We start from the raw sequence: 123555 nt of genomic DNA, 5'->3' as shown, positions 1-123555 counted from the left end.
GTAGACCCCTCGCTGTGACCCTGCTGTCGTGTGGCCGGCCAGCGTGCCCACCCTCCACTGCCTTCCTCGTGTCCTCCGAGGCACCTGTTCCATTGTGGACAGATGGCTCTCTGTCCAGTGCAGTCTGCTGCCCTCGCCATCTCCTCTCCTTTGCAGAAGCCTGGCTTTCCCTGAGTCCTTGGCCTCCCAGTCTCTCACGTGGTGGCTGGTCACTTTCCCCCTGCCAGTGGGAGAAGATGAGGGCAGGCAATGTTTCCCAGTGCTGACTCTAATGATGACACCTCCAAGCTTCCACAGAAAATGCTTCCCTCGCATTCCTGCTTACGCATGCTCTGTGAACTCCCAGGAACTCAGCCCAAGGCCCTGATGTCTCAAGTGCACAGCTGGATGCGTCACTTTCTTCCTGGCCTCACAGCATCCGATCTTTACCTGTACTTCGTTCTCCGGCTGCCAAGGACACACCCTGCACTGCACCGCATGTCACAGGAGCTCCACCTCGCTCCAGATCCACAAGTCTTTCACCCAAGCCTTCAATTCCAAGCTCACCTCCCATCCTCTCTTCCACCTTATACCTCATCACCTGCTCCTTCCACTCACACTCTTGCTTTTGTTCTCTTAAAAAAATCTATGCCCAACTCAACCCACTCTCCTCTCCTGTCTCAAGCTAGGCTGATTTAGGGTGGAAGCAGACTGTATTAGGGTGTTTCAGAATACCAATGGGAGAGAAGTATAGATATAGAGACATTATGGGAATTCACTTATGTGATTATCAGAACTGAGAAGTCCCAAGATTGCAATCTGGGAGTTGGGAAAGCAGGCAAGCCTCAGGGCATGGATGTGGCTTAGTCTGCCAGAAGACCAGAAGCAAGTGGGGCCTGAGAACCTGTGCCAGGGGCAGGGGAAGATGGACAACCAAACTTTAGAAGAGAGAAAAAGAAAATGAGAGAATCTGCCTTCCTCTGCCTTCTGGTGTAAGCAGGTCCTCAGGCTAGATTGCACCTGCCCACACTGGCAGGGTGGAACTTATGTACGCTGACTACTGGTTCAAATGTTGTCTGGTCTCTTCCAGAAAAGCCCGCACAGGCACACCCAGAGAGCCATACCAACTACCTGGGCATCCTCTAGCAGAGAATTAACTATCACACAGACAGTCCTGAGCTCCAGTTTGGAACTGTCACACACACAAACCATAGCAATTAGGTAGCTTTACTGTTCTTCAGTTTCTGTTTAGAGTGACGACAACAAGAAGAAATGAGGGCACGGCCTGTTGCCAGTTAGCAAAGGAGACATGTTGCAGGGCCTGTGTCCTTATTGCAATTCATCATGGTGTGAGCATCATGAAAGCACTTGCATACCAACTGGAGTGAGAAACGCTTCTGTGTGTAGGCTTCCATTACTTCTAACTGCATCGATGAAGCACCGTTACATTAACTAAGCTGAAATCACAGAGCCAGGAACAGTTGTTATTGAAGCTCACAGGCAGGCTAAACAAGTGTGTTGTGATCAGCCCCAGATAGGACGTACAACACCTGGGAAAGACCTGGGAAAATGGTAGAATAACCTGTTCTCCTGCTGTCGGCTTGCATCCCATCTCCCAGCTGGCATCATGGACCCAGAAGAAGCAAGACGAAACACATGGGATGGGAAATCCTAGGATTCCGTTTTTAGGACTGTGATACATCCATATAGTTAACCTGACTCAGGGGACAAAAAAGGTTAAAAAAAATCGATGCAAATGAACCATGTGAGTTCAAGTTGATGGAGAAGTCATTATGGAACACAACCAAATTACCCTCTTACAACACAAGCACGGAGCCACTGATGCTTGCCCAGGACCTTTTCTCTAACAATGCCTAATCAATGAAATTAAAAAGGTTGACTGAGCATCTGCAGAGTCCTTCAGTCCCAGCTCCTGGCTTGGAACTGATGGGAGTTAACCGTGAGTCCATCTCAGGATCATGCGAGTTGGTGAGTCACCCATGGAATCTGACCCAGACAAGTGTCACAACCTTCATGTTTCCCGGAGCAGTTCTCAGCCTCTTGGGAACTGGCCCTTTGCTTTGGGCCTCTGCTCAAGCTCGCACACACCTTGGGGATTTTACACTGCTGCTGGCTTGATTCATTCTGATGGGCTGAATAGCCACCTCTGATCCCAAAGGGGTCTTTCTTGTATAATTTTAGAGCCATGGCTGAGGTGTGCTTCCTGATCAGCTTGCTCCACAAGGAGATCCAACAGCAGTGAGGAGCCCCCCAGCACCCTTGACCATGTCTTCCACCTGGATATGCTTGTCCAAGCCTCCTAATTCCCACCAGGCATCATGCTCAGAAGAGCATATTAATGCAGACCTTACACACACACACACAATCTCCACATTTAACTCAGGCAAGCCCTCCTGATGCCTGTCCATGGATTTTAAGATGCCTGAATGCCACAGAGACTCTCCATTTTCTTAGGTGTCTTCTCTCCTGGGTGATCTCATCCAGACCCTGACTGTAAACATTTTCCATTTCTAAGTAACTCCCTTAATTTTCAGCTCATTCTGATCTCTCTTGTGATCTTCAGAAAATATTTCCAACTTGGATGTCTAACAGGTGTCCCAAACTGATACTTAAATTAAGAAACAGAAAATGTAGATAAATTGGAATACTCAATATGAAAGCCTGGGGGTGAGGGGGAAGGAATGCATATGGCGTAGCAATTAAGATGTTAGCATGGGATGCCCTAAGGCCATATCAGAGACCCTGGGTTTACATTCCCTGGGAATAAACTCCTCTATGAGGCAATCAAGGGCAAACCATACTCAGGCCATCATAATACCTACTAGGATGGCAACTAGCAAAAAGGAGTAACAAAACAGATGTTGCTGATGACATGGAAATATCAAAACCTTTGTCTGCACTTCTGATATATAAAATGATTTGGCATATAAAATGGTATGAAAATTCCTCCAGAAGTTAAAAAGAATTACCATCTGATCCAGCAGATGAGTTACCCAAATACAGATAAGTTACACAAGTATACTCACAAAAATTAAAAGCAGGTACTCAAATATGTATTTGAACACACGTGTTCTCAACAACGTTACTGATAATAGCCCAAAAATGGAAGCAGTTTCTGAGACTATCAAGAAAAGAATGGGTAAACAAGATGGAATTTACATGTAACAGAAGACTATTAGCTGTTAAAAAGGAAAGAAATTCTGACACAGGCTATTATGGGACAAACCTTGAGGATGTTACTGTATGTGGACACAAGCCAGTTACAAACACTGTGTCATTTCCATTATAGAAGGGAAGTACCTTGTCAGATTCAGAGACCGGTGGGGGGGAGGGGGAATTAGCAAGAGCAATAGTTGTTAAGCAGCGTGGCTTTGCAGGCTTTGCAGGGAAGGAGTTCTGGAGCTGGGTGGTGGTGGCAGCGTGCATGTACTTAATGCCACTGAACTGTGACCTAAAATTGTTAAAATGGCAAATATGGATATTGTGCTGCAGTTTTGTTTAATAGCAAAATAATTTAAAAATTTCAGTAATGCTCTTAATTAACAACCCATCAACCACCAAATTTGTCCCTTTCAAAAACTGACTTAAAGGGTGTTTCTTTCTTTCTCTCTTTCTCTTTTTTATTTAATTTGAAAGAGAGACAGAGAGAGGGAGAGACAGAAATCTTCCATGTGCTAGTTCATTCCCCAGATAGCTGGAACAGCCAGAGCTGGGTAGGTATGAAGCTGGGAACCAAGAGCTCTGGATCTCCCACGTGGGTGCGGACGCCCAAGAGCCTGAGCCTTCTCCTGCTGCCTCCCAAGGCATGTTTATGAGGGGCTGGAGAGGGAATTGAACCAGCCAGGACTTGAACCAGTGCCCATATGGGCTATTGGCACTGCAGGTGGGGTTAGTGTGTTAAATCACTGTGGCTCCATAGCTTAGCAAGTTAAGCTGCCACTTGAAATGTTAGTATCCCATAATGATAGTTCAAGTCTCAGTTACTCCATGTCCAGTCCAACTCCCTGCTAGGTACACAGGAAGACAGTGAATGGTAGCCCACATACCTTCTGTGGTCTCTACATGGGAGACCCAGATGGAATTCCAGGCTCCTGGTTTCAGCCAGCCTAGCCTAGCCTAGCCATTCAGGAAATGAACAAGTAGATAGGTTTTATTTCTCTCTCTCTGTCTCCCTCTTTTTTTCTTTCCCTCCCTCTCTCCTTCTCCCTCTTCCTCTCTCACTTTTACCCTTAAAAATTAATTTAAAAATTAATTTTTAAAAAAGTTAGCCCAAAAGCCACCATGTTCCTTGGGCTAAAAATTCAAGAGACCTCTTTAGCTTCCTTCCCATTTGCCTATATCCTACAGTACATCCTGTCACCTTTGGCTTTAGAACATGTTCTGGGTCCATCCACTCACTTATGCCACCAGGTGCCACCCTGGCCAGCCAGCATAGGTGTTTCCCTGTGACACTGTATTAGCTTCCTCGTAGGTTGGCTTGTTTTCATCCTTGTCACTTTTATCCTGCAGTCAATTGCCCACAAGGCCGCTAGAATACTCATGTTATAAGTCACACTCTCCCAATGTTCTCTCCTGTAAATATTCCAGAACTTTCCTACGTGGAACAAAATGCAAACCACTTCCTGCAGTCTGCAAAGCCCTGGATGGACTGGCCCTCTGCTGCACCTCTGCCTTGCGTCCGGTGGCTGCTCCAGGTGCGCACTAGCCTGCAGGCGCTCCCCTGTCTTCCCCTGCTATTTCTGTACCCACAGCGCTTCTGTTTGGTACCCACCCTCACGTGGTGGGTTCTGGCTCATCCCTCACCTCAGAGCTCGGATACACACTCGCTCACCGTTCAGTCAGTCTAACGCAGGCCGCTCCTGTCGCCCTGATGTTGCCCTCTCATTTCTTCTTGCCATTGATCACCATTTGAAATCTGTATTTAGTTGTACTAGTTTCATTGTCAGTGTCCCTATCCTCACCTAGAATAAGAACCCTGTGAAGACAGAGAGCACGCTTTTTTACTCAGATCCCAGAACCCAGAGTGATTGGCATGTAACAGCCTGTGCACGTTTGCCGAACAAATGCAGACTTAGCTAACATCAGCCACCCAGTATTCCTGCTATGTCATATGTGTGAGTGCATGTCTTTAGATGTCTAACATTAGCTTTTACTAATGTCTTTTTTATGTAATCTAGAATATGATAACCGGTTTTAAAATGCAGGTAACATATGTCACATCTCATTTTATGCAGATATACCTTGAGGGAATGAGCTTATGTTTTTAGTACTACTTAATAGGATGGTCAAGTTCATGATCATTCAGAATTATTTCTATAAATATTAAAATGCCTTGTATCTTTTGAAGCCAGATTAATTTTTACATTTGAAATTATACTCATCCAAAAACAAAGTTTGGACATCAAGTCCTTAAATGATTATTCGGAGTATTTGATTATATAATCTTTCTGTTCTCCACAGTGGTTTAAAGCCCCTTCTCTTCCTGGTTAGTTACCTTTAGACCAAAACAGACTGAAGTGAAAAGATAGGTTCACAGGTGGGCTGCTGTAGTGCAGTGGGTTAAGTCACCACCTGTGATACCAGCATCCCATATGATCACTGATTCAGGTTCCAAAGGCTCCACTTCCAGTCCTGCTCCCTGATGATATGCTTAGGAAAGCAGCAGAAGATGGCCCAACTGCTTGAGCCTATGCCAATTGGGACACTCGGATTGATTTCCAAGTTGCTGACTTCAGTCTACAAGCCCCAGCCTTTCTCTTTTGTGGCCACTGGAAAAGTGAGCCAGAAGATGGAATATTCTTTCTCTCTTTCAAATAATTTTTTTTTAAATGTAGGCTCATGTAAGAGTGGAAATATGACTTCTCCAGTTCTTGTAGTTCAATCCTCTGCAAAATCTAATTTCCAGCAATAATTGGGCTCAGTATACAGACCTCTCTATCCTTTTTTGCTTGTTCATCTAAGACACGTTTACTGCGCACATCCACCTCCGGCTCAGGTCCAGTTGTGCCAAGTTCCATGGGGCTGCAGCTGTTCTCCTCTGCCCAAAGGCCCACGCACCCTGGGCTGATGACATGCCAAGTGTCTGGTGAGGTGTGCACACGGCTGTTGCACCACCACTGGGGCACAGTGTGATCCTCTGAGGCCAAGGCCAACAGTCTGGACCCACAACTGGCTGGGCAGCCCCCAAATCGTCCTCCCCTTGGTGCTCGCACGAAAACAGCCAGCGAGGCCTGTGCCCTCTGCTCCTTTCCCCGAGACAGAGTTATTTCTTCTGAGATGTCCTTTCCTCCGCAAGCACTTGCTAGCCAGCAGCTTTCAGCCCAGACAACCCCTGGCCAGACCTGAGGCTATGGAGGGCATGTATGATGCTTGTTTAGGGTCGATAATCAAGATAAAAATAATGATTACAGATAACATGCACTTTTGCATTTGGTTTGTGCCAGGCATCTGAGCTAAGGGCTACCACTTCAGGAAAAGGAGGCAGAGAAAAACCTGAACAAAAATTGGAGGGAGAAAGTGACTGAATGCTGATCTTTCTGTTCTGTTCCATGGCCACATCGTCATCAGTTGAACGCACTAGCTCTTAACACATGTGGCTAGGATAAGCTGTTGGCCTCGCACATAAAATGGCCTTATCTCATTTTGGATTGGGTGGCAGTCCTGCCTCAGTCTTCCCGCTAATGTGCATCCTGGCAGTGAACAGGTAATGGCTCAAGCAATTGGGACCCTGCCAGCTGTGTAGCAGACCTAGATTGAGTTCTCAATTCCTGGATTTGGCCCTGGCCCAGCCCTGAGTGTGGGCATTTAGGGACTAAAACATACGATAGGAATCCCTCTCTGTGTCTCTCTGCCTCTGAAATAACTTTAAAAACAATTCCATTCTGTGGAATATAAAGGAGACAATATCAAGGAGCTTTGGATGCTTATTTTTCTGAATTTGAGTACAATATAGCATTCAATTTAAAAGAATCTGTTAGTGTTGCATTTAGCAGCTTAAACCAACAAACAGAGCTGGTGTTGTGGTACATCAGGTTAAGCCACCAATGGGACACCCACATCCTGTATCATAGTACCTGGTTCAAGTCTATACCAACACACACTTCCCGTCTTGCTAATACATTTGGGAGGCCTCAAACAATGGCTCAGATGCTTGGTTGCCTACCACCCATCTTGCAGACCCAAACACCTGGCTCCTAGCTTCAGCCTGGTTCAGCCCTGACTATTGCAGCCATCTGGGGAGTGATCTAGTGAATGGGAGATCTCTCATTTTATCTTTCCCTCTCTATAATTCTGACTTTCAAGCCAATAAAGATTTTTTTTTTTTTTTTTTGGTAAGTGACAGGACCTGAATAAGGGCATAAGAACCTGGCAGGAAGCATTAAGTACCACTCTGGAGTCTCTTAGCATAGAGCTCTAACCCTGAATTTTCTCTCTGCCGCATGGATCAGTTTTGGTTCCTCTTTTACATAAAATAGGAACACTCTTCTTCTGGATCTCGAGGTATAAAAGGTCCCGGGTGACTGAGTCAATTTTGCAAGTTCTCTCTTTCTTTTCAAAGATGCAATTCAACACTCAGATGGCCACGTGGTCCAGCCAGGCCTGGAGGCACTGCCCTTTGTGTGATGCCTGTGGACACACTGTCTAGAAAAGATGGTTTGTTTCCTTATTAGCACCCACAGCATCTGTGGTGGTTCACTAAATTGTTCCCAAACCCTGCCAGGAGTGTCTTCTGATGCCCAATTAATATTTCTGTAATTTTTAACCTAGCTTGGTATGCTTTGACAACTGCAAGTCACCCTCTTCCTAATGATTAACCCACCAAATTAAGGGGGTGGTGCATGGGCCAAAACAGCTCCAAGAATCAGAGTTCATGTATCTGAGAGATAGAGAGAGAAAGAGAGAGAAACTTGCCACTAGGCCCTGTCTTCAAATGTTTTCCAGTAACTGCAAGCCCCGATCTAAGTAGCAAGTACCTCAATAAAGATCCCAGAGCAGACTAAAGCCCACCTTGCCCTTGTTCCTGGGAGAGCACCAGTGGCAAGCTACTGCTGACCAATCAAAACAGGTGACACAAGAACTGCAGGCCAGCTGGAGACCTACACACAACATGGATCTCCCAACCCCAACTTCAGTATGTTAGGTTCCTTAACCTTAATGCCTGGGGGCTCCAGGAGGTGAGAGACAGCTGCCCAGGCTCCTTGTTCCCAGCTCGCAAACAAATGGCCACTTTATCACCACTCCAGCGGTCAGTGGGTCAATCGGTCAATCGGGGGCTTACTCTGCAATGGTGTGAACACAGGTTCAGTCCTGCCTCAGTATTCTCACCCATGCATTTCCCTTACTTTGAAATACTAAGATACTTTATGATGCAAAAGCATGTTTGTCTTAAAAAAGCTGTGCATCCCTTTTTGCCAAGTTTCAGAGAAGGACTGTTACAAAAGACTAGGGCATTTCTGCACACATAGCATCCATTTCTCAGGAAGCAGGAAGTTGAGGGGACTTCAGAAAGTTTTTGGGAAAGGGAATTAGGAAACACGCTCATTTTGGTGCAGACAAAACCCCCTTTGAAATACACATATAGGAGTAAACAGCAAGTATAAAGCATAGAGCAAGAAATGTGATGCCATTTTAACTATTTTAAAACTCAGCTCTGTTGCATAGAAATGTTTGTGTGTGTTGTGTAAACCTATTGGCAGGGTTCACTTCTTCTGTACTGTTAGTTTCAGTTTAGAATGTAACCACTGTTAAATATAGCTTGTCCAACAGATGACATGTAAAAGATGCATACTTAGTTTTCTTTCACTAAGCCACTATTATGACCTTCAAAAAGGGATACCCTGTAACACTCAAGTTACCAGCCCCAGTTTCCCCAAAGCCTAAGAATGGTACAGTTCCCGCAGCATACTCATTAGCTGCAAGAGGTCACGCAGCGCTGGAATCAAATTGAAATGTGGCATACGTTACATATTGGAGTCTCAGGATTTAGTTGGGGTGGGAGGGAGTGGGAACAATGACTTTAAAAATATTCCAGTAATTTTTATTTTACTTAGGTGCTGGAATGATAAAGTTTTGGGCAGAACATATTAGATGAGTATACTGTTACCTTCATTGTTGTTTTACTTGTAAATATGCAGTGTCATTCAGTCAGAACTCAGAAACCTAAGTAAAGGAACTTCTTAGGGATTGAGGGTCCAGAGAGCTCTGAGGGCAGGTAAAGTGGAAGGGAACCCGGACTCTTACGACTGTGGGAAAGTGAAGCAAAGAACATAAGAAAAGTGGACATGTCCTTAGGACAAGAGCCTAATTGATGCACTTCCTGAGCCTCTAGGCATAATGTAACCTGCCATTTGTGTCATTCCAGATGGGTGACGTCAAAGGTGCGTGCGACCTAAGGTCATCCTTTCCCCAGTGCCCAGCTCATTATCATTTTCAGCACTGTCCCCAGAAGCATAGCAGATAAAGCACAGGCCACCCAGTTATATATCCCTGTCTGGGACACCGTTATCCTGAAAAAAAAAAATTATGTCTTCTCATCTAACGATGTATTTTCTACATCAGCAAACCTGATTCACTTGAGATCAACGTAGCTCCTCACCCTGTTAGCGCTGCTTTAGCACAGCCTCCTTGCGAGCTGTCTTTCCTTTTAATTACCAGTCAACTTCTGAGTTAACTATGCAGAAATAACTAATCTGAAGGGCACGTTTAATACGAGGCAAGTTAAATTTTTACATTTCCTTGAGAAAGTTAAAAAGAGCAACACAACATTTTGATGCAGAATAAAATCCAATAAGGGCATCTGAGAAGTCTCGGCAACAGGACTCTCCCACAACGGTCAGACGGAATCCTGGCAGCTCGGAGGCCACTCCCGCATCCTCTGCAGACCTGGGCAGTTACCGGGGACAGAGCACAGTCGCAGCCCCTGAGCCCTCCAGGCAGCGCGCCCACCCACCCCGGCCTCTGACGCCAACGCCTCGCCCGTCTCTCGGTGCCTCCCAGCAGTCTAGTTTTCGGATCCTCAGCGGCCGCCTCGGGGAGGCCGGGCTCGGGCCCCTGGCACCGGCCCCGCCACACGTGCGCGTGGCGGCCGGACCCGCCCACCCGCCGGGTCGCCCCGCCTGCGCCGCACCGCCGGCTGGCCAGCAGGGCGGGCCTTGCCGGCCCAGGCCCAGAGCCCGCCCCGGCTGGCGCCCTATGTAAGGCCGGCGGCGGCGGCGGTGCCCGGGCAGGGACGGGTGCTCGCCAGCCAGCTCGGCCGAAGGACGCTCTCCGGGTCGGCTCCTTGCTCTGTCCGGCGCCCGGGGACCCCGCGCGCACGCGCACGCGCCCTGCCCCGCCCCCCGCGCGCCGCAGTGTCCACCACCCCGGGCCTCACGTCCCGGGCGGCCGAGGGCGGCATGCGGGACTACGAGGAAGTGACCGCCTTCCTGGGCGAGTGGGGGCCCTTCCAGCGCCTCATCTTTTTCCTGCTCAGCGCCAGCATCATCCCCAACGGCTTCAACGGCCTGTCGTCCGTGTTCCTGATGGCGACCCCGGAGCACCACTGCCGGGTGCCCGACTCGGCGAACCTGAGCAGCGCGTGGCGCAACCACAGCGTCCCGCTGCTGCTGCAGAACGGCCGCGAGGTGCCCCACAGCTGTCGCCGCTACCGGCTTGCCACCATCGCCAACTTCTCGGCGCTGGGGCTGGAGCCTGGGCGCGACGTGGACCTGGAGCAGCTGGAGCAGGAGGGCTGCCTGGATGGCTGGGAGTACAGCCAGGACGTGTACCTGTCCACCATCGTGACCGAGGTGAGTACCATGCCCCGCCGCCTCTGGGGTCTGAGGTGCAGAGGAGGCAGCAACTGCATTAGCCACCCCAGGTCAGGTGCGCCCTCGCTCTGTCACTCCTCCCCAAAGCAGAACGCTGCGGTGGCGCTTCTGCATTGTGTGGCATCCCTCTGTGGGTAGGAGTCGGGCTGGTCACCCCTGAGGCCCCTGGGATGTCCTCTGGCTGCGCGTGAGATGGTACAGCATCCTTTTGCAGAAAGAAAGGAAATTGTCCCATTAGCTTTGATGACTAAAGGAAACACGTACCAGGCTTTGTCCACCTTTCCTGTCCATCCTTGCTGCGTGATGACAGCCTGGTCTTGCCCTGTGGAGAACTGAATTGACTTGGTGCCCAGGTCGCTTGTCATTCAGGAACCTTGAGGCCAAAGATACACATGTCTCCCTAGGCTGTTCTGTGGTGAACTGGCCACAGTGCTGAGTGTAAGTACACCCTTAGCTGACACAGGGTGTTAGTGGAGATCTTTGTCATGCCCCACCCCTTGGATTGTCCTCCTCATGTTTATGTCTGTCCCCTGGTGACCCTGCAGTCCCCGGAGGCTGATGTGCGTGCATGGTGCAGGTTTGACTTAGGCCCTGCCTCTCCCAGTTCGTGGAAGCATTGGCGGAACCCAGGTGGCAGCAAAGCCATACAAAGAGCCCTCTTTTATAGTTCTTTGTCACCTGTGTGTCAGGGTCAGGGATCCTGGGTTAGCGAAGGCTTGCTGGATGAGGAGGTAGCCGCTGAGTGGCTCTGAGGTGGCTCACCTGCAACAGTCCCCCCCCCCCCAAAAAAATGTGTGCCCAGTAGGAGGGTAGAGTTCATCAGGAGGGGAGGCCGTGGTGGGGGTGCCAGATGGCACTGGACATCACTGGAGACCGCTGCTGTTGTCCCCTCGGGCTCTAGGACTTGAGGTGTGCTTCCTTGGAGGCTCAGGCACACACATGTTTGTGCATGCAAGTCTGATGTTGCCGGCCCCTGTGCCTGCTCACTCCACCTGTGTAGTGGGAGTGTGACCTGACCCCTCTGGCAGTGATGTCACTGCAGTGTCCTGAGGCATTCTCTGGGCAGAAGGACAGAGCGGAGGTAGCTGACCATGGTTTGTGACTGACACACCCAAGATGGGGTGCAAAGTGGGTCCTCACCCCACACCTCCATCCTGGGTCCCCACCCTACACCTCCATCCTGGGTCCCACCCCACACCTCCATCCTGGGTCTCCATCCCATACCTCCATCCTGGGTCCCACCCCACACCTCCATCCTGGGTCCCCACCCCACACCTCCATCCTGGGTCCCACCCCACACCTCCATCCTGGGTCTCCATCCCATACCTCCATCCTGGGTCCCACCCCACACCTCCAACCTGGGTCCTCACCCCACATCTCCATCTGTTCCCTACCTGGAAGCCAGGGAGAACTAGGCGGGGACACAGCATCTGTGATGCTGCAAGGAAGCCAGACTTGATGACACAGGATTCTCCGTGTGTTCTGCAGGAGGCTGACTGAGCAAAGGAGAGGCTTGACCTTGAGGGCACTCTGGCCTGGCCCTGGGCTTGTGCCTGTATCCTGCCCCGAGGTCGGCAAGGGAGCAGCACCTCCCAGGCTGCCTGGGTGGTCTGCCTTATGTCCTTTTATCGGGTAGGCTACTAACTTAGCTGTTTGAACCGGTTTCGTAAGAACTGGGTGCCCTTTCACCTACTTCCAGGTTTCTGGCTTGGCAGGGAGGGAGGTTCCAAGGCAGCCCTTTGTTTGGGGATGTGGCGATGCCTGGTTGAAATCAAGGTGGACAGGCCCTGTGGTGAGCTGCCACATCCACATTATGACGGGGTGTTTTTCTTTTTTGGTCTAAGTTCTGCTTTATTTCAAATCCGAGCAGGCCCCATGACTGCCACAGCTTTTCCCTGGGCCTACCGAGTGTCTCCACGCCTGCCCTGTGCCCCAGAGCCCACGCAAAGCTGTTTGAATTCCCGTTCAAAGGTTTCTATAGAGACTGAAGCCTCAGGTCTCTTGTTTGTCTCCCCACCCTCTCACCCCGCTGACGTTCCTTGTTCAAGTCAAAGTACATGCACATGGCACTGAGCCTGGCAGTAGGTGCAGATCTTGCAGCTTGCCCAACTCCTGGCACAGTGCTTGCTGCAGAGGGAAGAACTTGGGAAACGTTGTTGGACAGGATGATGAATGATTTCAGGAGGCGTCTCTAAAGGGTGAGGAGAATGGACTGCAGATGGCAGGGAAACCTGGGGGTGTCAGAAAGGACCTGCCGGAGGATCTTCAGGATTCTCCATGCCATCTTGGGCTGGATACTGTGGGTCTGAAGCAAGGCATAGGATTTCCAAAGGAAGGGGACATGTGAAGGTTTGTGCTTCTGTCTTGCGAATGCTTGCATGGTTCGCATATTCTAGGCTGCCTGCCTCTCCCTCCGCCCTACCCCAGCTCACTTGGCCCACCTTGCATGCTTGTGCAATGCACAGGAAATGCCCCCTCCTCTGTGTCCCTGGATGGTCTCTCAGAGTGCCAGGGCTTCCTGTAAGCCCGCTCCCACCTGGAGACAGGAAGAACCCTTGGGAAGTGTACAGGCCTTCTAGGACCCTCCTCCTGGAGGTGGTGCAGACCCTTCTGCCTGCCTCTGCCAGGGCAGAGGGGCCCCTTGCCATCCCCATGGCTCCCGTGCAGGTTGAACCCCCTTCTCTGGCTGTGTAAAAACCATTGCCTGCTGGTTCAAGGATCTAATGGGAAATCAGGGAGCAAAGAAAATCACTCATCCTGGAGACTGGAACTTGGGTCTCTCCTGAGTCCCAGGTGGTAAAGCCCAAGAGCCAAGCCCAAGGCTCCCACAGCATGGTGTGGAAGCTTGGCAGCCGGTCTCTCTCCCCACGTGATCTCCCACTCCCTGCCCCAGCGTCCCTGCACTGTAGAGGACTTAGGGGACACTTTAGCTGTAACCTCTTGACCTCAGGAACTATAGCTGGAGGCAGCCCAGCAATCTGTGTCCATCTGATGCATAGGCCACTGGGTCATGGGCAGCGCTTATCTGCATGCTTGGCCACCGATGCACACCGGCTAGGTACATCTCAGGGAGAGCCGCTGCCCTCTGGCCGTTGGCTATGGCCCTTTCCTCCTCCAGCCAGTTCGTAGATCAGAACATGTTGTCCTGGGAGAATGATGTCATCTCTGCTTCCCACTACTGAAAAGCGTCCTGGGTCCTGTGTAAGGTGTGAGAGACACAGTGCTTGGGGTGTTTGGAGGGGTGGGGGGCAGGGGAGGGGATAACAGCTTTATTGAGAAACAGCTAACCTTTTCGAACTGCACATGAACGTGAAGTGTGCCTACAGTCCTGTGGAGCCAGAACTGTCAGAAAGGCACATTTCCAACCAGATAGCACAGTCACTTTGGACCCTTGTCAGAGTCGCTTCCAGCTTTCCCAGCTCACCCACCCAAGGGGTAACCTGGCAAGACCCACACATTCAAGTGGTAGCACAGACCAGCTGGTCCATAGCTGCTGTAGTCATGGCTGGGGAGCCAGGAGCTTAGTGCAGGGGCACAAGTACCTTTGTAAATGCATGAAGCAGAGTGTGTTTGGCCTGCACTCTGGGCTCCTCACCCTGTCCTCGAAGGAGAAGGCAGGCCAAGCCCCGGAGCCCATGGCAGCCTGCCCTGTCATGTTCAGGTAGGCAGGTGCATTGGCTGGGCCAGGACCCAGTCTGTGTTTGTTTCGGTAATCTGTCACGGGCCTCTATGGCTGGTGGGGAAGAAGTGTAATTGCTGGACACGGCACGGTAGCCTAGCAGCTAAAGTCCTCACCTTGAACACACTGGGATCCCATATGGGTGTTGGTTTTAATCCTGGCATCCCTGTTTCCCACCCAGCTCCCTCTTTGTAGCCTGGGAAAGCAAGGATGGCCCAAAGCCTTGGGACCCTGTACCTGTGTGGGAGACCTGGAAGAGGCTCCTGGCTCCTGGCTTCAGATTGGCACAGCTCTGGCTGTTGCGGCCACTGAGAGGAGTGAATCGATGGACAGAAGATCTTTCTCTTTGTCTCTCCTCACTGTATATCTGACTTTCTAATAAAAAATTTTTTTTAAATCTTTTTAAAAAGAAATGCAATTACTTTGGGAAGGACTGGTATCCAGGACCGTCCATGGTGTGCAGTGCCCACCATCACTCCTTTGAGTTACAAACCTGCCGGACTGAGGACCAGCCAGACCACATGGGGGAGGGGAGGCTGGAATGTCCTGGGCCCATGCCCAGAGCAGAGTCTCACAGGGCTTCAGGTAGCCCCTGGTCTGGCCAGCCTGGAGTCTGTTCTAGGGAGACCTGACAAAAGACCACAAAGCCCCAGAACTACCATAGTGACTGTGGGGATCCGACATGGCTCAGCCTCGGCAGCCCCTGACCCTCACACAGACAGGCTGAGAAATGGCTAGCAGCCCGTTAGTCATTGGGTCTTCTCAGTTACTGCAGAGGTAACACCTGCTGCGTGGAAGGGAGATGCACCTGAACACCAGAGTGGGCCCTGAAGCTCAGCCTGGCTGCCGAGACTCTCAGCTCCGCCTGGCCCCTGACCCTGGACTTTGTTTCAGCAGCCATGGGAGACATGTCTGGGTGCTGCCACTGCTGAGGCCACGAAGATGGGAGGCTACAGCAGCTTGAGTGGTCAGGCCTTGGTGCCCACGCAGACCCCACTCTGAGCGCTTGTGGGTGTGTCTGACCAGGAGTAGAAAGCCAGCAGCTGCCCCTGTGAGCCAGGCCACCCACCATGGACATTCTCTGTGTCTGGCCACCCCCCAACCACTCTCAGAGGTACCAGGCAGATGTGTGCGCACTGTCCAGCAGGGCAAAGAAACAGATTTACACTTCCCCATTGGAAGAGAGGCTTTGTTACAGACTGCTGGTCAACCCTGCTGCCTGTGTCCATGCCTCAGGGGCGGCAGGCTATGCACTCCGCAGGCAGGTATCTGCAGAGGCAGCCGCTGAGCTCTGTCTTCTGGGAAAGGTTTTCCTGGGAACCGCCAAGGTTCCTGTAGTGGCATCCTTCCTTTTTGACTTCATGTTAGGCCAGGACAGCCTGGTGTCTGTGGCTTCAGCCACTGACCCCTTACTTCACCTCCGGGCCTTTTTCCCACTTGTGTGAGCTATGGCTCCTACCCTTATCTCTGTTGTATGAGTAGGAAAGTTTAGGCACACAGGCATGTGTGACCCCAAAGTCAGCTTCCGGGCTCAGGGCCCTCAGCTGCAGCCAGGCCTCCAGACTGGTGAGCAGCATCAGGAATGCCCACTGCAATGCCACAGGGAAGATCCTGGGGTTGCTGGGCCAGGATGGGAACAGGTCCAGGGGCTGCCCCCTCAGCTCCCCTCCTAGTGCACTCGTGCCAGTGGGGAGTTGGCACAAGACTTTCCCTTTCTCTGGATGGAAGCAGACAGTGGGACACAGGTGCCCACTGTCAGCCCTGCCACCCAGGACAGCCACGCCCACTGGGTGGAGGTCACACACCCAGAGCGTGCTGGTTTCTCACGAAGTCTTGGATTTGTTGAAAAGTGACTGACGTGTACCTTTGCTCCTCTTCTAGTGGGACCTGGTGTGTGACGACGACTGGAAGGCCCCGCTCAGCATCTCCTTGTTTTTCGTGGGTGTGCTGGTAGGCTCCTTCATCTCGGGGCAGCTGTCAGACAGGTAAGACATCCACTTTGGCACCAAGTGAGGAGCCCGGCCTGGCCCGTGTGTCCTAGTCCACTCGTATGTGCGTGAGCCTGGCTTGCCTCGTGTGGGTTAACGTGGCCCTCTTGTGCCCCTAGGGATGGGAGAGGGCAGACAGTACCCACATATGCATGTGTGCCATAATGTATATCTAGGGGCGGCTGTCCTGGGGTTGGGGGTAGGAGGCACGTCTGTATTCCCAGGACCAGCATTCTGTGTGTGAGGTGAGAAGAGCAGAGCCCGGGGTCCCTGGGGGTGATGTCGCTGTGCTCTGAGGTTTACCATCGTGGCGGTCACTGTAAGGCAAGGGACAGTGCTGTTGTACGCCAATTCTCATGAGCAGGCTGTTTGTGCCATTCTGAAACTTTTCATTTGAGTTCCTTTCATGGCTTTAAGAGTCACGAAACCCTTGAAATGACCAGCCAAACACTGGCAAGTGGGTGCGTATGTGAGCGATTCTGGGAGCGAGGTCAGCGGCTTTCCTCCCGTCCTTCAGGGGAGGGGTCTGTCAGGGGGTCTCTCCCAGCAACCCAAGGCCGGAGGTCCCTAGCCACACGGACACGCGGGAACCCACACACAGCTGCAGCAGAAGGCTCCCGCAGGCCTTTGTGCCGGTCAAGGGCATCTCCCTGAGGAGCACGGCCACTTGACCCTGCAGCGCGAGCTGTGCTGGCGTTTTGTCCCATTTCCACCCATGGGTCACTGTCTTTGCCTGCGGAGTCTTTCTGAGACATTCACGCTTGGGTATTTTTCAACAGTTTATCTCTCAGAGGTTGTCCAGTAGCTGAAGAAAGGAAAGTTCTGTGTTAGCCACTTAACTCAGAGGTTACTGTGCCCTGCCCCCATTCTGTGTTTGGGTTCAAGCTCCAGATCTATTTCTGTGAGTTTGATTGGGGTTCCTCTATAGGTCACTTGATTTTTCTCACATGCACATTTAAGGATTTTTTCCTTTTGTTCAACTGAGGAGAGCTTGATTATCATGTGTCTTGGTGAAGGTTGCTTTTTGTCAACCCTGTTGGGAGTCCTGTGCCCCTCTTGGATATTGTTTCCTAATTCTTTCTCTAGATTAGGGAAGTTTTCATCTATTATTTCATTGAATACACCTTTAATCCCAGTTGCTCTTTCTGTGCCTTCTGGAACTCCCATAATTCTTATGTTGGGCCTTTTAATTGTATCTTTTAATTCCTGGATACTTTTAGCTTGGCCTAGCTCTGCTTCCAGCTTTTTGTTTGTTTCCCCATGGTGACAGGAAATATCTTCCAATTCTGATATTCTTTCTTCTGCTTCATTCATTCTATTTTTTAGACTCTCCACTGTACTTTTAATTTGCTCCACTGTATTCTTAACTTCTGAAATGTCAGCTTTCATTTGATTCATTTCCTGTGTAACAAATTCTTTAAATTCTTTGAACTCTTGTATTATGTGCTTCTCATTGTTGGTCAGAAGCTTTATAATAAGTTTTCTGAATTCTGTGTCCCCCATTTTTTCAATGTCTTCCTCAGTTAACTCTGAGGGTGGTAGAGGCTTTTGTTCCTTTACTGGGGAGTCTTCAGTAACATTCATTGTGCCTCTGTCTCTTAACTTTTGACATTGCAATCCAATTTAGTGCATTTTTCTCCTTAGTGAAAATGTCTAAGATATATTACCTACACATCTATAAGTCAGTCTTTATGTACAATGTCCTGGAAGACGCCAGCTGTTCCAGATAACTGGTTTATCAGCAGCACTGATCTTGTCTAAACACACAAGATGGTGGCTGGCAGAGCACTGCCGAAGAGCCAGGGCTGTTGGCTTTCTGATCCGGGGACCACACAGATCCGACTTGCTTCCAATGCAGCTCCCTACTAGTACACACCCAGGGAGGTAGCAGGTCAGAGCTCAGGTCCCTGTCACCCGTGTGGGACAGCCGGATTGCCTTCCCGGCTCCTGACCTCTGCCTGTGGCAGTCATTTCAGTAATGAACTCATGTGTGTGTGTGTGTGTGTGTGAAATAAATTTAAAAATTTAGAAACAATGATGACCATGAAGTAAAGACCGCCATTTGCATTGTACGAATGGGGACAGTGCTCCATAGAGAGGTCAGTAAAGTGTCCCCAGGTGCACAGCTGGCACAGGGAAGAGCACCCTTGCTGGGCATGGACCGCTGGGCATGGACCACCATGCTAGGTCCCTGTTCTTCTGGAACTCTCCCTGCGAGAGGAAGTATGTGAAAGAACCAGCTGAGGAAGTGAGTGTGACCCTGGGCTGTGCTGAGCGAGACAGGACAGGGTGTGGAGGCAGCGTTTCAGCAGAAGTCTCAGCGGCCTCCCTGCTGGGAGAAGCCTTGGCTGAGGGTTGGACGGTAGATAGAAGGACCAGATGAAGGGGTGGAAGGAAGGAGCGTCTGGCAGAGAAAGCAGCCTGATCTCCAGGCAAAAGCTCCGCAAGAGATAGAGGGACAGAAGACTCTGCCGGAACGGTGATGGAGAGATGAAGACACTGAATTTAGGGTGACCTGAGAACCTCACGTGGGGACCTGGAGGGGACAGTTGGAGATGAAGACAGAAGTTTGCAGGAACACATTTGGGAATTGTCTGCTAGTGGAGGACTCATTGATGTTCAAGTCCCTGCCTCTCTCCTTCAATCCAGCTTCCCGCTAAAGCATTCTGGGCAGCAGCAAAGAGCAGCCCAAGTGCGTGGGCCTCTGCCACCCACAGGGGAGACCTGGAGGCCGTCCTAGGCCGCTGCCTGCTAGCTGACCCAACCCTAGCAGCTGCAGGCTTTTGGAGAGCAAACTGGTGGATGAGCAATTTCTCTCTCCCCTTTTCAAATAAATGAACGCCGTTTTAAATATTGTCGGCAGCGCAGTTTTGTTTTAAAGTCAGGCCATTGAAGTCCAGTAAGGGACAGAGTCAAGGGTATGGCTGCTCTGCCTGCAGCCCCTGCCTTCAGCTCCCAGCGCCCTCATTCACACTCTCGTGCACCCCCCCACGGAAGGCCCAGGGCACCCGCGGGGGGGGGGGAGGGGACAGAGGCCTCATTAATTACCTAAGAGCAGCAGAGTGCTACCTGTCGCCTCATCTGGGATACCAGCAGTAACTTTCTACAGGGAACGAAAATGCCATCAGAAAGTCAAGAGCGGTTAAAATAGTCCTTTGTCATCACAGCCTTTCATAGGTGGCTGTGACCACCTGCCTGTGCACACTGTGAGAGGCCCAGCCCAAGGAAGCAGCAAACGGGCGGTGTGGTGTGGTGTTTCCTGTGTTAGCAGGGGTGTGTGTGTGTGTGTGTGTACACATGCAGCAAGTGGGAGCTGCCGTGCACTGAGGCTTTGTGAAGGCCCCTCAGGACCTTCTTCCTCTCCCTTCCCAGGGGAGGGCAGCAGGGTAAAGGTCAGGCCTGTTTTCCGTGCAGTGAGGCCTGCTCCTCGGTTAGCCTGGGGAGCACACTGCTTATGTAACAGTCCAGGACACACTGACGTCTTTCTACCCTGGCCCTGTGAGCAGGGTCAGCGGAGGCCAGGCCATTTTTTTTTTTTAATTGGAAAGTCAGAGTCACAGAGAGAAGGGGAGACAGAAAGTTCTTTTGTCCACCAGTTCACTCCTCAAGTGGCTGCAGCAGCTGGAGCTAAGCTGATCTGAAGCCAGGAGCCAGGAGCTTCTTTTGCATGTCCCGTGTGGGTGCAGGGTCCCAAGGCTTTGGGCCGTCCTTGACGGCTTTTCCAGGCTACAAGCAAGGGAAGTGGAGCAGCTGGGACATGAACCAACATGCAGTCCCAGTGCATGCAAGGCGAGAACTTTAGCCACTAGGCTACTGCACTGGGCCCCCACAACCATCTTTAATAAAAAGCTATCTCACAGCCTTGACCCTTGTAGGCCTGGCTTCTTTGGAGTGGTGTCTCTCTCAGTTTGCTGTCATCAGGGAGAGCATCCCTGGTCGCCTGGTTCTCCACCAGGCTTCTCCCTCATCTCTCAGAGAGCTGGGCGCTATGGTCTTGGTGCACATGTCTCGCTGGGTAGTCCTGTGGCTGTTGGACTGATATAAGTGTGCTGACCCAGCCCTGGTGCCCACCATGGAGTGGGAGGAGCCCAGGGACAGGGAGTGACCCCGGCTGCAGGGCTCCTGGTGACCTTCTCTACGACCCCTGTCTGGACACATGAGGTGGGAGCGGGGGGATTAAAGCCCTCGTGGTACGGCCTGTTCCCACCGCCTCCTCCCTCCCTCTTCCTCCCCAGGTTTGGCCGTAAGAATGTGCTGTTTGTGACCATGGCCATGCAGACGGGCTTCAGCTTCGTGCAGGTCTTCTCCACAAACTTCGAGATGTTCACTGTGCTGTTTGTCCTCGTAGGCATGGGCCAGATCTCCAACTACGTGGCAGCATTTGTCCTGGGTACGGCCATCAAGTCAGTCACGCGTGCTGGGTCCCATGTTCACCGACAGCTGGCCCCCACCCTTCCAGTGTCCCTCAAGGGATGTGGTCTCTGGCAGTGCTGGCTGCCCAGGGCACCCAGTCCACCCAGTTCCCAGGCCTGCAGACTGAAGCAGCCAGTCGCCAGCACGCCCCAACAACCCGTCCTCGTGTTTCCAGTTCCCTAAAGGCCTCTGGGGTGCAGAGCCTTGGTGTAGGTGTTACCCGGTGGCCATCTTGCTAAGCCTCTTCCAGAGCCTGCCAGTCTCAACAAGAGCCTGCCCCAGCCAGGGTGAGGTCCCTGGGGAAAGGAGGGAGGCAGGAAGGCAGAGTGAGGGCTGTGAGTGGCAGGTGTACCAGCCAGCCCTGCCTCCTCCGTGGAGTGCTGGGCCCTGACCAACCCCCACCCCCACCCCGTCCAGGGCTGTCACTCAAGTGGCCTGCCCACCCATCCTCTCTGACCCTGTGCCAGGCTCTTTGTTTTCAGGCCCCAGGGGTTGAATGCGGAAGGGGTGATTGTTTTCAGTGTAATGGGAGCCTTTTTTCCTTGAAGGGTGATAGTCAGCAGGTGTGGCTCCAGGACGCCTTCATCTCCTGCGGGAGGGGTTTCAGGGCGTCCTGAGAGGGCCGCAGTGTCTCCCCCTGGTGATGGGCAGAAGGATCTGAGTTCAGAATCTCCTCCTTCCCCCACGTCCCCACCCCCAGGCTCAGGAACCGGGCCAAGACAGTTCTGGCCGCCACCTTGTCTGTGAGCTGAAAGCTGAGACCATGGCTGGCCCACTCACGGGGAAGTAACCCGAATTAAAATGCCTCCCTGACCCCCTCCCTCCCTCCCTCGTGTCGAACAGGAACAGAAATTCTCAGCAAGTCGGTCCGGATCGTGTTCTCGACGTTGGGCGTGTGCATCTTCTACGCAGTGGGCTTCATGGTGCTGCCGCTGATCGCCTACTTCATCCGGGACTGGCGGATGCTGCTGCTGGCGCTGACGGCGCCCGGGGTGCTGTGCGCCGCGCTGTGGTGGTGCGTGAGGAGCGGGGCGGGACCTGCTCGGGCGCTTCTCCCGGCTGGTCACCAGAGGGCAGCAGCAGCCCAGGGGCCCTCGGCCGTCTCCCGACGTTCTCTGCCCTCAGAAGTGCCCGAGCAGGGTGGTACTTCAGCCCGCTCCGGCAGGCCTGTTCCCGACCTGTGCCGAGCTGACCCAAGTGCAAGGAGAGGAGGACGAAACTGGGGCCATGGGTGGCTCAGACCCCGGGCAGCCTCGGCTGCCAGCTGTGTGGTGTGTGGAGGCCGCTGGAGCTGCCAGTTTCCGAGGAAGAGAGAGAGAGAAAGGGAGGGAGGGAGGGAGGGAGAGAGACTGAAGGGCAAGAGGAGGCTGCTCTCTATCCAGGAGACGGCGCCTAGTCAGGGGCCCAGCAGGTGCAGGGGAAGGGGCGATCCGTGGCCCACGTGGGGCAGACTGCATTTCAGGGCAGGATGGGAGAGGAGATCGTGTGGTGGGGCCCCTTCACGGTGAGCAGCAAATGCCCACAGAGGCACCCACCCACCCAGGGATGCCTGGGCTGGGGCAGGAGCTGGCCCAGCTAGTGACAGGCAGCAGGAGCCATCTTGGGCCCGGCTGTCTCCTTAGGCCCCAGCAGGGGGCCACCACACTCTTCCTGTGGCTGCAGTCCCCAGGACCGGCCCGAGGCATTTTCCCCCGGAGCTCACACGCAGGGTCACCCCCCGAACCCACACGTGCCAGCTCCGCGTGGGGGAGCCGCCGGCCCCGTTGCCCGGCCCCATTGGCAGGGTCGCCTCCCTGAGGTTGCCACCCCTGCCTCCAGGTTCATCCCGGAGTCTCCCCGCTGGCTCATCTCCCAGGGACGCTTTGCAGAGGCAGAGGTCATCATCCACAAGGCCGCCAAGATCAACGGTGTCCTGGCCCCTGCCACCATCTTCGACCAGAGTGAGGTGAGCGGCCTCGTGGCCACGCCCCGTGACCACGCCCGCCGGGCCCTTCCATGACCACGCCCACCACAGCCCTTCCCTGTGACCACACCCATCACAGCTCTGTCCCGTGGCCACGCCCACCACAGCCCGGCCCTGTAGTCACGCCCACCAAGCTCTTACCTGTGGTCATGCCCTCCATAGCTCTGCTCCCCATAACCACGCCCACCAACAGCCCTGCTCCCCATGAGCACGCCCACCAACAGCCCTGCCCCGTGCCCCGTGACCACGCCCATCGCAGCCCTTCCCCATAACCACGCCCACCACTGCAGTTGCCCATACACATCTGTCCCCCAAGCAAGCCCTCCCTCTGAGCCTTAGAAGTCCTAGGGGACAACTCCCTCCACCCAACCTCTGTGGTCTTTGCAGACAGTATTTGGGCTTTAATGCTTCTGTCCACTTCCTATCCAGGCAGTTGTATGCTTAGACCGTTAGTTTCCATGATAAACACCCTTCCTGAATGCCAGGTCTCTCTCAAAGTTGGCATTTGTGGGGTGGAAAGTGGGGGGATCATGGCCCCTTGTGCCTACTAAGGTGGCCTGTTAGACATGAAGAAACCCTGTGTGTATCAGGCCCAGCGTGAACACCCTTAGGGTGAGACACAGGACACCTCCTCCTGCCCTGTCCCAGCAGTCAGCCCTCTCAGCTGGAGCCCTGTGGTCATCAGGCTCCTCCTGGCAGGCCCTGTTCTTGCACTCCCCAATGGGGCTGGGCTCCACCCAGGTCCTGTTCCCCTGCACCTCCTCTTCCAGCAGGCAGTTCTCCCGGGTCTCTCCCTTCAAGCAGAGCCCAGAAGCTGACCACCAGTGGCCGACAGAGCTCTGTAGGCATGCCTGGGCTGCTGGGTAGGCAAGGGCCTGGCCCCTGTGGGTATGTACACTGCAGGCATGCTACAGGACCTCAGCACTTGCCATACAAATCGGGTGAGAGGAGCCAGCCACTGCGGCCAGCGGAGGGGCCGAGGGCTAGGGCCATCGGCTGCCCCCTCTGGTGTCCAGGCTGCGTGGTGGCCCGGGAGCAGCTCCTGCTGAGCACACGGAGTGTGGCAAAGAGGGTTTCTGAGACAGGGTCAGTCTGGGTGAAGCCACACTCCCACTCTTCCCCTGGCATCCTTGAGGAAATGAAGCTATTTCCAGGGATCCGGGAGTCAGCAGCTTGACCTTTGGTTGAACTGCGAACCCTGGGAAAAACACAGCCCAAAGCTGGGTTTGCTTAAGAAAACAGCCTCCTTGTGTTTAGACGTGTGGCTTATTAATGGCCTTGCCTGTGCCAAACTTCATAGGAAGTCACACTGGGTGAAGCTCAGGTCAATTTTCCTGTTTTTCTGTTTGATGTTTCCCCCTGCCTCCCTGGAAGTAGACCAGTAACTACACGGTCCAAGGGCTCAAAAACACTGATTGTTTCACAACGTCAGATCAATATAGGACACAGGCTGTTTTCTCTCTGTGACTCAGAGGGCCAGGAGCCAGGCCCTGGTGGAATATTTGCAGGGTCCCCCTCCTGCCATTTGGGATGTGGCCACTGACCAGACAACCCCAGGGAGGGGTGGAGGGTGGTGCGCTTGAACCTCTGCCCTCAGTGCACCCCAAGGGAGCGCTCCCCCACCCTTTTCCTCTGATTTGCATGTGAAGATGGCTCCCTGCCACCAAGCCCCACAGAACCAGGGTGCCAGGCACATCCCCGAGTGCTCCATCTCTGCCCTGCCCTCTCTCCCTCCCACACCCTGAGTCATGTTGTCTCTGCAGCTACAAGACCTAAACTCCAAGAAACAAGCGTCTCACCGCATCCTGGATCTACTGCAAACCCGGAACATCAGAATGGTCACCATCATGTCCATAATCCTGTGGTGTGTACATACGTGACACCTGCCGACACTAGACACTCTGGGTGTGGCTGTGACACCTGCCACATCGCAGACAAGCCTCAGAGCCCATGCGTGTGGTTGGAGTACAAGGGCTATGTCCCAAGACCACCGGGAGCCCTGAGCCTACCACCCTTGTCCCCATGATGGGACTTTGGGGCGGGGATGAGGATAAGGTGGCTGTGCAGTTTGCTTGGAGATATTGTGTGGTCCTGACTGAGTCCTTGCTCTCCATCCATCCCAGCTGAGTTCTCCTCCTATCTAGTCTCAGAGGTGGCTGGGAGGGCAGGTACAACATGGAGCTGTGGAAGCAGAGCATGCTGCTTGCGGGGAGCTCACCCACACCCAGCAGTCAGGGCCCTGGCCCATGCATCCTCATTCAGCCTCCATCTGATAAGACCTCGCTCAAGTGCCAGTGAGGGGCTTGTCAGGTACCCAAGTGCCTGAGTAGCTTGTGCTGGTCAGGCAGACCGTTGAGTTGGGCAGGGACTACCTGAGCAATGGGCAAAGAGTACAGACTCACCCCGGAGTCCTTATCACCAGGATCTTCCAGCTTTGGGTCACCCAACTGTGCTGCTGTCAATGGGCCAGGGTCCCTCCGGGAAAGGCACTGCTCCCTGAGTTGGCCTGCTGATAAGACTCGCAGGGAGCCTGCACCTGCCAGCCTTCAGGGACCCCCTCCCAACTCCTCCAGGCTCGGCTCCCTGCTCTGGGCTTCCAGGGACACGTCCCCTCCTCTTCCCCTTCCTCATTCCAGCTGTGCTTTCCACCTGCAGAGGGGTCAAAAGCTGTCTGACCCTTAAAGCAGTGGGTGTCAACAGCAGAGAGGATGTCTCCCGGGGACAGGGTGTGGACAAGGACACTGAGGGAATGTGTGGAAGACACAAGGCAGCTCCACCATGCGACACCACCACCCTTCTACACAGCTACAGAGGGCTTTGTGCCAGCTGCCCCAGACCAGCCCCTTCCTGGCCGGTCAGCGCAGGTAGTCCACAGGCTCTGGCTCCAAACCATTTGAGCTCATGTTGTGTCCTGTGTTGTCTTATCTCTTCCCCCCTTTCCCTGGCATCTTCCTCCTTGGCAGCTGCTGGATGCCAAGAGATTCAGAGAAGAGGGAAGTGGCTGCTGTGGCTCATGGCAGTGGGAAGACAGGTGGGGGTGACTGTTTTAGTGAAGGCCCTCGGGCCCAGGCACATTTGCCATGTGTGGGCATGGAAGCTGGCGCCAAGCTCACAATGCAGCCTTGCTATGACCTGTTCAGGCCAGATGTCAGAGGTGGGGGGATGGGGAGGATTTACTGAAATGACTGTGTGCCAAGTCGTGCTGTTGGGAGAGGCGCGTGTGGTTAGTGCTTCTCCAGCTCTGCTCTCCCCCCCCCCCATTCTAGGATGACCATCTCCGTGGGCTACTTCGGACTGTCCTTGGACACGCCTAACCTGCATGGGGACATCTACCTGAACTGCTTCTTGTCGGCAGTGGTGGAGGTGCCGGCGTATGTGCTGGCCTGGCTGCTGCTGCGATACCTGCCCCGGCGCTACTCCATGGCCGCCGCCCTCTTCCTGGGCGGAGGTGTGCTGCTCTTCGTGCAGCTGGTCCCTTCAGGTACGGACCTCGGGACCCTACAGCCCTTGGCTCTGCTTTTTTTTTTTTTTTCTAATTTCCTTCTAAAGTTAATTAATTTATTTGGAAGGTAGAGTCAGAGACAGAGACAAAAATCTTCTATCCACTTGCTCCCTTGGCTCCCTTGCCAAATGGCTGTAATGGCCAGAGCTGAGCTGGTCAGACGCTAAGAGCTTCCTCTGGGCCTCACACATGGGTGCAGGGTCTCAAGCGCTTGGGCCTCCTCTGCAGCTTCCCTAGGCATGTTATCAGGGAGTTGGATCAAAAGTGGAGCAGCAGGACTCAAACTGGTCCCCATATGAGATGCCAGCGCCATAGGCAGAGGCTTAACCTAATACAGCAAGGCGCTGGCCCCAACTTGGGTCTACTGTCTTCCTCATTTGAGATGGAGGACCAGATTGGGTCCTTTGCAGCTCCCCTGCATTGATGCATTCTTGACTTGTCTCTGGAAACCAGAACACTCTTCCTGCCTTGGGCTGTGAGGGCATGGGAGGGAGCAGAGGCTGGGGCTGTCACTCAGCGTGACTCCCTGCCCACATTCCTGCACCCAGCTTTGTTTGCCTCTCCAGAGTCAGGGGGAGGCAAGAGAGGCAGCCCCATTGTTCCTTTGCTGGCCCTGTCTTCATGCAACACACAGCTGAGGAGTGCCTGATCTGGGCCAGGCAGCTGGCCCAGCACTGATGGTAGAGAAGTCTGGAGGCCCACCCAGCTCCCAGGCTCAGGGGGCTCTGGGCCTTGCCACGGAAGACACCAAACATGTTAACACAATGCTCATAGCTCAGCTCGTGTGTCCTCCTATGGAGAAAAAGTACAAGGCAGCAGGGAGTTGGCTCAGGGCGCCCAGAACATTTCAGGAAGAAGCCCCAGCACAGTGAATGCCAGAGCAGAGGGGACCTGGCACATTTGAGGAGAGAGGACGCTGGGAAGAATGGGAAGAATGGGAGCAGGGGGCCAGGTCACACAGAGGGTCTCCCAGGTGGTTGGCAGAACGTGATTTCTGAAGTTGTCATGCTTGTCTACAGGTAGGCGGGAGGTAGCCCTTGCCCACAAGCTTCTAGAACAGTGCATGGGCCCTCATCTGGCCTCTGTGTGGCATCATTTTTGCACTTCTGGGTTCAAGAGTCACCGGTGGTCTCTCTGGGGGCTATGGGCCGGGAACACTGACTGAGGGAGCAGTCCCAGTATGACATAGCCAAAGGAGGAGCTCTGAATGGGTGCAGACACACCTGAAATCCAGTGACCCCCGCACGGTTCAGCCTCCCCTCACTGGACCATGAGGAGGAAAGCTGGGCCACACAGGAGTTCCTTCCCGAGGTTTCCATGGCCCACGTGCTTCTTTGCATCTGAGCAGAATGAAAGCAAGCAGTGACAGTCATGCAGTGGTTGCTTGGCATGTGCAGTAGGAGGCTGTAGGGTGGCAGACCTAACTGTGGGGAAATAGGGTGGTGCAGGAGCTGCCCCTGGTGGGCTGTGGGATAAGCAGCCCACTCACTCACCGCACCACAGGCCCCAGCCTCCCCTCGGGAATCAACTCGGAAGCACTTCTTGTCTGTAGCCCTTTATCCCACCACAGGAAGTCATAAGAGAGAATCAGAGGAGAAAGAAACAGAGCTGTCATGGCAGCACCCCTGGGGTGGATGTCCACTCCCACCTCCTTTATCTTTGCCTCTCTAGACTTGTACTACTTGGCTACCATCCTGGTGATGATGGGCAAGTTTGGAGTCACTGCTGCCTTCTCCATGGTCTACGTGTACACGGCTGAGCTGTACCCAACCGTGGTCAGAAACATGGGCGTGGGCGTCAGCTCCATGGCATCCCGTCTTGGCAGCATCCTGTCACCCTATTTCGTGTACCTGGGTAAGTCCCAGGGTTCCCCTGGCATGCTGGGGCAACAGGATGGAAGCACTCACCAGCTCTCACAATGCGGAAGGGGAAGACACTCCCATTCCAACTTGGGACTAGCTAATGAGCTAGATGGTTTGGCATTTTTTTAAAGCTTCCTCTAGCTTCTGTTGTAGAATTCAGTTCATCCTAAGGCACTGCAGAGTGGTTTAGGAAGCCACTGGTCTTGCCTAAAGAACTTACTTCTTTGAATTAATCTTTAAAAAAAGAAGAAGAAATACTGATTTGGGAGACACTACAAAACATAGAATTCACACCTGCTGGTTCCCTCCCCACATGCCCACAGCTAGGACTGTGCAGGGGCTGAAGCTGGGGACCCAGTCATCTGAGCCATCACCACTGCCTCCCCGAGTCCACACTAACAGGAAGCTAGGGGCAGGGGCCAGAGAAAGGTACTCAACATAGTCACCCTAGTGTGGGACACAGGCAATTTAACCAGCATCCTAGCTGCTAGGTCAAGCGCCCACATGCTGGGATTAGCATCCATAAGACACCTGAAGGGCAAAGATGTTCCCTCTTGACTCTGGAGGTCTGACCAATTCTGAATTGTTGACCCATGGAGCACTTCACACCGCGCTTCATGCTCTGTCCACATGACTCATGCTATTCCATGTGGCAGGTACCAACAATCCCTCAAAGTCACATCCCCACGGTGGCTGCTGTTCCTTCCACGTGCCCAGCCATCGCCTCTCCAAAGGAATGGTGCCTACTTCAAGGATGCTCAGTGAGCACATGGCGCTGCCCAGCAAGCAGCGTCATCATCTGGTCTGGCTGAAAGCCTACCACACAGAGTCTGCCGCATGTCGCGCAAGGGAGCACATGCTTGTGCCCAGATAAGCACCTGCTGGTACTCAGAAACCCAACACAGGGGAATAAGAATAATCATGTTCAGCTCCACCCCGCCCTACGCCTGCATGGGAACAAGTCACAGTCCTACAGCTTGAACCATGGCAAGTGCTGAGGACAGTAGGACAGTAGGGTAGGCAGTTCCCTTTAGAGAGTCCTGGGTGATAAAGGGACAGTAGGGTACAAGTCTAACAGCAAGCCGGGGCCTCTGTCCTCACCGCAGGTGCCTACGACCGCTTCCTGCCTTACATTCTCATGGGGAGCCTGACCATCCTGACCGCCATCCTCACCTTGTTCCTCCCAGAGAGCTTCGGCGTTCCCCTACCAGACACCATTGACCAGATGCTGAGGGTCAAAGGGTAAGGGCCTCTTCCTTCTCAGGGCTGATGTGGTGGGGCTGGGTCAGGGCTGGGCAGGGTCCTCCTTGGAGGCCATCCCAGTGGAATGTCACCAGAGCGTGTCCACCAGAGGGTGTATAAGGTGAAGTGTGTGTCCCTGGTCTGACACTGAGCAGAAATCACCAGGCATACATGTCCATGGGGATGGGAATCCCAGGGACAGGGGCAGCAGCCGGCAGAGACCTTCCAGCCTCTGCTGTCCTTCTAACCCAGCAGGCGTCTTTTTCCAGGATCAGTGTCTGCCATCTGACTGGCTTGTTTTTAAATAGATTGAAATACAGGCACAACCCAAACCACACGAAGATACTGAGAGACAGCGAAGAGAGCCCGGCAATACTTAAGAGCACAGCGTTTTAGCAGCCTCCAGTGAAGGGGAATGACTGCGCCCTGACACAGGAGGCCATGCAGACCCCCGGTCATCCAGGGACACGGGCGTATGCTGTGGATCCTGTCAACCTGCGTGTGACCGGCTCGCAGACAGGCCTTGATGGCCACCGTGGCCACTCCCTACTACAGGGGGCACAATGCACTGGACCTAATGAGCTCTGGAAGAAGGCCAGAACTTGGCACTGAAACCTGCCTGAAGAGGCCACCTGGAGAGAGTGCAGGGTTTCCCCTGCCTGGCCCCCGCTGCCCAGTAAAAGTGGATTTTAGAGGAAAAGAATTTCACTGGGAATTTGACCCCTCACCTTGTCTCCATCATATAGGATGGTAACTGGGACCACTGCTAAAGGTCACAGGCTTCAGCCCACATCAAGGTGGTCAAGGCAAGGGGCCCTGGGCAGAGGCTGGGACACCAGGGAGCAGGGATCCACAAACTCCTGACCCCACTGCTGCCTCAGGAGACAGGTTTACATCTGATCAAAGCTCCAGGCTTGTGTGGGCACATCCCATGTGCATCATTGTCGCGTCCCAAGGGTTTACTTTCTGCCATGGTGTACATCAGGCTTGTTGCCACTCTAGTGCCTGCCTTAGATGAGGCATGAAGGAAGACGAGCCTCCTCCTCCCTCAAAACTGTCCAGGGACTTTGTGGCCTCGTTCATCTGTCTGTTGTGCCTCTTTCTCCTTAACTTATTTGCCCTGCAGTCTAGATTTTGGGAAGGCTGGTTTCTCAGCCTTCTAGTCTGTGCCTTGTTTGTTGTTGTTGTTGTTGTTTTGTTTCATTTTTGTTACTCAGAATCATACTTTCACCAGCCTCTGGTAGCTGCCTCTGGTGGCTGCCGTGTAAGGCCTGAATTGCCACCAGCCAATGACATGGTTCTGAGCAGCAACAATTGATGTCATTGTGTGTGTTCCTTTTGTAACACTTGATCATGGGGAAAGAAATGAAAGAAGAGAAGAGAAGAGAAGAGAAGAGAAGAGAAGAGAAGAGAAGAGAAGAGAAGAGAAGAGAAGAGAAGAAAAGAAAAGAAGAAAGAAAAAGACCACCTAAATTGTGTTCATGGTCCTGTGGAGTTGCTGGCTGTGGTGCCGCAGCGTTACTGGGAGACACGCTGTGCTGTTTGCTGATCGTGTCACTGCGGTACTTGTAAACCTCAGGCCTTGCCTGGTTAAAACCACACATCTCTGTGAAAGCTACTGAAGTGCCTTGGGAAATGAGGAAGTTTTCATACATAAAATGATTATTTTAAATAATAACAGCTGCCCGCCATCTTCCTTTCCGGAATTCGGGGTGTACCTAACATACCGTCTGCTGACCTCTCTGTCAGTTGGGGTTGATCCTTGAAGCTGACTGGGATTAGTCTCACAGGCAGAGCGGAATTTGCCCCTGCCAACTGACCATGGACTGAGCCAGCCTCCTTGTGCAGGTGTCTTAGCTTGGGTTCGCCTGAGAGCAGAGCCCAAGACTGGCACTTGTGTGAAGTAGGAGTCAGGGATAGGAGAAGGGCAGGGATGGAGGGAGATCCAGGACGAAGATTCACGATTAGAGTGGCCAGCGCCATGGGTGCTGACTTGCTCAATGCTGGCTGAGCACCCTTGACTTGTCGACACCCATGTGTCAGAGGCAGCTCCAGCTGTCAGCCCTGCACAGTTCCATGTTGCACACCTGTGAGTTCAGACAGGTTCTGTCACACAGATGGAAAGCAGATCCCTGGGGAGATGCTGGCAGGAGCCCCCAGAGGTGCTGCTTTGCTCACTGCAGCAGCAGCTAGGGGCAGGGGTAGAACCAAGGGAACCAGGGATCATTGTGGTGCCAAGAGGTGTCTGTCTTTGTTTACAACTTGTTATGGGGTAAATTGGGCTAGAAACCATAGTGAATTCCAGAATTTTAGCTCCTGAGTTACACACACCATGTCACAGACCCAAGAAAGCACCCGGTGAGACATTGTTGGCCCCACCACTCTCCTCAAGCCTGGTACTGTCCTGGGTTTCTGCTGAACTGACTTCCCAGGGCCTGCAGGATCTGAATGGTGTCCCTGCCAGCCCCTTCTCCTGTGGCATCAAAGGATTGTGTCTCCACTTTCTCTCTGACTCTTGTGTCAGTGGCTGTTGTCGTTCTGAGGGTGAAAGCTGTGCTTCACGCAGTGCTGGGAGACCATACCATGATGGGGCAATGGTCTGAGTCACTGCTGCTGCTGGGGTCCAATCAAGTGTTGCAATATCTAAGCCCTCTGTCTAGTTTGTTGCAGAAAATCAATTGGACAAAAGTTAATTCTTTGAAAAGATAAAATTGCTAAAGTTTTGACCAATAAAAACATGAGAAGACTCAAATTACTTGAGAAAATTACTATCGGTCTTACAGAAACAAAAAGGATTACAAGACAGTACTAGGTTCAGAATAAGCTAACAAATTAATCTAGATGAAAATGGAAAGACTCCTGGAAATGCAAAAATTACAAAATTTAAAGGATAAACAAAGTATGAATAGACTAAAATAAGAAAAAAAAAACTGTATGAATAGCCCAAACCCTCCCAACAACAACAAAAGCCCAGAATCAGATGACTTCCCGGTGCATTCTAGTAAGCCTTTAAAGAATAATTAATACCATTCCTTCTGAAATGCTTCCAGAGGATGGAAAGGAAGAGAATACTTTGGAGCTCATTCACAAGGCTAATGGCAGACAAAAATGCCAAACTAAAACTTTATACTAAAGGTCTATGAGAACAGATGTAAAAATACTCAACAAGATACTAGCAAACCAAATCAGTAACCTAGTAGGAATGTTGCATGTTCTGCTATCGTTTGAACATGATTTGTTTCCCACACTCATGGTAAGTTGATGGCACTGAGGGTCATCACCAAGGACCAAGTGGGATTTTCCCCAGGGATGCAAGGGTGGCTCATGTGTTCAGGAAGCCAGCTGTTGTGGCAGGTCCTTGGGTCACTGGAAGTGTGCCAGTAGTGGGCAGTCCAAGGAGGGTGGTTATAAAGGTTGGCTTGGGCTGGGCACACTGGGCCCTCCTCTCCTTCCTGCTCACCATGTGGCTTTTCCTCTGCATGCATTTGCCACAGTTATCTACCACCCTGATCAAGTGTCAAATATAAAAGGGTCTCCAGGGCCTGGTGCAATGGCACAGTGGTTAAGGTCCTCACCTTGCATGCCCGGGATCCCATATGGGCGCCGGTTCTAAGCCCGGCAGCCCCGCTTCCAGCTCCCTGCCTGTGGCCCGGGAAAGCAGTCTCTCCTTTCTGTATATCTGCCTTTCCAATAAAAATAAAATAAATCTTTTTTTTTTAAAAAAAAAAGGGTCCCCAGAACTATGAGTGAAAGGAAGCTCCTCTTTGCTTGGTAAGTTTGTCTGGAGGATTTCATGACAGGAGAAGGGCTGGCCAGACCCCAGGGATGAGCGGTCAGGTTTTGACAAGTGTAAAGACATGGCTGAAAGATGTGAGACTGCTCCAGCCTGATATCATTGAACACTGGTATCAGATAACTCATGTGATTTTAATTGTAAACTTACCAAGCCACCTTCTGACCATCACACTCCACATTACATGGGTACAAAACAAGTGTTCTCACCAGGCAGCCTCAAGAATCCTGTGTTCACAGTTCTGCTCCTAAGAAGCTTGGTTAAGCTTCAAGCCCTGGCTCTCACTACCCTACAGGCTAGCCAGGTAAACACAGAGATTGCCTTCCTCTCTTTTGTCCACCTTCATCTCCCCCAATTTACTCTTCACACAGAAGCAAATCTTATCCTAGTTTTCTTGCATGGGAGTCAAGAATTATTAGACGAACAAGGGACTTCCAGCTTTTGTCCTTCTTGACAATTTTCTTTTTCCTAGTCCTTCACGGTACAGACTAAAAGCATCCACTTCTGAGGAGGGAAATCCAGGCTGTTAAGAGTTTCCAAGACCATTATGTGGCCTGTCTCATGCCCTTGCCCATTCTTGAGGGAAATACTTCAACACCCTGAGTCTTCCCATCAATCCCAGCCTAGGACCAGGCCAAGCAGGGAATGGGTTGACTTTACAAACAGGCAAAACCACAGTGGCTCTGGGTAGATTAAACAGTTTATTTTACTTTTCATTCCAGTTATCAGACTGCTGTATGTACACACACACACACACACACAGCAAATCATGTTTGGAATCCAGGGTTTTGCCAGTGGTTTCGGAGCAGCCAGACGCGCACAGTGCTGCAGTGCTGCAGTGCTGTTCTCTAAACAAAGCCCGCCCCACGGCAAAGCCACAGGGACCAACTGGCAGCCCAAGTCTGAGGCTACATCCGAAAACCAGGGCAGTCACTTCTCTATTTTGAGGGCAACGAAGTCCAGACTGTGACAAGTGCAGGGGAGGCAGCCTAGTGCTGCCCACTGTCCACAGACAGCCAGGTAGACACACCCCCTTCCACCCCCCAGCCTTCAAGGAGCCCCCCTAAGGGCTGACAGAAAGGCCCATGACTTCTCTACCTGTGTGTAGTTTCCTCTAATCATACGTAGTATTATAGCCCATCCCTCAAGGGGGCAGACCAGGGGTAAGTAGTGAAATAGTCTTGCCAGCCACACAGAGCCACGGCTTACAGCCTGGAACCGCTAAATCCCGGTGTGTTAATGGGCACTAGAGCCCAAACCCTGGGCCTTCCGATCACATCAAGGGGCTGCCGTTTCACCGACATCACCGACATTTTAATTTCTCTCCGGGCCAAGATGAAGTGCCCGGTACACCTCACGCTCAGGGCCCCCCTTCAGAGGTTAGCTCCCAGCCGGCCAAGCCGCAGCACCCGCCTTCCTCGAGCCACAGCGGTCAGGTCCGGGCCCGCTGCCAGCCGCCGGGCCCAAGTGGGCACAGACTGGAGGACAGAGGGGGAACCCGTTGTCCGAGCGAGCTCAGCTGGGCTCGGGCCGCGGGGCTGCAGCGCTCACGCCGTCGCCGTCGTCGCCGGCCCGGCGCGCGCATCCCCGGCTGAGGCCCCCGCCGCGCGCCCCGCGCTCACCGCGCCTCGGCCCCAGGCCCGCCCCCGCCCCCCGGAGGTTTTCGCTTTCGCTTTCCTGCCCGCCGTCGTTGAGGAAAATAAAGAGACCGTGAGCAGAGCCCGCGCAGTTGCCGTTTCTGGCGAAAGGCTCGGAGTGCTGCGGCGGCGGTGGCTGCCGGCTGGGAAGCGGGGTCCCGGGGCCGTGGGCCGCGCCGGCTGAGGTAAGCGCAGCCCCTTGGCGGCCGCCTCGCGGGCTCCTCCTTGCGGACCCGGCGGGCCGGACGCCAGGCACCCGCTGACGCGGCGGGGCCGGTCCGGGCTCCGGCGGCCGGCCGGGGATTCCTGCCTCGGGGTGGGGAGGGTCGCAGGCGCCCGGCAGAGCCCCGGGGCCGGGCGGAGAGGCACGACCACGACGGAAGGCCTCTGCACAGGCGCGGAGGGGCTGGCAACCTGGGCTCGAGGTGGCGAGGCAGACCCCGGCAGAGCACAGGTTTCGTTTTTGTAATAAAACCTTCCAGGGTTTACTAAAAAGAGTGGGGAGATGTGGGGAAAATGCTGAGTGGAGGCCTCACCTGAGCTCAGTGCCCGCCGGTCCCATCCCACCTGTGGTTGTTAATTTTTCCAGATCTTATACACCTGGCCGGCCTCGGGCGCACCTCGGATGCTTTCCAAGGGCTCCCTGACCCAGCAAGCTGGCAAGTCACCTCTTAATCATGGGCCAGGGCCACCCCTTACTCCCCTGCCAACGTGAGGCAAGGGACCTCCTCAGCAGGAACCTAGAGGTTCTGGCTGGCAGAGATGGTCAGGGACTGGTTCACTCAAAGACTGAGCTTGTCCCATACCAGAAGGCTTCTGCCCACCGCACTCATCAGTGTGAAAGAAGAGTCCCACCTGTCGGTGTCTGCCCAAACATTCAACAGCTCATTTGTGTGTACAGATTGGAACTGCACCCCAGGCTGTGGGGCGGCCCCCTGCAAATTATCTGTAGGCAGGTTCTGTAGGACAAGAACAGGTGGCTGACAGCAGAGAGCCCGACTCTTCAGGCACTTGACAGTTTTTGTGGACAGTAGGAACGCCCTGTTTACCCAACAATGAACTTGGGAATCGCGTGCCTGGGACCCTCCACGTTTGGGGCTGAACCAAACTTGAAGGATCTGAACTTTGACAGATGGTGACTCCACACACTGATTTTCAAAACGTGATGAGGTTACTCTGTCCCGACCTCAAGGTGTAGTGTTTTTAGGGGAAAAAAATGCTGTCGTTTTCAGGAGCTGGAAAAATGGGTTTTATGACTCACCTTCCTACGCTCTGGAACCCTTGTGTCTTCCCTCCGGTTAATGAAATTTGGGCCGCAGCAGATGGCTTGTTCCTGCTGGTCCTAACCTCCTGTGACTGGGAAGATGGCAAGTGTGAACCACAAATGCCTTGTTAGCTCCCTGGGATCCTAAAAGGAGAATGGCTCAGTTGAACAACAGGCCTGCCCTGCCCACCTCCTTGTTCTCTCCGTTGCTTCATCATCCGTCAGTTTGGCCATCACTTGTGATGCACTTTTTTTTTTTTTAGATTTATTTCTTTTTGTTTGAAAGACAGATTTACAGAGAGAGGAGAGACAGAGAAAAAGATCTTCCATTCACTGGTTCATTCCCAAAGTAGCCACAGTGACAGGAGCTGAGTTGATCCTATGCCAGGAGCCAGGGGCTACTTCTGGGTCTCCCATGTGGGTACAGAGTCCCAAGGCTTTGGGCCGTCCTGTACTGCTTTCCCAGGCCACAGGCAGAGGGCTGGATGGGAAGAGGGGCTGCTGAGACACCAGTTGGATCACTTGTGCTGGATGCTTGTTATGCCACTGCACTGGGTTCCTGTGATGTACTTTTTAAAATTAGTTTTTTTGTTAGGAAGTAGAGATTGGGTTTTAGTGTATTTTTTTCCCCCTAGAATCTCAGGTTTTACAGCTAAGTTCATAGCGCACTACAATATTTGCCCTACTTAGAGCTGCCTCTTTTTGTTGTTTTAAAGACTGACTTATTTGGAAGGCAGAGTGATAGAGGGATTATAAAGAAAGACCTCTTCCATCCACTGGCTCACTTCCCAAATGGCCACAACTCCTGGGACTGGACCGGGATGTGGAGCGTTTCATTTATTTTATTTTGCTTTTTGCTTTTTGCTTTTTGCTTTTGGTTTCGCTCCCAACACCTACCCCACCCCTGCCTTGAACTTAGACTGGCCTATTTATTGCGCATGCTTCCAAGTCACGTACATCACATGGTCTTTGAAAAATGGATTGTGTTTTGTTTTCGCTGTACTTTGCCTAAGCAAATACTGTTGAGCTATACTGCCTTGTTTTCTGTTTCCTCAGCATTATGAATGTGATTCAATCCATGTTACTATGTGTAGATCTAATTTGTCGCTCCGGGTTGTTGTGTAGTTTTGTATCAGAACTGTACGTGGCTAGAGTACGCTTAGCCAGTCCCCTGGCTATTTCCATGTGGTCTCGTGCACCGGTTTTTCTGAGAGGGATGATACAGAGATACATGGCTTTGCTGTTTCTAGGGTTCTTGTATGCTGTCTGAACTAGAAATTGCTACTTTCTACTGCTGTGGGTTTGTAGGAGATAGCCTTGATGTGCTGGTCCTCAGGGTTCCACCTAGTTTGTAAGGCGGCTGGGACATTTAGGCCAGTGATGTCCCCTTGGGCAAGAGAGCAGGTGGGCGAGCTTCAGTCACCTCTTTCCATGGTTTGTTAATGGAGTGGATTGCTTTATTGTGATGTGTTTTTAATACACTTTTAGATTTGATTAGATAATGTCTTATTTAAGAGTTTAGCCTTTATGTGTTTAAATGAAACTGGCCTGTCTTTGCCTTTATTTGTATTAGTCATATTCCAAATTTCAAAACCAGTGTAATTTTAGATTGTACAGTGTTTTCTTGGTTTTCCTTTTAAAGCAGGGGTGGGGAATGTTGACCCTGCAGTCCATTTAAAGTCCTGTCAAGGCCACCGCAGGTGGGCCTTGAAGTTCAATGTTTATGGTAGGCTAGTTGTTTGGGGTTTTTTTTTTTTTTTTAAGATTTCTTTATTTATTTTTATTGCAAAGTCAGATATACAGAGAGGAAGCTCTTCTGTCCGATGATTTACTCCCCAAGTGACCGCAAAGGCCGGTGCTGCACCCATCCAAAGTCAGGAGCCAGGAATCTCTTCCGGATCTCCCACGTGGGTGCAGGGTCCCAAGGCCGTCCTTGACTGCCTTCCCAGATCACAAGCAGGGAGTTGGATGGGAAGCGGGGCTGCCAGGATTAGAACCAGCGCTCATATAGGATCCCAATGTGTTCGAGGTGAGGACTTTAGCTGCTGGGCCACTTTGCCAGGCCCGCAGGCTAGTGTTTAAGTTGATAATTTTGCATGGCCCCAAATGGTATTATAAATCCAATGCAGATGGCTTCAGACAAGAAAGATCCCTGCTGCTGCTCTGAAGCATCTAGGAGATGGGGGTGCTCTGCCTCCTCACGAACAAAACCTTCTGGGCCTGACACTGTCATGATACTTAACTTTTCTTTCTTTTTTTATGATTGATTTATTTTTGTTGCAGAGTCAGATATACAGAGAGGAAGAGAGACAGAGAAAGGTTTTCTGTCTGCTGGTTCACTCCCCAAGTGGCTGCAATGGCTGGAGCTGAGCTGATCTGAAGCCAGGAGCCAGGAGGTTCCTCCGAGTTTCCCAAGCAGGTGCAGGGTTCCAAGGCTTTGGACCATCCTTGACTGCTTTCCCAGGCCACAAGCAGGGAGTTAGATGGGAAGTGGAGCTGCCAGGATTAGAACCGGCGCCAATATGGGATCCCGGGTGTGCAAGGCAAGGGCTTTTGCCACTAGGCTACCACACCGGGCCCTACTTAACTCTTAAATGATTACTCACTTTTTTTTTTTTTGGCCATTTGTGTGCCAGCTTTAGAAATTTCTATTTTCAAGAATTTTTTTCATCTGTATTTTCAAAGGTGGTGTTGTATAGTTATTTACCTATTCTTTTATACGTTTTTAAGTTCCGTTGTAATTGTTATTTCTTCATTTTTTTTCTTTTGCAGTCTTTGGTCAATTATTCTCTGTCAGTCTCCCCTAGGGATTTGTAGAATTTCAAATAAATAATTTGGGAGTTGTTAGACAAATTTTTTTTCTGTATTTTGTTCTGTATATTTTGTTCTCAGTATCATCTGTTTCATTAATTGTGCCCTTACATTTATTACTTCATTTCTTTATGTTTCTGTGGTTGCGTAGCTTTATAATAGATTGAAATAGACATTCTTAATTAAGCTAGGAAAGCCTGCCCCTTCTGCCTCTAAACCCACTCGTTATAGTAAGCCATAGTTGCCATGGTGATGTGATTTTCTGACTTTTCCCATGCTCATGCAAATATTTTCTGACACCTTCTGTGCCAGGCGAGTAGTGTAGGTATCTATTAAAATGGGTGGAAAGTCTTGAACTTTCAATGGCATTCATATTTATTTTGTAAAGATTTATTAATTTCTTTTAAAGGAAGAGTTACAAAGAGAGGAGAGAGAGAGTGAGAGAAAAATAGAGGCAGAAAGAGAGAGCCAACATTGGGCCCATCTAAAGCCAGGATCCAAGAATTTTTCCAGATTTCCCACATGACTTCAGGGGCCTAGGGAATTGGAATTGGGTTATCTTTTATGTTTTTTGAAAAATTATTTATTTGTTTGTTTGTTTTTATTGGAATGGCAGAAATACAGAGCGAAGGAGACGCAGAGAAAAAGATCTTCCATCTGCTGGCTCACTCCTCAAGTGGCCGCAACGGCTGGAGCTGAGCAAATCCGAAGCCAGGAGCTTCTTCTGGGTCTCCCACGCAGGTGCAGGGTCCCAGGGTTTTGGGCCATCTTCTACTGCTTTCCCAGGCCACAAGCAGGGAGCTGGATCAGAAGTGAAGCAGCTAGGATATGCACCTGCACCCAATTGAATCCCGGTGCATGCAAGGCAATGACTTTAGCCACTAGGCTACTGTGCCAGGCCCTGTGTTATCTTTTACTGCTTTCCCAGGCACATTAGCAAGGAGCTGGATTAGAAGTGGAGCAGTCGCATTGCAAACCAGTGCCTATCTAGGATGCTAGTGCTACGGGAAGAGGTTTAACCTATTACACTGGCCCCCGTTCGCATTTACTTGGAGTAGTGATACATATGGCCTTATTTCTATTTATTTCTATCATTTGTCCTGCCACAAATTTATCATGAGTTCTTTCTCTGCCACCCCATCCCCTTATGACTCTGGATTCATGCAGACATCTTTGTCCATTTTCCCTTCTCTTTGTTTAGTAAAGAGCGCTACAGCATAGATAAACCTAGTTCCTATCAATGGCAAAAAAAAATAATCAGAATCTGTAGCCCATTTCCAAATGCAAGAAACCATTCATTCAGCCTGTTTTTGGTTCTCTTCTTCTCCACTTCCCCTGTAAGCAATATACTGTTAGGTGTCTGCTCAGGAATCATCGGAACTATCTGGAATTTTCTAGTTTTGTTAATGCTTCATGCTTCAATGCGTACTTTATTTTCAAACTCTGAACAGATGCATTAATCTGTAGTCTATCTCTGCAGTTTGTGTTACTCCAGGAAGAGAAATTGTAAACAGGAGTTTTTTCTTGGCGTTTGCATTGGCTTAACTGAACCTTTAGAGCGACTTGTTTCCTGTGAGTAGTGCTTCTCTGGGTCTCTTATTTTTCCAAGATAAGATTTCAAGATAAGAATTTGTGCTATTGTGATCCTCATTTGACCTCTGCTGGCACAAAGACATTTTACTGTTTGTAAATGCCAAAGTCACTTCCTCGTGTTTTACTGAGTTTACTTTAGCTTGGTTAAACCAATCAATATTGCTTTGTGTAAACTCAGCACTAACTGAAGGCTCATGGAATCGAGCTGCCGGACAGCAGGGACTGGCCACTAGGGTATAGAAATGGTCTATGAGAAGATTTTACATGGAAAAAAACCTCTTAGAAGTGGCAGTGCTTTTAACATTTTTGTTTATGATATCTCTTGTTTATGAAAGTTAAATACAGTGGACACTTATAGTGAAGTAGGATAAAATGGGCTTGGCTAGTGCTTGGGTTTTGATTGTCAAGTGCATTTAAAATATTTATTTATTTCATAAGAGCTATAGAGAGAGACAGATGGACACACATACACACAGAGCAAGAGAGAGAGATATCTTCCATGAGCTGGTTCACTCCTCAAGTGACTACAGTGACCATGGCTAGTTAAAACGAGGTTAGAGCCAGGAGGCAAGAGCTTCCTACTGTTCTCTAATGTGGGTGGCAGGGGCCAAAAAACCGGGAAAAAGAGAGAAATCTTTCATGTGCTCACTCCCCAAATGGTTGCAATGGCTAGAGCTGGGCTGATCCAAAGCCGGGAGCCTGGAACATCTTCCAGATCTCCCATGTGGACATGGAGACCCAAGGATTTGTTCCCAGGAACATTAGCAAGGAGCTGGATCAGAAGTGGAACAGCCAAGACTATAATCAGCATTTACATGGGATGCCAGCACCACAGGCAGAGAGCTAACGCTCTGAGCCGTGGCAACCGTCACTTTTATTGCTTTTTCCTCTCAACAGCCCCAATAGAGAGACTAATTAGGAGCCGCCTCTCTAGGCCTGAATCATTTGCTGGAGTGAAGTAGATGCCAAAAGTCTCCTAGTTGCTTGTTTACTCATTCTTTACTTTCTATGTTGTTCTACTGACCATTTCTAAATGTTGGTCAAAATAGTGCTGCTGCATCTCCTGGGTCGAAGTTGAATATGTTTAAATTGGGACACGACTGGGAATTTCCTGCTCCTTCTAGGGTTCTGGGCTCTAAGCAGGTGAGCAGTCCACATCCTGAACCTGATGGAGGCCCCTTGTGGCACAACACCTTGTAACACCTGCCCCTACCGGGGTTACAGCAAGACCAATTCTTGCCCTCCTTCCCTCCTGACACACACCACCACCACCCACCCAGGGCTCTGCTGCAAATTCTCACCTCTCTTGCCTGGTGCCTGTCTGGCCTTCTGTTCACTTCCTGTCTGTTTTCAACCCAGTCAGTGCTTTCTAATCTCCTACCCCTGCTGTCCCAAACAACGACAGAGGAGGATTTTACAGCTTTCCTGTTGGGGATGCCAAGAGTCCCAGCATCAAGCTTGGGCAGGACTGCCTGCCTTCTGGAGGCTCCACTTGAGAAGTTTGTTGTTTCTTCCAGGTTCCCCAAACCACCTGCATTCCTTAGTTCCAGGTGCCTCCTTCCACCTGTAGAGTAGACAAATGCCTTTTATGCTGCATCCCTAGGGTGCCACTGTGGTCCAAACTGACTAGGGCTCCCTCTTAGATGGACACCCATGATGACGTTGGGCCCCCAGGGATAACTTCTCTGTGGTGAGACCCTTACCTTAACCACCTGTTTTGCCCCTGTTGCCATATCCCGGGAGATTCCGACATTGATGTTTCTGGTACAGCTCTAACTTCACCTACCAAACCATGTTCATCCTTGGCTATGACCCTTGCATGGTGCTTTAGCATGCAGAGAATGAGGCCCATACTACTGTTGTGGTTGGGAGGGCCAGGCTCGGGATGCCCACACCCCTTCTCCAGCTGTAGGCCATCTCCCATCCTGCTTGTCGCCCACCATATCACCTGTGCGCATGGCAGCTTTTTGCAAGGGGTATGGTGTCTCAGCACACTCTGTCTCAGGCCTCAGCCAAGGGCAGCTACTCCCCCCAGAATACTCTTGGAGGGGTTGTGCCTTCTGCTATGACACTTAAGCAGAGTTGGGCATCTTTGCATTATTGAGGTGGTTGTTTGGTAAATCCGTATTGGTAGACCCCTGGTGTGTTTCCTCCCCACGGTTGTATCCCTGGCCTAGGGCAGCTAATATGCAGATGGAAACAAGGAATGGCATGGTTAGTAAGAAGCAGGGACTGAATGAATAATGTCATTATCCCACTGTGTACCCCCACGGTTCTGCCTTCTGTGGTTCTTCCTTTTTTTTTTTTTTTTTTTTCCTTTCTCTCTCTCTCCTGGAAGGGAAGCTCCCTGAGAATAGGGACTTCATTTTAGGTGTTTGCTGTTTTCTTCCCAGGTGGCAGGATACATCTGGTCCACACAGGCCCTTGGAGCAGTATCTGAGAATGAATGGTCTGCAGAGGGCACATAATCTTGCACAGTTTTCATGTTTGGTCCCTTTTTGAAATCCGTTGTTATCAAGTCTTCATTTTATTTCACCCTCACTCAGCAGTCCAGTGATTTGGCAGAGACCTTCCAAAGCAGTCACCTGCTGTTGGTAGGACTGAGTAACTTCATAAACAGGAGCCAGGCAGAGCAGCGCCTGGCACCAGCAGTCTGAGGCGAAAGTCACTGTTATTAAGAAACACTTGAATTCTGGGTCATTTAGACATCTTGCTGACCCTGCAGACTGTGGCGGAACCTCAAGCCTAGGCTGTCTGTGTGGCCCTGTAGGTCTTGGGCCTGGATAAGTGCTGCTGGCTTTTCTACCAGGGTGAAAGCCAGGTCTCCCAGCTGCCTGTGGGCCAAGCAAAGCTGGGTGGATGAGCTGGGCTACTGCTTATGATTTTTCTTGTTTGGCCTGTAGATGGCAGCACGTCCTGGGGCTCCCTGCAAAGAAGGCCTTGGCCAGGCAGGTCAGCCAAGGCAAAAATGGACTCCCTTCTCCCGGAGCCATGAATGCCAGCCCCCAGCTGTGGGTGAGTGTGCAGATCAGCTGGGGCTTTTCTCTTTGTTTGCTCTTCTTTATGGGAATTCCTGGAAAACACATGAGTTCAGTTTGGAGTGATGTGTAATTTTTAGTCTTTTCACAAAACTGAAAAACGATAGCAGCGAAACCAGAATTATCCATCAAGTGTTGCAGAGGAGAGGCAAGGCAGAGGGACCCTATGGCATTGAGGGTGTCCCCGTCTGCACTGGGTGGGGGGCTGTAACACCCCCAAAAGCTGAGCTTACATGTAGTGAGGCCTGCACTGCAGCGACCCTGTGGTTCTGGTACTTTTGGGGTGCACTTTGCATGGCAGCGACCAGCTCACGTGTGTCTCCACATCACAGATTTCTCTTGGTGCCCTAGAAAGGCTCTCTGCAAAGACCTTTCCCAGGTTTCTGCACACCCTTGGCAGTACCTTTTCCTTAACTACAGCACCTTTGGGGCTTGCCCGTCCAGGATGCTGCGGGCTCCACCCCTTGTCCTGACGCCTTCTCCGCAGAGAACTTGATGAGCCCTTGTCCTTCACCCTGGCCTGTGTCAGCTTGGTCCTGCACTGTTTGTGCTTTGGGTTCCCTGCATGGAATTGCAGATGGACACAGGCATGTACTGGGCTGTGATTTCACCAAAATCCAAGGCCTCCTAGAAATTTGTTGTGGTTGGAAGAGGGAGGTAATTCTGTAAGTCAAATCTGTCTTTGCTTTTTTTTTAAATTACTGATTTTTAAAATGTTTGAAGTTTGTGTCTAATTACCTTCTTTCACGCCTCGAGGTGGTTTTACATATTTTTTTTTGTTTTTAAAAAAATATTTATTTTTTTAATTTTTATTGGAAAGTCAGATATACAGAGAGAAGGAAAGACAGAGAGGAAGATCTTTGTCCATTGATTTACTTCCCAAGTGGCCACAACGGCCAGAACTGATCTGATCCGAAGCCAAGAACCAGGAGCTTCTTCTGGGTTCCCCCACTCAGGTGCAGGGTCCCAAGGCTTTGGGCCGTCCTCGACTGCTTTCCCAGGCCACAAGCAGGGAGCTGGATGGGAAGTACATCGGCCAGGATACAAACCAGCGCCCGTATGGGATCCCAGTGCATACAAGGTGAGGATTTAGCTATTAGGCTGTTTGCACCTGGCCCTGTTTTTCACTTTGTAACCTGATGGCATCAGACATCAGGCTACAGGGTTTATATCTCTTTCATTCTTGGACAAAACCTGAAGAAATGGATCATTTTATTTCTTTGTTAAAAAAAGGGAAATAGGGCCCAGTGTGGTAACTCAGCAGCTAAAGTCCTCGCCTTGCATGTGCTAGGATCCCATATGGGTGCCAGTTCTAATTCTGGTGGCCCTGTTTCCCATCCAGCTCCCTGCTTGTGTCCTGGGAGAGCAGTTGAGGTCAGCCCAGGGCTTTGGGACCCTGCGCCCATGTAGGAGACCTGGAAGAGGCTCTGGACTGCTGGCTTCAGATCAGCGCAGGTCAGGCCATTATGGCTACCTGGGGAGTGAATCGACAGATGGAAGATCTTCCTCTCTGTCTCTCCTCTCTGTATATCTGACTTTGCAATAAGAAAAAAATCTTTTTAAAAAAAGAGGGAAAAGGGGGACCCAATCTGTTAGCCTAGTAGCTAAATCCTCATTTTGCATCTTCTAGGATCCTATATAGGTACCAGTTTGTATCCCATCTGCTTTACTTTCCATACATCTTCCTGCTTGTGGTCTTGGAAAGCAGTGGAGAATGATTCAAAGCCTCAGGACTCTGCACCTGAGTGGGTGATCTGGAAGAAGCCCCTGACTCCTTCCTTCTGGCTTTGGATCAGCTCAACTCTAGCCATTGCCACGGGGGAGTGAACCAGCAGATGGAAGATCTTTCTGTCAGTCTCTTCTCTCTCTGTGTATCTGCCTTTCCAATAAAATAGTAAATATTAAAAAAAAAAAAAGAAATAGAAGAAATAGAAATAGAAAAAAGGGAGGGGCTGGTATGGTGCCCTGTGACACTGGCATTCCATATGGGTACCAGTTTGTAACCTGGCTGCTCCATTTCCCATCCAGCTTCCTGCATATGACCTGGAAAAGCAGAGGAGGATGGCCCAGGTCGTTGGGCTCCTACACCCATGTAGGAGACCCGGAAGAAGCTTTTGACCTCTAGTTTTGGATCAGCCTAGCTCTGGCCATTATAGCCATTTGGAGAATGAATCAGCGGATGAAAGACCTCTGTCTCTTCTCTCTTTATAAAATCTGCCTTTCAAATAAAAACAAATAAATAAACCTTAAAAAATAGAGTGAACAAGGTCTAGACATGAAGTTACTCATGGAGCTGAACTGTAACTAAACAAATTGGTGTGGTCCCCATGTCTTTCCTCTATCTTTGGTCTTATTAGAAAGTGAGCCCAGCCACCATATGTGCAGGATGAGTCTTGTTTGTTCCGTTTAGTAAAATTCATTGTCCTTGAAAGCCAGAGAGAGTGAGAGAGCAAGAGACTGTGCCTCTGCTCCCACACTCCCCAAGTGCCTGCAGCTGGCCAGGACTGGGCTCAGGCTGAAGCCTGGAGCTGGGAACTCAAGCTCCTGCTTGGGGGGTCAGGAACTCGGTCATTAAACCAGTACCACTGCCTCCCAGAGTCTGCATTAACAGGAACCTGGAATCAGGAGCCATAGAACAGGCCATCTCAACCATAAGGGTCCATACCCATGGCCACATTCGACCTGAAGCCGGAGAGCTGGTCTTGAGGTGTCCCTGGAAGTTGATGCGAGGAATACCCCCTAGGAGTGTGTGGCCTGCAGGAGGCACAGAACAGAGCTGGGCCAGAAAGAGGAAGGAGGCAGGTGGAGAAACTGTGGGCAGCAGGATGCCATCTGCTGTTGGTGCAGCTTTCTGTGGTCCACCCGCAAGCTGTGATCCCCTGGGGCTGGCCAGCTGGGCAACATCATTCACAGCGGTGTCCCTACATGTCATCACCCCACTCCTTCCTCACAGAGTCAGGTTTGCTGGTTCTTAGTAAAAGCAGGTGTTCAAAAGGATATGTCAGGACAAACCAGCCCCTAGGGACCTTGAGAGACACAGCTCAAAAACATTTCCGGTTGCCTCCGCCTCCCCCACCACCGTCTTTTTTTTTTTTTTTTGTGACTGTACCACCAGTCAACAGTTTTCAGTTCAACTGTTTTCCTTCCTGAAATCTTCCTGTGAGTCTAATTCTTGGGGTTTGTTTTAATTTTCCTGCTCTCTGTTTTCAGGGAGCTCCTGTGCTTGTCAAATATCTTCAGAGGTAAAGATGACTGTTTTCCACACAGACCAAGCATACAGAAATGGGAGGGACTGCGGTGCGCCTCCTGGGTACTTTGCATGACTTTTTCCCCCTGTATTTGGAAAATAGAATATTTGGGGGACATTTTATCTAAAAATTTTTTTAGAGATATTTGAAAGACAGAGCTACACACAGAGAAGGAGAGAAAGAGATCTTCTATGTGCTGGTTTACTCCCCAAGTGGCCACAACAGCCTTGTCTAGGACAGGCTGAAACCAGGATCCAGACCTCTATCCTGATGTTCTACATGGGTGGCAGGAGCCCAGGTCCTTGAGCATCTACTGCCTTTGCAAGTGTGTTAGCAAGTAGCTGGATCAGAAGTAGAGCAGCCAGGACTCCAGTTGACACTCCAGTATGGGATGCTAGCATTGCAGGTAGTGGTTTAACTCACTGTACCACAATGCTGGCCTCACATTTCAACGGCGTTCTAACTTACAACTTCAAATGAGTCAGTCAGCAGGAATGTAAGTGCAATTTTTGAAGTTTTGCTTATTTATTTGAAAGGCGGAGATCAGAGAAAGAGAGATCCCATCTGCTGACTCATTCCCCAAATGCTGGGAGTTGGGCCAGCCCAAAGCCAAGAACCCAACTTCAATCTGAGTTTCCCATGAGGGCGACAGGGACCCAATTCCCTGAGCCATCAACTGGCGTTTCTCAGGGGTGTTCAGCAGCAGGAAGCTGGAGCAGGGAGCATAGGCCTTCCAGGATGAGATGTGGGCAGACCGCAGGGCCTGTGAATGCTTCCTTATCTGCAAGTAAAAACTGGCCTGCATGGTTCAGGGCTCTCCTTGGCTCTGACCTTGTGTGACCTCGTCTCCACATGTGGCTCCAGTTGCTCAGCAGCCACAAGCACTGGGCTGAACCAGTTGTGGGGCAAAAGGGCCGTGGGTTAACAGTCTCCTGGTCTCTGACACTCCAGGACAGTAGGGGACAGAATCAGGCCAGCATCTGATGGGCTGCAGAGCAGCAACAGCCCAGACCAGTTCTAAGAGCTGCAGGACTAGATGCCGGGTGACAGCACAAATGGGTCCCTGCTGCTGCCCTCATCCTCCTCCTTGCAGGCAGAATGTGAGGGTTTCATTGTCCCAGCAGAAGAAAGAATTAGCCTGAGGGGAGCAGCAGCAGGCAGCCAGCACACACATCAGGGGGGCTGAGTGCTCCCTCCTCACAGGCCACAGTGGGAAGGCAACTACAGGGAAGGTTTTGTATCTGTCTGCCTGGCTGCAAACCCCAAGAGACCCTATGAGCTCCCCCAGATCCCTTTACGATATCAATTTGCTAGCTGAATTAACCCCTGTGGACCCTGCCTGGGGTGGAGCTGCAAGGGGAGCCTGGAAGGGCTGGCTGCCCCTCTCTGGAACCCACTGTCCACCAGCTCTGCAGAGCCTAATATCCGGGTGATGAAAAAACAGCATTTGCAAACTCTATTCCAATGTTGATGTTGTCAATGTCTTGACCACAGCAAGAGGCCTGTTGTTCTCCTTGCTGTGCCCTCCCGCAGAGGACAGGGGACTAGGATTCTGTCTCCTCTCAGCCTGGGAACTGGCTTAACCATTCCTGTGTCACCTACATGAATTTGGTCAGTTATGCCATTGCTGGCCAACAGAAGGGGAGGAAGACCCAAGTGACATGCGGAGGCTCGTTCCCATCTTGGGGGTCCTGAGTAATTTATTCTGTGGATAAATTCCTTAGAATGTTCTTCATGGGGTCAGAAACAGTCCTGGAGTCATGTTCAGGGGCTGTGATTTCTGTTGGTTTTATACAGGCTCACTCTCTGTCCTCACCACTTCTTGTACTTCCCAAAACACTTTCCCATCTGTCCTTGGTTTTCCTGAACCAGCTCTGCAATGCTGCAGTGGTTAAGAGCACAGAAAATCAGACGTGGGACAGGGGCCAGTGTGCTTTTGCTATCCATGTAACCTTGGGCATGTCCTGTAACCAGCCTGTTACAGTGTCCCCACTTGACAACAGGAATGGAGATCAGGGCCCCTTGCGCAGGGGATGGGAAGATGAAGGTGATGCTACCTTCATCCTTGCCCACTCTGGATAAGAGTGACTGTTGCATAACAACACAGCAAGGAGAAATCTGAGATGCCTGGCTCGCTCCAGAACCCTGAGTCACAGGGTCAAAGTGCCTGGCCTGGGTGGACCTCCCTGGATGACAGCTATGCTGATAATGATGATGGGAGAAGGATTCCCCCGTGCCACAGTGGTCATGTGACTGGCCTGTGATCGTGTGGACAGGTAGAGACAAAACCAGAGGTAGAAGAAGGCAGGGTTTGGAAAGTCCAGGCCAGGGCTTTTCTCCCCAAGGTTCATCTTGGTTTCTAGGAAAAAAATGGCCTGCTGTGTGTCTGGTGCTTCAGCTGCCGGTGCTGGTGGCAGGACTTCATCAAACCCATAGCCCCTCGGGAGCAGAGGCTGGGGCTGGAGGGGGTGAGCTCCCCATGCCCCACTCCCCAGGCCTGCCTGTTGCTGCCACCTCCTGCAGCCCTCCTGGAGGCTCGCAGTGACCTTCTGGAACCTTCGGGAACCCTGGAATGAGAAGGGGTGCACTGGGCAGAGCCTCCTCCTGCAGTAGGACTGTGGCAAGATGCAGTTGCTCCCATCAAGTCCCTTGTCCAATGGGACAGTGACCTCAGATGCCCTCTTCTGCTGCCATGGTCATCCTGTTGCCCAAGACTTGGTCTCAGGCCCACAGTGACGGCCTTGGGTTCTGACAAAGCTCATTGAAGGACTGTCTGGGTGGGTTTTCCTAGGAAAACAACAGCATTAAGGGCTTTTACTTCAGGAAATACTGCACATGGAGCCACGCTTGGCATTGAATCCTGACTCTTGACCCTTTGTGTGTGTGGATGGGTGGATGGAAGGATGGTAGGTGAGTAGAGGAATGCTTGGGAAATGATTCAGCCTTTTCAGTTCTCAGTTTCTGTATCTGCAAAATGGGAATAAGAATGCCAAGTTCACGGTAGGTTTGCTGCTGTATGTAAATCGCCCATGTGGACTGCCCAGCGTGTGTGAGTGCCTGCTGGCTATTTTTATCGTTAGGCTCCTCAGTGGCTGCACCAGTGTGTGGGAGGAGCGGCTCTCACGTGGCACTGCACTTGCTATGACTCAGGGTTCCGGAGAGAGCGAGCCAGGCATCTCAGACTTCTCTTTGCTGTGTTGTTATGTGCAGTCATTCTTAGTTTTCCAGAGTGGGTAATCAAGTTTCTGTTCAAGTGTACTGTATTCCCTGTGTCCCTTGTGGTTAGTTAAATGTCCTTGAAAGAGAGAAAAAAAAGTTATGTAGCCAAAATGTATTGCAGGTTTATGACACTCAAGGTCCACGGATGTCCAAGACCCAGCTGTCATCCCCAAGCTTCCAGTGTTGCCTTCTAGGGCCTTCTCTGGCCTGTGGGCTGCTCTCTACCCCTGGCAGTAGTTCAATCCCATGACCTTGAGAGGTCTGGAGGGACAGTGGCTTTTCCTTGAGTCCTTGGCGCTGTCCTTTAGGGACCAGATGCCCATTCAGCAGAGCATCCTTAGTACTTGGGGAAACTTGGGCCAAGGGGCTGTGAGGCAGACACTATGCCCTGCTGTAGAGTGTGGCATGCACTGCTGGCACCCTCGACTGAGTACCTGGTGGCAGCTGGCTTCACCCTCCTCAGTATGCCCCCATCCAGCCCTGGGGATGGTAAAGCGTCTGTGGGCCAGCTGGGTCATTTGATTGGCCGTTTAAGGCAGGCCTGTCTGCTGGGCCAGGGATCTCCCAATCTGGGCACCTTGAAGCCTGCGCGCTAACACTCCCTAGGGAGTTCCTTCATTCAGCAATCATGTGTTGAACACATTCTGCATGCCTAGAGGCGTGATGGCTCAACAAGGCTTGCGGCACTGACATCCCCTATGGGTGCTGATTCCAGTTCCAACTGCTTCACTTCCAGTCCAGCTTCCTGCTTATGGACTGGGAAAACAGTGGAGGATGGCTCAAGTCTTTCCACCCCTGCACAAGCCAAAACACAGACCAGTGGATGTAGCTGCCTGGTCAGTTCCACAGCCAGCCCCATCTCTCACAGGAACTGCTAGGTTTTGTGGCTCAGCCCAGCTTGCCACAGGCACTGTCTTCACACACTCACCAGTGGGTCCTGTGAGAGACCTTAGCTGTGAGTTGGTGCCAGTGGCCACCAGAGAGCTCCATTGCTCTCAGGAGGCTGTAAGGCTTGGCTGACTGGCTTCCTGCCAGGTTGGCTGTGCTGCTGTTTATCTGTTCAGCTTCCATGACAACTAGGAGATAAATACCTGAGATCAAGCAAAGCCTGGAACAAGATTAAGTGTTTAGGTAGGGTGGGGCCTGTACTATGATCTGGAGACCCTTAAGTGACCAGTGTCTTCTGGGTGGCTTTTCAACCTGCTTGATTCTGTGGTTGGTTAGTTAATTTATGCCCTTGCCTACTCCCAAAAGGAGTGTAGGTGGCTGTCTTCAGCAGGCATCTTGTGGGGGAGGAAAGAGGTCCTGAGCTTGCTCTGAGTGAGTTGTGGAGACTTACTTACATCGTGGAGTGCCGGCTGCAGGCTCAGTTCCAGGCCCCCAGGAACTGGGAGCTTTGCTGCATTCCTGTGACCACCTCGGAGTCTCTGCAGCAAGTGGCCCCAACACCTTCCTGTTGTGAAGCAAATCACGTGACTTAAAAGAAGCAAAGCTGACCTCAATTACCAGGGCGCAAACTTCACTGCCAAGAGTAACCGGGAGGCTAGCATCTCTGGCTTGCTCAGCCTATAGTGTTAAATATTAAGAGTGCACTGTAAAGGGTGTGATAACGGCTGTCTCATGGTTTATGGTTTCCAGTAAACCAGGGGCCTTAAAGGAAGGGCTTAGGGACAGGTGAGAGACTCCAGACCTGACCCTGTGCTGAGCTGGCAGCATGGTTTCTGCAGGGGGTGGAGGGGCAGGGAGTAGGGCCCCAGCCCCTGAAGATTGGCCCAGGTCTACAGCACAGCCAGAGGCATTCTGTCTGCCAGACTGCAGGAGGTGGGGCTCGTTTCTGCCCTGACCAGGCAGCAACGTGCACTCTCAGGGTGGGGGTGTGGGAAAAGGAAGACATCGGTCCTGAGCGAGCTGGCCTGTGCCTGCTTCCTGCTCGGTGCCAGGCCAGGGAGGAGTTCTGGCACATACATATGTCCATTCTGGCAGCGGGCAGCTCTAGCTGAGCTCACAGACAGCTGGGGAAAGCTTTTCCATGTCTGAGGCCTGTAGACACTGTGTCTGAGGTGCCTCTGTTTCTGGCTGCTGTTGAAGGAGCCTGGGCCGGAAGGAAGCTGAGAGCAGGCAGCTTGGCTTGGGGAGGGGAATGCAGGCCAGCCACAAGCAGGGTGGCACTCCAGGCCCAGTGAGCATCTCCGGCAACAGAGACACAGCTCCAAACAAGGTGGCAATATCAGCATGTGTGTACATTTATTTTTTTAAAAAATTGTTTTTTTTACTTTTTTTAAGAATGTATTTACTTTTAAGGCAGAAAGAGAGAGATTGATTTTCCATCTACTGGCTCACTCCGCAAATGGCTGCAATGACTGCAGCTGAGCCAGTCTTGAAGCCAGGATCCTGGAGCTTCTTCTAGGTCTCCCAGGTGGCTCTAGAGGCCCAGGGACCTGGGCCATCTTCCAGTGCTTTCCCAGATGCATTAGCTGGGAGCTGAATCACAAGTGGAATAGCCAGGACTCAACTCAATTTCCGTATGGGATGCTGGTGTCACAGTCAGGGGCTTTATATGGTAGGCCACAGTGCTGGACCGAGTATGTGTTTAATGTTGAACAAATGTTTAGTGAATGCCTTACCATGAGCCACAGACTGCTGCGAGTGCTAGGGCAGACAGCGAGAAGTCCTTGTTCAAACGAACCAGTAGGCTCATGGTGGAGACAGAAAACAAACACATAAGTGAAATGGGAATGCTGATAGTAAGCATTGCCTAGCAGGTTAAAATACACTGATGTGCAACCAAGTGACTGAGCAACTGAGTCATCTGTGGAAGTAGCATTTAAAGGAAAACCTGAAAGAGAAGACAAAGGAAAGAGCAAGCGAGTTACCTGTCCTGTTGGAGGCCGCAGGTGAGGAAGAATGTTCTAAAACATACAGCTTGATTAACATGGTGCTTTGGGATTATGTGAGGCTTCTTTGTTCTGAATTATGCCTCAGATGTTCCTTAAACGAACCTTTACTGGTTGCTCTCTGTTTGCCTGGCACTCTGCTAGGATGTAGGGACACTAAGACAAACATGTTAAGGCCGCTTCTCAGGGGCCTCAGTGAGTGGGGACAGTTGGGCCAGGAGACCAAGGCAGCATGGTGTAAATGCTGTGGGTGAAAGGATCTGTGGGGCCAGCAGGTGTGTATACAAGGGGAGGCAGACAGGAGATCAGCATGGGTGAGGCCTTGGAGGGAGCGGTAAGGTGACTGGGAGAGGAAAGCATGAGTGTCCCCGGCAGGGGGAGGGGCCCATGCACAGCCTGGAGGGCAACAGCATCAACAGACATGAGAAGGACACTGGCAGGTCCTGGGACTGGAGCAGGTGGGCCTCGCGTGCTCCAAAACCTAGAGAAAGGATGCTGGGTAAGCAGCTACTGCTCAGGCCACTCTCGGCCTCCCTTCCTACCCAGGAGCATCATGTGGAAAGACTCACTCAGGGCAGCTGTAGTCCAGATCAGAGGAGAGGATGTGCCCGCCTCCACCCCCAGGACAGAGAGCAGGCTTCGACTCACTTGCAGATGAGCATGTTGGCTTGATTCGTTGGGGGCAGGATGCCCAGTAGAAACTTGTGCTTGTCTAAGGGTCTGATTAGGTAAGAGGTGTGATCTGATGTCCCACAGCACAATAGGATAATGATGGCTGACAACGAGTAATTTCAGATTTCAAAGTAGCTTGTACTTTGTTCCCAACACAATGAAATGATGGATTGTTACACACCGTGCACACATACCAAAAGTCATAAATTAAGTATAATTACTATGTATTCAATTCAAATTAAAAAAAAATCAACCTAGTGGAAAATCATATTAATCTGGAAGGAAATCCAAGAGTTTTAAACATACATGTGTATTTTATTTACTTTAAAAACAGAGTGACGGAGAAGATTTTGTATTTGCTGGGTTACTCCCTAAATGGCCACAACAGCCAGGGCTGGGCCAGGACAAAGCCAGGAGCCTGGAACGCCATCCTGCTCTTCCACATATGCTAGCAGGCTCAAGCCAGCTTGCAGTGTGGGATGCCAGCATGGCCTTAACCCACTGCACCATGGCCTGGCCCCAGGTTTCAGATTCAGGGCAGGAGATTTTATTTACAAAATCGCTTCTGCTGGGTTGCACCAGGCTCAGCTATCATATCCCAGGATGAACATAATTTAGTTTTTATATAAAACAATTCTGGTTTTTTTGTTTGTTTTGTTTTATTGTTTTGTTTTAATTGGCAAGGCAGATTTACAGTGAGAAGGAGAGACAGAGAAAATGATCTTCCATCTGCTGGCTCACTCCCCAAGTGGCCAAAATGCTCAGAGTTGGGTCAATCTAGAGCCAGGAGCCTCTTCCACGAGGTGCAGGGTCCCAAGGCTTTGGGCCATCCTCGACTGCTTTCCCAGGCCACAGGCAGGGAGCTGGATGGGATTTGGAGCAGCCGGGACATGAACTGGCGACTAAATAGGATGCCAGTACTTGCAAGGCAAGGATAAGCTAATTGAGCCATCACACCGGGCACACAATTCTATGTTTTCTGTTGTCAGCTTCTCTCAGCTGCTGCCCATTTTTCATTTCCCTGTCTCATCTGCAGCGCTCAGAATCTCTGTTATCTTTTTTACATGCTCACTACTCCTTTGATACACTCCAATATAGATAACAACACCTGATTAATCTGAGGTCACCTTAGCCACGTGTGACCTGCGGAAAACCAGGAAGTTCTCAGTAAGCAGTGAAGGTAGACAGGAGAAGTCCAGAGTCCTAAACAAACCCACAGATATTGAGGACTCGTAGACTCCTCGTGTTCACTTACAAAGTTGTGTCTACTCCATTGGCCCCTCCAGATCCCCTCTGCTACCTGCTCTGGGCTGAGAACTGACCTGGTCCATCACCCAGCTGCTTGCCTCTCGCCCGTAGAAGGAACTGGCAAGATATTCCAGGACATGGAAAGATGAGGTCAGGAGTTAATCTCCTCCAGCTCCGTGTCAGCTCCCTGCAGACCACAGTCGTCATCCTTGGAGCCCACACCTCCTGCCAGATGCCCATCCCAACAGCTGCCTTCTCTGAGTCACACCCTGCCCCCCATTGCTTTGCACCTCCAGGCTGCAGATGGTCACAGCTACTCTCTGATGTGCTCTCTCTGTACCCCCTTCAATCCCTTTACAAACAGGCCCTGTCGCTGGCGTGCTGTCTTTCCCTGCCAGCCCCGGTAACAGGTGGTAAACACCACACTCACACTTATCTCCACGTTAGGACAAGGAACCTGAGGCCCAAAGAAGTTTCTTAACTTATTCCAGAACATATCACCAGGGGATGGTAGAGCTAGGTCACAAATCCAGGGTTTTCTGACTCCAGAGCATAGGTTTAGTTATTAGATCATCACACTTCTGTGGATTCTTTGAAATCATGCATTTATTCCAGCATTTCTTTCCCCAATCCACAGCCATTTTTTAAAAGAGTAAAATTAGGGGCATTCATCTGGCACAGCAGCTGAGATGCGAGAAAAAAATGAAAATGCTGCTTGGGAAGTCTGCATCCCACATCAGAGTGCTGGATCAGAGTCCCGGTTCCACTCCCAAGTCCAGCTCTGTGCTGATTTGCACCCTGGGAGCCAGCAGGTGATATCTTCCAGAATTGGGCCCCTGCCACTCTTGTAGGAGAGCGAGGTTGAATTCTTAGCTCCTGACTTCTCTCTGGCTCAGCTCTGCCCGTTGTGAGCATTTGGGAGGTGAGCTACTACCCATAATATGGGCTTTACCTCTCTGTCTCCATGCCTTTGAAATAAAAAGAATAAATAACATTTTTTAAAAAGGGGAGCATAAAAAATGAATGCTGAAGGTAGGCTTTCAAATAAACAGTAAGAAGTGACCGGTAGCAATCAGAAACAGAAAGGGTATATTAACTGTTACACTAAATAGACCCACAAGAAGAGATTTAGCCCAGTGATTCAGACACTGTGTCAGAATGCCGGCTCCTGACTCTAGCTCTGCACTGCTGTTTACCCTGGAAGACAGGGGGTGGTGGCTGGTGTTACTTAGGTCCCTGTCTCCTGGGTTGAGTTTCTGGCTGCCGGGTTTGGCCTGGGCCAGGTCCTAACCATTGCAGGCATTTGGCAGAGTGAACCAGTGGATAGAACCACTGCCTTCCTCCCACTACTGCCCTCTTTCTCAAATAAAAGGATAAATAAGAATAAGCCAATAACCCTGAGACATCAGGGTCCCCACTGACCACTGCACTGTGCCTTCCGAAGGGCAACAAAATTGACATCCCAATGGAGTAGCAGAGCTGAAGTTTTGAACTTGCCAAAGAGATGACCTGGGCTTGCCTTGTACTGCCCATAGCCCCACCCCACTCCTCAACACTCGTCCTCGTTTTAGTGTCTGATTTTCATGCTTATTTTGCGGCACTCCATGCGTAAAACAGAGGTTCTTTAAAAGAAGGAAAAAAAAGTGTTTTGAAAGAGTCTTGAAACTGCTGGTTCAGCTTATGTGAGGATGCAACTTGTTTTGCTTTTTATTAAGGAACCTTAAAAAACACCTAAAATTCAATTCCAGCCAGAGTTTAGTTAGTGAGTTCCTGGATGCTGAATTCCCTCTGCTTTCCAGCATTTACAGAATCTGACGTCACTTGGGGTTTGAGGGAGACTCTGGGGAGAGCAGGATGGACTGTCACCTTTGAGCCACTGAGCCGACAGTGGGACAAATGACCTTTTTGTGCAGTTGCCTCCAGACTGCTCTTTTTAATTTGTCTAAAGATTTATTTATTTATTTATTTTCTTTGAAAGACAGATTTACAAAGAGAAGAGAGGCAGAGATAAGCGTCTTTGATCTGTTGGTTCACTTCCCAAATGGCCAGAGCTGAGCCGATTGAAAGCCAAGTCTCCCACATGGGTGCAGGATCCTCATGCTGTGAGTTGTCCTCTACTGCTTTTCCAGGCCATAAACAGGGAGCTGGTTGGGAAGTAGAGCAGCTGGGACATGAACTGGCACCTGTATGAGATGCTGTGCTTAGAGGTGGAGGATAAGCCAGTTGAGCCATTGTATCCTCTCCCCCCACATTGCTTTTACGAGAGTAGCCTCTTCCCTTTCTTTGTGGCTCATCCTGTCACCGTGCAAAATCTTAGGTGGCAGAGACTATCAAGGGGGCTTCCAGAAGGCTGCGAAGAAAATGGAGGTCTCCAAAGCCCTTTGACTGTTGATAAGGGTGGCCTTTCTCAAGGACAGTGCAGCAACCAATACTTTTGATCACATGACTATTAGAAGCTGCTCATTTCTAAGATGTGACTGTTTTCTGGCCAGTGAGATGTCAGTGAAAGCATCATGTGGGGCCTCCAAGCTGGTCCTTTCCATCCTCCTATTCTGCACATGATGCCCACCAGCACTCCAGAACCTCCTGTACCACAAGAACCAGAGCTGCGTTTTAGACACAGGGACCACCATACTGTCCCGCACTGACAACTTCTGTCCCTGTCTGTTTTTTCAATATGAGGGAGAAATAAACTCCCATCTAGTTCAAGTCACTCTTTACCCTGCTTGGTTTTTTGTAGTTGAATCAAACCCTGATACAGAAGGTTCCAACTGTTTTTCTTCTGCAGCCTTTTTTTTTTTTTCATGATTGATCTGATTTTTTAAAATTATTATTATTTATGGAGAATATTTCCTCTATGTCAGTTACTGTGAATATTATTTCCAATCTTTTTCCAATCTTTTTCATTTTGTGTATGAGTTTTGGGTTTATTTTTACTGTGGTTAAAATGCTTGGTTTTTAAAATACTTTGTGTTCTTTCTAAAGTTGGAAGTCCTTATCAACTCACATAAATGTTCACCAATATTTTTCTAGTATTTTGTATAATTTCCGTGTTTATCTTTAGTGTTTCAGCCTTGGTCAGCGCTGTTAGTATTTTTGTAATCCCTCCAGAGTTCTAGACTTGCTAGTCCCAACTCCTCTCTGAGCTCTAGAGTAGGAGGCAGCATTGCTCTTACCTGTCCAGCCTGGGCAGCCTCCTCTCACCCCTGCCTCCCTGCCCCCATCTCCTCTGTGAGTTGTTGCCCACTACCCACTGTAGCACTCTTGGCTTCTTCTGGGACCTCTGCCCTTCACCACTTGTGCCCAGCTCATCTCTAATTTCTGTTGACTTTGACCAGGTCATTATCAGCCCTCCCAGCTACCCCCAGGAGCCTTTATTTATTTCTTCTCTGGAAAGGTGATGGGAAGAATTTTCACATATTTTTTTTCCAAATATACGTGGGACTTTTGCTTTAAAAACATGTTTATTTATTTGAGAGAGGGAGGGAGAGAGAGAGAGGAGGAGAGGTACCAAGAGACATATCTGCTGATTCACTCCCCACATGTAACTGGGGCAGATGAAAGGAAAGGGAGCAGAAGCGAGCAGCAGAGGCATCAGAGACACGAAGACGGAGAGAGGAGGGCCGGAGCAGGCAGAACCTCGGTTAAGGGTGCAGCTTGCACTAGGGTGTATGTCCCAGCCCAGCAGGCAGCTCTGGCCACTTGCTGCCCAGGGCAAGAGTCTCCTCTGGAGAGGCCACACCCTGGGCAAGCAGGCTTTGCAAACACCCCGGGCCCATGGGTAAACAGCAGCCTGCCTTTCAGCCTCTTCTCCCCTTGCCTTGTGTGCAGGCCTGCTTCCCTGTGCCTCTGTCCCATCTCTGTGCTCTACCCCCACTCTGCCTACTGTTCCTACAGTCCCAGCCGCCCAGCCTTTACTCGGTGACTCTGGACTTTCTGCCTAGAATGTCCTCCATCCCAGCTACATCCAATGAAACTCCCCATCTTTTGTTTTCAAGGCCTCACATGACTGTCACCTTTTCTGGGTTGCCTTCCATGACTTTATCATGCAGACTTGCTCACTGCTGGCTCCTGCTTTGTGAAGCGCTCCTCTCCCTGCTGTAGTGCAACACATCCCAGCCTAGCACCCTTAGCTGGGTTTTCTCTCAGATTCTTGGCCCCTCAGAGCTTGAACCTGGCCATCAGGGGGCTGCACTGATTTCTCATGCCTTTCAAAGCCTCTTGAGGATGCCAGAATCTAGCTCCTGGAATAGTTGGAGGCACACAGTCAGTGGTCAGGGAGTGTTCGCTCTATTATCCAGGAATTCAGGTGAGTGAGGTGGGGTGGGCAGAGGGACTGGGGAGGGCATTTTCTATTGCAGGGAATCATGCAGCCTGGGACCAGATCCAAATTTCAAGACTGGAACATGTTGTCCTATGTTTTTGTTTTCTTCCAAAGACCTCAGAGCTGTTTTCTGTAAGGTTAGCATCTTATCGCATCTTGTCAGTAGATGGGAGCTTTCAGGGGTCTTCCCTTGGCCCAAGGTTTCATGGATTGAAACTTTGCATGTCCTCCTGAGCTCTTCATTGTATCAGAAGAGCCCATGTGATGACTGGGTTGAGATTTCCAGGTGAGACAAGGAGATTGGAGTTCACTGGGCAGGGGAGAGTCGGGAGAATAGGAATGATATTTTGCCCCTTCTTCTTTCCCACACTTGCCACTTAGTGAGCTTTCATGGCAGAGTGAATCCATGAAAAGTGGCCGAAGGTTTCTGAATGGGCACAGTAAGGAGTGACTTGAAGGCTTGGTGAGTAGCGAGTGTTGGGAAGAGCAAAGGAAGAGCTTCTGGTCCAGACCCTCTGCCTCCCTTTACATCAGCAAGCTGTCCCTCAGCTACTCAGTGGAAGGCAGTTAGAGCTGTGAGTGCCACCCTCTCCAGTCCCGCTTCAATCCCTCTGAGGTGTCAGGACCTCAGGGGAAACCCTGGGCACGAGGGCTGTGCACCCTGCCTGCTTCCATAAAAGTGCTTGGCACAGGTGCAAGTGGAAAGGTCTGTGGTAGGATCTGGCTGTTGGTGCCATTTTGGTGTAGTTTAGCTGTTGGTGGGTTTGGCTGTTGGTGACCCTTTGGTATGGTTCAGAGTTCTGAAGGTACTGTTAATATGAGGAACCCCTTAAGTCAGAAATTCTTAAGTCCCCATCCACCACGTCATCTTTAGGGGCAATGGACAGCCCCCCATTCCCGCCCTCAAGTGTTGGCATACTGCATTTGGCATAGCTTTCATTAGATGCTTTTTCACTGGAAATCTCTGTGATCCAGACCTTGAGTTAACCTAAACAGGGAGTCTGTTGGTAAAGAAGACGGTGTTTTCCTGGAAGAGTTGGGTGTGCATTGGATGCCAGCATTGAGTAATGGAGACACCAGAACAGTGCTAAGGAGAAGCCCAGGTCTTGCCTTGACACTGTTGTCTCAAGGACTTTGCATCCCTCCTCCTCTCCCAGCCCTATCTCCCAATCTCCCAGCTACACTCAGCTTAGATGTCAGAATGGAACCTGTGGGAGTTAGAGCAGGGTATCTGACAGCCTAAGGCAATCTGAGCAGAAACCCTGCCATTGGTGGTGATGGGGGTGGAGGGGAACCATGTCCCACGTGGGGACGTGTTGGACATGGGGCACCAGTAAGAACAGAATATTATTCCTAGGCCCTGGAATTGTATCCCAGCATTTAATATCAGTCACTCATTCTGAAAACCCCTTATCAGCCTGAGCCTAAGCAAATGCTGGTCTCCATCTCATCTTGGGAGGCAATTCTATTTCCAGAAGTTTCAGAGAGTGTGGTGCACAGCAGAGGCCGCCGAGGAGGGGACAGTGAGTGAGGAGGCACTTCTCCAACAAGGGAAGTGCTGGAGGCAGCGCTGTGAGCTCAGCCGAGACTGACAGCTGTCCAATCCCGACAACCTCATCACTGGGATTTTGGTTTTGTTTTGTTTTTGTTTTGAGTTCTGGTCACAATTATAAATAGAAAACCATATCTGTTGAGATTTCCTAAGGGTTACATAAACAGTGTGAATGGTAATGTCTTTTTAAGCAACAGTTTCTGAAAACGCACACACACACACACACACACACACACACACACACACACACAAAATCCCCCTTATTTAACAGTCTGGTGCCTAGAGCCAATGCCAGAGTCCCTGGGAGGCCCTGCAGAATCACTTCCTCCCACTCTGAGCAGGGGACAGGGCTCTAATTCAGAGAGAAAGAGAGAGAACAGAGAGCAAGCAGGGGGCAGGCAGCTCTGTGTGGGGAAGAGGTGTGTGTGGGTGGTGTGGGTGGGAGAGGAGGCCACAGATGGCTCTCCATGCAGGCAGCTGTGTCTCATCACGAGAGAGCAGGGACTACGGATGCAGCTGACAGATGTCTTCAAGGGGCTCTGCTGTTTCAGGGAAGAGTATGGGCTACGGGAGGGCTCTTGCCATTTTGAGGATCTGGGTTTCTGGGCTCCTTGGTCACACTGGTCTTGAGGCCTCTGGAGCCTCGGTGGCCCTAGTGTGAGGTTCATCTGAGCGATGCCTGTACTTCTGACACATGCTCATCACCAGCTCCTGTCCCACTGCAGTGGCCTTGAGTTCCTGTGCCCATGGAAAGGATTAGTGGCATCCTGACCCACTCAGGTTTCAATTGTATCTCAGCTTTGTCATTAGAAACATTTGCAGTTAAGTATTATCTTTCCCCAAGTGTGTTTTTTGAAAATGCAGCTAGTTGAAGATACCTAACTCATTAATATGATTAACCAAATCAAATAGATGTACTTATACCTAAAAAGGACTTCAATCATTGGTTCTTTACCTTTTAGTTGCTTTATTCACTAGAGAGACAGATAGACAGACAAGGCCTCCATCTGCTGCTTCACTGCCCAAAATGTCCATGATGGCTAGGCAAGGTCAGAGATCAAGCTGAGGTCCCAGAACTCAATCCAGATCTCCTACATGGGTGGTAGGGACCCAACTATTTGGTCATCACTGCCTCCCTATGTTCTGCATTAAAAGAAAGCTAACTAGAGCAGAACTAGAGCTGGCTTGGTGGGACATTGAGTCAAGATGCTGCTTGTGACGATAACATTCTGTATCAGAGAACTGGTTCAAGTCCCAGCTGCTCTGCTTCTGATCCAGCTCCCTGCCAATGCTCCTGGGAACGCGGCAGAAAATGGCCGTGGGTCCTTGCTACCCATGTCAGAAACCCAGAGGGAGCTCTGGGCTTCTGAGCAGTGTGGCCATTTGGGGAGCGAACAGCAGAAGGAAGATCTCTTTATCTGCATGTGTGTGTGCGTGTGTATGTGTCTGTCTGTTTCTCTCCCATTTTGCCTTTCAAATTAAAAAAAAAAAATAGGCCCAAAGTCAGAAATTAAACTCAGGCATTCTTCTGTGAGATGCAGGTATCTTAACCCCTGGACTGAATGTTCTCCATTTCTTAGCTTTTTGAGGTCAGATACCGCTTCCAGAATCTAGTGAAACAAATGGATTCATTTCTTAGGAAAAATGCCAGTAAATCTTATGTATCAGGTGGGGATTTCAAGGATCTCTTTACAAGAGAATGACAGTGGGATAAGGTGGAGGTAGGGCAGGGAACCTGAATTCTGCTAGGTGGCTGTGCCCGAATTGATCCTGTGAAAACATCAGTGATGAATCTTGCTGTCCATGGTTCCTCCTCTCCTAGTGCATAGGGGTGTTTGTTGACTGCAGTGACCCATAGCCATGGTATGGATGTGGGTATCTTTTTAAAATTTTAATTTATTTTATTTTTATTGTAAAGTCAGATATACAGAGAGGAGGAGAGACAGAGAGGAAGATCCTCCATCAATCACTCCCCAAGCAGGCACCTCAGCTAGAGCTGCACCGATCCAAAGCCAGGAGCCAGGAGCCAGGAGCCTCCTTCGGGTCTCCCACGTGAGTGCAGGGTCCCAAGGCTTTGGGCTGTCCTCAGCTGCTTTCCCAGACCACAAACAGGGAGCTGGATAGAAAGCAGGGCCACCGGGATTAGAATCAGCGCTCATATGGGATGCCAGCACATGCAAGGTGAAGACTTTAGCCACTAGGCTACCGTAACAGGCCCATGCAGGCACCTTTTCTCTGAACTGCCCACATATGAAGTGAGAGGTGGAAAACACTGTCTCCAGGATACCAGGCCTGGCTTTCTGCTAGAGGAGGCAGGTGGTGGCCTGTGTCCCCCTGGAGGTTTGGGGATCCTCATGGCATGGTGATTGAAGTAGTGGCATGGCCACTCCAGAACGCAGACTCATAACCCTGAGCCTCGGGTTCCTTTAATCTTCTTTGGCTGGGGCAGTTCTACAACATGGCCTGTGATTCCCAGCGTATTGTTCTGCCCAAAGTTGGGGAAACATAGGGGAAGTTTTTGTTTCTTGAGTTTGTCGCAGAACATGGCAGGGGATTTTGGAAGGGTGGCAGCCCAAGGAGGGTTTGTGTAGTCCAGGCTGGCTGAATGAAGCTCCTCCCACCTGCTTGGTGACTCAAAGAGAGAAGAATTTCCCCCTTGGGGCCAGCTGGACAAATATCAACACCACTCTGGCCCTGGGGAGCAAGGCCTGACTAGAGGGAGTCTGCAGGGTTTAGGGGAACTACTAGACCCAGTTTACCATGAGGCCAGCCAGCCAGGGTCCCCTTCCCTCCAGGGAGCTGTTATCTAGCCCCTGGCACCATGTCTGATTCAACCTAGGCATGAGAATGTCCTCTCAGTGCCGGCTGGACACTTGGCTCCCAGCAGCAAAGCCTGGTGGTGCTGAGTCAGGCTTCACATGGCACGCTCAGGTGGACACACCCTCACGATTACAGGTGGTTCTCTTCCTCACTCACCACCAAGCTTTCTCTTCACTTCTGTGGGTTGTTTCCTGCCCGTAGTTTTTGTTGTTAATGTTGTTTCTGTGTTCACTGGACTTCATCAGGTAGAGATGATTAAATACGATACAGAAAATACTAGGCACAGATGAAAAGTGTCATTTTATTTATATGAGAAAGAGTGTCAGAGTTGATCCCTCAACCTGTGGTTCACTCCCCCAGATGCCCGCAAAGGCAAGGGCCTAAGCTGGTACTGAAGCTGGCAGCCAGGAACTCAGTCCAGGTCTCCCACTTGTGTGGCAGGGACCCAATCACTTGAGCCCCCATCCAACACTGCCTTCCAAGGTCTGCATTAGCAGGAAGTCGTTGGAGTCAGGATTCAGAGCCAGAATCACACCCAGGTACCCTGCACAGGTGTCTTAACTGGCATCATAGCTGCTAAGCTGATTGCCCGGCCCAAGATTTTGTTAATAGGGTAAAAGGGCAAGGTAGAAACTGGCAGAAGATAATCTCAGTACAGTACCTGGCAGAGGACACAGGCATGCATCCACATGTAAAGAGAACTCCTGCAAGTCACTGTTAGAACAAGAAAAATGAGGCAGAACTGTCAACAGAAGCATCTTACAGCTGATATATAAACAGCCTGGAAGCAGTTTAAAATGTGTGAGATTCCAGCATACACCCACAAAAATGGCTAGTTTAAAAAGCTGGCAATACCAAATTATGGCATATTCCCATGCATTTCTGGTGGGAGTATGAACTGGTGCACTTTGGAAAACTGCAGTACGATTAAAGCTAAGGTTAAACCCAAGCCACAAACCTTCCTTTGCACGTAAGAGGAATAAGAACAAATATCCACCAAAAGCCACAGAGGAGGGCATCCATGGTGTCTTTATTCACAGAAGCCCCCAAACTGGAAACAGCCAAAGTGCCCAGCAACAGTAGCATGATGTATTAATTATGTTGTATTCATGTAATGGCATACAATACAGTAATTTTCAAGAAGTACAAACCAGCATTGATCAGAATCACAATGTTAAGCAAAAGAAGGGAGACTAAAAAAAAATAACTTATACAATTTTCTTTACATGGAGTTTAAAACCATATTAAGATGGGGCCAGCATACTGTTATACCAAGCTAATCCTCCTCTGCCTATGGTATGAGCATCCCATACTGGAGTATACCCATCTCATACTGGCTGCTTCACTTCTTTTTCTTTTCTTTTCTTTTTTAAAATTTATATATATATATATATATATATTTTTTTTTTTTTGGAAAGTCAGATATACAGAATGGAGGAGAGACATAGAGGAAGATCTCCATCTGTTGATTCACTCCCAAGTGGCCACAATGGCCACAAGCAGGGAGCTAGATGGGAAGTGGGGCTGCCAGGATTAGAACCGGTGCCCATATGAGATCCTGGCACGTGCAAGGCAAGGACTTTATCACTAGGCTACTGCGCTGGGGCCGTTGCTTCACTTCTGATTCAGCTTCCTGACTAGGACTTGGGAAAGCAACAGAGGGTGGCCCAAGCCTTGGGGCCCTGCACCCACAAGGAACACCCAGAAGAGGCTCCCAGCTCCCAGCTTTGGATCCGCCCAGCTCTGATTATGGCGGCTGTTAGGGAAGTGAACCAGCGGGTAGAAGATCTTTCTCTGTTTCTCTCTCTCAGTCTCTGTAATTATGACTATCAAGTAAAAAATAAATAATTTTTTTTAAAAAGTCAAGAATCTGTTGATAGAAGGCAGAGCAGAGGTTTCTTTTGGGTAGGGACTATTAGGGAGGGATCTGGGACCTCGTGTGCTTTTGGAAATACCATCACTGGTGCTTTCCAGCATTTTGGTTGGCAGTTGCCTCACCTCCCACTGGCTTCTGCAGGCTGAGATCCTGCCTTTGTCTTGGAAGCCAGGTGCCAGGACTCAGCCCGGCCACAGCCCGGGGAGCAGATCCTCAGTGGGTGTCTGTGGAAAGATGGCATGCGTGCGTGCAAAACGTTTGGCCTTTGCCCCGAAGGTGCTTATGGTGTGCCATGGGCGTGTGCTGGCGGGAAATCAGTCCAGGGAGGCAGTTAGCAAGTGCTCAAAGTCCAACTGTGGAACCAAAGCATAAAACAGGCCCCACACAGAGGGAGAAGCAGAGGGACTCCAGTTGGAGGTGGAGCCATCTTTGGGCTTTTTTGAAAGAGATGATACTTAACCTGAGCTTTTGAAAGGTCATTGGTTGGGATTACAACCAGCAGAGAATGGCTAAAAGGGCAACCCAGGCTCAGGGAAAGGCAAAAAGGTTCCCAAGCTTTCACGCCTATCAGTAACACTGGAGGACTCCTTAAAGCACAGCTTGCTGGGCCACACCCAACAGTTCTGACTCAGCAGGTCTAGGGTGGGACCTGATCATTTGCGTTGTCTTTATCATTATCCCAGATGCCCCCTTTCCCCGCAGACCCAGAGTTTTAAGCCAAAGCCAGCCAGTCCAGGCAGCTGCCTCTCACCTCAGGCAGGTGCAGTGGGCCAGACCCTGTAGGCCTTTGGCTGCTGTCTGAGGAGTTCCAGCCTGATTCTGGAGACTTCATTTAGTGGTTGGACATGGAATAAGGAGCTGGTTCTGCAGGAATGTCGTGCTCCAGGGTCTAAGGTGTCATGTCCCCCATCCTCAACCCTGAAGTGATAGAGTGATATCAAGTGATAAAGTCCTCCTGAGCCTGGCCTTGTAGAGACATGTTCCGCACTGCCTTACACAGCACACCTGCAGAGCAAAATGGTGCACACTTACGGGCAAAACCTTAAAGTTTTAAATACGCAACTCCAGGACTTCCCATATGCAGCGGGGATGGCCGATGGAAAAGGAGTCAGGGCTTCTGACCATTGAAGTGAAAGTGCCAGGCTGGGCAAGGGAACTGGTTCTTGTTTTCAGGCCAGAAAAGATTCAGAGGTGACAGAGAGGAGTCATAAGCAAGGTAGCCAGGTGGAATGGGTCAGGGTGTACCCAGCAATACCGGTGGGCTCATCTGCAGACAGCATTTGACAGTGCCCAGCCATTCAGAAGGGTTGTGGGGGAGGGAAAGTAAGGTGACTTGGTTTGATGGAGCGAGGACACCTGACAGGATATCTCAGGATAGGCCGAGAGGGCTGAGCATACAGTATTCAATCTAAGGAATGGGGTCCCCTCTTCTCCTGGTAGCCTTCTTCCCAAGGTTTTACTACACAAGTGTTATCAGAGCGGGAGCCCTTCCTCTAAGGTGCCTCCCTTGAAGGATTTAGGACCCAGTGTCACCAGGCTGGAAACCCATGTGGTGCTGAGCAGAGAGGGTTCTCCTAGCAGCTTTCCTTTAGGAGAGGATGGAGAGCACCTGCAGAGTTATCAGGGTCTGGGCAGGACGTTGTGCTATCAAACAGCAGGCTGCTTCCAAGGCTTTGGTTTCCCTTATCCCCCTTACCTCCCTCTGCCCATGCGCGCGCGCACACACACACACACACACACACACAGGGGAGGAGAGAGGCAGAGAGGGACAGAGAGAGGAGGAGGAGAGGCTGCTTTCTTACTTCTTACCTGGCACAAGCTCTCAATAAGGAGATCATTGGTGGCTGGTGCTTTTCTTTCTCATAGTCCAGGGCCCTCCCAGTTCCCAGGGGGCAAGATTGTTCTGATGTGCCATCCATTTCAGTATCTATGGAATCACTAAGTGCAGCTAGTTTCTTCAAAATGGCTTAGGAGAGGAGGCCCAGGTGCCCCATGGTCTCTGTGCTCACCTGAGGGAAAAGGCACACTACCTGACACATGGCTGGGTGGGACTCATCATGGTGGTGGTGGAGAACCAGCACCCCAAGTCCTACCTGCACGTACAGTGCGACTGCACTGACAGCTTCAACGTGGTGTCCACCCGGGGCAGCCTGCGCACCCGGGACAGCGTGCCACCCCTGCACGGGTCCTGGTGATCCTGTCCCAGCTGGAAGGCAATATGGGGCTCTCTATCACCGATCACCTGGTGCACCAGAGGTGGCCCAGCCCTTTCTAGGCCACTGGACGTCCTGTAAGGGCACCCACAGTCCCCCACTCACACCTGAGGTGGCTGGCCTGCACAGGCCCTGGTCCCTGTGACCAACAGGCACTTTACAAGGAAGACCCAAAGGACAACGCTTGAATCAGAAACTCAGGGCCCTGCCCAGGGAGCGCTGACTCCTGTGGGCCCCCAATCACCCCAGCACCCGCTGTCTGCCAGGCCAGGCCTCCTGGCCAGCAAGCAGAATACCTCGCACTGGGCAGACTCTGCCAGCCCCAGGGACAGGGTCAGCGACTGTGAGCCCAGCCGGGACGTGGGGGCCCTCGCCAGGCCAGCATGAGGCCAGGGCTCTGCCCTAGCGAGCTGCACAGTGGAAGAGCCCCCAGAGCCCAACTCCCAGCTTCCCACCAGGTGGGGGAGGTCCCTGGAGGCAGGCAGGCCGCACCTCGCGACACTATGCAATGCCCAGGGTGCACAGGATCCAAGACATGACGGGCAGTAGGCAGTGGGCCAGCCCTGCAGGTTGCTGCACACCACTGGAGCCAGTGTGGATCCTTGGCCTGGGCCCTGAAGGAGCCCCATTGCCGACACCCCTGGGCACAGCTGCTTCCCACTCCCTGGAAACCCCTGTCCCTCTCTGTTCCCCATACCTCCCTCTGCAGAGTTCACACCTGTGTCCCCCGGCATCCTTTTGCTGTGAATATTTTTAACCCTGTAAATAAGGCCAGCTCTTGTGTCAGAGACTATTTTATCAGCCGTCCCTTGTCCTCAGTGGTTCTAGATGGTTCTCTATGGGTGGTTTCTAGACTTAGGCACCAACGGACCAAATAAAAGCATTTGTGGTCAGGACACACTGGACCAAGCAGAACTGACCCTTCCCTGGTACTGCAGGCATGCACAGTATGTGCCAGCTGTCCTGCTGCCTACTGGCCTGTTATGATTCCAGTGTAATCTACACTTACCCAGTGCTAACTCCCTTCAAAGTAACTGGCTGGGTGTGGTACAGACATGAGGATGAGTCAGCTGTGGAGCTGCCTTCCAGGAAACGTGCAATTTGTCACAAACAAATGACTAGAGCCATATTCGAGCGTTCCAATCCTTTGTCACCTCCTTCTGTATCCCAGGTTTAGGTCCGGCCGCCCCCTCTCCCTCACTTGTGGTTGTTGGAGCCTGGGGGCTCCCTTCCACTTAACCTTTACCACACACCAGATGCCACAGGGATCCTGGGCTCTCCCAGGTGAGTTCTTCCTCCATAGCCAGGACAGACCAGCTCTGAACAGGTGCCCTGCTGCCACCATCCCCACTGCTGGAGCTCTAACAGTCAGGTCTAGGTTAAGGATCCACAAGTACTCTTGCTTAGCTGAGGGTGCACACTCGGGGGTGTCCTGAAGCCCACATTTCTGTCAGTTACTCAGGAGCTTTTGGGGGCCATAGCAGCTGCAGGCTGGTGGTCTCCATGGAGCTGGGATGGGGCTCAGGGGGAATGTGGTACCCTGCAGATTTCCAAGAGTCCTACCTTCCCCCTGGAGTTTTATCTGCCTCAGTGACCATTCCCCTTTGCAATAATATCATCTAGAGCAGAGCCCAAACCCAACACTTACAACTGGGATCTGACATTGCTCTGTCACTCTCCAGTGTCGGACTTGGGCAAGGCCCCTAATGCTCTTGAGCTTCAGCCTCCTCACTTGTAGAATGGAAATAAGTACCTGGTTTATGGCCAAGTGTTCTTCAGGGGGCACAGTGTTGGCACTGTGCAAAGCCGGTGTCCTCAAAGCTCCCGGAAGCCCGGGGGGCGGGGGGCGGGCAGGCAGGCAGGATATCAGCCACACAGTGTGACGCTTGCTCTACCAGGCAGATAGATTTCAGGTGCAGTGTTAAGCAAGGTGGAGGCAAACTGATGCTGTTCATCAGCAAGAGACTGCAAGGTTCCCGCCCACGTTCTGGAGTGTGGGGCACAGGCCAACCCTCTTGGGGTGTTGGGCTCTGTCTTGTGTTCATAGCAGACACTGTGCTGTTTTACTGAAGCTTCATTCAGTCCTCTAGACAAGACTGTGCGAGATCAGTGTCCCCATCCCCATTTTACAGACAAGCATACTGAGGCATGATAGGCCTCATGCCTTGGCCCGGTGTGTTTATGGAACATCTGCTGCATGCTGAGTGGTACAGATCTCCTTGCAACCCAAAACAGACCCCAGCCTCTTCCTCATGGTGCCTCCACTCCACAGCTGAACACCCTTGCCCAGGGTGAAGTTGGAAAGCAGAAAAGCAGGCCTGTAGCCTAGGCTTCTCCCCTCTCATCCCAGAACTCACTGGGGACACTCTTCTCGTAGGGTCATAGGATGTCCCTGCAGACCCCTGTGGGGAATTTGAGGATTTGGGAGCCACAGCCAAGGCTGGGCCAGCCAGAGGAGAGGGGCTGCTCTTTCTCTGGAACTCTAATTCAGCATTCCCAGGCAGCTGTGCCCGGAACTCTAATTGAGCATTCCCAGCCAGCTGTGCCCCATTCCCAAGTTGAATGCTGGACCAAGGATGCCCAACTGCCTCTGTGGGGGAGAATGGGAGGAGCTTCCTGGGGAGGGGGAATTTGGAGAGGGGGTGGGGATGGACTCTGGCTGAGGTCAGGGAAGGACAGGCTCTTCCTGGCCAGTTGGGGAATCCCCTGGGATTTCACTGGGTTTGTGGGAGGGGCCTATTGTTTGCCTGCTGCTGAGGCACCACCTAGGACTGACTCAGCCTCTGGGGTCTAAATGGCTACTCTGTTTTGGGGCACAGCTCCCAATATCCCCACCCTCAGCTTACCTTCTCCCCCGCTGCCCCTTGCTCCAGGACCCCCATGCACTGTTAACTGAACAGATCCACTTTTTGTAGCTCAAGGAGACAGAGATTTACTGCCCTTCTCTAGAAGAACTCTCTCAGACTTGTTCTTGTCACCTAAAACATTGTAAGTGTCCAGGGCTTTGGAGTTGCATAACTGAACACAATGTAATACTATGGAGCTCTTAACTTTATCTTACCAGGGGGTTGTGCTATGGTATTGTGCGTTAAGCTGCCATCTACTGTGCTAGCATCCCATATGGGTGCTAATTCAAGTCACTGATGCTTCATTTCAGATACAGCTCCCTGTCGATGTGCCTGGAAAAGCAGCAGAGCATGGCCCACATGCTTGGGTCCCTGCACCCATGTGGGAGACCTGGAGGAAAGTCCTGATTTTGATCTGGCCTAGGTCCCACCCAGCCATTGTAGTTACTGGGGGAGTGTTCCAGCAGGTGGAAGATTTCGCTACCTTTCTCTGTTACTCTGCCTCTCAAAAAAAAAAATCATATGGAAGAAAATGAATAAGTTCAGAAGAGCTGCAACAAGAGATACAGCAGATTCAGTCAAAATAGGTTGTAAAATCTAACGTACAGGCCCGGCATGATAATCTAGTGACTAAATCCTCATCTTGCAACTGCTGCAATCCCATATGGCTGCCAGTTCATGTCCCAGCTGCTCCACTTCCCATCTAGTTTCCTGCTTATGGCCTGGGAAAGCAGTTGAGGATGTCCCAAAGCCTTTGGACCCTGCACCCATGTGGGAAACCTAGAAGAGGCTCCTGGCTCCTGGCTTTGGATCAGTTCAGCTCTGGCCATTGTGGCCACCTGGGAAGTTAACCAGCAGATGAAAGTTCTGTTTCTTCTTCTCTCTGTAAATCTGCCTTTCAATAAAAATAAGTAAATATATTTTTAAAAACCTAATGTACATGATTTTGGTCTTCTAAAAATATGCCTTTGGGCACACAGAAAAATATATGGAAACATGCATATCAAATGTACATTGGAGTTATCTCTAGGTCATAGAAGTATGACTTTTTTCCTGTTTTATGTACTTTACAAATTCAGTGAAAGTGCATGTCTTTTCTGGTTATGGAGGAAAGAGCTTCCCATGGTATATACTGGAGAGAGATGAGACATGGTGTGTGTATGGGGGGGGGGGTTCTTTTGGCCCCAGACTCAGATGGCCCTAGGCCCCTGCCTTGTTCCAGAGTCTCAGAGAGTATAGAAGCTACGGATGGATCAGGACTACTGCAGGAGGCCCCTTGTCCATACCAGCTGGCCACAGGAGACCTCGCCACACTCATTGTCCATCTTTAGCCCTGTCACAGTGTCCTTGGAGCACCGTTCATATCTGGGCATGCCTGGCTGCCTGCCAGCCAGCTCTGTAGGGTCAGGGACCCTGCCCTTCTTGCTCTGACTTCCCTGCAGGAGAAGGGAGGGGCCCACTTTCCATTTCGGCTGAGCTGAGGACTTGCTCAGCAACCCCACCCCCTGGGCATTTATTCTAAGGCTAAAGTTGCTGGCTTCTGGGACCGAGGAGGAACAAGGCTCAGTCACAGAGAGGATGTGGCCCAGCACTGGCAGCAACAGTTGCTGTTGACAGGGGCTGTGTGAGTGCCAGGTTTATGCTTGCCATTTTATGAATGGGCAAAATGAAGGTGGAACTGGTTCACCATGTGATCCCTGGCCCCTTTGCTTCTAGTTCTGCTGCCGCCCCAGCCACCGTTGTACCCCTATTAAGGGCTTGAGTTCCTCCTTTGAACCTGCTCCAAACAGGCGCTCATCCCAGCTGATTCTGCTCTGACTAGGGTCTCGGGACTCCACAGTGCTGAATCAGATGCTAATACCCTGACTTCATGTTACACGACCCGTCACACTGATTATTCCTTCCTCCTCTTCCTTCTCCTGGTGACCACCCTGTGTGTTCACTAGTCCTTCCTTGAGTCCTCCACTGAGCTGGGCAGGGCCCAGGCCTGGGACAGCCTCTCTGTCCACATCTGCCCCCCTGGCATTCCCAGCCTATGTGCGTGGTGGAATGGCGGCATGCTCAGCACTTACCCTTATCCACCTGCTTACATCTGTTTATACCTGGTGCTGTGGCACAGTGGGCTAAGCTGCCATCCATATCAGAGCACTGGCTCAAGTCCTGACTGCTTCATTTCCAGTCCAGCTTCCTGCTGATGTACCTGGAAAAGCAGCAAAAGAGGCACAGTTACTTGGACCTCTACCACTCACATGAAAGACTGCATGGACTTCCTAGCTCCTGGTTTTGGCCTGGCTGTTCCTGAGCACTGCTGCCATTTGGGGAGTGAACCAGCTGAAAGATCTTTTCTTCTCTCTCTCCCTTCCAAATAAATAAAATAATTCACTAAAGATAAATAAAAGGTATGCTATACTTAACATATCCCAAACCAAGTTTCTTATCTTCACACCAAACATGCTCCATCTATTAAAAGAAAAGAAAAAATTGCAGGTACCTACAATTGAGAAAATGGCAATTCTGTCCTCCTAGTTACTCAGGTCAAAATTTACCTAGGGTCCTGCTTGACTGCTTTTGTACCTCCCACATGAATCCCATTGCCTCCAATTTCTAAAACCCATCTATGCCAACTTCTGCCCATATCTTGACACTTCTGTTACCCCCAGCTATCATTGTTTCTTGCCAGGGTTTCTGCAGTAGCCCAAGAGCTGGTGCTATGGTTTTCTGCCGTGCTTGTGCTCGTTCAGACTAATCCTGTACAGTGTGAGTCTCACTATAACTCTTCTGTGTGTGACTAGCAGCACTCCCCACCTCCTGCCCCAGAGTTGCTGGCCATGCTTTGCTGTTTTCTTTCCTCCAAAGCACAAGCCATCTCTGACTCCTGGGTCTGAAATTTACTGAGTCTTTAGACTCAGTGTATTAGTGTGTTTTCTTCTGCTATTACAGTACACTTAAGAATAACTAATTTAGAAAGAAAGGCTTATTATCTAGGTTCAGCTGACTCCCAGGAGGACAAGAGATTTTGTCTGCTCTGTTTTGATGTATCCCCGGAACCCAAGGACAATGCCTGGCCCAGAGAAGATACTCAATAAACAGTTGATAAGATTGGTCGTGTCATTGGAATGAAGGAAGGGCCTTGAGCAGTGGGTTTCTGCCAGCCACAGAGCATTACCAGGCCGAGTGGGAAGGGTGTCGTCCAAGTGGAGAACTGCTCTGGGTGGAGACTGTGATACCTGTCTCTGTCTTGGGTCAGCACACCGCCGACTCACACCGCTCAGCTTCCAGCCAGACTTGCTTTGCTCAAAGATGCTCCGCTCCGTTCTCAGCTCCAGTAGTTTCCTCTCTCATTTTTTCTTCCAGGTGCTAGAGATTGCAACCTACTGGAAGAGACCAACATCTATAAGGTAAGAGAACAATGAGCTCATGTGTAGTTTAAGACTTTTCTAAGCTTTGGCATGCATTCAGTGAAGACCAGGATGCCAGGAATCTTGGCAGCTGAGTAAGAGGAGGGGCCAGGGAACTTGGGTTGACTTTCTGAATGGAATGAATCCTGAGGACAGTAAGAACAGCTTGGTGTCATCAGAGGTAGCTAAGAGGGCTTTAGACGCAGTGTATTAGTCTTTTTCTGTTGCTATTACAGGATGCTTAAGAATGACTAATTTAGGAAGGAAGGCTCATATAAGGTCACGGTTCTAGAAACTGCAGGTACTAGGATCTCATACAGTGTGGTAACATGGTGGAAAGGTGGGAGGGCACGTGAACGTGTGTGTGGAAGAGAAAGCAAAAGATGCTGGGGGGCGTTAGTCCTTCTTAGTGACCCTTCTGCAGGATTCCCATCCCCATCCCATCATTGCCACCGTGGCCGTCAAATGTGAGGAAGAGTTCAGGCGGGGACAAATGGCCTTCAAGCCACAGCTCCCAGCACTGCAGTGCTTGCCCTGGGAAAGCTTGACAACTCTCTAGCCAGGCAGGACTCACTTGTCGCATGGCTTTCCCTGCTCTCTCCAAACCATCCCTTCCTTCCTTATCCTCTCCTGAGGCTCTGCCTGGCCTGTGCAAGTCACAGCAAACACTGCTGGAGTAACTGTAACTTTTACTTTCTGGCAAGGATACTTAATTTCTAGATTAAGAGAAATGTGCTAGGATCCTTGAGGCATAGAATTCTCTAATCCAATGTTAAATCACAAGACACATTTTACAAAATGAATCAGTTCGTTAAGTTTGAGTGGTATAACTCCCATCTTTTGGTTCATTTCCCCCAAATACTAACTGTAGCAGAGGGCTAGGCTAAGAAGCCACGCACCTAGAACTCAATCTGGGTCTCCCACTTACGTGACAGGGGCCCAAATATTTGAGCCACCTGCTGCATCCCAGTGTGTGCATTCACAAGGGAACTGAGGCTCAAATGCCCACCTCTATGCCAAATACCCGCCTCGCTCTCTCCGGATTTTTAAAAAGTGAAAATATCTTGTAAATAATGAATGTGGGGGGATGTGCCAAGGCCAACATGTACTACTGATGTGGTTGGAAAAAAGGTGGCTTTAAAAAATGTGTTGAGACTGAGCAAAAGTGTCTATATTTATATAGGCATTCATATGTAGACAGTTACATTGTTTATAACAGGAAGCAGAAATTATCTGAGAGCCCAAAACAGGTTTTCATTATTCAAAATGTGTGTGCATCCCTGTATAACAGCAGAATGACAGAAATGTGCATTTGTTTCTGAGAAAGGGATTCAGATATGTTGTTTTTGAAAAAGTAAACATAGAAACATCTTCTATAACCTCCAGAGCAAGTAGCTTGGGACTCAGCCTAGAGAATTGGCCTGATGTGTTTCAGCAAGAATACAACTTCCCTGAGCCTTTGCTTCCTGCCTGGGGGGTGTGGACATTACGCCCACTGGACACAGCACCCACCACACACAGCACCTACCATTCATAGCACCCACTGTGCAGGTGATGAGCACAGCTAATGGCTGCAGCACAGCCTGGTATGTGGTGCCCAGATGACATACAAATCAAGAGCATCTTTATTTGTGAATGGGCGTGGGAACGTTCTGTAAACTCATAGGCCAGCAGTGGGTTGTTTTCTGCTTTTCGTTTTGATTTTTCTGACTGGTAGAATCATGGATGCTTTTTAATATTTTCTTTTTTTTTTTTTGCAACAAATACTTATTGTGCTACAATGGTGGTATGAGTTTTTTAAGAAATAGGTAGTAATTGAAACATTTTATGGAAAGGAAACTTAATGGCATTGCTCCAAATGGTCAGTCCTCATCCAAATGGGTCCCTGAGTGGAGCTCTGGAATACTGCAGGGGAGGCCAGAAACAAAGGGAATGGAAGGATAACAGGGGAAGAAGGGGAGGTCAGGCCTGCTGCTGGTGCCCAGGGAGTTGCACTCAGCCCTAACACTCAAAACCCCAGGCTCCTCCTGGGGAAGCCCTGATAGGAGATGAGGTAACTTGAGACCCATTTGTCCCAGCTTCAGGTGGCAATGGCTGTGTTCCACCTCCATTGGCTGCTGACATAACCCAACTGTGGCACATCTGGAGAGGGGTCCTGTCACGGCAACTCTGGGCCTGGCTCCTCACTCCACCATCAATTCTGCATTATGTCTATCCATGTCCACCTTATGCCCACTTGTGCCTGCTTGTTGAGGGTTCCTGGGCAAGCTCTTCTGCATAAATAAATTTTCAAAAAAAGTTTATGACTAGTGTCATTACATTGCAATTTGTATTATACCCACCTGTAATTAATTTATATTTTACTAAATGAATGATCACAATAATGTTTGCATGTGGTTTGAATGTCAGTAGTACTGAGAGGGTCATAAAAATTTCCCAGCATTTCCCACCTTCCTTACAACAGGAGCCTCTTTCAGCCCTGTGTCCCCACAGTGTTTCTCTTGCTGCTGTTCTATTGACATCTTGCAGTGGATGAGGCCCGAGTCTCCCTACAGACCCACTGCCTTCCCCCATGCGCCCTTCCTGTAGTCATAGGGCACGGTTTGTGGTTCACTCACAGCAGACGTGGACATACTCCTGACTGCTGTGCTAAGCAGTCCCTTAAGTTCTGGAATGTTGTCTTTAATAACTTTCTCCTGTCTGTTTCACTCATTGGATGATTTGGATCTGTCTAATTTCCTATTTTCCATTTATTGACCTTTTGGTCATCTTTCTTGGGATCTTCATTGATCTCATGTTACAGTTTTTGTTGATTTAGATTTTTTTTTTTTTTGCTTTTCTAGTTTTAATATTAGAATTGTTGTTCTCCAATTCATTTTACATTATGTCCTGTTCTTATTTTATACATATGTTTTCTCCCTCTACTCTCTGCTAGGGTTTCTGTTCTTTGTCTTATCTTAATATCCTTCTCAATTTATATTCTTTCCTGGCTTTCTTTTGTTTGCTTTCATTCTTTCCTGTTGGAGGCTTTCCTCAATTGCTAGAATGCCTTGACTGCCTGTTTGTATTTATGAATGGAGCAGTATGAAGCTAGCTACACTTTGTGTGCTTGGGGAGAATTTACCAACTGGGAATTCTCTATTGGGAGGGAGCCAGACTTTTTTTCATCAACAGTCCTTGAGACATCGGCATCTCTTCCCTGGAGCCAGCTCTTTCAGTCTTGGCACTATTGACTGATTTGGGCCAAATCATTGTTTGTTCAGTGTAGAGTGGTCAGCAGTGCACCTGACCCCTACCCTCCAAATGCCAGTGGCAGCTTCCCTCCAAGACTTGTGATAAATGAAAACAGCTGGAAGCATCATCAAAAGTCCCTTGGGTGTAGTCTCCTTACTGTGAAGTACTTGTTGGGGCATGGCATGGTGGCTCAATCAGCTATCCTTCTCTTGCAAGCTCCAGGATCCCATATGGACACCAGTTTGTGGCCTGGTGTTCGACTTCCCATCTAGCTAGCTCCCTGCTTATGACCTGGGAAAGCAGTAGAGGATAAGCCCAAAGCCTTGGAACCCTATACCCGTGTGGGAGACCTGGAGTCAGAGAAAGCACACAGGTCCATGTCCGGGCCCTCGGGTGGGCTAACTGGAACAACTAGGGGTGACAGTGCTGGCTGAAGCTGCTTCCAGGATGGTCCTTCACTTGGCAGGGACAGCAGGAGGGCTCAGCCCAGCTGGGACCACTGACTCCACATGGCCTCTTTAGTGCATGGCCTCTTTAGTATATGGCCTGGGATTCCAGTGTGAATATTCTGGCCAGCAAGATGGAACCTGCATGGTCTTTTCTGGCTTGGCCTGGAAAGTCATACTGTGTAGTTTCCGCTGTGGACATACAGCTACCCAGATCTAGGGAAGGCGACATGGACCCAGCCTCGGGGGAGAAATATCACAGAATTCACAGCTATGCTTTAAACTCCCTGATGCCTGCACAGGGTGATGTAAACCCAGAGTGGTGCGGTGGAACTGGGGCAGCATGCAGAGCCCGCCTGCTCTGTCTGCAGACCTAATCTTCACCTGTTGTGTTCACACCTGTATTCATGTGCCCTGCCTCTGGTTTGAGTCTCCCCGATCCATGCTTTGTCTCATCCATGTAGGGTAGGAGCGACAATGAGGTTTGGGAAAGATTACAGCCAATGTTCCCAGGCCCTTCCCCTCCCACCCAGTTCCTGTCTCTTGTCCCCATTATCCATAATACCTGGGCTTCTCAAGTCTGAGCTTCTCCAAGTTTTGGGGGTTTGCTTCCTGTCTGTGTCCCTTCCTTAATGTCCTCCCTGCTTTGGCTGTCCTCTGCTAGCTTCCAGGAGCCTGTGCAGTGTCTCAGGCACTTGTAGTCCCTCACCATCCTCAGCCTTTAAAGGTGTATACCACGTGGTTTCTACTTTTGAAAATGTATTTGTTTGAAAGTCAGAGTTACACAGAGAAGGAAGAGAGAGAAAGAGATTTCCCATCTACGGATTCATTCCCCAGGTGGCCACTACAGCCTGCTGGGCCAGGCCAGAGCCAGAAACCCGAAGCTTCTTCCTGGTCTCCCACATGGATAATAGGCACCCAAGCACTTGGACTAGCCTCTACTGCTTTTCCCAGCCAATAGCAGGAAAATAAATGGGAAGTGGAGCATGTGGGACTTGAACACCGTGGCACTCATGGTAGGGGGTCTGGCATTGCAGGAAGCAGCATTAACTACTGACCACAATCAAGCCCTGAAACATCTCCGTATGGTTGTGACTGCATTTACGCTTTTGTGGATAAATTGGAGTTGTCTTTATGAACATATGCGCATTTCTGTGTAGTGACTTGTCTCTCCTGGTGGAGACCCCATCATTATTATGAACTCTTACTTTGTTTTTGTTTCAGCCTCTGCTTATAGTGGCCTCTCTTTCTGTGTATTTACATGGAGGTACCTCATTCCACCTCTTACACTTGCAATGTAGACTTTTTTTTTTTTAAAGATTTATTTTATTTTTATTAGAAAGCAGAGAGGAGGAAAGACAGAGAGGAAAGTCTTCCGTCTATTAATTCATTCCCCAGGCGGCCACAACAGCTGATACTGAGTCAATCCAAAGCCAGGAGCCAAAGAGCCTCCTTCCAGGTCTCCCACGTGAGTGCAGGGTCCCAAGGGTTTGGGCCATCCTTGACTGCTTTCGCAGGCTACAAGCAGGGAGCTGCATGGGAAGCAGGGCTGTCGGGATTAGAACCAGAACCCATATGGGATCCTGGCGCTTGCAAGGCAAGGACTTTAGTCACTAGGCCATTGCGCCGGGCCCAATGTAGACTTTACAAAAGTGCTATGCCAGGTGCCTGTGCTGGCTATTCTTGGCTGTCCATTCCCCAGGCAGGCCCCTGTCTGTTTTGGTGCCCTTTCCCACCCTGCCAGGGTCAAATCCTTGTGCATTACCCAGCCAGGCTACAGGGCCTCACATGTCTTTCGGGCTAGAGCTAAACCTGAGGGTGGGACAGGATGATACTGGGGAGCTGTGTACCTGTCAACTCCCTTTCTTGCCAGGCGTGAGGTCACCAATGTCCATGTCTTTCAATCCCAGGCAATAGCTACTGCCACCTATCCTGAAAGACTCTCTTCCTCCCTGGTGGGGGATGGGCAGGGACAGAATGGTCACAGCCCCCACCACTGCTGGCTCCAGGGCGTTTCCCTTACTCCTGCCCTCCCACTGTGAGCAGTCTCCTGCTTAAACTCTGCTGCCACAGGGATACCATCACCTGTGAGGACTCAAACCACCTCAGGTACTTATCTGATGTGCTCTTTTTTTCATTTAAGATGTATGTATTCCACTGGAAAGGCAGATTTACAGAAAGAGAAACAAAGAGAAAGATCTTTCATCCACTGGTTCACTCTTCAAGTGCCCATAACAGCTGGAGCTGAGCTGATCCGAAGCCAGAAGCCAGGAACTTCTTCTGGATCTCCCACACAAGTATAGGGTCCCAAGGCTTTAGGCCATCCTCCACTCCTTTCCTAGGCCACAAGCAGAGAGCTGGATAGGAAATGAAGCAGCTGGGATATGAACTGGTGCCTATATGGGGTCCTGGCACTTGCAAGGGTAGGATTTAGCCACTGAGCCATCGTGCCAGGCACTCTGATGTGCTTCTAAGGCAGGAGTAGATAGAATGAGGCCTCCAGCCCCTGTCCTAGAAGTCCTGTGTGTGAGCTGTGGGACACCTGAAGGCTACCCCGGATCCTATATACACACACTTGTTATCAGTGATAGAGAAATAGAGGGCCTTGGCTGAGTGGTTTGCATGTTTTTAGAAGGAAAAATAAACATGTAAGTAAAAGGAGGCCTAGGAAAGTGAACTTGGGTGCCTCTTGGAGGTTGTGTGATGACAGGAAGCTACCAGCAGCTCCAGAGTAGGCCTAAGCGTCTTCCTGGACAACAGGAAGTCTTGCCTGTGTGCATCCAGGTCAGTTTTCTTTAGCTAATGCCTTCACTCTGAGGAGTGGCATGTGCCTGTCTACAGGAGACCCAGGCCTGCCCATGGCCATACCTTATTGCTGCAGGTGCACCCTGAAACCCAGCTCTCCTGTGCTCGATACCCCTGCACGCAGCCTGTGCGGCTCCCTGCCTTCTCTTGTCACCTTGTCCTCCTGGACCCAGCATCCCTTACTTTTTTTTTTTTAAGCATGCAACTGTCTCCAAAGCACACCTATCTCTAGGGGGAAAAATGAAATGAAATCAAGAACTCCTGCTAGCCACCCACTTCCTGAAGCATGAAAAGGAAGTATTTCATCAATGCTTCTTACAGAAGACAACAGGAAGGGGTAGTGTCACTCTGGCTGGCATGGGTTGGCACTGCGGTATTTCACAGATGGGGAGGTGGGGTAGTCCTGGGGGCCTCCTGCAGGCTCAGCTCTGAGGAGCAGAAAGCGGGAGGCTGCAGCGGGGAGATACTCTCCTTCTGCTCTACACATGCTTCTGTAACTTCGAGGAATTTCTTTTGTCAGGCATGACTGCTCTTGAGTGACATAGCGTTATCAACTGGACTTGTCCTGTCACAGCCCACGCCACTCTGTGTTCTTGGGCCCAGAGAACCCAGCCGAGGCCCCAGCGTGCTTTGCCTGTAGACATGCAGGAGGCCTTGGGCTCCTTCCCGTTGTGCACTCTGGCTCAGATGCCACGCTGTGAGGCAGACATGCAGGGACACAGCCAGTAGATGCAGCCAGCTCACTGTCCCTGGTGGGGCCTTGGAGAGCCTCCGCATAGCTTTTACATGGTGGCAGGCCTGAGGGCCATGTTTCCAGAAGGGCTGATAGCGAGTGGTGGTAGCGAGTAGTGGTAATGGTGGTGTAACATGTACATGTGAGCCCATCTTGCGTCTTATCCTGGCCGGGCTGCCTGCGGATTAGCCAGAGTATGCTGGAGGATATGCCATTACTAGGGAATCTGCCATTCACCACATGGGATGGAGCAGAAAGAAAAGCCTCAGCCCACACACTTAGGGCTGAGCCCAATGTGGCTCTCAGGGGCTTGTGGTAAGTTCCTGATCTGCACACGCAGGCCAGGGCCTTTGGGTGTCGTCTGGAGCCTAGAGCCGGCTGTCACGCACTAATGTATGCAACCCTAAGTCAGATCCTCTCCTTGCCCTCCACTCCTCAGAGCCTCCACAGTGCCTTCTTCCAGGAAGTCCAACTGCCACCTGTCTGTCAGAAAGACCCGTAGCCGCTGCGCTGAGTGATTGGCTACCCCAGGATGGGGCGGGACTCTCCTTGTTCCCATTAGAAATCAAGGGAAACAGATGCAGCCAGCTTCCAGAAGACACTGCCCTGGAGGAAACGTTGTCGCAGCATGCTGAGCTGCCCTCTGCCCTGGCCTAAAGCCCCACGTCTCACTCCCTGAGCTGGCAGTGGCGGTTGCCAGAGCCATCTGAGGACTTTAAACCAGGGCTTCCCCTCCTGGCTACACATTATAATTATCTGGCATATTAGAAAATACTGATGTCTGGTAACTCACTCCCACCCCCACAGATTCTAACCGAATGCTCCATTTCAAAAAATCCAAACTTTTTTTTTTTAATTAGAGACAACCTGTGTTTCCGTTCACTGATTTATTCTGCAGATGTCATCTGCAGTAGCTGGAATTAGGCCAGGCCAAAGCTGGGAGCCAGGAGCTCCACTCAGGTCTCATATGAGTGATGACTACCAAGTTACTTGAGCCATCACTGCTGCTCCTTAGGGTCGGCAACACACACACATTTTTGTTACAGATCACATGTAAGAGCACTACAAAAAGTTGATGGAAAATGAAATTAAAATGATGTTTATTTTTGTGCAAAAAAATTATATCCATACATATAGTTTGTAATGTGCACGGTTCTTTTTTATAATTTTATTTTTTATATTGTTTACATAGTTGAGAGGGGTACATGCTCACACGGGCCTCTCACTAGGGTGGGGGAAGGTGGATGGATACGTGTTTCAGTTCTTTTTTTTATCTCCTGTGTCCACTCAGGGAAGGGGAAGGGACTCAGCACCCGACGATGGGGGAAGGGCCTTTGATGATGCATTAGAGAGCCTAGTGCAGGGGGAAAAATGCTCTGAGGGCATTACTTGAGTGTGCTGACAGTTCTAAGACGTTAGACGCTCTACTGCACCAGGGTTGGGAAAATCTTTCCAAAGACTACAGGCTGACCAAGTCCACCTTAGTGCATCCACAGACCCAGACACTTGCTGCAAAGCTTGGCCAGGAGAGTTGTCCAGCCTGTTCTGCTTTCCATCCCGATGCAGCAAGCCACATCTTTGGCCTAGAAATGCCGGCTGTCATGTCCCCCGTGTGCGTCTGGGCACGCTGTGCAATGCACAGGCATTAGCAACTGAAGAGGCCCAGTCCCGATACAGGTACTTCAAAGTCAGACCACATACTTTGTGAATTTCCCTGTGGCCAGAATTTGAGTCCAGTGATGTAGCGGGGGAGTCCCCCAAGAAACCTTGCCTGGGTGGAACCTCAGGCTTGACTCACATGTGCCGGCTAGTTCGGGGTCAAGTTTCATCCATCACCTGCACTATGCTCATACTGGTGGATGCAGCTGCCTGGTCAGTTGTGCCTTTGCCCCATCTCTCACATGAACTGATGGGTGCTGTCCAGCCTAGCCCAGGCCTCCACAGACCTGACCCTCATGCACACCAGTATATACCACAGCCTAGTTGGGGTACCCCCCAACAATTCCTACCAGGCCCTCCCACAGCCCTGGCCTCTCTGTGCATGCCAGCATGTAATGTGTATGTTTCATAAGCTTTCTGATGACCCACCCCCTGATGTGCATGTTCTTCAAAAGTCTTTCACATCTAATTTCATTTTTCCATGAACTTTTCGAGGTACTCTCATAGATGTCAAAACCAAATAAATAAAAGATAGCTGCCTGGCAGCACATATCACACGTGTAAAGCTCCTGGCTTTTCACAAAGTCAACTCGCCCTCATTGCCAGCCTCTGCACAGAAAGGCAGAACCTCACCTCCACTCCTCACCTTCCCTCTCTCCTGGCGCGTCCTCTGGTCACTGCCCGGTTCCAGAGGCCGGCTGCCATTCTGGCTTCTAACAGTATAGGGTGGGTAGAATGTAAATGAAATCACACAGTGTGTGTCCCTTTGTGCCTGGCTTCTGTGTTCAGTGGTATGTCTGCGATGTGACTTGTGCCAATGGTTGTGATTTGTTCCTTCTTGCTCAGTGTCCTCCCCCATGAGTACTCCTGAACTCACCCATCCAACCTTCCCTCGGTGGGTATCGTGGTTATTGCCATTGTTGTTTCCATTCCTGGGGCTGTTATAACTGCTGCTGCTAGGGAAATCTAATGTATATCTTTTGGGGCAATATTTGCTGTCTGCGTTTCTCCTAGATGTTCTTTAAAAATGGAATTGCAACCCACTTATGGAGTATACATATCTTCAGCCTGAATCTCTACTGACAAATAATTTTCCTCTTAATCTGTATTCCCTCCCTCCCAGCCATGTGAGTGAGTTCTGGTTGCCTCACATCTTTGCCAAAAGCAACAACAGAAAGAATTTTTTAAATCCTTTTTCATGTTAGCCATCCTAGTGGATGTGAGGTGGTGTCACAATCACAGTGTGGTTTTAATTTACATTTCCTTGATGACTAATACAGCGGAGTATCCATTCATATGTTTTACTAGTCGTTCAGATCTTCTCTTTGCCAAGTGCATATTGAAGTACTCAGGCATTGAGTAATTTGTAAAAAGAGCTCCTTAGGTAACTCAGAAGTGCAGCTGAGGTCAAAACCATTGAACTAAAAACCGCAGTTTGGTGTCTGCTGCTGCCTCTCTCTGTGCTCTGCCCTTGAATTTAGAGCTCCATGGATGTGAAAGGACCTCATGGGTCAGAGGGAAAGATATACACACACACACACACACACACACACACACACACACACACACACACGGCTCCCCATCAAACTGCTGCCCCCCCCAGGAAGAACCCAGGGGCGAGTGGCGCTTTAGGGATGCACCACCCCATATCAGCAGGGCTGGGGATGATGTCTCTCTGATGGCCACAGCTGCAGACATTTTCTGACCACAAAAATGGCCTCCTCCTGGCCTCCCAGAGCTCTGGGAATCATGTGAAGGAAGTGGAGGGCACCATGCCAGGGACTTCCCAGTTTCTAGGCCTTCCTGAACAAGACTCAGCTCAAGCAAGGGTTGTGGTCAGGCTGGGGACAGCAGAGCATGCATTCCAAGGTTCTTGGGGACAGCCAAGGGAGGCCCTCCTGCTGCCTGTGGCCTCCATCTTTGGTGGCAACTGCTGCTTGAGGGGCTGTCCCACCTGGGTTTGAGCCTACTGGGATGCTGAGTCCCATGGGTTTGCATGTGGGTCTCATTTGTTTCTGTCACCTAGAATAGGCCTCTTCATCCTTTGCTCCAGATGCTGCACCCCAGCTGGGGACACCTGCCACGGGACATCCCCAGTCCTCCCTATTCAGAGCAGGGCAGCACTTGGAGCAAGTGTCCATGCTGGCCCTCGGTAACCTGCTGCCTTGACTGAGCCCCCACCTGCTCCTCTTGTCCCTGCACCAGGACTGTGCCCTCTTTGCAGGAACCGCTGGGAGTTTTTCTGTTCTCCCACACAGTGAGAACAATGCCATTGGTATCTCAGTGATGGTGTCTTCCAACATGGGAAGGGAAATGTAGTCAAGACACAGACCATACGTGGCATCATCTTTTCCCTTCCCTCTGACAAGCTAGGCAGACATCAGGCCAAACTGCCCTGTAGGCTCATGGTGCTGCATGTGCCAGGTTGGTAGGATGATCTGAGTCTGACCATTGGGAACTGGACCAGCTGGACCATTGGGAACTGCAGGGGGCATGGGGATACTAGGATGCTGGCATCTGGCCTGGAGCCGTCTGTCCTAGCACCACTCCCCTGCCTCCATTCCCTGGAGTATGGAGGGTCAGCTCAACATTGTCTGTCCTTTGTGCTCCCTGAAGGTAGGATCCACCTTGTGCCAGCTGAATTCTGGCTGCCTTTATGGCCTGACATGAGGAGCAGGAACACATGCGGACCGAGCTGACAGACGAGTGTTAAGCAAGTCAGCAAGGGTTAAGGGGGTAGGGCATCATCATATGGAATCTGAGCAGGAATATCCAGTGATTCAGGCTGAGGTAAGTGAGTTTAACCACATTAATGGAGAGAATATGCCTGGCCTGTCAGCCACACATCTTCAGCTGAGCTCAGAAGACTAACCCAGGATAGGTCAGGTAGGCTCTCAGGAAAGGGCTGGAAGAGCCATCCGTATTCATACTAGGGCTTCTAAATGTTTTCCTACCTTCTTCTGGATAAAGGGTGTGCTGGGTGTGAAATAGATAAAATTCCTCCCAGGGTTTTACTACCCACTGTTATCAGGCTGGACAGCCCACTTGGCTTAGGGCAGAGAAAAATTCTCCAAGGATACCTTCCTTGGGGTGCAGGTAGAGCTGAGACCACCTGTGAAGTTACCAGGCTCTGGCCAGGACTTCATAGTGTAAACTAATGGGCTGCTTCCTAGGCTTGCTAAGGTGTTTTCCTGGGGCCTTTGTTTTCCTCAAGCTCCTCTTACACACACAGGCTAATTTCCAACTTCCTGCCAAACAGACACAGAGGACTTTGGGTGTAAGAGCCCCAGCACAGCACATGCTGGGCTTCCTGTGATTGGTCCCGGATGAGTCCATGCCAGTCAGTGACCCAGGACCCAGGCCAGATGCTCTGACTGGACCTGGGTAGATAGCAGAAAAGCACTCCCTTCTGCAGCATTGGGGGCCAGGGATGAGAGGGTACACATCTCTGCCAGCTGCTTGGCATTTTCTCTCTTTCACACAGGTCAGCAGTTGAGTCTCATGAAAGGGCCTGTACCCATGCCCCAGCCTCCCCCATTCTTTCAGGAGACCCCTTCCCTTGCTCTTCATCCTTGCAGACCTCTCCTCGGGCAGCAAGGCCTCCTGAGGCAGGGGGAGTTGGTGTTTAAATGACAGAGGTTCAGCTTGGGATGTGGAGAAAACAGCCTCAAGGTGGAGGAAGCTGCTGTTGAGTTCATTGGGCCCTCTCCCTTTGTCCCAGCTTCTGTCTCTCAGCAGAAATGTGCTCTTACAAGCACATGTGTGTTCATGTGTTTTTCTTCTTCGAGACACACTTCCAGGAAGAGGCTCCTCACTTCCACCTCCTGATCATCCTTCCTGGGAGAATGGGCCCCCGCTGTAGCCAAGTAGCCTTCCTCCAAAGGGGTGTCATACCCTTCTCATTTGCCTCACACCTTAGCTGCAGCAGAGGACCTATTTGCCCCCTAGTCCATCTGCCTCCGATGGTCCAGGCTGTACCAGGTTCAGATCCCCTCCCCTAGCCTACCTCTTCCTGAACCACATTGTTATTCTTGTTGCCCCTGCCAGACTATGCCCCCCAGGCTCCAATGAGCATATCTGCCACACCCCACTAAGGTTATAAAAGATGAGGGGAGGGGGTGCCCACAGGACTGAGATACACTGCCACAACCACCCCAACCACCTTTGTGGGGGCTCTGTGGGTTCTGGAGATTGCCCTGGCCTGCTTTGACTTGGCCACAGACCCCCACGTTGGGGTCCACCTACAAAACCCTCCCCCAGCTTTGCCACCTCCTCGTCCAGGATCCAGGGTTTTTTTCTGCGTGTTGTGTTAGCAGGGAGGGTGGGGGGCAGCAGGGGCCACGGATGACCAGGTGCTGAAGTTTATGTTCATGCCCACTGGTCGGAGATGCAGAGTGACCTCACTGGCCTCCAAACCCAGACCAGACACCAGGGCCTCCTCTCTTGGTTCTGAGGCCTCCATGCCAGGGTTTGTTTGACATTGCCAAGTCGTCGGGACCTTTACAAACCAGTTCTGAGATAATCTTTTTATTACAGTTTTGATTAATGATTGATCAAAAACTGATACTAGATGCACTGAAGAGCAAACTTGCCCTGGAGATTAGGAAAGGTCTACATCTGCTAGGCTGCCAGGGGACCCTCCCACCTGCTGCCTCCCCGAGATCAAACCAGGACAAGGGTCCATGGCAAGCCCCAGTCCCCACAGCTGTCACAAGTGCACTCAGCGCCTGCAAGGAGAGGAAGTGGAAAAGGCCTCAAATCACCTTAGCATTAAACCAAAAGCTGCAAAAAAGCAGCTCACGGGACGGAGCAAGAGAACCTAAAGGGTTTTAGTAGATTTTTTTTTTCTCACTTTGCTCCTAGTAATGCCTGTTGGCAGTTAGCAAAAGAGTGGCACTTGGGCTGCCTACCACCTGATGTTCCCACTGTGGAGGGCATCACTGTGGGAAGTGCCTGGGAGACGAGGAATGGCTCCAGGCCTTGAGGTGCCTGTCTCTGTGGTCTCTGAGGTTGACAACAGGCCACAGACAAACCTGGGGCACATTGAAATCTGCCAGGAACTCCCACGATGCTGAGCCAGGCTTCTGCATTTGAAACCACCTTCCCTAGGGCTGAGATCCTGACAGGGCCCCACCTTGGGGGAGCCTCTCAGGAGCTGGTAGGTGGCTAGAACAGTCTTCCTGCCCCTCAGCTCCTGTGCTGTACCCTGGAGACAGGAAACGGAAAGCTGGCAGCAGTACTTCTAAACTGAAACTGGAAAAGGAAACTGGAAACCCCAGCCTGGCAACCCCATGTGCCGGGGATTCTTTTCCACAGGGAGAGTCCCTCAGGACGGGGGTGGGGGTGGGGAGTGTTCAGGGGTATTAAGGAGAGGGGAACATATTCAGTGAGGCAGGGCCTCAGCACTGCCTGCCTCGCCCCCTCCCACACCCTCCTTGCTATGGACCTTGGAAGGGTTTCCTCTCTAAAAGTTCTGATGTCATACTGATGTTGAAGTCTTTGCAGCAGCACTGTAGGAAAGACCCAGGCTGTTGCTTAATCTGTGCCATTTCATTTTCCTGTGACCTACTGGGGCTCCCCAGCCCCGACACTGAAGACTTCACTGAGGAAAGCCAGTGAATCCGTTTGTTCCATTGAGAATCTAAGATCATAATCCTTAGACTCCTTTCCCTTTCTGGTCCCCCACCCATCCACCCCAGCACATGCACATGTTCACTCAGGCCACACACACACTCAGGCGTGTACACACCTGGGCAGTTCAGCTGTCAGCAAAGGCACCATTAGCAGGACAGCCCTCATGGAAGCTACAAGTTTCCTGAGGGCAGTGGGAGAGCCAGAGCTGTCTGTACCTGCTGACTCTGCCTGCTGCCCGCTCCCCTGAGATGTGCCTTCCTTAGGGGACAGATGCCCACACACACATGCACCCCTTCCCTGATCTCACATGTTCCTTCTTAGATCAAAGTCGCAGCAGCAGCAGCCTCCCGCAATGCCTGTGTATTCAGATTCCTGCTTGGTGATTTGCCTGATGTCCGCCTGCCTCATAGCACTAAGCTCTGTGAGGCCCAGGTGTGCAGATGTCTGCAGCCAGTTTCTGAGAGCTGTGGACTTAGCCAGGAGAGTTATCTCCTGCAATGCACCCTCCACAGCGCTGACTTTGCTTCCCTACCTGTCCAGGTGGATGTTCGATAGGCTCTTCCACAGAGGCAGGGACACTTGGCTCCCCTGGTCACCAAGGAAAGAAGGGCCCATGGGGTTGGAAGTAGGACAGCCACTGGACACCGCTGGGCAGTCCTTTGGGAAGAGACATGACAGTAACCCTGGTGTCAGTCCCCACAGCATGTTTGCATCTTGTTATTATCTGCAAATGGGACTAACTCACTTAAGGTCTTTGAAATCATCTGGGATCAAAACCCAGCTCTTACATGGGATATAGGATCTTGGTCAACTTTTGAATCTTCCCTCCTTGGCCTCATCTTTCACTTCTGTAAAACGGGAACAGTTCTGATCAGTGCTGTGGATTACTGTGTGCTCCTGACATGTGATGAGAGCTTGGCCATCAGCAGTCCTTGTCACTTTAGCCAAGGTCCTGGCTAAGAGAGCGGAATGTGCTGACATTCTACCAGTAGTATTCTGGAAACATCGAAGGTACAGCTGCCCTCTCACATGAGTCTGGGTGGGATACACATTGTCCTTATTCAATGCTAAGCTAGAAGATAGACCAGAGGGAGGTGAACAGCTGAAACCACCGACCGTTTGAGTTGCAGCAAAGCAGCATGGCCGGTGCAGCTGGTGAGGGATCCTAGTGGGCCCACTTCCTTCAAGCCTGCCACAGGAGCCTCTCCTCACACCAGCTCCATTCCCAAGGCTGCAGGAGGTGGGGCCAGCAAGCCTCCTGGCTGAGTTGGCAGCTGCCAGGTCAGGGGTGGAGGCTTTTGAGTTCCCTGATGGGCAGTTGCAGATGGGTTGGCGGGGGAGGGAGGTAGATGGTGTCGGCTCCCGCCCAGGCTCTTCCTCCTTGAGCCACTGTGCACCAGGCTGGAGGGGAGAAGAGCCGAATCTCTTCTCAAAGGAAATGCAGTTGTGGTTTCGAGGCGTTCATATTTCACATCTGTGGTTGGTGTTTCCCAGGGTTCTCAGGGGTGAATACAGGGTCAGCCCATGTCACCAAGACAGATTTGCAGTGACCCTAGCAACAAGCTCTGCTGCCCATTGGCTGCCACTGCTGCTGCTGCCTGCACGGCTCCCCAAGGTACCATGTAGGAGACTGCCAGTGTGGGGCCGAGATCTTGCTGCCCACATCAGAAGTCACCATTCTGGCAGCCCTAGATAAGGAAGGCAACCTGGACAAAGGTGGGCTGGGCAGGGGCATGACTGCCTGGGTGCCCGAATTCCAGAGTCCACTTGGCCGGCACTCCACCAACCGAGTTCTCACTCAGCACCAGACTGGCAACCTTGGCTCTGCATGCCAAGCTGCAACCCCCTTGCCCCGCCTCCATTGCCCAAGATGGACTCCACAGGGACAGTTGCCATTTCACAGCCCTGTCCTTTGGAATTCCACTCGCTCCTCTTTGGTGCCAAACAACAAGTCCCACTCCTTCAAGATGTTCCCTCTCTTCACTCCTTCAACAGCCCTGTGAACCAGCTGGTCCCATTTTACAGATGTGGAAGCCGAGGCTAAGGGAAGTCGGGTAACTGACTCAGGACAGTACTGCTCACTAGTGGCAAAACCACAAGCTTAAGCCCAGTGGACCCACAGCAAGCCTGGAATACTGAACTGTATTATTTAGTCTATTACATAACAAAATTAAAAATTAATAAGATATTTGGAGTTCAATAAATAACTACTGTCTTCCTTGAAAAAAAAAAGTCCAGTGGAAATGGGTGCAGATCCCAGTATGTTCACTACCACACCACTCCAGCCATCGCTCCCCATTTCTGGGACTCTGTCTACATGTCACGACATAGCACGATCGTGCGTGTACCTCACAGTGTTGGTGTGAGCACCGCCTGTGGTGACTCAGGTCCAGGAACCCAGTGCCAAGGGGTGGCTTCTCCAGCCCAGCACCTAACACCTGCATCCCTCACCCTGGCTCGCTTGGCAGCAGCTTGCACAATACTCTCCCCACCCCCTCAGCCTAGGGCGCTGCTAAAATGCTGAGGTTTGTGGAGTAGACTTCTCTGTGGCCCTCATATTTGGTTTCCACTTCCTCTTTCTTGACCTCCTCTTTTCCCCCACCCAACTGCACTGCAGAGCTAGGGAGGTGAGGGAGGAGCCTGCTGCTGAGGGGCCCCTACCACAGGGACCTGGGCTGGAGGAGCTGGAGGGGAGGGGCGGAAGCTCTGAGGACAGAAGGTAGCAGAGCCAAAACATGAAGGCAGGCATCCCTCCTTGCCTCCATTCCAGACAACACGATTTCCCTGAGGAAAATGTGCAGAATTCCAAAGTGTATATGTGATCTGATAAAAAAAAAAAAAATCCTACCCCTGATAACCCAGCAGCCCCGTTCCTCAGGATCTACTCTGGCCATGCTCTCACCCATGTGAACCAGAAGCTCCGCACAGTCCCAGAAAGAGTCCAGATGTCCAACAGCAGCACCAAATGAGGTACCTGCAGCTCCTTCAGTGACAGCCAGTGAACCACAGGGGTGTACCATGGCACTGTCAGACAAGGAAAATAAACATGGACGGCTCTTAGGAACATTGTGTTGAGCAGAACACACAAGGGGATACACCCAGTGTAATGCCTTTTATAAAAGGTTAAACAGCTAGAGCCAGTGTTGAGCTGCAGGTTGGGTCACCACCTGCAAAGCCAGCATCCCATATTGGAGTACTAGTTCTGTTCCCAGCTGCTCCATTTCCCACAGAACTCCTTGCAAGGCAACTGGAAAAAGTTGCAGTCCAAATGCTTGAAACCTACCCCCAAAGTGGGAGACCCAAATAGAATTCTAGGATCCTGGCTTCAGCATAGCCCAACCCTGAATGTGGCAGCCGTTTGAGAAGTGAACTGATAAATGGAAGTAACCTTTCTGTTTCTCTCTTACTCTGCTTTTCTAACAAATAAGTATTTTTTTTTTTTTTAAAATTGAGCAACAGGCACAAATGGACTGTATTGATAAAGACACAGGCAGAGGAGGAAAGACTGAAAAGCATAGCCATGATGGCAATGTGTGGTTGATGGTAACCACTGGGGAAAGTTGGGGTTCTGATTGGCAGGGGGAGCACATGAGGAGTTGGGGGTGCTGAGCCTGTTTTCTGTTTTGACCTGGGTAGTGCTATATAATAGAAATTGGCGTTATGACTCTTTGTTATCCCTGACTGTATGCTTTGTGTGTTTTGCTGTGAGATTATTGCTTCACAGTGAAAAATATGGAATGTCTGTTTGTGACTCTGTTGGTAGACCTGAATGGAGCCATAAATGGGCAGGGCAGCAGAATGAGTCTGCATGCACGCACGCATACACACACACACACACACAGCACACATCCTTTTGAGATGACGGTCAGAGTGCTGTGCTGCTTGCTGCACCACGACTGTTCCTGCAGATTGAGGAATCCAGGAGGGAATGGAAGATGCAGGCCATCATGGAATTTGGGCCTGGAAGACATTCTTTTCCTGGTTACCACACCCAGAGATTATGCAGATGGGCTGCAAGAAACCGTGACCAAGGATTTCATACCTGGATTTCAGGGGGCTTAGATGTGCAGAGGGACAGATGCACGTGACCCTAGCCCCACTTAGCCCCACTTGGCCTCCACAGAGTTCTCCGCCTCCATTGAGATCCTTTCTTCAAGGCTGCCTGTGTTTGCTGATTCTTTGTTAGGTGCCTGGTCTCTCCCTGTGGTGAAGGAGAAAGACAGCGATCTTCCTCCATAGCTGAGACAGGAGACAAGCGGATGTGCAGGAAGGATCCCAGACAGTGGGAAAAGGCTTTCCAGACTCTCCTTCTGGGGGACTGGTGCTGTCTTGGGGTACAGACAATGTTGTACTCATCCTACTTCCCTAACCATGGAACAGTGTTTGTCAAGGCTGCAAGTATATGGAGTGTGTGCTATAGGGAGTCAGGGCTCATGAGGACCCTGCTGGAGAGGCTGCCCACCCAAGGGTCCGGCCTAATGACAGACAGCCCTGCCAGTCAGGGCTGGCTTCCCAGGGACTGCTGCCCATTGGACCTTACAAAAGACAGCCAGGCAGGTGTTACAGCAAACCTAAACACGGCTAGTTTCCGCTGTACTTGGGCTCCTGGCCCACAAGCATACTACTAGTCTGGAGAGGCTATTTAAGCATCTAAATGCTGTCTGAACAGACAGACCCATGGGTACAGATGGGGAATTCACACTTGTGTGCTTTGGCAGTCAGCACGTTCAGCTTGTAGTGGTGACAGCTGCTACGGTAGCCTCTGGTCTCGTGTACGGGTTAAGAGTCACTGCCGAGCGCTGTTTTTCCTTTGGTGTCCTCACGGCTTTTACCAAACCCAGGTTTGGTGTCAAGCCCAAATTACAGCCTTGTCTACATTGTCACATTTCCCCTTGGCTATGTTGGACACCGCCACGGCAGCTGGCTTGTGGTAGGTCGTCACCCATGAATGTTCATCGGTGTTATCTGTGTAATTATCTGAATGTTTCAGCATTCTTGTCATTCATTGAGCAGTAGCCATGTGCCGGAAGCTGCAAGGTATCAGAATGCTGCATGGGTGAGTGATTGAACCTTTCTCAGGTTGATAATCTGAGTGTGTGCTCTGATGTGCAAAGGCTGTAGTTGGGAGGTCCCACCTGGCACACTTGCACGAGCGCTGCTTTTGCCATGGTCTGTGCAACCTTTGGTGGCCTGAAATGAACCAAGGACATCTGTACTGAGTGACCCAGAGTGAATGGTCAGGGCGGGGTAGTTGTCGCCATGTACAGTGTGGCCATGGTCACTGCAGGCCAGCAGATCAGACAGGATTTGGCCGGGCTTTGTTCCTCAAGGAAGGGCAGTGCCGCGATGCCCTCCAGGGCCAGGAGGCAAGAACTTCCAGGTCTGTTCTGGAGGAAGAGAGGTGGGGGAGGGCAGAGGAGAGCATCTGTTCTTCTCTCTAGGCACAGAGAGGCTGCTGCAGGGCGAATTGTGGGATAAGGGGTGGATGGCACCACAGTGAGTGTGGCAGAGGCTGGAGAGGAAGACGGTGTGGCCCCAGGGTCACAGGGCTAGGGCTGGGGCCAGGACCCCAGCTTGCACAGAACCCAGCCCCCCAAACTCCTCAGATTCAGGCTGTGACCCCACACAGGGAAATCCGTGGCACATTTCATATTTTGCTCTGTTACACAAGTGATCACGAATAAATGTTTTTTTTTTAAATAAAGAAAGCAACTATAATAGGTTTCTGTAGAACATTCTTAAGCTATAAAAGTGTAAAGAACATATGTCACCTATGGACATTTTAAAAAGTTCACAGAAAAAAAATGGAATTAAAAGGTAATATGTACTTTCCATGGATGTCTTGACGACTCCATATGATCCCCAGTCTGGCGACAACCGCCACTCGTATGAAATTGTCAACCATCTGTGTTCGGCGTTCATGAGGTCAGAGTGGCGTTGCGTGCTTCCCAATTCTACCTCCTCCCTGTAAAGTGGTAGGTGGTGGTAGGTGGGTGTTTTAAGAGAAGGGGCTGTTCTCAATGAAGAAGAAACTCTAGAAAACATTTTTGCTCAGAAAAAAAAAATGCAAAGCTGCCATGGTTGTGGGACCTACCAGGTGTGTTGGGATACAGGCCATGGCTGTGACATTGTTCATTGTTGATGTGTCTGCACCCAGCCTTCCCCCCCGCTACACACACACAGGAAGCCGTGAGCATCCACCCCATCAAAGACCGTGGCGGCTGGGGGTGGGGAGGGTGATGGCTGTTGTTTGTAACAGCATCTCAGCCTGTGCAGCATTCTCCCATTCTCCCCTGAATTATCTCACCCAAGACACACTTGCCTTGAGGCCAGGATGACAGTGCTGCTGTACCCATTTGACAGACAAAGAAACTGAGGCTACCAGAGATCCAGTGGCTTGTTGGAGGCCACACTGCCAGTAAGTTGCAGAGTGGGGACTCCATGCAGCTCTGGAATCATCCATTTCAGAGCTATTTTCCCTTCCAGTCCTAGCTTTTCCTGAGCCAAGCTCGATCTGCTTAGTGAGGCCAAAGACAGGAGTGTTGGGTGCTCTCTGTGGATGTGGGAAGGGACCATGGGAGTTCACCTTGGAAGACCCAGGCTGGGCTCCAAGAACTTCTGCTGGTCTAGGGGGTCTGGCCTCAGCATCCCTCCTCCAGGCTGTGTCAGAGCCGAGCCCCTCTGCTCTTCTGAGGTCTGAGGCCTGAAGGCTGCGTTCCAGGAGGCAGCTGCTTCTGCTGTCATGGGCAGCAGAGGCACCGTCCCTTGGGCCGTCCCTCTTGATCTGCCCAAGCCACCAGCGCCACTGCCCTGCCCATGGCCCCAGAGCCTTAGCTTCCATCAGCTGGAGGGGGATCTTTCACAGAGGCACAGAGGGGCTGTGGGGGCTCTGACAAAGGAGTAGGGAGTTCTGATAGCTGCATCCCACAGGTGAACTCCCCCTTCCCCCGCATTGGCTTCCTATTGCCATGATAACAAATTCCCATCAACTTTGTGGCTTAAAAGCAATATAAGTTCATTATCATATAGTCCTGTGGATCAGGAAACCAAAAATAAGCTTCTCTAGGCAAGACTCCAGGTGTAAGTAGGGCTGCGTTTCTTTGGAGGTCCAGTCCCCAATCACTTCTGCTGCCCCTGGCCTCTGGCTATTTTCTCCCAGTTCACAGGAGTTCCCTCCTGTTGGCATCTGTCTGGGAACGCCTTTCCTGCCTCCCCTGTCCTTGTCTAAGGACTCGTGATTACACTGGGCATGTACAGATAATCCAAGGTAGCTTCTCTTTTTTTTTTTAATCTGTGTGTATGGTGTGTGTGTGTGTATGTGTCTGTCTATCTCTGTCTCTTAATTTGAGAAGCAAATACAGAGTTTCCAATTGTTGGTTTACTGCCCAAATGCCTGCAATGGCCAGGGTTAGGCGAGGGAGAAGCTGAGAATATGGACATATTCTAGGTCTCTGGTGTTGGTGGAAGGGACCCAACCTCTTACAGACCAGGATGCAACTTGAGACACTTAAGAGTGAGATGCTTGCAATTCAAGTGCGGTCTTAACCACTAGGCCAAATGTCTACCCATCTCTCTATTTGAAAGTGATCAGCAACATTAACTGAATCCACAGTCTGATTCCCTTTACCGTGTAACACAGCACACTCACAGGCTGTGTGCCCTGGGATGTGGCCGTCCTTATTCCACAGATAAATTTGCCTCTTTAACTCCGTTTCCTTTAGGTTTACCAAGGGCCTTGTCCTCAGTTGCCCGCTCCTCATTCAGCTCAACCCGTCCTGGATGGCTCCTCCCCGTCCTCTCCCATCCTAGTGTTAAGGAAGGGAGAACTGGGCAGGAAGTTCCAGAGGGTGTGGACATGGAGAAGGCGGAAGGCAAAAAGGGACTGTGGGCAGCACTGGATAGAAGAGCACGGACAAAGCCTTTGGCCCTAATGGAGGACAACCAACTGACCCTGATTCACCTGGGACTTTCCCAGTTTTATGGCTGAAAGTTCCAAATCCTAGGGCAGTTCCTCAGTCTTGAGCAAACAGCAGAGTTGGTCACCCTCTCTCCAAGGCCATGTGCACCTGCCCGCCTACTCTCTACCACTCCTGCAGCCTCCACAGCCCCCGGATGCTAAGAGAAACCTGGGGGGTTGAGGAAGAGCGCCAAGCCAGTGCTGACAGAGCCTTGTCCACAGAGACCATGCCTGTGTCCATGTGGGCTGGAGCTCCCAGATCCACACACAAGGGAGTGAGGACTGCATTTGAGCCCATGCCTCCCCAAATTGGGCAGCCTGGCTTCTTCCGGGTTTTGTGCTATGGGCAGCTTGAATAAATGTCTTTGTGTGCTCATCTGGATTTCTGGCTCTTTGTTTAACAAAACCACATTCCTTCTCTTGGTGTGCAGTTTTAATAAAGAAAAAGCCACTAACAACTCAGACTCTGATTTCCAGTTATGCCAGGTGGCGCATGCTCTTTGTCTCACAGCAAGTTGGTCATGGACCATCCCGAACAGGGCTCTACCACAGCAGCACTAGCTACTCCTCTGTAACCTTCCTTCACTGCCCTCCCCCTGCACCCCAGAATCCAGTTCACTTGTCTTGTCCCCCAGGAAGGCAGGACTCAGGAGTTGTATGGTTTCAGCAGAGCACACAGGACTCTCAGGGACCCAGAAGCCAGAACTAGACCCACCAGAGGCCTAGGGCATGAACCAGCCATGTAGCTGGGAGTGAGGTTGAATCTTAGTGGTCCTGGTTCTTCACTGTCACCAAGGTACAGACCTCAGAGGAACCTCAGGGTCCCTGAGGGCCCTGCCTTAGCAGCAGGGGCACCTGCAGCCTTGCTCAGGTGGAAACATTGCTGAAAAAGTCCACTTGGTTCTCCAGAGCTGAGGGAAGGCCCAGCAGGCCGGAGTCCCCAGCAGCTGAGAACAGGCTTGTAAACAGGACATGTGCTTGAGTTGCCCCCTGTGCCAAGGCCCCCTCGGGGCCCCACCCTGGCTGCCCTTGAGGACCAAATTAAACCCACTCTCTTTGGGGCCCCCAAGACCTGTAGAAGCTAAGCCCATGTAGCCTGTGGTGTCAGGAAGAATCAGGGGTGATGCAGCCACAGCTTTAGCTGCCTTCCCTTGTTTCCTTGGCCCTGAGTCACTAGTGTTCTACCTCCTTGTACCCCAGACTTCCTCCCAGGCCTCAGTTTCCTCTTCTGCAGGTAGCTCATATGGTGGAACCCACGTGCGTCCTAGACATGCAGAAATAGGCTTCATACCCAGGAGCTGAGTCACCCTGGGCAAGCCACCTATGCGTGTTGCACATTGATTTCCTGGTTGGGGAAGGCCACATGCCAATGCCATGGTATGTCCAGGGCACTTGATGTGGCACCCTGCACAATGTGACTTATCCAGCTAGACTTTGGGGTCTCAGCTCATGTGGACATGCCCTCCTTGGGTGAAGAATGGTGAATTGGGCCTTCCCTTCTCCCTCATCATCCCAAAGACATTGTGTCCAGTATCTCTTGTCTAAGATGAAGCTCTATGGGGTCAGACCGGCCTCACCAGCGAGCCAACAGAGCTGCCCTGGAAAAGCAGCAGTAGTGTGTTCGGAAGATCACGCTGTGAGCCTTCCATGCCCTTATGCTGCCTCAGACTTGGCCCTCAAGGGAGCCTGGGTTGAAAAGCCAAATCCTACCCATCTGAGTACATTCTCCCCTGGGAGAGAAGTTTCTAAGCTCCCCATTTGCCCACCTCAGTCCTCCCATCTTCTGTACAGCTGGCAGACAAGGGGAAGTTTGTGCTGAGTTCTAATGAATTGTATACACACTCATGAAGAAAGGCGAGTTGTACCCAAATGAAGAAATAGCTGTGGCAAAGACAAAACTCCCTGTGGGGACACTATGCCAGCCCTGGGTGCTCCAACAGGGCTCCCTGGAAGAATCTACCATCCACCAGTACCAAGAGCAGATTTGGGAACCTATGCAAAAGGGCATACACGAATACCAAACAGTCCCAGTGACTCCCTGACAGCCCGGATGGCAAGCCACCCCCACCAACTTGAGGCATCACTTTGCCTGAAAAGGACTCCACCTCTCACCAGGCCCAGGGCCAGGGTATCAGTGCTGTCCTTGGCAGGCCTCTCCACAGACATCCAAAGAGGTCCGAGAAAGGTCTTATCTCTGGAGCCATGGAGGCTGCAACACCCAGCACACAGTGCCCCAAAGAGAAGCAGAACCTTGATGCACGCACAAGGGATGGTTCCGTATCAAACTCAAGCAGGCACTGTTTGACTAGAGTCCATGTCAGCCGCCCCCACCTCTGGGCAAGCATTCAGATCTCAGCGACTTTCAGGAGAGGGCTGAAGCCCCTGTGGGATGTTGGGACAGCTCTCCCTCCTGGACAGGTTCTCTCTGTCCCATACTCCCTCTCCAGGCTCACTTCCCAGGATAACAGTAGCCCCCTGTGACAGAAGTATGATCATGCTAGGGTCCCATCCTGACATCCCAAGCAGTCAGTCCCCCTGGCTCAGAACTCCTGGGACCAAGAAGAGCTAGTTCTGAAGACTGGAGCAGACGGGGACCTCATTCCTTCCATAAACTTGGTAATTCATGTTGAACTTTGCTTATTGAAACTTGAGAGACACTGTGCTGCTCGTGGTCTCACTGTGCCCTTGGCCTGTGCTCCACCACAGGTCAGGCTGAAGGACAGGAAGGGAACAGAAGCCAGAGCAGGCCCTGCTGCAGGTTCTGAGTTGCATCACTCCCTTCTATCTCCTCGCAGGCCCTCTGCTTGTCTCCACACTACCCCAGCCATCACTAACAGATAAAGCCACTCAGTTGGATTCTATGGAGGAGCCAGCAAGGCCACCTGGTCCCTCCCTCTACTCCCGGTTGAAGCCACCAGCATCCTGTACGGGCACTGGTTCCTGTCCTGGCGGCTCCACTTCTGATGCAGCTCCCTGCTAAAGCACTAGGGAAGCAGCAGGAGTTGGCCCAGGTGTTGGGTCCCTGCCATCCATTTAGGAGACCCAGATGAATCTCCCAGTTCTGGACTTTGGCTTGACCCAGCCCTGGATATTTTAACATGTGGGGAATTAGAAGGAAGATCTCTGCTCCTCTCTGTGTAACTCTGCCTTTCAAATAAACAAATCTTAAAAAATATGTATCTAGAAGATCCAAGTGGATCTTCTAATGCACAAGGTTTAAGATTGGGCCTATCCCAGTACCCATACACAGGTCACCCACCCAAGCAGGCGCCCTCTTGCCTCACACAGCATTTCCAACACCAGGGATCAGTACTTTCTGAACTTGGCCCAGAACATGCTGATTCCCGTTTCTCATCATTTTCTCACCCTGCCTTCTCCCCCTATGCAGGGGCCCACACACCTTGCAGAGCAACAGCCTAGGAGAAAGTCACAGTCCATGAGGCTTCTGGGACTGGGAACAGAGGCATATCCTACCCTGGGCAATACCACACCTTCCCTAGGTTGTGCTGGGGGTGCCAGCCAGCTCCTCTGGGCACTGTTTATGCACCAGACTAGGAAGGTAGACTGGATAAGTCCTTAGGCACACCTACCACCCTCAGGCATTCCTGCCCACAACATACCTATCTTAAAGAAGTATTGTCCTATGTCTCAGTTCCTAAACTGTGGTCTTGGGAAACTGTTCTGATCAGATATATCCCCTTCTGAGTCATGTGAGGTTAAAAAAAAAAAAGTGCTTCATTTAAGGTCAAGGTGTTCCTAAGGCATCTGTGCATAGTATCTTACAATAGGGTTATTGTTGACTGCTAACACAGTAAAAGTCTCTTAATTGCCAAGTAAACAGCCCCAACCCTTTACCCCCAGTGCCCTCTAGCCAGCCACTTAAGCCCCTCCTCTTCAGATCTGCCCCCAATCCACAATCTACTCATACTGTCCAAAATGGTTGCCCCTAGCCACTTATGGATGTTTTAATCCTAATTAAAAACTCAGTTTCTTCCATTGCACAGGCTTCCTCTCCAGTGCCCAGGCGTCACATGTGACTGGTGCCACAGTCTACTGCGTGCATCAGTGCAAAGAACATTCCTACCACTCTAAAAATCGGACAGCAAAGAATGCCCAGCCCAGTGGCCCTTAGTGGCTGGTGTCTGTTCCCATCACCTTAGAATGTGTGCACTAACTTTATAAACTTTTTGGAGTAGAAAAAAGTTACCATGTTCAGTAGGACACAGAAATTATGACATTCCTCAGAAGTGAAAACCTAACACTCCGTAGACCCAGGAGCCTAGAAATCAACTCATTAGACAAAGCTAGGAAGCCAAGACCAAGGGAACGGTACCACCACCCAGCAGCTCCTGTCACTTTCTCGGTGAATATTAAAGGGTTTTTTAACAAGGAACCCGTGCCTGAGTTTACTCCAGAGTCAAGGTCAGGCAGAAAGCCAACCATGAATCCATCTGAACACTTCCATAAAAGTAAAATCATCTACAATTTCTAAGAAAAAAGACCATGCCCCTCATAAACAATTAGCCTTTTATAAAAGAAAAAAAATGTACATATTTACACATATATTCATATGCAGTCACACAAGACTTAGTGGTTAGATGGCATTTCCAATTTGTAATGTCACACCGAGGTGCTCCCCACTTCCCTCCCAGGGCCCAAGGGGGTGTACTGGGCACCAGACAAGGCACTATATAAATAAATGCAAAGGCCAGGAGCTTGGAGCATACGGTAGTGTCCACCTTTGAGCAGAAACGAGGCCAGGGCCACAGAGAAAGTGCCATATTTTTTTCCCAAGCCCCTCAGCCATAGCAGGGAGCAGGGCTGAGGGAGCACCATGCCATGGGTCCCTTCTTTGCTTCACATTTCACTGGCTTTGGAGCAGTCCCCAGGGCTCAGCTGGGAAGGGAGGCAGTCCTTTGGGAATAGAATTCACTTAGTGCAATCACCTCTTAGTGCAGAGCCAGCCCCGGGGGTAGGTACTATTCTGAGGTCACTTGTCTGTTTCCCCTCGGGCCAGTTTAGTGACAGCAAGACCCTCTCCAGGCAGCTGGACTCAGAGAGAGGACCTAGAGGAGTACTCCCGTCCAAGCCCTTCACACAATGCATCAGTCTCAGAACCCATCTTCCCAGGAAGCAGGGTGAGCTTGTCCCTTCGAGATGAGCCTGCCAGGCCCTGAGAAGCCACCGACCCGAAGAGGGGGGCCCCAACCCCCACTCCACAGTGGGGCCATCCAGGAGTCCAGCTGCTCCACACTGCAGCCACCAAGTCCTGCTCATCCAGGGGTGTCCGCTATGGTGCACAAGGAATAGCCTGGATGGAGGGCAACCTGACTGAGGAAGACAGGTTGTCCAGCCAACTGCTGTCCATGTTCTTCAGATCCGTGAATACACGTTGTAGGCTCAGACCAATGTCCCCTAGAAGGTGAGAAGGACACTGTGTAAGGATGGGAGAGGAGAGTGTGCTGCCCTCACCTTCACCTGCCCGCCAACAGTCTTTACTATGCACACTACAGCAGTAAGCACATCTCTGGGCAAATCTTTTTTAGAAAAACTTTGTTTTAAAGATTTATTATTAGTATTATTATTTTATTGGAAAGATCTACAAAGAAAAGAAGAGGAAGAGAGAAAGGTCTTCTATCTGCTGATTCACTCCCCAAGTGGCCACAATGGCTGGAGCTGAGCTGATCTGAAACTAGGAGCCCGGAGCTTCCTCCAGGTCTCCCAAGCAGTGCAGGGCCCCAAAGTTTTGGGCTATCCTCCACTGCTTTCGCAGGCCACAAGCAGGGAGCTGGATGGGAAATGGAGCCGTGGGGACACAAACTGGCGTCTGAGCAAATCTTAGGAGTGGAAGCAGTGATCTACAGGCTGTATGTCCCCAGATGAAGTCAGAAGGGATGTTCGCTAACCCCAAACCTTCCACTTGCCTTCCCCCACTCCTACTCAACAAAGTTCTCTCTTCTCTAAGGTGCGTTAAGAGATCCAGGAGCTTCTCACCTCCAGGGCTGTCAACTTCTGGCTCCTCCTTGCAGCTAAAGTCTCCATAGAAACCAGTAGCCGGGATCCCAGGCTCATTAAGCAGGTAGCCCTTGCCATCCACGCTTGTCTGCTGCCACTCCGACTGTTCCAACATCTGGGGGCACAGGAGCAAGAAATCATCAGATGCCTTCCAGTGCGGAGTCACCCTGACACGCTGCTCTGGCCCCTGATGCATTGCCCTCCTTCTGCCACAGCTACCCTCCCTCCCAACTCTGTAAGGACACACCAGCTGGGAGTGTTGCATAAAGCAAGGGTTAGCATAACAGGTCAAGAAAAATAACTAGCAAAACCAGAGATAAGGAACTATGCACGTGTCTCAATTTTCTGTGCTGAGGAAGGAGTAGAAGGGCCAGGGTGCAACTGCTACAAAATCTTATGTGCGCTTTTAAAGCTGAAGCAGGAAAAAAACAAAAACAACAACAAAAACACAGGAGGACAGTTTGCTGGAAAAAAAAAAAAAAATTACCCAGCCCGAAGGCTGATTATTGAAACCTGATGTGCATTCCCAAACCAGCAGGGCTGGGGTGTGCTGGGGCGGAGGACACAGGCCAGGGACCTGACACTGACAGCAGCTGACTCGGAACCAGCCAAGACCTAAACCCGCTTTCCACCTGCCCTTACTGCCTGTGTAGCTCTCCCACCAGCACGGAGCTTGCATGGTCCCCGGCCATGCACACGAGACACTTGTTTGGACCATGCAAGCAGCCAGGCGAGGGCGGCAGCTGCCTCAAAAGTGCCCAGCACGCAAGGGCCTTTACCTTCATAATGTCCTCGGTTAACGTCCCTCCTTCATCCTCATCTGTTGCAGCTGTGAATGAGGAAGACCAGAGAAGTGGGCTGGAGTCCCTGCGGTTCTAGCCTCACCAGCTCCCACCGCCCCTTCACTCTATCTTCCTCGCTCCCTCCCTGGTCTCCCAGTGGACATATGCCTGCCCTGGAGATTCCAGAACAGGACATGGCCTGGTGACTCAGCCTCCCAAACTCTGAGACCACGCCTCTTCCCACCCCCTCACTTCCTTCCTCAACCTCCAACACTGGGCTGCAGGAGAAGCGTGAGAAGCAACCTCTGACCAAATAGCAGGCCCAGGCCCAGGTCACATTCCCTCTTCTCACCACCCCACCACTGGCCTTCAGCCCACCCTGACCAGCCCTCCTCAAGGCCCAGGACCTTGCCTCACCCCCGCAGGGGCTGGCAGTGGGCAGCTCCCTTAGCTGGGTCCCTGAACTTTTTTCTCCCTCACAAAGCCCTTCCCAGGTCAGGGCCACTCACCTTCAGAGGTAGAGGGCATGGGAGAGACCTGGAGGTTGTACAGTTCACTGGTGCTATCTGGCATGATGTCCGCAGGGATTGGCCAGGGGTGGAAACCACATGGCGACAGTGCTGGGGATTGGCAGAAGGCACAGGGTCAAGACCAGGCAGCCTGCTCCGAAAGGCTGGAGCCGCCAGCATGATGTCTCCCACCTCCAAGGACAGGAGCCACCCACCGCCCTGCAGGGCCTCCCACCAGACGCGGCCCACCTCACCTGGAGTGAGGGCCTGCTCCACTTCCGAGTCCTGCCCCATGTAGCCTTGAGCCGTGTAGCCGCTGTGGTCATCAGGCATGGTGGAGCTGCTGAGTCCATCAGAGAAGGTGTCCGGGCTGGAATCTCCACAGGACTGCTAAGGGACAAAGCAGCAGAGGTTCTTCCACTGCTCACTGTGACCCTCCAGGGACCAAAGGCCCATCTGCTTAGCCATACACTCACCTTCCTCTTGGCCTTGCCCTTGGCGTCTCGGCTAGACTTGGACTTTCGCTCTGTGGGGCGCAAACAGGCTGTCAGCCTTGGCTGAAGCATACTAGCCCCAGCTGACCTGCTTCCTTCCTCCCTCCCCTCCCCAAAGCCAGAGCTCTTGGCTACCTTTCCTCTGGTTCCTGGTGAGAGGTGGCAGCATCCGGTACACCCTCACGGCCGAGCTGCCCTTGTTCCTGCTCTGGTCCTTCACTTCCTCTATGTCCGGTAGGGAGTTCATGGCACAGCGAAAGTTGGCCTTCCACGTCTTGGGATCCGGTTCCTTTTCTCCTGCCTTGTATCGGCCTAGAGAGCAGCAGAGGGAGGAGGGTCGTCAGGGCCATGTGTGGGGAGGAGGAAGTACTCCTGAGTTGTCAGGTGGCCACGGGCCTGCCGTGGTCACACCAGCAGGGATTGCTGGGTGACACCATCTGTAGGTGCTAGGCACGAGCTTGACCCAGACATATCTGAGAGGTTTATGTTAGAGGTCCTGCCTGGAGCACTAGAGTTCACATGTCACTGAAAGTGTGTTCTCTGTGTACCAGGCCATGTCTTTCTTATTAGGGACCAGAGGGTTAGCAAAACCAGAAATAAGAGTGGCTAACCACATGGACCTGGGGCCAGGGACCCTGAGCCACACCAAGAGAAAGGTAGGTGGGAGTGTCCTTCACTACCTGGGCTCCCACCTTCTTCTCACAGCTTCTTTTGGCCAGGGAGAACTTTCAGTGTAGACACAAGCTCCCCAAGTCTACCCCCTGCTCTGGGCCGCCATCAGGAGCCCCAGGGCACCCTCCTCTCTTCACCTGTATGAATGGCCCAGCTCCGGAACAGGCAGGCATCCTTGTTGATGTCCCAGCCGTGCTTGGCCGCGTGCTTCCACGGGATCTGGAAGATCATCTCCTCCTGAAGGACACACAAACAAGGCCGTGTCAGCTCCCAGCAGCCCAGAGCTCCCCAGGCCCGAGGAAAGACTGACTTCCTCTCCCAGTCCCCCCACCCCCACACATGTGGCTGGGGGTCAGGGAGTGGGGGGCCTCCGGCTCCTCAGGGGACTGGAGCTCTGTCCTCCCTAGCTCCTACCCTGCTGCATCCCTGCAACACTGGCTCCAAAGCTCCGACGCCCGTCCCTGGCTTGGCAGCACAGCATAGAAAGAACCTACTCTGTGCACACTCCAAAGGAACCATCCCTGAACCAGATTCAGGGGCTGTCCACCTGTGTGACCTTGGACACTGCCTGTGCAGCTCACGGTCAGAGAAAATACATCTTAGATGAAGACTGAGGTCTCACTGTTACTACTGGGGGTTACTGGTATGGGTTTCTTTACGACTGTTCTGATTTGAGCTTTTTAAAAAAGTGATCATGTTAGCTGTTTGTCAATGCCTTCTCAGTTCCCTGCCCTGAAAAAGTGGTACTAATGGGATCCACCTGACAGAAACTGTTGTAAGGGTTCAATGACACCTGAACACTCTGACAGCAAAGATGAATGCTATTTTTGTTATTTAGATTCCTGGCTCAACTCTGCCCCCAAGTGTGCCCTCTATAGGTTTCCTGGGCCAAAGCAGCTCAGTATGAGATTAGTTCCCAGGTCTTCTGCAGAGCTAGTGCCTTCCCACCTGGGTTGGAAGAGTTCTGGAGAGGGCTGGCTATGTATCTTTGTAGGAATCCCCTCGACCAGGGGAGGGGAGGAGCACCCCAGAGACTAGAGGAGTCTTGCTGCTGGTGCCTTTAGGTGGGTTCCACACATTCCCACCCAGAAAGGGAGAAAGGCAAGAGTGAGCCAAGTGGGGCGGCTCAGATGGGCCTCACATGGCAAGACCCAATGGGAAACACATCTGCCTGCCCCCTTGTCACTTCCCCTTTTGGAACTACATTGCCGCTATGCTCTGCTAAAGAATACGGTGGCAGGAGAAAAACAAAAAAACACACACAAGTAGCACTCACTTTATTAATCCAGATCAGCCCGGGGATCTGGTTGGAATTAATCTGCATCTCTAGCCATGGTCTCATGCGCATCCGAGGGATGGGCATGTTGCCTGCAAAGAGAAGATGGGAAGGTCCTGCTTGGAGTCTGTTGAGCAGTCCCTGGGCACTGCCCTACCCCACCTCCCCTGCCCACCCACACTCAGGAACCAAGTTCCCCAGCGTGGGGGAAAGGACCTGGGGGGCCAACAAGGCTGCCTCCAGCCCTTCTTGACTGCCTGGCCCCTTTCCCCATCCCTCCCAGGCAGTCTTGGGAGGAGACAGGTTTCAGGATTCATGTTCAAAAGTTTCCTTTCAAAAATCCCAACCTTTTGGGAAGGGAATGGCTTCTTTTCTTTGGGTGTCATTATTAATTCCTCAGACCTGGGCTGTGGCCAGCAGTTGTGCACCTTCCCTAATGGGCACCCACAGGCCACCGTGCCCACCACTCTTGAGCTGGGGACAGAACCCTTCTGGACCGGTCTCCCCTCCTGCAGAGAAGTAGCCCAAGTAACAGCTGTGGCTCTTCCTCCTGCAGCGACCCCCACCCTCCGCAGGTCGCAGCCCCCTCGAGCTGTCCGTTTGGGGCAGTCAGGCAGACCCTGGCACCAACTAGGTGAGCCCAAACCCTGGGACGCTGGGAACGCAACCGGGGTCGCCACTTGCGTCCCCGGCAAGGCGCGCGTGGATGCACGCGGCAGGAGAATCGGACCACCCGGACGCCCCGGCGGCCCCGCGCACTCGGATCTGCGAAAGCGGCCGCTGGGCGGTCCACGCCGCGCGGCCCGCCCTCCCACCCGCCCGCGCCACTGTTTGCAGCTCCTCGGGCGCCCTCCCGCGCCCGCGGCTGCAACCGCGCCGCTCGGGGTCGGAGGGTTTCGGCCCGAGCTTCCTGGTTGCCCCGTGCCCGTGGGCTTCGCGCCACAGTTCCCCGCCGCGAAGGCGTGCTCACCTCTGCAGCGGGAGCAGTCGGCCGGGAGAGGTGGCTGTGCGAGGCTCGCAGGACGCGGGTGCGGGAGCGGCGGAGAGAAGGGCGGAGGATGCCCGAGTCCCAGAGCCGCTGGCCACGGCTGGTCTCGCTCGGCTGAGCTCAAGCGCACGTCCTGCCTGGACGAAGGAGTGGCGCGTTCTGCCAGGGCAGCGGCGCCGCAGAGCAATCTAAACACTTAGCGGGATTCCCCCAGCCCAGGCCGGGCCCCGCCTTCCTCCCGGGCCGCGCGGGCGCCCATTGGCCGACGCAGCTTCATCATTTCGGGGAAATCAGGCTGTTGTAAAGCTAGCGGCGAAGGGGAAGTACAGGGCGGCTGCTCCTCCCCACCCCTCCGGCCGGGCGCCGCGCCCCGCAGCGACCGCTGGCCCGCCCCGCGCCTCCCACCCCGCCCCTGGCCGGGCAGCAGGGAGGCCGGACGCCGCTTCCCCGCCCCCGCCCGAGGCCACTCACCCCCTCCTGCACCCTCACGACCTGCCAGCTGCCGAAGCCACCTTTTCACCTCTGCTTTCGGGGAGTGGGGAGCGGAGTGGTGACACCCGCCCAGGTGAGGATGACCCAGGTGTAGACCGACCCTGCCGGCCTCCGCTGCGGAGACGAGACTGAGTTCCCCAAGAACTACCTGGCTCATGGAATATCAAGAGGGTTTCGCACCTACACCTACCCCTACCCCTGTCCCCCTACACACACCTGCTCTGGGGAAGTTAAGAACGCGGAAAGAGGAAAGCCCACCCTCCCGTGCAGCATGACTTGGGTCGCTGGGACGCGGGAGACGTGATACTTATAACGCCGCCTGTCTTGCTCGCGCCACAGGTGCTGCCTGACTGTCAAGGGCTCTGCTGGTCCTAACAGTGACCGGGTACTTCTCCCCGCGCCGGGTCAGGTGGGGAGTGCGTGGCAGACAGAGCTCTGAGAGGCTAGGGCGCTGGGGTGGGTGGGGCGGAGTGGGGAGCGAATGGTTTCCCAGGTGTTTCTGAGCCACTAGTCGGAATGACCGATAAGGAGCTGGCTTGGGATAGATGGAGGGATGGATCTAGGTCCAGGCCACAACTTCAGCACCTGAAGCTTAGACCTTGCTCTCCTCCACAACCCCCGCTCCCCCTACCTGACTCCACCTTGCCCTCCCAGAGACTGGGCCAGGCCAGCATTTTCCATCCAGAACTCTGGCCCAGCAGGCAACTTCCTCCACCTGCTGACTCAGAAGTAAAGCTAGTGCCCTTCCAGGTGTGTCGCTCCCCTCACCCCGACTCTCCCCTCTGAGGCCACGCCCTCTGGCCACCATGCTGTTTAAAAATAGACCTTTTGGTAGTGCATTCCATCTGTCAGCTACTCTACTGACCTCTCTGCCACAGAGGCCAGAGAAGGGTTCATCTGATTCTGTACCCCAGAATCACATTGTTGGTTCCCAGGAGGCTAGAACTGTAAGTACAGACGGTATTATGTCAGGAGCTACGGGGAGCCAGAGGGGCCCAGTGGGGTGCTAAGCTAATTGGAAGGCACCGAGGCCCTAAAAGGGGCAAGGGGAGTTAGCGGTGCCTCACGTACGTAGGAATGAGAATCTGACTAAAGCCAAGTTCTCCTGAGCCAGAAGAATAGAAAACAAGCGACTTCTTGACTCATGGAATTCACGTCCTGTCCCATTGCCGAGAACCTGACGGGTGCTAAAAAAATTCAGAGTGAGATTAGGGAGAGGAAGTTAGTGTCTCTGGTGGCCTGTGAAAATGACAACAGTGGCCCTGTGAAGGTAGCAGGAGACTGCACACAATGCGTAAAACGCAAACTTTCATTCAAAGCCACACGTGTTCAGACGTGACGATGGACAAGGCAGCTGTCCCCGTCATGAAATGCATGCCTGCAGTATCATTTATCATGGGCACATATTATTCTATCATTAACACTAAATGAAAATTTACCCAATTAATCCCCTGTTGCAGGACATTTAGGTTATTTCCGATTTTTCATAATACAGACACCACTGCTAGCTAAATGTCCATGCACACCAATAACTTTTTGGCTCAGGAGAAATTCCCCAGTGTTAGGATGAAACTATTCTTTACGTCTTGGAAAGTGTTCTTTGGCTTTTCTTGCTCTCTTGTAGCCTTAGGGATTCGTAAGAAAGTCTGGAAATCTGCCTATCATGATGTGGGTTGCTCTACCCAAGCAGTGAAAATAAAGTGAAAAGCCTGGTCAAGTGCCCGAGGGTTTTACTTGGTGCCTCCTGCCTCAACATCTGCCTCAGGCACACCGCCTGCGATGCTGAGCTAGCACACCTGGCCTGCACTCATTGCTCACTGACACAAAGTATTCATCTTCTCCACCTCCAGCCATGCCCTGCTTCCTGGCAGGTGACTCCCATGGCCTGTCAGGCATCTTCCCGCAACCCTGTTCACAGAGTCTGTCTTTCTTTTTCTCTCTGCCTAGCTGCCCAGGACTCCTCTGTCCCCCAACTTTCCCTTTTCTAATCCTGGCTTCCTGCCTGGCCAAGTCTTTTGCATCCTCCACCTCCTCTTCCATGTAGCTCTGCCTTCCCTGCTTTAAGCTCCCATGTCACATCCCAGGACCACAGGGTGGCTACTATGGCAGCCTCCCCCTCTGTCTGGCCTCCCCAGGGAGGCCAGGCTGGCAGGGCTTGTGCACACAGACGCCAGTGTTCTCCCTAACGTGAGGTCTACCAGAGCCGTCTGCATGCCCCCTCCACACGCTGCAGCCAGGCCTTCTATCTCACAGACAGCTCTTCTACTCTTGGGGGGTAACTAGATGGGCATGAAAAGAGAACCCAGTTCAAAGTCAGAAAGCCTGGCTTTGTGCTGTGCTTTATCTCTTGCTATGTAATCCTAGGTGAGTTACCATCCACTCCTGGGCTCCATTTCTCATCAGAGAAATAATGTCTGCCTAAGTCCACTGTCATGAAGAATGTCAAACAAAACCGTTCGACTCAGGCGGCCATCGTTCTGTGCTGCGCTCCCGTCCTTGGGCCTCAACACCAAAATGGAGTCACTCATGCTAGATAGTCTATAATCAAGCCAAAATGTTAAGGAAGCAAACAGATACCACCTGAGTCTGCATAATCAGGTAGTCCCCTCTGCTTTGGAATATTCTGATGCTAACCAATTAGGGATTTTAAAAATTTTCCCTCATTATTTTGTATGCTTCCTGCCCCCGCCACCATGTTAACAAAACCCACAGGTAATTCTCACTCGTATTTTTGTAGAGTGGAAGCTGTTCAATTCATGACTCACACACAGCAGCCCATTCTGCCTACAATCATGTCTGTAACTCTGTCCTTTCACAAGCCCAAGCTGGGTACAGCACCCAACTCCTGCAGACAGCAAACAGTGTCCAAAGCAGTGTCAGCGGCAGTGCAGGCTGCCCCCTGCGTTTCCGCTCCGAGCTCACCCGCCTCCTCCTCCCTGTCTCCCAGCATTCTTACTAACACACTCTTCTTTCTCTCCTGGTCCCACTTCCTGTCCCCGGCTCCTGCACACACATCCACATCCGTCTGTCTCCTCTGCAGGGCCCACAGCAAATGCCTCATCTCCACCAAGCGTCCAGCTGGCCATTCCCCTACCTGAGCCTGTCACTGGCCCCTGCTGTCCTTTCCCTTATCACCTGCTGGGGAGCAAAGTCTGCATTTTCTGTGAGAGGCCGTGCAGGCTCCTCACCCCGGGCGGCACCCCCACCTTCCAGCCTCACTCCTGTCCCACTCTCAGTACACCTTCCATCCACAGCTCTGGGTGATCAGCCCATTGCTGTGTCTCCACCATAGGCTCGACTCTTGGGGCTGACTTGCCGGTAAGGCCTGCTGGGAGGTAACTTCAGCAGTGAGGATGCTGGGGGCAAGATCATCTCTCTGCCTCTCTCTGTGTCTTACACACTCACACACACACCATGCACACACACAGATCACTTTAAAGTGATGGTACAGTGCAGGCTCTCCCAGACAGGGCAGCTGGCACCCAGGGAGACACTCAGGAAATCCTTGTCAAATGTCTGCCGGGAGTCTGATGCTCTTCCTTTCCCAGGATTCTCACTTGTCTCCCACACGGACACTTGTGGCCAAATTCCCTGCTGACAGACGTGGGCATGGCATAGGAAATGTGCTCAGGAATGAGGAGGGGAGCAGGCAGCACCATGGCATAACAGGTTACTGGCATCCCATATGGGCTCCACCACTTCCCATCCAGCTCCATGCTATTATCTGGGAAAGTAGCAGAGGATGGGCCAAAGCCTTGAGGCCCTGCACCCACAAAGAAGACCCAGAAGGAATGCCAGGCTTCCGGCTTCAGAGCATCTCAGTTCCAGCCATTTTTGCCATTTGGTGAGTGAACCAGGTGGTAGAAGACAGCACCCACTCACCCACCACCTACCATCAACTCTCTGTCTCTCCCTCTCTCTCCACAATTTTTTTTTTAAGATTTACATATTTTCATTAGGAAGGGAGATATACAGAGAGAAGGCAATATAGAAAGATCTTCTGTCCACTGGTTCACTCCCTAAATGGCCACAATGGCTAGAGCTGAGTTGATCCAAAGCTAGGAACCAGGAGCTTCTTCCGAGTCCCCCACTCAGGTGCAGGGTCCCAAGGCTTTGGGACATCCTAGACTGCTTTCCCAGGCCACAAGCAGGGAGCTGGATGGGAAGTGGAACAGCCAGGACACGAACCAGTGCCCATATGGTATCCCAGTGTCTGCAAGGTGATGAACCAGCCACTAGGCCATTGACCCAGGTCCTCTCTCTCTAACTCTTTCAAGTAAAATAAACCTTTAAAAAAAGAAGGAAATCAGAGTGGGGCGGGGCATTTAATTTGGAGATGAAGTCACTGACCTCTGCCTGCCTTGGAGTGCTTGGCATTGTTGGCCAAGGCAGATTCGAGGAGGTAATGCTAGTGGCTCAAGTTCCTGGGTCCTTGCCAGCCACGTGGGAGCCTGAGTTGAGCTTGCAGCTCCTATTCTGGTCTGACCTAACCCTGGCCATTGTCAGCGTTTGGGAAGTGGACCAGCTGATGAGGACTCTCTTTCTGGGTCTTCCTCTTAAACTTTTTAAGACAGAGGTTGGGGTGGAGTCGGGAGGGGGTTGGGAGGGAAACAGCTAACAAAAATTACACAACTTATAGAAGTTAGCTTTAGGGAAAACCCGGGGTTGGGGGAGGCGGGGTCCGGGAGAGCTGGAGTGAGATTTGTTTTGTCACTGGGAGATCTGCTACCCAGAGTCAGGCACTGTGCGGGGCAGTACCGCCCGCAGGTAGCCCAACTTTCCACTTTCACGGCAAATCTGAGATGAAGACAAGTGAGTCTCCAACTGTGGCATGCGGAGAAGACATCTCAGGCACAAAATGACATCTCACGCAAAAACCAGAGGATGAAATCCAGGCGTCCCCAGCCTATCCGTGCGGGGCTCGGCCGGGGACAGGACGCGTTCAGCACGCCCGTGGGAGTCATGCCGCGGCTCCAGGTCAACTCGGGGTTGCGCTGGGGTGGAAGACCTGGCCCCCCGCCCCGCGCGGAGAGCCTCGGTGAAAACCCACCGTGACGCAGCACAAGGCCTGACGCGCGCAGGGGCAGGGAGCGCCCGGGGTCCCGAGGCGTCTCGGGGGCTCAGAAGCTCCTCCCGCGTCCGCCGCTCCGGAACTCCCCGCCGGAGGCGGGGTGACCGCGTGGGCTGAGCGGGTGCCCGGGCGGAGTTTCATTTCTTATAAACACAGCGTTGGGAGGAAAGCGGCCTCCGGAGCCGGTTCACCCCCTGGGGCCGCAGGGCCTTAGCGAGGCCGTCGTCGGGGGTGGTGGCAGTCCTCTTTACACACACACCCTAGCGCCCTGCTGGGAACCCCTCCTCCAGAAGGTTGCCCGCCCCCCGCACTTTGCACGGTCGTGGCCCCGAGAGTGGAGGGGGCGCAGGCCCTTGGAGCCAACTGCCACCTCTTGGCCTGGCCAATACTTGGAGGGGAGGAAGCAGTCGAGGTGAACGGCTGCTCCGGGGTGGCTGGCTTCCTGGAAAGGGCGGGGAAACCGCCAAGTCTCCCTGCAGCGCCGCGCAGGTGGCTGCCAGGGACCGTCCCCGCCCTCCCTACCCCGAGCTAGGTTGGCTGCCGCGCCCGGGCCAGGTGGCGCACCTGCCCCGCGGTCTAGGCACTTCCTTCTGCGTCCCCGCCCGGCTGGTCTTTGCAACCAGCTTAAATGAGGTTGTGTGGCCTCGGACGAGTTGCTCAACGTCTCTGGGCATTCCCGCGTCCCCCACCGCAGGATGGAAATAGCGACGCGCGGGGGAGCGGAGGCCAAGCTTCCCTCCTCTTCCTCCTCCCCTCGTTCAGGGTTTGGCTGCACACAGTAGACGCGCAGAGGGGCACCCTGTATTCAACAGCCTTCGCCCGGGCGCAGCGATCCTCGACCCGGGCAGAAACTTGCCGAGCTCCCGCCATGTGAGGCGCGGTGCGAGCGGCTGACGAACACCCAGGCCCTGGGCCCCGCACCCAGTCCCGCGTGGCCGCGCCGGAGGGGGCGGGGCGTGGGTTTCGATTTCTTGCAATTGCTGAGGCCTCAGGGAAATCGAGGAGTTTCCGGGAACTGCGCCGGGAGCGCTGAGGTCTGTGCAGCCCGAGACGGCGGGGTATGGGCGTGCGTCCAGGGCAACGGCCAGCAGCTCCCCTGGAAGTTCCAGCGGGAACCGGGGGAAAACCGGCCCCGGAAAAGCCCCCACGTGAAGGCACCTGCCCCGGGGGCCCTCCCGGGAAGGATGTTTATACGCGGGGTGGGAATTGAACACGTGGGCATTTGGGGGTGTACATAGGGAAAGTGGGCGCTAGGAGCAGGTACACACACAGAATGTGAGGAATGTCCCCAGCTGTGCTGTCCACTGTTGCATCCCGTCACGTTGTCCTCGCGTGATGAATAAACGTGCTTCTCGCTGGAATGGTCTCTTTGGGTACTTTTCTGCTTACATATGAGGGGAGTTTCCCCACGCAACTGGGGGCGCCCATCTGGTCCACCTGCTGAGTCCTGCGGTCCCAAATCAAGGGCTACAGGACTGGTTGAGTCAGCGAGTGAAGGAATGGCACCAATCACAGGCTTCTCTGGTGGCTGCAAGGACACCCTGCTGCACCCCTGGGAGACCCCCATCTGTGGGAGAGGCCCCAGGGCCTCTGGGGCTGGGTTCTCCTGTGGGTTCCTGAAAACTGTGAGATGGGATGGTTGGACAGCAAGTAGCCTGTGGTCATCACAAAGGAATGTAGGCCCAAGGGTTGGCCACTTCTTTCCCTTCCCTTGTCTGGGGCCTGGGGGGGGGGGAATAGGAAAAGGGGACTGTGGGCTGAAGCTGGATGGGAGCCAGGGGAGCCTTTGGATTTGGGGTTGAGGTTGCCGAGTCCAGTACTATCCCTGGCATGTAGGACCTGAGGTCAAGGTGGACAGTGGTAGCCCTGGACACTCCTCACCCTACCCCAAGCTCTTGCAGGGACATCAGTCAAGTGCATCAGCACCCTCAGTTCCTTTGAAGAGTTGGGGGCTTGTGGCAGGACAGGCAGGACAGGCAGACAGTCCAGCCCGCGGGACAAAGCTGCCCTGGCGTCCTGCAGCCCAGGCTCAGGGTGCCTGGGAGGGGGCCAGGGAAACTCCAGATGCTGCAAGAGCTCCTGTGTCTCTGGTGACTCAGCCTGGGAATCCCGCCTCCAGGGATTAAGGCTCAGAGCAGTGGGGTGCCCTTGTGGGGAGGACCCCAGCAAACACAGCTAATGGTCATTGTCTGTTCCTTCCTTCGCTTGTGACCCAGGGCTGTGATGCTGGCTGGCTGTCCCATCCAAGTGGTACTCTTGGAGTCCAGAGTCCAAGCCAGGATCACAGCCCATACAATTTACCCGAGTGTGGCAGGAATGGACAGACAGATGGATAGATGGATGGTGGAGTCTGCTGGCCTCAGCAGCTTGTGGTCTTAGCTGTAAGGCAGTTTACACCAAACCCCATGGACACCCCCTTTTGCCCCCATTGGGAAGGCTTCCCTGAGCAGCATTATGGTTGTTCCCTGGGGTGGGGTAGGGGAGATCTCTGCTGCCTTCACACCCTGTCCTTTTTCCAGGTGTGGCCCCTTAGAGCCCACAGAGAGATTAGGAACCCAGAGGGAACAGAGCCAGAGCAGGGGGATGGAGGGCGCTCTCCTTGGCTCCTGGAAAGGAAGTCAGCAAAGGAACTCTATCTAAAGAGGACAACACAATGGCTATCAACCCCTTCTCTGCCTGAGGAAAGGCCTAGGAAGGCCGCTGTTGAGACCGAGTCGCCGTGGGGTGGAGGGCCAGCAGAACCCCAACTGCCCGCAGGTTCTGGGAGGGAAAGTGGACTCACTGACATCTGGCCTGATGGGTGACAGGCCGGGCAAGCATGAAGGACAGCAGCCCTGGGGTGGTTCAGAAAACAGGATCTGTGATGGGACAGGGCCAGGAACACAGCAGCTCAGGGTACACAGGGAGAAGGGGCTTTGGGCAGGAGGATCCAGGAAACCACAACCCTCCTTGCCTCCCTGAGAGCCCCTTAAATACTGGGAAGAGTTCCCCACAGCTTGGTGGCCTGGTGCTGGGGTGCTTTTGTCTTCAGTGAAACAGATAACTGCAGAAGGCTCAAGCCTCGGGGCGTCTGCTGGCCGTGGGATGCTGCCCAGCCCTGGGCCTGTGAGGGCCCTGCAAGGGACTGAGAAACAAATGCCCTGGCCCGTGCCACGAGCCTGATGGGAGCTGCCCTAGGGCGGAACAACCTGTCCCCAGCACCCAGAACTTGGTAAGTGTGCTCTGATGGCTGAGTGACAGCCGTGCATCAGTGCCGCCAGAGTAAGAAACCAAGGGACAGTGATACTGGCAGTATGGGGACAGAAGTGCAGATGGCTATATGGAGGAGTGAAAGTTCAGGGATGATCAAAGTTTAGTAGGCCAAGAGGAAGAAAGACCGTACTGGGATGCCAGAGGCTGGCAAGTTTAGCAGTATGGGGAATGTCTTGCTCTAAACAGGGGGCTGCAGTGACCAGCCTAGGAGTGAATGCCGGGCCGGTCAGTGGGGCCTTTGCTTCCAAAACCCAGAGTGCTGTAGTCCGGAGTCTGTACTTCATTGTTATTGTTGTTAATGATGTATTTATTTTTGAAAATAAATTTTTGAAAATCAGAGCCACAAAGAGGGGAAAAGACAGATCTCCTATCTGCTGGTTCACTCCCCAGAAGGCTGCAATGGCCAACACTGGACCAGGCAGAAGCCAGGAACCAGGAGCTTCCTCCACATCCCTCATGTGGGTGACAGGGATCCAAGTACCTGGGCCATCCTTCATTGCTTTGCTTTTTCCCAGAAGCATTCGCAGGGAGCTGAATTGGAAGTGGAACAGCCAGGACTTAAACTAGCACCCATGTGGGATGCCTGCTGGCAGCGGTTTTGCTTGCTACAGAACAGTGCTGGCCACTGGACTTGGTTCTGATCAGGGCAGTTCTGAGGATCCCTGTGTTTCCAGGTGCAGGGCCCAGGTCAGGGGCTGTCATCAGATGTTTACTGAACGGCATTCTGGGGTGGGTCCCTTGAGGGTCCCTGTGGACCTGACCTTTGCCGTACAAGACTTCCTGTGGCAGCCACAGCTGATGATGCGTGCTGCACACTGAGGTGGGACTGGGGTGAGGCAGGTGCAGTTCCCCACCACCATGCACTGAAGGAAGCTCTCACCGCCCAGGACCAAACCCATCTCATAAGAACCCTGACACTGAACTGGACTCAGCGTCTGTCCATGGATCCCTTCCATTGCCTCACTCTAATCCAGGACACTGCTGCACGCTGCAGGCAGGGTGCCAGGAAACTGACCAGGGGGCTCAGGGGTGTTAGGGCCGTGGCCATAGGGAATGCCGAGAGCCAGACTTGCTTGAGAGCAGAGTAAGAGGACAGAATCTGGAAATAGTCAGGACGTGGAATGGCCAGGATTCCCTTTCTGCGCGAAGTTTAGGGAGAACTCCCGCTCTGCCCACAGCCAGGGCCAAGGCAAGCCCTTGAGCCTTGGCTCTTGTCCCAGGCTTGTGTCTAGTGAGCCAAGGATGACAGGCTAAATAGAGTAGGGCAAGAGAGGTAAAGGTCACAGCCTGTCCCAACAGTGCCCATGTCACCCATGACCATAACTGTTTCTTGAAAGATGCCCCATATGTGCCTGGCCTTGTCTGTTAAACCTTGTGGGTGAGGACACGGCAGGTGGGAAAGCGGGGAGTGTGCCTGTCAGCCCATAATCTTCCTGCTGCTGTCCTGCAAGACCAGGGTATTCATAGCTTGCCCCCACCCCCTATGCCCCACAGGCCCTGGACAGCTGAACCCAATGGCAACAGCACCCCCTCCTGATCAATATAGAGAACTGCCCCAACCCCTCCTCTGGGAGGTGGAGGCTTGGGAATCTTGGGGTGGGAGGACCCTGCCAGGACCCTGTTACTGGAAAGGGTGGGGCGGGGATTGAAGATGGACTTTGCCTAAGGCAGGTAAACAGGTGCCACCCGATAAACAGAGCACCCTGTTTCCTGGTTAGTAGTCTCTGAATAGAGGCCAGGGAGGGTTTTCTGAGGTGATGGCTGAGGGAAGTAAATTGTCCTGAACCTGCTGCCCTCCCTGGTATTGCCATGCCCACGGTAGGGGTGGGGACCGTGCCCTTTGCTCCAGTGCTCCTGAATAAGCCTACAGGGCCCACATAGAACTGGGCCTGAGACTGAGGGCTGAGGGCTAGGCATGCAGGGGCTGAATCCCAGGTGTGTTGACAAGTGGGAGGGTGGTCCCCAGACGGCCATGGCTGGAGCAGGGAGACCCCGCGCCTAAGGCTTTGCTGCCTTGTTCTTCAAATGTGGACCTGGCCAAGTCCACTCCACCCAGAGCTCCCCGCCAAAACCACTGCCTTAAGGCATGAAGGTCTCTGTGGTGTGCTGGCTGGGTAAGGGCCCCCTACTCTCCCCCCAACTCCCCATCCCACCCCATGTAGCCAGGAGCCAGCAAGTCCTCACAGACACGGCCACAAGCAATGCCATACCCTGAGCAGCCACTTCGCACCCTATTCCCTGCTGTACGGTTGAGAGGACGGCCTCTCCACACCGAGTCCTGACCATCAGAGTGAAGGTCAAGGCCTCATCTGGCTCCGGGGAGCATGAGCAAGAGTCTGGATTTCCAGGTTGAGACAATGAACACTAGCACTTTGCAGTGGGGGATGGGGGAAGAGTGGCATTCTGGGATAGCAGCTTCTTCCCAGGGAGTTGGGGTATGGGCCCAGGCATTGTCAGCCCCTCACAGTCACTCTGACCACACACCTGCTCAGGGAGAGGGGTGTGCTCTGGGAGAGTCCAAGAAAAGGAAAAATGGGGAGCGGGGAGGCCTCTGCCTGCCCATGTGGGTGCGTTTGTTTCCTCTCCAGCTCCCTGCTAATGTGCCTGGGAAAGCAGCTGAGGCTGGTCCAGGTGTTTGGATTCATGCATGTGGGAGATCTGGAAGAAGCTCCTGGCTCCTGGTTTCAGGCTGGCCCAGTCCTGGCTGGTGCAGCCATTTGGGTAGAAGTCGTTGTCTCTCTCTCTCTGACTCTCCTTCTCTCTCTCTGTAACTCTGTGTTTCAAATAAATAAACTTTTTTTTTAAGAGAGAAAGCGGGCACTACCCGAGTGCCCTCCCCCCACGGTGCTATACCCAGCCAGCGGGCCTGGCCACCCAGCCTGAGCCAGGAGCCAGGACAATGGCGAGCTGCCATCTGTGCATGGGAGGCTGACTTACCTCGCTCAGGCTGTGGAACAGGAAAATCAACCTGCAGGCACCAGGAGATGCCGGAGCAGAAGCAGCAATGGCTGAGACCAAAGGGTCCAGTTTCCTTGAATGGACAGGCCTGGTGAAGGCCTTGGACCATACTGCCAGCTGTACCGTGGTGAATTCTCTGGGGCCTGGCCCTCCCTGGAGCGGCAGCTCACGGCAGCACCAGGACTGTGACAAAGTTCTTCTTCTGCAGTCTCTACACACCCCCTCTCTCATGTCCCTTTCCTGGATGTACATCTGGTCTCTCCTTATGGCTCATGTTTACTGAGCGTGGGTGCCACAGAGCTGGATTCCCTGACAAATCCAGGCAGCAAATGCTTGTTGCTGCCAGGTGCGGAAGAAGGTGCTGTGGGCACAGGCGCTGGCCAGTGCATTGTGTGCTGGGCATAGAAATGACCCTGCTTTCAGGAAACTCACATTCCTGGGGAGGCAGGCAGTGAGCCCATCAGCACGGTCATGGTCACACTGTGAGCTCTCTTCTGCAGAGAACTGGAACAGTACAGCGTCATTCAAGAGCCCAGAGGCAGTTCACAGAATATCCAAGAAGGCAACAACTGAGTTTCCTCAGTGACAAAAGGGGAAGCAAAGAGCAGAATATACGGAACAGCATTCCAGGCAGAGAGAACAGCCAGTGCAAAGCCGTGGGGAAGGGAGCAGCTTGGTCTGTGAGAGGAAGATAAGACTGCAGCATAAATGGCTGGAACAGAATAGCAGAAGGTGGAACTGCAGGTGTTCGGGGTCAGGGGCCTCTGGCTGGCAGCCGGGCTCCATGCCAGTAAAATGGAGAGACTAGGAGGATGTTGGGTAGGGAACGAAGAGGTGCAGTGTGCATAGAGAACTCACTGGCTGGGACTGACACTTGGCATGGAAGCACCTGCTCAGGACACCTGCACTCCATATTGCAGCTCCTAGATTGGAATTCCAGCTCTGCTCCCAATTCCAGCTTCCTGTTAGGGAGCACCTTGGGAGACAGCAGATGATGGCTCAAATAAGTGGGGGCCCTGCTGTCCACATGTGCCTGGTCTGGCCCAGCACCAGCTTTTGGGGATGTGTAGGAAGAGAACCAGTGAGTGGAAGCTGTCTGTGTTTCAAAAATGAACTCCGTGGCAGCTGTTTGCAGACCTGTCTGCAGGGGGCGGTGTGGAGGCCAGGAGGACCCCTGCAGAGCTGAGGAGGAGGAATCTCAGATGGGAGTCCGGAGTGCCCAGTGGCCACAGGTGCAATGAAGCATTTGCAAAGCAGATAAAACTATTAACATCCAAAGCACAGAACCAACACTATTGGCTCAAACACAAGAACACCTCCCCCCCCCTTTTTTTTCCTAAGAGACAGATTTGAATAGATTTTCTGACCACCAAAAATGTACAAAACAAACAAAACCACAGGAAACAAGCCTCATACCTTCCGTTCCTGGAGACAGGTGTGTCACAAACACAACGAAAGACAGCCACATCACACTCCCCTCATGCTGACTCTGCCCTGATGGGGAGCTGCTGGCGGGAATGTGAACTGATGTGACAGCAGGGACAGTTTGGCAGTTTCCTATCCAGCCTGTTGATTCAGTTCTTTGGGAGCGTTCCAAAATAAGTGTGTGTCCACAAAGGTTCTTAGCAGCATCAACCAAAGAACAGTTAACTAATTCACAGTATATCACAGCACTTAAAGGAGATCATGAGCAAGAATGGAATTAAGAGGCACGTTTATTTTGATGCTAAATTTGAAATTTACGCATAGCTTTTTTCATAATATGCATTTTTTGTAAGCTTTTTGAAGATCTCTAATATACATGGGTTTCAGAATTCTTGTGGCAAACTAGCAAATCTTTATTTTCTATTAACTTTTCTTTAAATCTATTTAGTGGCTTCCCCGGGGTTCCGGATTTCGGTAAGGTGGCGTGAACACTGCATCCTGTCTTTCCTGCGAGATGAAATCTGACAAGCCGAGTGCACAGAGCACACTGAAGGTCAGAAGCAGCTGGTGAGTGAAGCGAGAACCCAGTGGGTGAGGGGTCACTGAATGGCAGGGGTTGACCATCTTTGCCCTCCACTGCCCTCTGGGGGAGAAGAGGGGGAGCCCAAACGGTCTCCTGAATGTAGGCCTGGGGTTCCAGGCCAGAGGGGAGCCGAAATTAGGGGCCAGAAATGAAGTTGCAGGGTGGGGGGCGTGTACGAGAACGCTGGCAACTCAGGTGCTAGGTGCTGGCCACTGCCCACAGAGCTAGAACCCAAGCACGCAGGACCTGCCTTCGCACAAGTCCCACTCCGGCCATGAATCTGGCCCAGACTAAACCCATCATCTCTGTCTCCCGTGACCCTCTTGGGACCAACGTCCAGGACGAGGAGCCAGAAGCTGCAGGAGCGTCATGACCCTGAGAAGGACGCGAGGCCGGACACCGGAGCGGCCCAGCTCCTCTGTGCCTTCGCAGGCCAGATCCCCTTCTGCCTGGCTGGGCCCCGGCAATCCGAAGGTTCATGCTTGGTTCCCTCTATGATCTGTGTACCCCGTGGGTAGGCCGTAGGGGGCAGTTGGGAGGTGGGGACCCCCAGCTCAGGCCTCGGTGCCAGCCGGACCTCGTTCGTTTTTCAAATTTGTCTTAGGCACCTTAAACCCTTGGAACCTGTGTGTGTGGGTGCAAGAGTAAACAGTTTGGGAAACCTCGTTAGTGGAGAATTAAGAGTGGAAATTCCTGAGTAGGCCACTAGGGGGAGGCAGAGAGCTGAGATCCTGGGTTACTGGCCAAGAGGAGGAAGAGGTGGAGGAGGAGGAGCATGGTGGTGGGAGGGTTGGCATGCTTGTCTGAGAGGCGCACCTGCAGGAGTAACAGCAGGACACCCCGGGAGATCCGGGAGAGCCGGCTGCCCGCTTTCCGTTGGCCACCCACATGGTGTGTTCCGGGGAAGCACCTGCAGGGTACCGCAAGACGCATTTCCCGGAGCCTGGAGCTGCACAAGGGGCTCCAAAGCCTCGAGGTAGCAGACCCCCATCCCCCCCGTGAAACCAGGGACCCCCCACCACGTGCAGAGAACCGGAGAACGTGGGTGAGCACGGGTGACCGAAGGCCTTTCATCCCAAAGAGGGGTTCAGGTCTGGATCCCCAGGATGGAGAGGCTGTACCCCATTAGAAGGTCCCTGGTCGGGGCATCCTGCCGGGCTGTCCAGCCCACCACCTCACACCTCCAACGCAGAACAAGGTCGTCTTCGTGGTTCTTCACCTCCTCTGCTTCCACACAAAAGCCACAGCGCTTTATTTTAAGCAGATTCATTTATTTGAAAGGGAAAGGGGAAGACAAGGGAAGAGATCTTGCAGCTGCTGGTTCACCAACAGCCAGGAGCCTGTACGTGCACATAGGTCTCTCCAGCCGGTGGCAGGGCCAGGGCACTGGGCCCTCCTCCACTGTCTTCCCAGGTGCACTAAGCATGGAGCTCCATCAGAAATGGAGCAGCCAGGACTCAACCCCGGGCTCCAATTTGGGGTGCCTGTGTTGCAAGGTCGTGGCTTAGCCTACCATGCCACAGAGCCAGCCACAAAGCTGGAGATCTTTGGGGAGCAGGGAACGGGCACTTCCCAGCCTCTGCCCCAACCTCGGTGACTACCCGTTCCTGGAGTGAGTGTTCAGGGCCTTCTGTTTAGCTGGTTCCTCTCTGAGGCCGCACAACGCTGGCATTTGACTCCCCCGACACACCAAGCCCCCTCTCTCCCTCATCTCCTGCTGGTACACCTGTCCCTGGCCCTCATGGCTGTGTGCTTGTCCTGTGACACTTGGTCTGTGTCCCCTTGTGCGGCTTAAGCACCTCTGGGGGCAGGGTCTTCCTGTCGTCTCAGCACTTGGGACTAACAGCACTCCAGACCCAGTTTCCACAAGAGCAAAACTCTCATTCAATCCTCTCAGTTTACTTGTCACCTCCGGCTCGCAGGGGGTAACCCCAACTCCTCGCAAGGCTCCACAGCACGCCTGGGACACGGACTGCAGAGGCCTGCCCTGAGAGTGGCACCGTGGCGCTGTGCTGTTTGTCTCAATGGTTGTGGTTCTTTCCCCCGACAGCACTTTCAAGGCACAGCTGTTGCATCCGCTTGCCCAACCCTGTGCTGTGTCCAGTGACCCAGAGCAGGATCATGTCCTGCTCCCTGCTTTGTCCCCAGGTGCCTCACGGTGCCTGGACCCCAGCAACACCTGGGCTGGGTACCTGCTGGGAGGCAGCCACTGTGAGGATATAGCCACTGAGCCACTGATTTGGGTCCTATGGTTTTACCTCATACAAGTATATGAAGTGCCAAAGTCATGGATTATTTCATTGTACCTGTTTTTGCCATTTGTGTGAATGGAATAATTCAATTTCAGTGGCTGAATTTCTACCTTGCAAGTGCCAGGATCCCATATGGGCACCAGCTCATGTCCCAGCTGCTCCGCTTCCCATCCAACTCCCTGTTTGTGGCCTGGGAAAGCAGTTGAGGATGTCCCAAAGCCTTGAGACCTTGTACCCACGTGGGAGACCCAGAACAAGCTCTTGGCTCCTGGCTTCAGATCAGCTTGGCTCTGGTCATTGTGGCTGCTTGGGTTAGGGTTAACCATTGTGGATATTTGGAGAGTGAAACAGAACATGGAAGATCTTTCTGTCTCTCTCTTCTCCATAAATCTGATTTGTCTTTTCAATAAAAATA

At 51.9% G+C, this 123555-nt stretch overlaps 2 protein-coding genes and 1 long non-coding RNA gene across 4 annotated transcripts; 2 read left to right on the top strand and 1 right to left on the bottom strand.

Moving 5' to 3' along the window:
* Positions 1 to 10345: 10345 nt before the first annotated feature.
* Positions 10346 to 29891, top strand: LOC121167514 (solute carrier family 22 member 5). The gene is made up of 10 exons (XM_040996967.1): positions 10346 to 10787; positions 16369 to 16472; positions 20711 to 20865; positions 21732 to 21903; positions 22707 to 22833; positions 24615 to 24715; positions 26118 to 26332; positions 28025 to 28207; positions 29322 to 29457; positions 29766 to 29891. The coding sequence occupies exons 1-10, from the start codon at positions 10395 to 10397 to the stop codon at positions 29851 to 29853; spliced, it is 1674 nt and encodes a 557-aa protein (XP_040852901.1). The 5' UTR covers positions 10346 to 10394; the 3' UTR covers positions 29854 to 29891.
* Positions 29892 to 34867: 4976 nt separating this feature from the next.
* On the top strand, positions 34868 to 76724 carry LOC121167517. The gene is made up of 3 exons (XR_005885599.1): positions 34868 to 35072; positions 43459 to 43570; positions 73860 to 76724. It is a non-coding gene; the product is annotated as an uncharacterized LOC121167517 (long non-coding RNA).
* Positions 76725 to 101324: 24600 nt separating this feature from the next.
* LOC121167516 (interferon regulatory factor 1) lies at positions 101325 to 107276 on the bottom strand. 2 transcript variants are annotated; one of them, XM_040996972.1, is made up of 10 exons: positions 107090 to 107276; positions 106120 to 106211; positions 104981 to 105080; positions 104307 to 104483; positions 104154 to 104203; positions 103932 to 104067; positions 103678 to 103788; positions 103166 to 103215; positions 102366 to 102501; positions 101325 to 101786 (listed from the first exon to the last, which is right to left on the bottom strand). In XM_040996972.1, exons 2-10 carry the CDS (start codon positions 106204 to 106206, stop codon positions 101662 to 101664), a joined length of 972 nt encoding a protein of 323 aa, XP_040852906.1. In that variant the 5' UTR covers positions 106207 to 106211; positions 107090 to 107276; the 3' UTR covers positions 101325 to 101661. The 2 variants fall into 2 exon arrangements, with proteins under 2 accessions (XP_040852906.1, XP_040852907.1); XM_040996973.1 differs by having other exon boundaries at positions 103932 to 104064.
* Between the last annotated feature and the right edge of the window lie 16279 nt (positions 107277 to 123555).

The sequence above is a fragment of the Ochotona curzoniae genome, unplaced genomic scaffold, assembly GCF_017591425.1.
Source record: "Ochotona curzoniae isolate NIBS_2020 unplaced genomic scaffold, NIBS_Ocur_1.0 patch380, whole genome shotgun sequence".
Taxonomy (NCBI): domain Eukaryota; kingdom Metazoa; phylum Chordata; class Mammalia; order Lagomorpha; family Ochotonidae; genus Ochotona; species Ochotona curzoniae.
The sequence above is the reverse complement of the archived record's forward strand: the minus strand, read 5'-3'. Positions and strand labels throughout refer to the sequence as shown.

What these genes read in the sequence shown, in the direction of transcription:
- LOC121167514 (XM_040996967.1), top strand. Translation starts at nt 10,395, where the DNA reads ATGCGGGACTACGAGGAAGTGACCGCCTTCCTGGGCGAGTGGGGGCCC. An exon ending in TGTCCACCATCGTGACCGAG is followed by an intron (nt 10,788 to 16,368) that starts GTGAGTACCATG and finishes CTCCTCTTCTAG; the next exon opens with TGGGACCTGGTGTGTGACGA. An exon ending in ACCCTATTTCGTGTACCTGG is followed by an intron (nt 28,208 to 29,321) that starts GTAAGTCCCAGG and finishes TCCTCACCGCAG; the next exon opens with GTGCCTACGACCGCTTCCTG.
- LOC121167516 (XM_040996972.1), bottom strand. Translation starts at nt 106,206, where the DNA reads ATGCCCATCCCTCGGATGCGCATGAGACCATGGCTAGAGATGCAGATT. An exon ending in CACCAGGAACCAGAGGAAAG is followed by an intron (nt 104,204 to 104,306) that starts GTAGCCAAGAGC and finishes TGCGCCCCACAG; the next exon opens with AGCGAAAGTCCAAGTCTAGC. An exon ending in AGGGCAAGGCCAAGAGGAAG is followed by an intron (nt 104,068 to 104,153) that starts GTGAGTGTATGG and finishes TTTGTCCCTTAG; the next exon opens with CAGTCCTGTGGAGATTCCAG.